Source organism: Anolis sagrei, chromosome Y (genome assembly GCF_037176765.1).
Source record: "Anolis sagrei isolate rAnoSag1 chromosome Y, rAnoSag1.mat, whole genome shotgun sequence".
NCBI lineage: Eukaryota > Metazoa > Chordata > Lepidosauria > Squamata > Dactyloidae > Anolis > Anolis sagrei.
In genome coordinates this window covers 21816276-21948684 of record NC_090035.1, presented here as the reverse complement: position 1 = coordinate 21948684, position 132409 = coordinate 21816276, and the positions used below count along the sequence as shown (strand labels likewise).

Genomic DNA, 132409 nt, shown 5'->3' with positions numbered 1-132409 from the left:
ATATACGAATCTATTTCCTTTCAACAAACTTTACAACTGTAACTGCACTGGCTGCCGCAACTGGGCCCTTTGAAGCCATCTGAGGCTGGAGACCTCCTCCTGCCCTCCTTGGGGCTCCCCCTTAGCGCGGCTGGGGTCCTGTGTGCTCAGCTCTGGGCTGGAAGCAGAGAGAAAGAGAGAGACATTTGGTCATTTGTAGGACCTTTTGTGGCAGTTGGTACTGCCCCTTTTGTCTCCTGCTGCCACCCAGGGCATAATAATGGGGGAAGCCTGGTTCTTTGGGCAAAGAGAAGTACCATCAAAAAGGGAGGGGGGGAGAGAAGGGGCTTCTCTTTCACCTGGCACCTGGTGAGGCCAGAACTGCTTGCAGTGTGGGCAGCGACACTTGGCCTGTGCGTGGAATAACCTGCTCAGGCAGTGCAGGTGCATCGCGGTCCCACAGTCCTCACAGACCTGGCTCTAGAGAACAGAAGAGAAGCTGATGGGTTTCTGGGAGAGAAAGGAAGCCGGCTGGGCTGGCCAGGGGTGACTTAAGGATTACTGATGTCCCTCCCCCAATATTTCCTGCCCATTTACCTGAATGCAGGGGCTATGGCAGAAGTGGCACTTGTGGGCCAGGTCCGGGTAATGGCAGAAGATGTACTGCTCCAGCTCCAGGATGCTGCAGACCGAGAGGGTGTACTCCCCCTCCCTCTGCAACTGCAAGGAAGGAAAGATATTCAGGAGCCATCAGCATCCCACAGAAAAGCCCCCATCTCCTCCATCTCCCCACCAGGTCTTTACCTCCTGCAGCTACTTGCTCTGCACCAGACTCTGCAGCAACTGTTCGGCCTCTACCTTCTTCATCTTCTGCGGCTTAAGTTGATCTGCCAGGTTCAAGATGGCTGTGGAGGAGGCAAAGCCGTTTTCCGAGGAGAGGATCAGGTTAATCTGGAGACATGAAAGGATGGGGCAAAGTGGCTCTCAGGCTGCAGCCCTCCAATTCCCAGAAGCCCGTTGCCAGCATGCTGGAGGGACAGGGATTGCTGGGAGCTGGGGGTTTTAATAGCAGGAGAAACGAATTTTGAAGATGCCTCTGTCTCGTTCCCAGCATCATGGTCAACGGGTGGGAGTGCCCCACTTTGGCCCAGGGCTCACCGTCTTCCAGCTCATTTTCTGCATAGTCGCTAGCCAGCTGGGTAATCTCATTCACGGCCAGGTACACCTGGGTGGAAGGGAAGCAGGAGAGGGCATTAGGAGGGGGCACTGAAGGAGGAGGCCCCCCAGAAGGACCCTCTCCTCCTCCAAAAGTCTTGCCCCCCCCCCCTTCCTGCTGCTCCTGACCAGGGCGTAGTGGGGCCTCCCATCCTCCTTGGCTAGGCCCTTCCGGATCTCCATGGACAGTGGCCGCAGGTGCGTGTTGATGGTGCCAATGAAGGTGTCTAGTGGCTCCTGAGGGCAGAGAGAGAGAGCAGTCACATCTCACAGCCCAAGAGATCTTTTTTCTGGGCTCCTGTCACAAAATATAATGTGTGGAAATTAAACTGACTTAGTACGAAGGATGTATGGTTGGGGAGCTATCCTAAAGAGAGTAAAGATGCTATCCTAAGACTGAAACCTGGAAAATGACTACACTGCTGAACTGTAATACAAAATTGATGAGAATTGCTGGTGACCAGAGACAAATGATTAACTGTTGAACTGTTGGTAGAAAACAATATGTTTGCAAAGTCAAACACAATGCTCTTTTAAATTAAGGAAACCAATTATCACATAAGAAGGAAAGCTACCATCTGTCCAGGAATGGATGAAATCAACATTTTTTAGATGCTTGTCATTCATTTACAACTTTTTTGGAACAACATCAGCAAGAAATATGCTATATAAAAGACCAAATATTCCAAAATTGTGGCAGACAGCTGGTCTGGTCACCCACCATGCTCTGTTCCATGCGGAGGACAGGGGTGGTGCATTTGCAGAGCATGGAAAGCAGAAGTCTGGTTGTCTGCCTCAGGTTGGAAGGGAAGGAGTGTGCTTCGGAAAAGTATTATGCGTATTTGGGAGAGTGGCAGATCTGCAATGGAACTCAAGTCTAGTCACTTGCTTCTTTCTTTTCTTTTTTGCATTTTGGAAATATTGGAAAATTGGCCAGATTTGCAGGGAATCAATCTGGCCTAAATCCAGGTGTTCTTCTCCAGGAGAAGGAGGAAGAATGATGAATGTGATTAATATGATGAATGTACATTTATATGTGGATGCTGAGTAGATGTGGTTAAACCCCCTTTGTTTGTTTATTAACCAAAGTCGCTTTGATAATCTATGTCTACCTTCTTTCTCTGTGTAAAAGTTGTTTGGATACATCCTCTTGCACCAAAACTGCAATAAAAAGAACCTTTGTTTAAAAAGTATTCATGGCACTGGGTTGCTGTGAGTTTTTCAGGCTGTATGGCCATGTTCCAGAAGCATTCTCTCCTGACGTTTTGCCTGCATCTGTGGGTGGCATCCTCAGAGGTTTGATCGGAGGTATGTGGGAATGAGGCAAAGGGTGGGTGTATATATATTTGTGGGGTGTTCAGGGTGTGAGAAAGAACTCTTTTCTGTTTGAAGCAAGTGTGACTGTTGCAATTAATTAGCTTGATTAGTATTGAGTAGCCTTGCAGATGGTTGTCAGAGTGGTCCAGAATTTTAATGTTCTCAGATAATAAGCTGTGTCCAGATTGGTTCATCAAGTGCTCTGTTATGGCTGACTTCTCGGGTTGAATAATACTGCAGTGCCTTTCATGTTCTTTGATTCGTGTTTGGGCATTGGTGTGTTTGGTGGTCCCTATGTAGACTTGTTCAAACCGGCATGGTATGCAGTAGACTCCAGCCGAAGTTAGAGGACCCCTCTTGTCCTTTGCTGAATGGAGCATTTGTTGAATGTTCTTGGTAGGTCTTTGGGTTGTCTGTAGATTGTGTTTCTTCATTAGCTTCCCTATGCAGTCAGTGGCTCCCTTGATGTATGGTAAGAACATTTTTCCTCTAGGTGGATCTTTCTCTTTACTCTGTCATAGCATACCCATTAGCCTGTAGAGCCCAGTTTAGATGGTTTAGTTCACCTTAAAGGAGGCGGAAATACAGATAAAGCTTTGATGACCGGCATTTTGAACAGTGACAGAGGCACTGAGTGGAGGTGCAAAAAGAGGGACCAAAAAGCATTGAGGAACTGAGTGGCACCAAACCAGGAACCAAGAATGGCACATCTTTCTCATGCCTGTCTTCAGGAGCTAAGCAGAGCCAGGCATGGCTACGACATGGGTAGGAGAGAGCCTCAGAGCATGGCCTCCTCTGTCAAGGGCCCCATGATTGGTTTGTTTTAGTGTCACCCTCAGTCAGAAGAGGCTTGAAGGCAACCAGCCATAGCAACCACAAGCCCAGAATGGCCAGGAAAGGAGCCCCAGAGGGAAGCTTAGGGAGCCCGATAGCTGTTACCAGCCAGAGTGAGGAGTTTTGGGCCCAAAGTACCACCATCCTGTACTTTGCCCAGACACTAATTGGCAACCAGTGAAGTGACTTTCAAATAGGTGAAAGATAAAAAGTTGCAAGTTTCAAGTACCTTTATTAGGGAAATGATACAAAGTAAAAGGAAGGGGAAAGCGGAGAGAAACTGCAGGCATTCCTGGTTTTGAGCTGGCTGCTGGGGCGCATTTCATCTGTTGGTCCCAAAAACTTGATCCAGGAACTGCGGAACTCTCCGCTGCGGTTCACACCAATGTGAAGGCGGGGCTCTCCGCTGCGCTCGGGCTCAGAGGGACCTCCCCGGCACGGTTGTTTATCCAAGCCTTGGAGCATTCAGCCCTTTGAGGTGGGGTTCATTCTTCCCATGGGGCCTCCCCTATCTTTCCAAAGGGCCTTCTGCCCCATTCAACCTGTGCCAGGATGTCTGCAGGGGCGCGGGGGGGGAGGGCAGGCAGAAGATGCCGGGAACAGCGGGCCTGTCTCCCTGCTCTTGTCCTCCCCCCATTCACAAGGCCTATTCTTAAGGGAACCCTGGGGAGGTCCAGGTCCTCTCATTGTGCCACGAGGCATTAGGAGCCAACCACATGCCCACCCACCCTTTGCTCTGGACCCAATCACTCCTAGAGCCCTCCACCACCCACAGTCATACCTCCCAATACTCCTCCACTCGGCTCCCACCATTACCGTCTCCCTCTTCCTTCTGCTGTTTGGCTGCCACCGTGTCCCCCGTGGACCCTGTTCCCTCTCTCTGGCTCCCTTTCAGAGGCAAAAAAACCAAAGCCCTGCTGAGTAATAACCAAACTCCGCTCTATGTCGACGTCAGTCAGCAGGATGGAGGAGGGGAGAATGTAGTGAAGAGGTTGTTGGTAGGAAGGAGCTGCAGGACCCAGGTGCCTCTCCTTGCAGCCATCAAGGGCCACACAGGGCTCCTTGGGGTCGCAAGAGAGAGCTGCAGCCCAAGGGTCCTTGTGGCCGGTCCTTGGGCTGCAGCTCCATCATTGCAATCCAGGCTGAGACACAGCACTTACCCAAGGGACCTCCCTCCATGTTGGGGAGAAGTGCAAAGCACTGGTGGGGCAGATAAGAGACTTGGTTGTTCCCAAAGTGCACCAGAGGGTTGTTGGGAACCACGTCATCAACTTTCCTTGTACTCAGTAGCTTCTTAAATATTTTCTTCACTTGATACATCAATGTAACTTTGTATTTTTATATTTTTGAAATTAAAAATTAAATTATTTATTCATTTCCCTCCCATTTTTGTAACATTTATTTGGCTGTTGTGTTGTTTTCATGCCAGTCAGATTATTTCCTGCTTCATTTAGGACTATTCTTGTTTTAACATGATGCCTGCTGTTTTCTTGGGGTTTTTAAAAATGTGCTTGCAAAGAGCAAGGACCTCGCTGCATTTCCCCAAAAAATACTTTAAGTGGGGAGATGGAGACAGAAAGGGAGTGCCATTGCTTTGTGGCAGATGGATGGCAGTGTTTGTGTATGTTTGGTTCCTGAGTCTTCTGTTTCTTGAGAACTCTCTTCCCCCTTTTCTTCCAGGAAACCCACTGAGGAAGGAAGGAAGGGAGGGCTTTTTACCCAATGGGGTATCCTTTCTTGACTCAAACAAAATAACATTGCAATAAACCTTTTTCTGGGCTCCGGAGAGCCGTGAGCCCGCGGGAGGCACCTCCGGGTGCTCCCCGGACCCCAAATCTGCGTTCGCCTAGACCGCAGATACAGAAACCGCCATTTCAGACCCCCTTATCCGCGAGAAATCATAAAATGGCGGATCACTGCCGTTCCAATTCTATATTTTTCTGCGACTAATCCTAAGCTTATCTGCCATCTCCTTTTTCTCATTTTTGGGCATCTTCACCCGGGAATAAATTGTTTTGTTCCAAGTATTTTACTTTGACAGAAATCAGCTGTTTGCCAATTTGGCCGGGTTCTTCCCTGACAGTTCGTTCCTTCTTGGCGGTACTCGCCCCTGCCTGAATCCAGCAGCCGGGGTCCCACTGTGGTCACCCACAGGAGACCCCGGGAAGGCAGCCAGGCATGGGTCCTAGTCTCGGACCTGGGAGACATAGTTTTCCAAAGGACAGACAAGGGCATTGCCCCAAAAATTACAACCCGGAAATCCTCTTCAGACTCTTTTGCCCTCTCCTATTGACTTTCTGCCTCCCTGTCTTGACTGTTTTCCTGCTGCATCTTTGGACACGAACTTCAGACCAGGCTTGCCTTGAAGGGCAAGCAACCTCAGCCTCCGTGCGCCTTCATCAAGAAGACTATGATTTCTTCAAATAATAAAATAAATCGACTATTTTTTAATAAACTTTGCTGGGGATGGGGTTTGCTCATGAAATATATGAAATGTATGGAATGTATATAATGAAATATCATATGGAATGTACTCTGATTCCCCTTCCCGCCTTTCCCTCTGACCCTTGCCCCAAAAAGAATGTGACCTGGGGATTACTGCCATAGAGAGGAACTCCTTTGTCCTCCCGAAACTGTTCATGTTTCCTAACCTAACCCAAAAACAGTTCCTAGTATATCCTACACTTCCAAGTCATTCTTTCTGCAACCTTGTTCTCCACATGCTTTACATATTTTAAAACTGTAATTTGGAATAAACAGAATTCTTACATTTGCATGGTCCGTGATGTTGATTCCTTCCTGATCCTAACTTTCAGAGCAGACAGTTAGGGGAGGGGGAGTCAACAGAAACTCAGGAAGAAAAGACTGATTAAATCATTTTTGGGTATTGTTGATCCCCCCTTTTCTGAGGTCCAATATCCTTGAAAGCTCCTTTTCATACTTCCTCCCAAATCCCATCACAGACCAGGAAGCTCATTGTTCTCCTATCTAACTCCCCGCCACGTAAGAACAAAGACACACATTCCAGCTGGCAGATGCCCCAAAGGCTGTCATTTCCTCAATCTTTGTCAGGCTTCGTCCCGCCTCCTGGCTGCCAATTGGTCCATCTTCCAAAACGCTAGGAAGGCGCTGATTGGCCCCCTAGAGGCGGCGGAGCCCGCTGATTGGGCAGGAGGCGAGGCGTGCCGCCAAGCCTCCTCCCAGCTGTTCCGTGGCCAGCCAATCAGGGCGAAGCCAGCCGGCAGAGGGCGGGCGGGATTTTTGAAACTGTTTCCTTTTGTCTGAACCCTATAAAATGCTTGGAAAATTCTGTAAAATCATGCTTGTATGTGAATCATCACTACAATTGCATCCTTTTCAGCTGAATCGCAAAATAAACGCTTCGTTCACTGAACTTCTTCCGCCTCTGGTGAGATTAATTTTTAATATTTTTTCGCTCCTTGGATTGGCTTTCGCTGGCTGCTCACCGAGGTTTGAGGACCCCTTTGGCGGTCTTCTGGGATCTCTCCCTGCGGGAGACCCCCCAAAAGAGCTCGATATCACCTCCACCCATGAGCCACGCAAATTGTGCCAGGGCACTGAGAGCACTTGCCAAACAGAGGGTCCTCCGGATTGGGATGTGGGTCCTGTCCAGCATGGGCTGTGAAAGGGATGCCCTCTCTCAATCTGTCATCCTCCCCCCCCCCCTCATAAACACCTCTTTTAAAATATAATGTTAAACTTCCCACCCGGCTCATAAAAACACAACCCAGCACTAGCTACTGAAGTTAGTCCTCCCTCTGCTTTTCTGAAAAGTTCTTCTGAGTTATTTCTGAATGTGCCGTCGCACCTGGGGGCTATTATTCTCAATAAAGGAGGGATGGACGTGGCATCTTTTCCCCAGGGGATTGCTTCTTGCCCTCCTATAGAAAACTGGAACTCCCCAAAACCCAAAACGCTATAAATAGCTCAAAATAACTTTTATTTATCACAAAGTCATTTCTTCAAAGCAATGAACTGGAAAACTTTAGAGGGGTGAAGGAAAACATACGTTACAGTCTCAATTAGTCCTGGGTCCAAGGGGTTAGAAGCTGAGAAGCCTCACCAAGTTTGCTCTTTCCTCAATGGCTGTGAATGCCGGAGCAAACCACAACCCCAGTTCAGATGGCCTATGTTTTGAAGATTCAGGATCTTCCTTTGGTGCCAAAAGAACTGGCTTGAAGGCACCTGGGTCTCCTTAATAATTGTCCAGGCTGAAATGACTATTGGAGACACTATACCCAATGGATCGTAAATGCCATTGATGGCAGACAACATAAGTCTTTTGGAGGTGACTCTGCTCAATTTGGGGGCTCTTAAAGTAAAACAGTCTGTAGCTACATTCCATAACAAACCTAGACTGGTTTGAGCACTCAAGTCTTGAAACAACTTTGATGCATCCTTTTCCATCAAGTCTTCTGGTGGGAAAGCCTGAAGTATCTCTGGACTATTTGAATTTATCTTGTGAAGGCAAATATTGGCCTTGCTCAGCAATTGTTGTGCAGAATCAAAGGACGCAAGAAGATCATCAATGTAAAAGTTCTGGTTGACAATCACTGATGTTGATTGGCTAAACAAATGGCCAAATTTGTCTGCAGTCTTTTTTAAACAATAATTGGCAACTGGCGGAGATGGAGTGTTACCAAACACGTGAACTCTCATCTGGTATTCGGTCATGTCAGAGAGGGACTCAGTATCTCTAAACCATAAAAACTTCAAGAACCTTTGATGTTCTGGGCGAACTAAGAATACGTAAAACATTTTATGTATGTCAGCTATTACTGCATACTTCTTTTCTCTGAACCTTAAAAGAATTCCAAGCAAGCGGTTAAGCAAGTCGGGGCCTTTAAGAAGAACGTGGTTTAAAGCTTTGCCTTGACATTCAGCACTAGCATCAAAAACAATGTGGATGTTGTCAGGTTTCTGAGGATGTGTCACTTTGTGGTACAGCAGGAACCACTGCTCTTCTCCCTCCACACATGCACTGGCTGGTTCGGCATAGTTGCTGCTGAAAAGGTCTTCCACAAACTGGGAGATCTGGGTTTTCACATTGGGATCCTTTAACATCCTTCTTCTTAAGGACAGGAGACGACGAAGGGCAACATCTCTGTTGTTGGGTAGAGATGGTCTTTCCGGCTTGAAAGATAAAGGTGCTATCCAGTTACCTTGAGGGTCTTGAGTGACTTGGCTACTCATCATCTCAAGGAACTTCTGTTCATCTTTAGAGAAGGCTGTTTGCTCATATCTCTCTGTGACTTCAAAGATGGAAGAGTAATCGGCATTACTCCCTGGCAACAAACTGAAATGTGGCTGGCACATCCTTGCATTAGTGAAGGCCTTTTAGTGACAGGCTGGAACATCTTGTTCAGGCAGACTGGGCCTAACACCGTCCATCCTAAAGGCAACTGCTGGGCTATGGGCGATCCCTTAGGACCTTCAATCTGGTTACTAATACGGAACAGCATGGGACAATCTGCGCCAATAAGCATGATGATGTCTGTTTCCAAGTCTAAAGCTATCGCACACCTTGGCCTTTTGGACTATTTGGAGCCGTTCTTTGTAGGGCTTCTTCGCAAACTCTCTGCATTCAGCTAGGCTGTGTGGTCTTTGATGAATGGGACAGGATATGGTGTTGTTGCTGACTGGTTGAGCAGAAGCTGGAGGAGTAGTGTCTGTCATCTTGACACTCAAGTTCCTTTTAAGTTCTTTGCCCTGCACTTTATCTTCTTTGGAGGTCTTTTCAGGCTTTAGGCCTTGGTACAAAGCGGGAAGACCTGTTTGAGGGTCATTCCTCTCACGGGCTGCTTTAGTAACAAAATCCACAAAAAGTTGAAGGGCGGGTATACATTTGCATTCGCCTCCTTGTACTTGAACACCTTTCTCCCCCAAGCTTCTCGAAGGGGAAAGGGGAGTTTGCAGAGAATGGCACTCTGCGACGTGTGCTGGTCCCGGCAGCTCTGGATTTCCTTTGCCTTAAGCTAGCTCTAACAAAAGATCACTGAAGTCCCAAAGCTGTTTGCAATCTTTCATCTTGTGATGGGAACCTGATGAGACGATATATGAAGGATGCTTCTATCTCAGTGCTTGCACCGTAGCGCTGGTCCAAGCGAGATCACGCTGTGAACAATGCTGTTTGGGGGTCTGCCACATGAGCAGCATAAAGTCTCTTTATTTGTTCGGCTGACCTGGGTCCAAGCCATGCCATAAGAAAGGACAATTCTTCATCTGCTTCTAGCTTGAAATCTCGAATGGCCCTCTTGAAGGTAATCTTCCACAGAAGGTAGTCATCTGGCCGGTCAGTGAATTTCTGGACCCCTTTGTCTCTGATGTCTCTTCTTGGATTTCGCAGGAGGGAGCCCAATTGCGAATCCGGTGTGTAGGGATACATCTGAGGAGTCTGCTGTGGTGTGACAAAGTCAATATTCCTTGGTTGAACATGTCATGATGGTAGGAGATGCTGGGTTCAGAAGATTGCTGGCAGGCGGTGCCTCTGAAGCTTTCATCCTGCTAGGGACAATTGGTTTGGTATGCAGGGATGTGTGTGGTGGTTGACTCCCGGCCATGCATTGCCAGTCTGAATGGATGACTGGATTGAGTCCGATGGACACTGGATCCTGTTGAAAGATGCCATCCTTTGGTTTCCACGTGGACAGGTGTTATCTCCGAGGCCTGATTACAGGGATGGACTCTGACAGAGACGATGGCGCCCTCCTGGCCGTACTTTGCTGCACTTTGGGAGAATGGGCTGGCTTTGAAGCTACGAATGCTGGAACAGGTGAACAATCTTCAGGATGGTCAAAGGAAACATGACCCTGCACTACAGATGGTTCCAGATGTAGGTGTGCTGAAACCTTTGCAATAGACTCTTGTGTTGGCAGGAGGCTAAGGTTTTCTTGAGTTAGTTCCTGTGATAGAGCTTTGGCTAAAACATTGGCCCTGGCCATCTTTTGTGCTGTGTCTCTTTTTGCTTGGACCAGATCTAGGTCCCATTGTAGTGTATCTTGCTTGGCCTTTGCCACTGCAAACTCTATTTCTCTCTGGGCCTTAGCCTGTGCTAAGTCAGCTTCCTGTTGGGCCCTAGCCTGTGCTAGAAGCAGTTCCTGCTGGGCTTTGGCCTGTTGAAGGAGGAGCTCCTCCTCGTCAAAGGCCAGGCTTTGCTTAGCCATCTCCGCAGACGCCTCTCCTTCCAAAACCTCTTTTCTATTTTCCAAACAGACACCCTCTCTGTTGTAGTAGGCTGCTTTGGAAGATGTGCTAAGAAATGAATGTGTGGATTGAGAGGAACTGCTGTGCCTAGACGAATGTTTGGATCTAATGCTAGCAGCCTTAGATGAACGCTTAAGTCGACTGGATCTAAGGCTTACACATGGGGAGCCTTGATCCCATGCTCTGAACCTTTGAATAAGGAACTAGGCTCTGGTTCAAATAGAACCGTGCTGTAGCGCCTCCTCTCTTCTTGTAGGCTAAAAGAAATTTCTTTAGCCCTATCTAAAGATTCTGGGGTATTAATTTTGTTTAGTACATAAATTATTTCCTCTGAAATAGCGCCCCCATCATTGAAGACCTTCAAAAATTCTTGTTTAAGAACTTGTCCAAAGGAAAAAAGAGAAGCCTTAATTGAATCATGCAAGAAGGGTAAATTCCTCCAAATTCTTTTAAACCTTTGTGTAAGTTGGCTTTCCTGCTGCAAAAAACAGAGCATGGCCTTCTCTGTGGGATGCCTTTCTCTGACAGGGTGGGGGGATTTGACCCTAACTTGTGGGACTTCAAAGTTTTGACTTGCCATAATGCAAAATTCAAAGGAAACTTATCCCACACTTTACACAGTACAAATGCAATACAATTTAAGCATACAATAGAAAAAGCACACAAAAAGGCAATGCAATCTTTGAAAAAGACAATTACAATAGCTGCTTATTGCTTAACTGGGAGGTTAAGCCTTGAGCTTTATAGTCTTGCTGCAAGCTCCCAGAGGCTGTTGCTAGGCAGACTTCAAATGAAGGCTGGCTCCCCCACCCCTCAACCTTGGAGGGCTGGAGGCTGGCTCTGCAAAAAGGCGGGAACTGCAGAAGGCTGAAAACTTTGCAGAAGGATGCTTGCTTCTGGCTGGAAACCCTGCAAATGTATCAACTTTGCAGAGGGCTGGAAACTTTGCAAAAGCAACACTTTGCAGAAGGATGCTTGCTTCTGGCTGGAAACCCTGCAAAATGTATCAACTTTGCAAACAGCTGGAAACTGTGCAGAAGTAACAGTAGCTTTGCAGAAGGTTTATCTTGCAAGGAGCTGGCTGAGCTGCAGAGGCTGGTCTTGCAATTTGCTGTGGCTTGCCTGAGAAGCAAAAAGATGGGAACCCCAGGAAAATGTGTCAAGTTTGCAAAAGCTGGAATTCCCTTCTGAGGAGAAGGCAGGCTTCTTTTCTGAGACAAAGGCAGGCGTCCCTTTGGCTCTATTTTTCTATAAGAGACTATAGGCTTGCAAAATTAGACCCTTTGGCTCCTTCTTTTCCCTTCTTAGCACTTCTGGAAAAGAAGGCTCCTCTTAGCACTGTGCCGTCGTGCCTGGGGGCTATTATTCTCAATAAAGGAGGGATGGACGTGGCATCTTTCCCCCAGGTCTTGCTTCTTGCCCTCATATTGGAAACTGGAACTCCCAAAAACCCAAAACGCTGTAAATAGCTCAAAATAACTTTTATTTATCACAAAGTAATTTCTTCAAAGCAATGAGCTGGAAAACTTTAGAGGGGTGAAGGAAAACATATGTTACAGTCTCAATTAGTCATGGTCCAAGGGGTTAGAAGCTGAGAAGCCTCACCAAGTTTGCTCTTTCCTCAATGGCTGTGAATGCCGGAGCAAACCGCAACCGCAGTTCAGATGGCCTATGTTTTGAAGATTCAGGATCTTCCTTTGGTGCCAAAAGAACCGGCTTGAAGGCGCCTGGATCTCCTCAATAATTGTCCAGGACGATCTGGACATAAAGCATGAGTCCCAGGGGTAAAAAACCTCAAAACTGGTGCTAAGAGGTAACTTAAATCAGGGTCCTTTAGACTCAAGTCTTTTACTCACGTCCATCTGGTACGAACTCTGATGGCAGAATGAAGAAGAAAAAGGAAGTTCTCCCCTTTTGCAGGAAGAGGTGAAGCCAAACAGTACTGATTGACAGCTACAAGCAACCAATCCATACAACTTTACATAAACAGTGTAAAAAGGGGCAGGATTAAGCATGATACAACAGTTTAAATCTTACAACTAACAGTTCTATACATAGGTGGCGCCACTCGTGCTGTCACACTGAAGAACAAGTCCAGAGATGCTGCCGTTTCCCCAGGCAAGATGCGGCTCTAATTGCCCTTCGTGAGAAGGAAGGAAGACGCTGCACCCAATGAGATGTATTTCTGAGTCAAGGTTCCCAGAAAAGCCTGCCCTGTTTCTTAAAAAGTGATAAGGCCCTCGATCCAACTGCTAGCACCAACCAGAGCGGATCTCCTGAAACAATCGAGATTTAACCTCCCTGCGGCTCAGACCCATAGGGTTTTTCTTCCCTGCGTGAAGTTGTTCCCATATTTGGTGGTGGTGGTGGGATGTTGGAAATTACAAATTGTTCCCAAATGATTTTTCTCTTTCAAAATGAATGCATATTTGAAAATCCTGCTGGAATGTTTGCTTTTTTCTGAAGTAACGACTAGTCAACTTATGCACTTTCTATCCAGAACACTGTCAAAAAGGTGCAGGCCAGACCCGCATTGCCTGCATTGGAAGAGGAGGAGGAGAGGAGGGAGAGGAGGAGGTCCAGTCCATGGCTCCCTGTCGGGTGCTGCTCCTGCCTCTGCTGCTGCTCCTCCAGCAGAGTAAGTCCTAATCCTCCCACCCTCTGGAGGGGTTTCCAGGCAGGGCTGCTGTTCTTCGCCTCCCCTCCAGTCTTGCAATGAGCCCCCCCCCCCCATTCTTGCCCCTTCCCTCCTCGGCCAGCCCGCGCTCCCTTTATGCTTGTTCTGCCAGTTTAAAAGCAAAAACAGGCAACTATTTTGACCAGGCCTGGCTGGTGCCACAGAGGGCTGCCCTCCTCACACACCAAAGCCACGCCTGACACTGTCTCACTTATTTTCCAGCCTGCTCTTTGGATCCGGCTTGTGAGGTGCTCACCTGTTTCATGGACTACCTGGAGATGCTGGCCTGCACCTGGGGAGAGGAACCCCACCCCTCCAGGCCCAACTTCTACAACCTCACGGCACAGTGGTATGTATGGAAGGGGTCCTCTTTTTCAGGGGCACAGTAAGTCCTGAGTGGGATGAGGCAGCCCTCCCTCCCTCATTAAGACAAACTGAACTGACCTCAAGCCTCTGCCAGATCTGACCCTTGGCGTCACAGGTGCAACCGGCTGCTATCTTACTTTGGGCAGCCCCCCCCCCCCCCCCGTCTCCTATTAGTGCCTCTTGCCCCTGGGTGCCTTGGGCTTTGGCTTGAGGACTGACCCGGAGCCCCTTTGACTGTCCTTCAAGGAACTGTGGGAAAAATGAATCCTGTCTCCCCCTCCCCGCGGATGGGAAGAGCCCCCCGACACACTTTGCCTGATTGACGGAACAGAAGCTGTGTCTTGGAGATAATGCCTTTGAGGTGAGGGCCACAGAGCTACACCTGGAGCTGTCAAGGGATGCTAGAGGACGTTCCTCTTGAAGAAGAACAGTGAGTGCATTATTTGTGCGTGCAATGACAGAGGAAGGGGGTCGCCAAAGAGCAAACACAGACCTTGGGGGCAGCCTGGTGGGCAAGGTGTTCTCTCTGGAACTGGCCTCTGGGGAGCGGAGGAAGAGTCTGACCCCAGGAGCCCTGACTGACCCCTTTCTCTCTCCAAGTCAAACCACAGCCCCCCTTCAACCTGACAGTCTCTGCCTCCCCCTCAGGGTACAACATTTCCTGGGAGACCCCCTACCAACACCAGTTACCTCCTCCTCAGGGACCACCTGAACCACCATCTGCGCTTCCAGAAGAGGGGCTGCTCCTGGCAGGTAGGGAGGTAGGCAGTAGGAGTGAGGGGGGAAGAGTCAGGGAAGGAAGGGAGGACACTTCCAGGCCCCTCCTCTCCCCCCATGTAGCCAATACAGGGTCACTGGGAGGCTGAGGGGTCTCAGCTAAATTGTTGTGTCTTTTTGGGTAGGCGGCGGGGGGGGGACCTCCCTGACCGTTGACCCCTTCCTCCTTCAGGGCCAGACCCAGAAGCACCTCCTCCTTCAAGACACAAGGTTCCTGTGGCTCAAGTCCCTGGAGTTCGAGGTGGGCACAGAATATGAGCTCCAAGTGCTGTCCCAGCCAGGGTCCCCTTATGAAGGCACATGGAGCACCTGGAGCCCCCCCAGCCTTCCTCTCCATGCTCCCTAAGAGTAAGTCCATTCCTGGCCAAGTCTATGGAAGGGTCCTCCAAGGAAGCCAAGTATTTGGCTTCTCTCCCTCCCTCTCCCTCCCTAACTGACCATGGCCTGGTCTTCCCCCCTTCAGCCTCCGACAGCCGCAAGGAGCCAGAGGGCCCTTCAAGTGGCTGCTGCTCTCCCTGGTCTTTCTCCCTGCGCTCCTGGCTTTGCTGGGTCGGAGGTGAGTGTCTCATAGGGGGCAACAGAAGTCACTGGCAGAAGGACCTTCCCTCTTTCCCCATGGCCAGTGGGGACCTCTCCTCCTGAACATATCTAGTGGCTGGGATGAAGTGCCTTTCCTGACTCCCTCTCAAAATCCTTCATCTCCCTTGCTTTCTCTCTGGCAGGTTGTGGAAGAGACTGGAGTCCTTTATCCCCAGCCCCGCACCTTTCTTTCAGCCACTCTACCTGAGCAACAAGGGTGACTTCAAGGTAGCCCCCTCCCCTCCCTCCATCCTGAGGTTTCTGGGTGCCTCTTTGGTTTCTTCTGCCACTGACCTCCTTTCATCCTTTCCTGCTTCCTCTCTGCAGAAATGGGTGGGCAGCCCTGGCCCCAGAGCCATGCTGGAGGTCTCGGAGTGGGGCCCTGGATTAGGGCCAGAAGTACTTGGGAGGGGCAGCTTCAAGCTCCTGGCATTGCTGCCCTCCTGTAAGGTTGGACATGGGGGCCATGATGGTGCTGGATGGGCAGAGCCCCTCCCTATGCAAGAGCAGCCCTGCAGCCCCCTCTCCATTGACACCGTCACCGTGGACGATGGGGGGATTGGGACCTGTTGTCCGCAGTGTGGCCACTGTGTTGCTGAGGAGCCCCTCCATGCGGAAGAGGAGGGAGAAGGCAAGGAGGTGGATGTGAGGGATGCCTACCGCAGGATTGAAGACAGCAACAATGGGGAGCCCCTGTTGGAGAGCCCTCCTGAGAGGAATCCTCATCTCCCCTCCTCCCCCTTGCTTCTCTCCGATGATGCCCCAGCCACTCCCCCTCCCTGGGGCTCCCTGGGCAGGGGTCCTGCAGAGGGGCCCTTGTTCTTCTTTAGTCCAACTTTGGCTCTCCTGCCACCTCCTGAGTGCAGCCTTATGATCCAAAAGGAGGAAGCCCCTTCCTACTGCACCCTGCTGTCCCTCTATTCAGAGGCCGAAGATGATGGGGACCCTGAGGGTGGCCTGGACCTGGACACTATTGACAGCGGCTTTATGGAATGTGACTATGGAAGCCCTCTGGACCTGAAGAGTGGGAAAAAGCCCCCCAACGAAGAAGGAGAAGCAGCTGCAGGCATAACTGAAGCGAGGGGGGCCTCCCTGCCAAGTTACATCAAGCAGTGGGTATCTGGCCACAAGCTCAAGGCTTGAGGGTCCAGAACTGATTTATCCAACCCCTTGTTCCCAATTGTGGGCTCTGCTTTGTCTGCTGCCAGAAGACAACTTCCTAAAAGAAAGAGCAATGGAGGCTGTCCTGCAACAGGCAGGAAGGGGGGGGGGCTCTTCTGTGGGGCAGTTATGGGGCCTCCATTTGATTTCGAACTGCAGTTCCCATCAGTGCCCCTAGTCAGCAATGCTAATGCTAAAATCACTGGGTGTCGCAGCCCAACAACACCCAGAACTTTTACGTGCTTTTACTGACACTTTTCCACTGTTTCCCTCTGTATTTGTTTTGGTCTTTGTAATGTTCCTTATTTATTTATTTATTTATTTATTCATTATTTAAACTTATATGCCGCCACTCCCCTGGGGCTCGGAGCGGCATACAAGAATAGCTAAAATCTAACAAAATTTAAAAGCAATTTAAAACAATTTAAAAACAACAGTATCAAACATTAAAAGCCTGTCGAAACAGGTATGTCTTACATGCTCTGCGGAAAGCTGGTAAGTCCCGTAAGGCATGGACTTCACGTGGCAGAGCATTCCAGACTGATGGTGCCACTGCTGTGAAGGCTCTGCGTCTGGTTGCCGTTAGACGCAAGGTCTTGACACTGGGGACTTCCAATAGATCTTGGTCCTCAGAACGGAGGGATCTCTGGGGTTGGTAGGGGGTGAGACGGTCTCTCAGATACATTGGCCCCAGACCATGCAAGGCCTTAAAGGTGAGTACCATCACTTTGAAAGTGATCCGGTGCTCAATTGGTAACCAATGCAGTTGTAGTAAAATTGGTATTATGTGGCATCTCATCGGAATTCCCGCAAGAAGCCGAGCAGCTGCGTTTTGTACCAACCTGAGCTTCCGGATCACCGACAGAGGAAGGCCAATGTAGAGGGCATTACAGTAGTCCATTTTTGAGATGACCGTGGTCTGGATCACCGTAGCTAGGTTGTCCTGGGACAGGTAGGGGGCCAGCCATCTAGCCTGCCACAGATGAAAAAAGGCGGTTCTGCTCACGGCGGAGACTTGGGCCTCCATTATCAGCAGAGGGTCCAGAAGGACTCCCAGACTCTTTACCAATGATGACGGGCATAGCGCCTTGCCATCCAAGGTGGGCAGATGGATGTCCCCACTGTCCGGTCCACCCAGCCATAGGATCTCCGTCTTTGCTGGATTCACCCTCAACCTGCTGGCATGCAGCCATCCAGTAACGGCCTCGAGGCACTGATGGGAACAATCGGGTACAGAGTCCGGTCGGCCTTCCATCTTCAGCACCAGCTGAGTGTCATCGGCATACTGATAACACTCAAGCCCAAAACCTTGAACCAGCTGAGCAAGTGGTCGCATATAGATGTTAAACAACAGAGGGGAGAGAACCCCACAAGATAGAGGGGACCTCTCATAGACCAGGCCTCCTCTCTCCACTCGCTGTCCACGGTTGTGAAGAAAGGAGGACAGCCAGTTTAAAGCTGTCCCCCTGACTCCAACAGCAGCAAGGCGGTGGGTCAAGAGATTGTGGTCAACTGTGTCAAATGCTGCTGTGAGATCCAATAACACAAGCAGCGCTGACCCGCCCTGGTCAAGCTGGCATCGAAGGTGATCCATGATGGAGACCAGCACATTCTCTGTCCCGTGCCCCGCACGGAAGCCGGACTGGAAGAGATCTAGTCCGGCTGTGTCGTCTAGGAATTGCTGCAACTGCTCCGCTGCTGCCCCTTGAGGGGCTGTATGGGGTGGGAGGGACACAGGACATAATGGAATAAAAAAAACCCAACAGCTTCAACATCTAGATCAGGAATATAGTGATGAGCAACTGATTAACTGATCAAAATGCTGGTGGTTTGGTGGGTGGACGTAGTTCTGGGCCACTGGCTCCTTAACTCCTCAGCTCATCTGCAGGGCCCCTCTGATCAGCGTGATGATCTCACAAGGGGCTTCCGCCACCCAGCGTAGGCTATTGCTGAAATCAGGTTGAGCAACAGGCAGAGCTCAGCTTGGCCAGGAGAGGCTTCCTCTGCCTTTCCTCCAGAAAAAGGACCAAGAGCCCAGAACTGAAGTGGGCACAGCTGCACAGGACCCCCTGGGTAAGAAAAGGGACACCAACCGCTCCCCCACAATGGGGGGGGGGTCACTTTGGCCAAGGGCCCTGAATTCATTCCTAAGCAGTAGTCCAGATCTGGGGCACAAATGCATCAGTAGAAATGGCTAGGCTTTTACTAATGAAATGCTTCTTAGAAGAAGTGTGAGGGGTTCAGGTGCCCCTCAGCAATGCCCCCCCAGCAACACAATGCCCAGCACTTCCTTGTAGGGAGAACGATCACCTGGTTGCCAGATCCTTTCCCCTCTAGGGCTTGCCCTCCTGCTTGCTCAATTTGGAGCTGCAGGACTTCATCCTCCTGGGCAGTTCGGAGTAGTCTTTCCTAGAAGCAAAGGGGCCACAGATCAGCGTGGGAATGGAGGTGGGTAGGTGGGGTGGAAGGCTATGTCTGGCCAGAAGGGCCTGTTTGAGACTGGAAACCCATTTGACCTCCCCATCTCCAGGGATTCTGAAAGGAGCTTGTTTATATTCTTGTTCCGAAGAACAAGAAAACATATGTTCGTGTGCAGAAAAATGAGGCCCAGTCCCCCCTTTCCCCGGATAGGCCTTTGCCCAAGGGACTGGTGTAGTTGGCTAAATGGAGGAGTCGAGGCAAGGGGACTCCACCTGGTCATGGCAAAGCTGTTGCAGGGCAGTTAATGGAAGAGCCACCTGGTCTGTTTTCTTCCTCCAGCCTTCCCTCTATCCTTTTTAATGTTGCGCAACACTGCTTATCATAGAGCCCCCAGTGGCACAGTGGGCTAAACATTGTGCCAGCAGGACTGAAGACAGTCACAGATTTTAATCCAAGGAGAGCATGGATGAGCTCCCTCTATCAGCTCTGGCTCTCCATGTGGGGACATTAGAGAAGCCTCCCACAAGGATGGTAAAACATCGAAACATTTGGGCATCCCTTGGGCAATGTCCTTGCAGACGGACAATTCTCTCATACCAGGAGCACCTTGCAGTTTCTCAAGTCTCTCCCGACACAGAAAAAAAAAAACGTGCATATCAAGGGGATGGTTTCAATCCAAAGAACCCAGTTTGTAAGGCCTGAGCTCATAGGATCCCCCTGAATCTGTTCTCCGTGCAGACCCCATACATCCAGGCCTTGGGATCGTGCTCCACGTCCGAAGTACATATGCACCATCCTAAAAGAAGCCTTCCTTGAGTCAGGGTTGCAGTGGGCTTTGGCAGGTGCTCCCTTCTATTTCCCACAACATGCTACTGATTGGCCCCTTGCCTGCTGTGGTCCTGTGCATCTGGTGCAACCCTGATCCCACTTGGAGACAATGTTCTCAGGCGCCAAGGGCACAGGCGACCTCCATACGCCCTGGGCAGAGAATGTTCCCCACCAAAGCTCATGTGAGAAAAAGCCCACGAGTTGCAAAAGCACTCAAGGCTTCTTTGTTTCAGGTCATCCAGCCATCTTGTCTTGTTTCTGTTGATGGAAAGGGGCTGCTGCCAGGGTGCCCACCCACTGAGACTGATGTGTCTTCATCTCCTCCTCCTCCTCCTTTTCATCTCTTTTTCTGTGGCCCTGAAAAGGCGGTGGTGGCAGCACCATGATACAGGTACAAGGAAGGAGTGAAAGGCATGCAACCCCATCTGTGTGGGGGGACAAGCGCCCCTTCTCCGGTGGGAAAAGGGCCCAGTGAAGGGGGAGCCAGGCTAATGGAGGGAGGGGCCCTAGGCTTCTGCTGGACACCCTTCAGCTTGGCCCCTTGCCTGCATTTCTGCCACCCCCCCCTCCCTCTTCTGGGGGGGGGGGCTCTCTGAGGATGTCAGCTGCCTGAACAAATGGGGCTCCTCTGGCGCAGCGTGTCCTGCACATGGTGGCCACACAACCAGAGCTTGGGACAGGGACCCTTCTACCTCCAATTCTCAGAGTGAGTACGGACCCTCCCTTGACGCACACAGACCCTGCTAGGGTGGTCCTTCATCCAGGCAGAAGATCCACTGCAAGCCAAGGGGAGAAGGAGCCACACAGCACAGGGAGCAGAGCCGTGGCAATGTGCAAAAAGGGGTGCATTTTTGCATGGCTTGTGTTGCTCCTTGCCCTATGGAGGGCTGTTTGTTGCTCCAATTGTTTATTTCAATTGAAGGAAATTTTGTGGGAGTTTGTTGGATGGCATCCTTGAAGTGACTGGATTGACCTTGAAGGAGCTGGGGTGGTGATAGCCGACAGGGCATTCTGGTGTGGGCTGATCCATGAGGTCACCAAGAGTCGGAAGCGACTGAATGAATGAACAACGAATGGACTGTTTGGATCTTCTGGCAGTTCAAGACACTCTTGAAGAAATTAATTTCCTGTAAATCCCAAAAGCACATTTTGGAGAGATACTTTTATCAAGGCAACAAAAAGATGCCAAATCCATCCCACTGACATCTTGGGTCATTTCTTACCTTGCTGTACACGAAGCTGCACTATTCCCAGGTCCAGTTTGGGAATCTTTTCTTCATGTCTATCCATTATTTATCCTGGCACATAGAAAGTTGAAAGGGACAGCTCCCTGCCTGAGAGGAAAGGCCTCCAGGAAGCAGGGCCTGAACAGTGTTCCCTCTTTTCTCCTCTGCAGGGCTGGGCTGGCCTCAAAGGGAGAGCAGTCTGCCTCAGCAGCAACACAGAAGAGGATAGCCTTCACGATAGCGGCAACAGCAGCCATCGGGGCATAGCGCAAGTCATGGAAGAGCCCTGCTCCCAGATCTCCTCCCTTGCTCTACTCTTCAAGGCCCCCAGGATGAAGACTGCCCCTCGAACAGAGGGGACTCTATTGGCATCCATTCTGTGGGGTCAAGAATGGCAAACCTGCAGAAGTGCACAGAGCCCCTGTCGCTCCTCCTCCCTCCCCTTTCTGGGGGTCCCGGGGCCCTGGCCAAAGCAGAGGGAAAGGGGGCCCCTTCAAGCAGCCCCTATTTCCAAGAGCTGAGGCTCAGCCAGGAGACGGAGAACCTTTTTTCCTGCAGCAATGATTACTATAGCATTTGGGAAGGAGGCAGCGGCAGTGGGAATGGCCCAGGGGCTGAAGGCTGCTTTCGGTTGGGAACGGCTCCTGGCCAAGGCTGACCCGAAGCATCTAGTTCATGCTCTCCCTGCCCCATGGTCAAGATAAGAGGGCAGTGGGAGTGTGTGTGTGTGTGTGTGTGGGGGGGGGGGGGGGGAGGTTGGGAGAAGCAGCCCAGTTGGTGAAAAAGAACAGCCTGTCTCCAAGTTTGTGTATCAAGTGGCTTTTGCCCCATGCTCTCCTGGGCACTCCCTGAGGCTCTGCCTCCTTCTGCTGTGTCCCATTTGCAGAGTTGCAATAAAAGCAATGTTACAGTGATAACCCCATGGTCCAGCTCAACTAACAACGGGACACCTCAGCTTTCAAGGACTGGGCACATCTTTCTGCAAGGCGACTAACAATTAGAATAGAATAACTTTATTGTCATCGTACAACAAAATTAAATGCCTTCCCCAGCACATCACAAAACAATGCACTCATCTCTCCACACTCCCACCACGACCATACAGCCCCCAATGAAACTATAGAATTTAACATAGCCACGGCTCTAGGGTAAAAGCGGTCTCCCAGTCTGTTTGCCCTTGCCTTTGTCACTCTGTATCATCTGCCAGATGATAATAATTTTTAAAAAAGAATATGTTGAGAAATATTGATCCCTAAGAATGCTCTGAGCTTTCTTAGGGCTGTGGGACCTATAAAGTTCTTCCAAAGAGGGGAGAAAGAGGGCAATTGATGATGCTCTGTGCAGAAGTGGTGACTCTTTAGAGCGCCTTCTTGTCTGCCACTGTGCAGTTACCAAACAAGTGATCCCATCCCTTTTTGAGCATTTACCATTCTACAACATTAGTACTAAAAGGGTTAGGAATCAGTTTTTGGTCAACTTTAGATTTGGTTTGGTTATTTGGGGTGCTGATTCCAAAAAGTGCATTGGACTGACCACATCAGCTCTGGTTTCTGATACAGAACATATGCCATCCAGTAGTCGCCATCTGCTTTCCCACAGAAAACCATATGCAATCATTTAGAGCTGGTGTAGTAGTGGTAATATTTCGTGGGTAATCAGCTTCCCCTCTCCTGACATCCCCATTGTCTCAGACCTATAAGAGGGTTTCATGAGACCAGTCATTCTTGTTGCCACATGGTTTTGAAGCAACAATGTAGTAATAGTGAGGTCATGGACTATAGTTTCATTCTTGGGGACCCCAGGTTGGGGACAACAGTACCAAACCATGTGCAGATGCAGTAGGTTAGGACACTCTCCATAGCACAATAATAATAATAATAATAATAATAATAATAATAATAACTTTATTTATACCCTGCCATCATCTCCCCAAGGGACTCGGAGCGGCTTAAGTGAGGCCAAGCCCAACAGTACATCAATAAACAAAAGCAATAAACAAAAACAAAAAATACAATACAATTAATATAAATCACATATAAACAATAAATAGTAAACAGGAACAAACAAGGAATTAAAAACCTATTGCTGGGCCAAATATAATAGTTTAAAAATTAATTTTTTATTTTTTATTTTTTAAAAAAACGCTGGGCATGAACAAGGTAGGATATAACTGGTATAGAATTTTCAAAAAGAGATGAGGGGATGCAGTTAGTCCTAAATCCCAACAAAGCAAATAGCCAACAATGAAATACATATTGAGATTCTGGATATAGAATGCGGCATGGAGGAGGGGGGGTGTTGCGCCAGCCGAGGGGCCCCCATAGAAGTGGTGGTGGGGAAAGGGAGATGCGGGAAAAGGAGACCATTAATTCGGCCTAGGGATCGTGTAACAACATTAGTAATTCCAAACCAGTCTCCTGATATGGTAAACTGGTGTAACCAGGATGGGGGTCCCTCTGGATTGAAGGTGGTGCTGTTGAACGCCAGATCTGTCAATGGAAAAACAAATTTCATCCAAGACTTAATCCTGGATGAGCGGACAGATCTGGCGTGCATTACGGAGACCTGGTTGGACGAAGCAGGAGGCGTGAATTTGACCCAGCTTTGCCCACCAGGTTTTTCCGTGCAGCACCAGCCGAGATCCGGAGGGCGGGGAGGTGGGGTCGCAGTGGTCTATAGAGATTCCATCCCTCTGACCAGGGGCCCCATTCCGCAGTCAAGAAATTTTGAATGCGTCCACTTAAGGTTGGGTGACCGGGACAAAATAGGGATTCTGTTAGTGTACCGCCCACCTCGCTGCACTACAGTCTCCTTACCTGAGTTAGCGGGGGTGTCTCAGGCCTGGCATTGGAATCCCAGCGGCTCCTTGTGCTGTGGGACTTCAATGTCCATGCCGAGGCGGCCCTTTCAGGAGCGGCTCAGGACTTCATGTCTGCCATGGCAACCATGGGGCTGTCCCAGCAAGTATCTGGCCCCACTCATAGTGCAGGACATATATTGGACTTGGTTTTCTGCCAGGGATGGGAGGAAGGTGGTGGGGTCGAGGAGCTGACCATCTCTCCGTTGCCATGGACTGACCACTTCTTGGTCAGATTTAGGCTCACTGCGCCCCCTAACCTCTGCAGAGGTGGAGGACCAATTAAGTTGGTCCGCCCCAGGAGGCTTATGGATCCGGATGGATTCCTGATGGCTCTTGGGGTGTTTCCCGCCGCCTCGGTAGGTGATCCTGTCGAGGCCCTGGTCACTCTCTGGAATGGGGAGATGACTAGGGCAATTGACACGATCGCTCCGGAACGTCCCCTCTCAAGTAGCCGAGCTAAACCAGCTCCCTGGTTCACCGAGGAGCTGGCAGCGAAGAAGCGAAGGAAGAGGGAACTAGAGAGTGTGTGGTGTTCGGATCCGAGTGAGCCAAATTAAACACAGTTTGTGTCCTTTTTAAGGGCATATGCCGTGGCAATAAAGCCGCAAAGAAGGCCTTCTTTGTGGCCACTATTGCGTCTGCAAAGAACCGTCCGGCTGAGCTGTTCCGAATTGTCAGAGGCCTTTTAAATCCCACCGCTCAAGGTGGGAACCCTGACAATTCGACTTCTCGCTGTGAAGCTTTTGCTCCGTTCTTTGCAGACAACGTCGCTTTGATCCATTCTGGTCTGGATACCATGTTAATGGCAGTCTCTGAGGATGTAACACGAGCACCTGCTTGTCCAGTTTTGATGAATTCATTTCAATTGGTGAAACCTGAGGATGTGGACAAGATACTTGGAGGAATGAGGCCTACCACATGCATCCTGGACCCCTGCCCATCCTGGCTTCTAAAGGAGGCCAGAGGGGGTTGGCTGAGTGGGTTAAGGTGGTGGTTAATGCTTCCCTTCAAGAAGGCAAGATTCCAGCGAGCTTAAAACAAGCTATAATAAAACCGCTGTTGAAGAAACCATCACTGGACCCCACTAAATTCGACAACTATCGGCCAGTTTCCAATCTCCCCTTTTTGGGCAAAGTCCTGGAACGTGTGGTGGCCTCACAACTCCAGCTATTCTTGGACGACACGGATTATCTGGATTCGGCACAGTCTGGTTTCAGGCCAGGACATGGAACTGAGACAGTCTTGGTCGCCTTAGTGGATGATCTGCGCCGGGAGCTCGACAGGGGGAGTGAGTCCCTGTTGGTGCTGCTGGACCTCTCAGCGGCCTTCGATACCATCGACCACGGTACTCCTGGTCAGTCGCAATGCCGAACAGGGCATAGGGTTACAGCCTGTGTTGGATGGGGCCGCACTCCCCCTGAAGACGCAGGTTCGCAGCTTGGGTGTGACCCTGAACTCATCGCTGAGCCTGGAACCCCAGGTTTCAGCGGTGACCAGGGGAGCATTTGCACAGCTAAAGCTTGTGCGCCAGCTGTGCCCGTACCTTGGGAAGTCTGACTTGGCCACGGTAGTCCACGCTCTGGTTACATCCCGTTTAGACTACTGCAACGCTCTCTACGTGGGGTTGCCTTTGAAGACAGCTCAGAAGCTCCAACTAGTCCAACGCTCGGCAGCCATGATTTTAACAGGAGCAGAGCGCAGGGAGCATACAACCCCCCCTGTTGCGCCAACTCCACTGGCTACCGATCTGCTACCGGGCTGAATTCAAAGTGCTGGCGTTGACCTTTAAAGCCCTAAACAGTTCCGGCCCAAGCTACCTATCTGACCACATCTCTGCCTATGAACCCACCAGGACTTTGAGATCTTCCGGGGAGACCCTGCTCTCGATCCCGCCTGCTTCTCAAGCTCGGCTGGCGGGGACGAGAGATAGGGCCTTCTCGGTGGTGGCTCCTCGGCTGTGGAGCGCCCTTCCTACGGACATTAGACTAGCACCATCTCTAATGGTATTCCGCAAAAAGGTGAAGACCTGGCTGTTTGAGCAGGCGTTCGAATAATTAGTGCAATGATTGGTTAATGAACACTGGAATGGAACAATGAATGACGAATTTGGAACATGTTTTTGATGACGAGACAACAGTGAATGGGTATTGTAGTAACTGTTTATTAATTGTGTAATGTGTTAGGTTGTTAACTGTTTCTATACTGTAGCACAGAATTTTTGCTGTTCGTATTTGTTGTGAACCGCTGTGAGTCGCCTTCGGGCTGAGAACAGCGGTATATAAGGTAAATAAATAAATAAATAAATCAGTAGTAAAGTGCATTCTGAGGGCATATTGCTGAGAATTTTCCTTATTCTGGGAAGGCACACTGGAACAACCATGTTTTTAGGCTCCTCCTAAAGACTGCAAGAGTTGGGGCATACCTGATGTCCTTGGGAAGTGAGTTCCAGAATCAGGGGGCCACCACCGAGAAGGCCCTCTCCCTCATCCCCACCAATCGCGCCTGCGAAGGAGGTGGGAGCGCGAGTAGGGCCTCTCCAGATTATCTAAGAGATCGTGTGGGTTCGTACACAGAAATGCATCACGCAGGTAGGTGGGAGAGAGTTGGAGAAAGTCACAAGTGGTAGAAAGTCACCAGCAGTGTTCCATTCAGTTGTCGGTTCCTTAGCAGTCTGAGGTAGTACAGTCTCTGCTGGGCCCTTTTCACCAGTGCTGCTCTATGAACGTTGCCCCAGGTCAGGTCCTCCTTCACAGTGACACCCAAGAACTTGAAACTCATCACCTGCTCCTCTTGGTCTCCATTTATGAGCAAGGGATAGATTTCTGGTCTGTTCTTCATGTACTCCACTATGAGCTCCTGGGTTTCATCGGGTTTTTACGGTTCCCTATCGGCTGTTAGGAATTGTGGGAGTTGAAGTCCAAAACACCTGGAGGGCTTCCTGCAAAGTCCTGTCCCTTGCCACTCTTCCTCAACACGTAGTTTTGGGGGCGATCCATGGCTCCCATGCTCCTTCCAGGAGGCAATCAGGCCTGGTGGACAACGGTCTGGGACCATTCCAGCGCCATTCTTTCTCTCCAGAGGCCTATTTTTTTGGGGGGGGGGATGTGTCCGGAACCCTATGATCGGGTTGTGGGTGGCGCCGGACCACGGTACTCCGCACTTCCTCCGGGGACATTGAGGGAAGGGAGTGAGTGAAAGAGAATGGGTGGGGGAGGCCCGGTGCCTTCTGGGTAGGGAGGGAGGGAGCGCGAGGGGCGTCTCCGCTGCTGCTGCTGCGTCACTTGCTTCCTCGCCGGCCGGCCCCTCCTTTTTCTGTCTCGCGAGAGCCACCAAGCGAGAGCCGACGAGATGTTGAGCGGCACCTTGGGCAGGGCAATGGCAGAGCGCACCGGCGGGAAGTCCCGCCCTCAACCGCGCGGAAGTGGGCATTGTTGTCGCTGACGTCAGTGGCGGAGGACTCGGGCGTCCCATTGGGTCGCAGTGGCGGGTCGGGAGGCCGGGCCCATGGCCAGCACCGGCAGCCCCCTGGTAGGAGGAGGGGGAGGAGGAGGAGTGCGAAGGGAAGGGAAGGGCGGGAGGAGGAGGAGGCAGGCGGGCAGGCCTAGGCCGCGCCCCTCAGGCCCGGCGCCCCGGCTAGGCCCCTGCCAAGGCGCCCCGCTGCCTCAGAGGTCGGAGGGAGGGAGCTTAGAAGTCGGCCTTTTCCCGGGCCTGAGGCGCTTTCTCCCTCTGCTCCCCAATTCGCGCCTCTCTCCCTGACCCTCCTTCCCGGCAAGAGGGCTTCCAGCGCCCCGGGCGAGGCCTGCCTTTCCGTGAAGCCGGAGGGAGGAGTAGAGGCCAAGCGCGGCCCGGGCTGGAGGCCTGTCCAGCACAGAATAGCAGTATATGGACAGCGAGACAGCCAGAGGCCTCGGACTGCTTCTGCTCCAGCCACCGCCCCATTCAGTCTCCAGCCAGGTGGCATTTACCAAGAGAATGCTAGAGCAATGGCAGCTTCTCTGGCTAATTCCATTCAGTCTCCAGCATCTCCCAAACACTCCATCCGGCAGAGGATAGAAGGGCCCACCACCTGCCTGCCTTCCAAACTACCACTGATGCCACAGAGCCCCGACAAGGCGCAGTCCTCACTGAAGCGCTCTGCAAGTGCCTCCCTCAAATATATTCCAGGCTCTTCCAGATATGCCGGAGGCCCTCCTTTGAAGTCAAGAGGATGCTCTCAGCTAGTTTCTCAGGCACTCATTTGACACCCCCCCCCCCCACATTGTTGACCCTGAAGAGACCTTTCTAGACCCCTTGGCTTCGTGGATACTGAGAAGGAGAATGAGCAACATGGCAAGGCCAGGGAAAGCATGGCCCCCATCCCACACAAGTGGGCAATTGACATTTACCAAGAGAAGGGTATAGCGATGGCAGCTTCCCTGGCTGATTCCTTCCTGGAACTCCCTTTGCGGCTTCTGCCGACCCACAAATTGGGCCCCAAGAGTCTCCTGTTGCAGCAGAGGGTGTGGATTCCAGCTACTTCTATGTTGCTTGGGGGGTCCTGTTTGGAGGAAGGGAGTCCTCCTGTGTTTATGAAGGGTGCTTAAGAATGGCATATGGTTTTGCCACCGCTCTGTGGTGTCTTCTTGTGGAGGGACAGTAATATGTGGATTGGCATTTGCAAGGCACAGAGTAGATAACGTGTATTTCTGTAGTCTACTTTTGCTACCATCTTCTAGAAAAACACCACTAATGAGGCAAGCATTCTAACATTTCAATATCTTCCATGGCCTTGCAATATTTCTCACGGTCAGGCCTGGCGCTTCTGCCCCTTCCTTGTTGGAGCCCAAAGTGGGGGCTGCCCACCTCACCCTGTGCAGAGGTGCCTTGCTGAGGGGCTCTGCCCCTGCTCATGTTGCTGACAGTGCCCCCGCTCCCCCTATCCCTGGGCTTCTCCGCTGCAGCCCTTGGTGTGCCAAGAAACTCCTGCCCCATTCCGAGGACCCACACAGCCATATAACCAAGAATATAAAGGCAGATAAATAATCCACAATATCTGCTTTGAACTGGGGGCCCTTCCAGACAGTCCCTATATCCCAGGATTTGATCCCAGGTATTCTGCTTTAAACTGGATTAATGAGTCCCTGCTGCCAGATAATCTAAGGACCCTTTCATGCAGCTGAATAAAACCCCACATTTTCTGCTTTGAACTGGAATATATGGCAGTGTGGACTCAGTTAACCCATTTCAAAGCAGATATTGTAGGAATTTCTGCCTTGATTATCTGGGTTATTTGCCTGTGTGTAAGAGCCCTGAATCCACACTGCGATATAACCCAGTTCAAAGCAGAAAATGGGGGATTTTATACAGCTGTGTGGAAGAGGCCATTGATGTCTCAGGAAACTCCTGTCCTATTCATAGGTCCCTTCCACACAGCTGTATAACCCAGAATATCAAGGCAGATAATCCACAATATCTGCTTTGAACTGGATTATCTGAGTCCACACTGCCATATAATCCAGTTCAATACAAATTTTATATAGCCTGTGGAAGGGCCTGGAATCCCTTTCTGGTGCCAGTCAGCTGGCTCTGCCTTTGCAACTCTCTTGTTGTCTTTCACCCCTTTGGCTTCAAAGGTCTGGCTTTGGCAGCTTCTATCCTCTGCTCTGTTTGCCTGGAGCTTGAGCCGGTGCATTGCTTTCACGTTTATTTATTATTTATTTATTTATTTGCTGCATTTATTAACCGCCGCTCTCAGCCCTGGGGCGACTCGCGGCGGTGTACAACATACAAAAGACAATTTACAATGAGCCAACATGACAGAAAAACAACATATCACTACTACACAAACATCTAATTACACTAAAATATTCCGCTTCGTCTTATAGTAGAATCATAATCGGTCTCGTAGTCATATTCCGTTCCAGTTGTCATTTCCAGTTACTGTAGCACTTAATTGAATGCCTTCTCGAATAGCCATGTCTTCAGGCTCTTACGGAAGGACATAAGGGAGGGCGCCTGTCTGATGTCAACGTTTCTGAATAGAAACCCTGGGCCAAGAAAAATGCAGAGAACAAAATCAACCTCTGTACATGGCATTCATTGACCTCGCAAAGGCATTCGACACAGTGAATCGCAGCGCTCTCTGGACCATCCTCCAAAAAATCGGGTGCCCAAACAAATTTGTGAACATCCTGCAGCTCCTCCATGATGACATGATGGCAGCAGTCTTGGACAGCAATGGCTCTCAAAGTGACCCATTTAAGGTGGAATCGGGTGTCAAACAGGGATGTGTTATTGCCCCAACTCTATTCTCCATCTTCATTGCTATGATACTTCACCTTGTTGACGGGAAACTTCCCACCGGAGTAGAAGTCATCTATCAGACAGAAGGCAAGCTGTTTAACCTCAGCAGACTGAAAGCCAAAACCAAGGTTACAACAACATCTGTTATACAACTCCAGTATGCTGATGACAATGTCGTCTGTGCGCATTCAGAAGAAGATCTACAGGCCACTCTAAACACCTTTGCAGAAGCATACACGAAGCTTGGCCTGTCACTAAACATCGAGAAAACCAAAGTGCTGTTCCAGCAGTCACCAGCCATCCCCTTCCCAATGCCAGTGATACAGCTTAATGGTGTAACATTAGAAAATGTTGACCATTTCCGCTACCTTGGCAGCCACCTCTCCACCACAGTCAACATCGACACCTAAATACAACACCGCCTGAGCTCTGCGAGTGCAGCATTTTCCCGAATGAAGTAGAGAGTGTTTGAGGACCGGGACATCCGTAGGGATACCAAGGTGCTTGTCTATAAAGCTATTTTCCTCCCAACCCTGCTATATGCCTGCGAAACGTGGACTGTTTACAGACGTCACATGCAACTCCTGGAACGATTCCATCAGCGCTCCGGAAAATCCTGCAAATCTCTTGGGAAGACAAGCAGACAAACGTCAGCGTGCTGGAAGAAGCAAAGACCACCAGCATTGAAGCGATGGTCCTCCGCCATCAACTCCGCTGGGCCGGCCACGTTGTCCGGATGCCTGACCACCATCTCCCAAAGCAGTTGCTCTACTCTGAACTTAAGAATGGAAAATGGAATGTTGGTGGACAGGAAAAGAGATTTAAAGATGGGCTCAAAGCCAACCTTAAAATCTCTGGCATAGACACTGAGAACTGGGAAGCCCTGGCCCTTGAGAGCTCCAGCTGGAGATCAGCTGTGACCGGCAGTGCTGCAGAATTTAAGGAGGCACAAGTGGAAGGTGAAAGAGAGAAACGTGCCAGGAGGAAGGCGCGTCAAGCCAACCCCGACCGGGACCGCCTTCCACCTGGAAACCAATGCCCTCACTATGGGAGAAGATGCGTGTCAAGAATCGGGCTCCACATCCACCTACGAACCCACAAAGAAACGCATAATGGAAGACCATCTTACTCATCCAACGAGGGATCGCCTAAGTAAGTAAGTATCTGTTTATAACTGCTATTGTGGTCGGCAGATGCCACAAAAGGAAAACCAGTCAGGAATCAGTCAGAGAAGCTGCCATTGCTATAGCCTTCTCTTGGTAAATGTCAACTGCCCACCCGCGTGGGATGGGGCCATGCTCTCCTTGGCTTTGCATGTTGCTCAGCCTACTTCTCAGAGTCCACAAAGCCAAGGGGCCTAGAAAGGTCTCTTCTGGGTCAACAAAGTTGGGAGTCAAATAGGTACCTGAGAAATCAGCCAAGAGTAGCCTCTTACTGCAAAGGAGGGCCTCTGGCTTTTCATTAGGAGAGGCACTTGCAGAGCACCCTAGTGAGGACTGAGCCTTATTGGCGGGTTGGCAAAACATTGGTTGTCTTTGGTTTGGAAGACAGGCAGGTGATGGGCCCTTCTATCGTCTGCCAGATGGAGTGTTTGGGAGATGCTGGAGAGTGAATGGGGCCGTGGCTAGAGCAGCAGCAGCCAGAGGCCTCTGGCTGTATTGCTGTCCTTATACTGTCATCCTGGGGAGAGCCATTGGGTGACCCTGTTTTTTCCTCCGCAGTATGATGCTGTTCCCATACAGTCCAGCGTGGTGTTATGTTCCTGCCCGTCTCCATCCATGGTGAGGAGCCAAGCCGAGCCCAGCCTCCCACCCATCACTGCCTCTGCTTGTGGTGGCCGGCTAGAGCTGAGCATGGAGAACGCCTTGCCACAGGCCCCTGCCCCTCAGCCACAGCGGAAGAAGCGCCCTGAGGACTTCAAATTTGGGAAGATCCTGGGCGAAGGCTCCTTCTCAACTGTGAGTGTCTTTGCTGGGAAGAGGGGAGAGGCATACCTTGATGCAGCACAGAGTGCTCCCTGACCCACACATTCCCATGCGCTTGCCATGCTTGGGCCAGGTGGGCTCTAGGCACTTCAGCTCACCAGAGGTAGTCTGGGCCAAGAGGGCAGCTGGGCTCATAAAAGGTTCACTGGCAGCCTGATGGGGGCTTCCTGCAGGGCTGCCTCCTCCTAGGGATTGTAATGGCATCCCTCTTTCCCTTGAAACAGGTGGTCTTGGCCAGAGACTTGGCTTCCTACAGAGAATATGCCAGTGAGTAATGCTTTTAGGGTGGGGTTGGGTTCAGGCTGGTGGCTCCAAAGGCAGCAGTGAGGCAGTGCTCTTGCAAGGGCTCATGTCTGCCTGGCCTCCAGGCCCCTTCCTATCCACCTGCATGGTTTCTGAGTTTTCCATGGAGGCTACAAAAGGTTGAAACTCCTTTGTACTTTGAACAGTCAAAATTCTGGAAAAACGTCACATTATCAAAGAGAACAAAGTTCCCTATGTGACCCGGGAGAGAGACATCATGTCCCGTCTGGACCACCCTTTCTTTGTCAAACTTTACTTCACATTTCAGGACGATGAAAAGCTCTGTATCCTTTGGGTTGAAAATGTTGTCAAGGCAATAATAATAATAATAATAATAATAATAATAATAATGCACTTTATAACTCGCCACCATCTCCCCAAAGGGGACTCGGAGCGGCTAACATGAGGCCAATAAGCCCTAGACCAAGAAAGGCGGACAGAGCAGTGTTTCCGTGAAGTCTTAATCATGAGACATTTCTGTATTTCTTATTAAAGCTGCCAGAGAATGTTAGATCTGGGCAAAAGTGGGTGCTGCAGGGCCTGCAAAGGGCAGTTGCCATGATTGATGCTGCTCTCTGATGACCCCCACTTCCAGGGCCAGTAGCCATCTCTTTAGAACAACATCCAGTGTCTCTGTTTATGCTACAGGGTCTCTAGCCTTCTGAAAGAAATAATTCTTAATGAAACATCCAGATTTTGGTCTCAGTTATGCCAAAAATGGGGAGCTTCTCAAATACATCCGCAAGATTGGCTCGTTTGATGAGATGTGTACAAGGTTTTACGCTGCCGAAATTGTGGCTGCTCTGGAGTACCTTCATGGAAAGGGAATTATTCACAGGTAAGAGGAGGAAGTGAATGTGTTCCTGCCGCCTCACATTTATCTCCCCCCCCCCCCCCCCCAACCGCTGCCTTTGCTGGATTTCTCTGCTTAGCCCAGGATTCCCACAGGAGGGAACAAGATCCCCATGAGCCTCTTGTATGGGACCCACTCAGGAAGCTCCGAGCTCTCTGGTTCTTTCTGCATGTGTGGTGTTGGGGGGCAACATGGAATTATGTAGCATGGAGATGTTTCCACTTCGGGTGGAAGGAAAAGGGAGATGTTTCCAGCATGATGGGTTGGGGATCTTCCCTGAACTGTGCTTTTTGCAGGGATCTAAAGCCGGAGAACATTCTTTTGAATGGAGAAATGCACATTCAGATCACAGACTTTGGGACAGCAAAAGTATTATCTGCAGACAGTAGACAAGGTACATGCAATTTTATCTCACTTCTTGGGAATGGTTAAAGCAACCTTTCTCAGGTTATCAAAAGCTGTGTTTCCTAATTAGTGACAGGAATAGCCTGCTGGGCCATAGGCTCATTTATCCTCTGGTGGCTGTTACTTCTCCCTTTCAGCCCGGGCGAACTCCTTTGTTGGGACGGCGCAGTATGTCTCACCGGAACTCCTCACAGAGAAGTCAGCTTGCAAAAGGTGAGTGCTCTGACTCTCTGTAGGCATGCTTTTGGGAGATTTCTGTGTGTATGAATGTAATGGGAAAAAAGGAAGAGAGATATTTCAGTCCCTTCTCCCCAGTCACCTTTGTAGCCAAAGAAAAGAAACTAATGATTTACTAAGATTGAAGAACATGTAAACAACTGGCCAGAGAGGCCATAGTGAGCGATTTGGCCTGCTCCTCCTCAGGGATAACTCAGCACCCAACTTAGCATAATGCCCAGGGCAGCACCCCTGGATCTGCAGGGCCTGGAATGGCCTGGCACTGACCTCTGTGCTTTGTCTCCCCCTTCTCTTTCTCTGTTATGGATGAAGCTCCGACCTGTGGGCACTTGGCTGTATCGTCTATCAGCTTGTGGCAGGACTGCCACCCTTCAGAGCTGGGTAAGACCTTGTGGGAATTGGGGCCTGCTTCTGGATGAAAGAGGCCCAGGGCATCGTCTTGTAGTATTCAGCTAATAGGTTGCAGTGGTGGGGGTGGGGGGCTTCTGGGTTGAGCTGGCATGCTCCTCTCTGCTTCTGGTTTCTCTGCTGCCTGACGTAAAGGAGTGGGGAGGTCTGGTTTTTGATTTAGGGCCACCAATATAATAATAAGGAGCTACTGGAAGGGAAAGAGATGTCTGATTTGAGCCTGTTCAAATCCAGTAAGCATGGCCCCTCCTGCTACCCATAAAAAGGACATATCTTACCTGGCCCACCATGTGTGATTGGATCATAGCAACTGTGTTGCTTTCAGTGTTAGGGTAGTCTTGGAAATTAGGGTAGTCTTGTTCTTCTGCTACTATCTGTGTGTGTCTCTCTCTGTGTGTATGTGAACATTGGTGCCAGCCATTTTTAATGTAACCATTTTAAATTACTTTTAAGGTATTTGTTGTAATGTTTGCTTATGTTTTGGTTAACTATGTCTTATTGGATTGTTTTGTTTTATTTTTCATCACAGTGCTTAATTATTTGTCGTAAGCTGTTATTACTGTCGCTTTATTGTGTATTATTTCAATATGTTTGTACTCACATGAGGCATTAAAGGTATTATTATTATTATTATTTATTTGTGTGTTTACCTTGCAGAAATGAATATCTCATATTTCAAAAGATAATCAAGTTGGAATATGACTTCCCAGAGAAGTTCTTTCCTAAAGCAAAAGACCTCGTAGAAAAGCTTTTGGTGAGTGAATTTAATCTACGAAAGGGATTGACAGAGTCCTGGAGGTGGGAGAAGAAATGAAATGCACCCCCCCCCCCCCCAACAGTCTTTGACTTATGGCTCTGAGGCCTCTCCCCTCAAACACATCCTCTGGGTTGTTGGGCTGCAAAGCCATATCTCCCTCCTGGGCCCACAAACCCCCTTGCTTAGGCCCCACAGTCTCCATCCCTCTCCCTTTCCTCCTCACCTGCTTCTGGTTCCCTTTTTTGCCTTTGACTGCTTGATGGGTGCTTGGGCTGCTCAGCTCCCCCCCCCCCCCCCCCCCGATTTGGGTGTTACTTTACAATCGATCCCTGTTGTTGTCATGGAAGAGATGTCTCTGAAGTGTTTACTTTGATCAGGTCCTAGATCCTACCAAGCGATTAGGCTGTGAGGAAATGCAGGGCTACGGACCCCTCAAGGGCCATCCTTTCTTTGACTCCGTGATTTGGGAGGATCTTCATCACCAGACACCACCCAAACTGACTGCCTACTTGCCTGCCATGTCAGAAGACGATGAGGATTGCTATGGCAACGTGAGTTCTCATGTGACCAAACCCCCTCCCCTTCAGAGGGGATGGAGACCAACAGCCCTGACCTTGTCTTGCCTTAGCCGCCTCCGTTATTTTTTTGAGAGGGAGCCACATAAACAGATAGCGCTGCACCTGAGAAGCCCCTCCTTCGGCTTTTTGAGAAGGAGCCAGGGAGAAGAGGCTGGGTGTCCTAGGTGCAAGTGGATCAGCGTGCTTCCTTCTCTGGGCAGTACGACAACCTGCTGAGTCAGTTTGGCTGCATGCAAGTCTCCCGCTCAGCCTCATCCCAGTCGCTGTCTTCCCCGGAGACGTCCCTGCCCCCACAGACCTTGGGCAACAACATCGAGCACTACATCCATGACCTTGATAGCAACTCCTTTGAGCTGGACCTCCAGTTCTCTGACGAGGAGAAGAGGTTGCTGCTGGCAAAGCAGGCAGGTGGAAATCCCTGGTAAGCAGTTCGCCCATCAATCATCTTCTAGAGTTTCCCCATAGAAACTCCTTTTTCTCATTTGGGGGAGGAGGCTACTTGGGGGGCGGGTGGAAGCAAGGTAGCCCCCAAAGGACTTCTGGTCTGTTCCTGTTGCGAGTGCCTCGTGCTATCATTGCCTTGGGAGAAAGGAAGGAGCATGCTCCACTGCCAAGCCCTTTACCCCAGGCCCTCAGTAACTGGCTCCAGGTGGGACCTCAAGGGCTGCAGTTGCTGCTTCCCCACTTTAAAATCTACCTGAGTCCTGTTTTGGGCTGATGAAAATAACACAGTGATGGTTCTCTCCTCCTCAGGCACCAGTTCGTAGAAAACAACCTAATACTGAAGATGGGTCCAGTAGACAAGAGGAAGGTAAGTACCTTTGGTTTCCTAGCTGCTTTTCTTTCTCTCTTCATTCTGGAGCAGAGTGCAACTCTCCACTCTCCCCTGTGACAATGGTGAGGGTCCTCCAAAGCCTCTCCCTTCTCTCCTCCTCATTTGGCCTCAGTGGGAAATGCAGGAGCTGCTCAGGAGGGTCTCGTGGCCCTCAGCCAAGTGCTCTTGCCCTTTCCCTGCAGGGCCTCTTTGCTCGTCGGCGCCAGCTGCTGCTCACCGAAGGGCCCCATTTGTACTACGTGGACCCTGTCAACAAGGTCCTCAAAGGGGAGATCCCCTGGTCCCTGGAGCTCCGGCCGGAAGCCAAGAACTTCAAGACCTTTTTTGTCCACACAGTAAGTGGCCCATTTCAGCAAGGCCTCTCTTTCTTGACTGCCGTTTCAGTGCTGAGGGGCTTTTCATGGGAGGGATTGTGTTCCAGCTGCTGGTGGCCCCTGAGAAGAGTGGGAGAACCTTCTGGGCCCCTAGGGGAAATTCCGGCAGCTGGGGGCCTTGGTCACCTTCCTTTCAGCTAGAGAGGAAGGCAAGGCAGCCAAAGGGTTGGGGCCAAGAGGTCAGTCCTCAGCTCAACCAACTGGCTGGTATCTAGCCATTGCTAGGGCTGGTCTTGGGGTGAGCACTGAACTTGTGTTTGCTTCCAGCCGAACCGGACGTACTACCTGATGGATCCCAGCGGGAATGCTCACAAATGGTGCAAAAAGATACAGGAGGTTTGGCGACACAGATACCACCCGAACACTGAGAAGTGAGGCAGCGGCGGCTGCCCCTCTTCCTCCTCCTCCTCTTCCTCCCTTGCGCCCCATCTCCTTCCGTGCTGCTAGAGAGCCACCAGAGGACTCTTCCCAGCCCAGTCAACAACATCCGTTTCCAGGGCCAAACTTTTTCCTTTCTGGAGGAAACCAATGGAATTCAGGGCCGCTTTGCTTGCTTTCGTGCTTCTGCTGAGGCTTCCACACACAGGCCCCTTCCTCTCTGTCTTCCCTGTTCCACAGAGGAGCGGACCCCCTCCCCCCATATTGCTGGCATTGCAGCCTGGATCGTGTGCGGCTCAACTGTGACTTCCTGATGGATCAGTCATGCCCTTTGGTGGGGTCTGGCCTGAGCAAATGAGGCTTCCTAGTAACTGCCTCCGGCCTCTCTTCCTCCCTCCTCCCTTCGGAGCCGATTGGTGGGCTCCATTTGCACCCCTCACAATGAGGAACACAGTGGGGAGGTTCCCCCCATAGAGCACTCTGGGATCCTCCCTCCCCTGATGGTACTTTCTTTATTCTCATGTCTTGCAGACACTCCTTTGCAATGGGGAAGGGAAGGAATGTAGAGTGTGGAGGAGCCCTAGCCCCTGGTTTCATAGCATTTTAAACATGAGGTTTTAATTTGGTGCATTTACATATTTAAGGAGCACTGAGGTTACCAGCATGCTTTTAACTCATACTAACGGAGGGGTGAAGTAGTTGGTCTGGAGGCTGCCTTGGTGCAACGTAGGGGTCCTTTGCCTTCCTGGAAGAGCAGAGCCAACGAGTGAGTGGCTTCCTCCCGGAGCAGTGAGCGAAGGGGCTGAGCGCCACAAGGGGGTCCCTGCTTTTGGGGGGCGATTTTGGGGCAGAGAAGAGGGAGGCCCCCACCCCAAGAGACATGCCGTTTGTACAACTGATGACTTGATTCGTGGTCTCTTTGTATAATGAGGTGTACAAATATTCCTGTATTGTTCATTGGCAAAAAGCGTTGTACCTTTTAGCAACTTTGGAAATATTTTACATGATTTAAATATATTTAAGCCCCTCCACTAATCAGACTAATTGTGTTTATGTACAAATGTTGATACGACGGAGGGGGGAAGACATGTATGGTACTTGAGTAATATCTATCAAAATGTCTCTCTTTATTATTTTTTTCCCAATTAAACTGTCATGGTCAAACGCTTGTGGCGACACGGCGAAAGGCCTTGCTTTCTCAGCGCCAGCAACCCATCAGGGCCTAGGGTTGGACCAAACTGTGGGGGTGGGGCTCTAAACGCCATTCCCTCCAGACCCCAAATACTAGGGCGGTTCTCATAAGCAGCCTTCCCTTTTGTGCCCTGAGAGGGAACATGGACGGGTGGCTGGCCCTAAAGGATCCCCAGTAGATCAGCAGCTGCAGGGCCTTCGCTTTCCCTTTTGGGCCGACTGGAGGCAGAAAGGGCTGAGAGAGCAGCTCCTGCTGATCAAGGAGCTCATCTTCTTTGACCAGAGCTGACAGGTCCTTTCTGTGGGTTTCTTCTGGAGGAGAGGGCCTCAGCCACAAGGAAGACTTTGGGATGGGAAAGGCCTAAGTAATTACTAAAGATGTTGAATAGGACCGGGCCCAGGACAGAACCCTGCGGCACTCCACTCGTTACTTCTTTACAGGATGAAGAGGAAGCATTAGTGAGCATCCTCTGGGTTCGTTTGCTTAATCAATTACAGATCCACCTAACTAGTTTTGTTTTGCTCACATTTGACTAGTTTGTTTGCCAGAAGGTCATGGGGGACTTGTTGAAGACCTTACTGAAATCCGGATACGCTACATCCACGGCATTCCCCGCATCTACCCAGCTTGTAACTATAAAAAAAAAGTCAATCAGTAGGGGTATTTGCATAGAGGTAGCTTAGAGGTTGCAATGCTCACATTTGCTTCAAAGAGTCAAAGAGTTCTTTCCCCCGCCCTGGACATTATTCCACAAGTATATATACACCCCACTTGCCTCACTAGCAACAGAACCTCCGAGATGCCATTAGATGCAAGAGAAACATCAGGAGAGAATGCAGCTGGAACATAATCATACAGCCTGAAAAACTCAGCAGCCCAGTGATTCTGGGCATGAAAGCCTTCCATCATCATCATCATCATCATAATATTTCTTGACCGCCTCCCTGCACGGCTTGAGGCAGGTTACAACATGGCTCAAACACACGTTCATCTAATTCTTTAAACTACACATATTAAAACATAATATCAAGGCAGAAGACCCCACAATATCTGCCTTGAACTGCCCACACTGCCATATGTTCCAGTTCAAAGCAGATAATGTGGGATTTTATTCAGCTGTGTGAAAGAAGCCATAGTCTCCCGAGCAGCAGGAAACAAGCCTTGCCCTGGGATCCTCCAGGTTTCCCTTTCCCTTCAGCCTTCTTCCTTGCTTTGGCCGGTCGCCGAGGAGATGCGCATGCGCCCTCGCTAGGGCCGCGCACGTCCTCGGCTCGGGGGACGCCTTTCGGGAGCGTCACTTCCGGCGCGCAGCCAAGATGGCGGCGGAGAGTTCTTGCGAGCTGCCCATGGCCCCTCCGCCGCCGGCCCCCCTCGGGCCTTCCTCCTCCTCTTCGTGCCGCCGCCGATGCTCTAGTTCCAGCTCCAGCGGCTCCTCCTCGTCGTCGTCCTCCTCGTCGTCGTCGCTGCTCTCCTGGGGCGGCCCTCCCTCGGCTTTGGTTTCTTCCGCGGCGGCGGCGGTGGCGGCTCCCCCCTGCCGTTTGGGCCCCGGCCCGGCCTCGGCCTCCTCAGCGTTGGGGGCGCCGTCGCCCGGGAAGTGGGTCCGGCTGAACGTGGGCGGCACCTGCTTCCTCACCACCCGGCAGACGCTCTGCCGCGACCCCAAGAGCTTCCTCTTCCGCCTCTGCCAGGCCGACCCCGACCTCGACTCCGACAAGGTGGGCATAGAGCAGGCCTGGGCAGACTTCAGCCCTCCTTCCAGGTGTTTTGGACTTCCACCATTCCTAACAGCAGCCTCAGGCCCTCTCCTTTCTCCGCTCAAATAATAAGACTTTATTTGACTCAGGGCGGATTCTAATAATAATAATAATAATAATAATAATAATAATTCAGCGTACATCATTCAAAAATACATCACACAGTCCTAGATGCTTCGGAAGTATTCGACTTGTGATTTTTTGATACGAAATCCAGCATATAGATCTCGTTTGCTGTGACATACTGTGCTTTTGTGTCAGTAAAATAATAGTAATAATTATATAAAAAATGTTATTTCTTACCCCTCTCCCCAGAGGGACTCGGGGCAGCTTCCAAGTGCCAAGGCAAATTCAATGCCATATGCAAGCATAAAAACACAGCACCATAAAAGTCACTTCTAGAGAGAGAGAATCAGCCATCTACAAAGACGTTGCCCAGGGGACACCTGAATGTGTTGCAATCCTGTGGGGAGGCTCCTCTCATGTCCCCAAATTGGATGACCTTATAGCAACACCAGAGGCACCCCAAGTGGCCAGCTACTGGTGAAAGGACATTTAATATAATGCCAAGTTTCTAAACTTTGTATTTTCACAAATACATCACAACTGTACGCTTGGTTCGCTCCTGATATGATAAATACATCATCATTAAATAGCGCGTATAAAATAGACTATGGGGAGGACAAATAATCAGACCTCATAAAGTGCAATAGCTATAAGTGCTGTTTAAATATATACTCTAGATATATAAAATATAAATGTAATAGTAGTTCTGTGAATGTGTAAACCCTTGGCAGGACATCAGTCAGGAAGGAGGCGGGTTTCATTACTCATCATAAGCTATGGAGCATAGATTAGTTTTTAAAGGTGTTTTTAAAAGGAGGGGAGGGAGGGGACTGTTCTAACTTGGATGGGGAGGGTATTCCAGAGAGACAGAGCAACCACAGAGACAAGTGTAAACATGACTACCCAACAAATCCCAAAGCAAACCGACACTGAACAAGAAATTATAACATAAGACTTACATTACACAAACAGTTAAACAGTAAAATTATATCAAACAATAAAATCATGAATCTCAAACATAGTGTCCATGGTGCTAGCCTACCTACCAGGGCTAAAGTGCAGTGATAATATCCGGTTGGAGGAGTATTAGCTGACTATCATTCTTTAGTCCTCCTCTTCTCCGTATGCTAGAAAGCACAAGTAGGTTTTATTGTTTTTGGAAGGAGAAGAGGTAAGGGAGGGCATTCTAGAGGTGATGGACAATCATGGAGAAGGCCCTTTCTCTCGTTCCCACCAGGGGTGGGACTAAGATTAGGGCTTCCTCTGCTGACAACAATGTTCAAGTTGGCTTATAAGGGGATATGTGGTTTTTCAAATAGCCTGGACCTGAACCATTTAAAGATAATGACCAGCACTTTGTATCTAGCCTGGAAGCAGACCAGCAGCCAGTGGAGCTGCCGCAACATAGTGGATCTCTCCCTGTGCAGAGCTCTGGTTAGTAATCTGGCTGCCGATCTCTATACCAATTAAAGCTTCCGAACTGTCTTCGAAGGGAGCCCCACATAGAGAGCTTTTTAGTAGTCCAAATGGGATATGACTAAGGCATGGACTACCTTGGCCACATCTGGTGCCTCAAGTTATGGGTGCAACTGGTACACAAGTATCTATCTATCTATCTATCTATCTATTTTCCCCTATGAACCTGTTCGGACCTTAAGATCTGCTGGTGAGGTCCCATCACTATCACAAACATGGTTGGTAGCGATCCCTCCGGCTTTGGAAAACCCTCCCCAGGGAAATTTTTGTTTATTTATTTATATCCTACTTTATCTCTTCATATGGAGACTCACAGCGGCTCACAATCAAAAATATTGCAATTTAAAAAATACAAATATAGTATATTATTATATATTATCAGTAGTATTATGTTTAATATGTTAGTATTATTATATTACAATATTATATTATAGTTATTAGTATATTGTATTCTATTATACTAACATTGTTAATATTTGTATATATAATCTATTAGCATAACACAATATTAGTAGTATGTATTATTATATTGTACTATACCCCTATAGTGCAATATTATTAGTTATAGTACATGTAATATATAATGTAGAGCAGGTGTGCTGTTACGCCCAGACGCTTTAAAATAAAACTTGGACGTGCTGCTATCTAGGTCTGGGTGAACTGCTGGGGTCTTTCTTTAGAAGATTGAGCTTCCTTGAATAACTGAGTCCACTTCAAGTTTGAAACATCAAATAGGGTATTTATTCACGAAGTCCTGGTAGACTTGGCTCAGCTTATCAATATTACAAAACAAACAGTCAATTGGGGTTCAATAATTGAGGCAATCTTTCTCCAAAAAGGGTATAACTTTCTCCAAAAAGGGTATCTCTATAACTCTAGATAATCCTCTATAACTATCTAAATAGTTCTCTTTTAATCTATCTATCTCTAACTAAATAACTCAATCAAACTCAATTGTTTTCTATCTATGACTCAGTTACTCAGTAAATCTATCTATCTATCTATCTATCTATCTATCTATTGGTCTCAATTGTTTTTACAATGGTATCTTCGGAGGTACCTGTCTGCCAACAGCACATCATGGATTCTTCCTTAAGACTGAAGGGACAGGGAAACCTCCAAAATGGCTGCTTCTACCCTGGAATCAGGGGCAGGGTCAAAGAGCTACTCTTTGGCTAATCATTGCAGAGGGCCTGCAAACTGGCTTTCCTACCTCTGGCTGCTAACTTTTTAGGCCTTGCAGAGGCTGCAGCAGCCTGGGAAAAACACAAGGAGAGGCTGTTTCCAGCAACTTAAAGGTAATGCAAAACCCATACTCCTGGTAGACAGAACACTCCCCGCTTAAATTTCCCAGGATCTGGAAATTTACCACTTAAATATATACAAACACCTTTGTATACATAACACTAAAACAGTAAAAACATTAAACACTATCCATGAGCAATACAAGATCGCTGATTGGCCTGTCCAGGACAGACATTTTGTCCTTGTTGTAAGTCTTTAATTGAACTTTCCTGACCTTACAATCAGGGCAAGGAAAAGTCTTTAGTATGGTGCCCATGGGCCAAGCATGGCGGGGCAAGTCTTTGTCCTTTCATGGTAATAACGAACAAGCAACAATGCAATGGGACTATTGGGGGGTATGATAATAGGGTTTTTTACACATATCTTAAGTTTAGCCTTAGCTAACCTTCCTCCCACTCCCAAAATACCCTCCCTAGAAGACTGGCTCTGGCCCGCTCCACGTTTGAGACCAGGCCCGTGATCTCGATAATATCTGATTGCTGCTCAGGTTGCGGCACGGAAATATTGACCTCATACTCCTCCATGATGGAACACACCAGCTGGCCCTTGGCCCCAATCAGGGAATTGTGCAGTTTGGCTGGAATGGAGACGTCCACTTCTTTTATGTTAGCCAGCTCCTTCTGGATCGCCAGGATGTGGTCCCGGGCACCTTTGCAGTTGACCTTCTTCCCAGTTATCAGGATTATCTCCGAGTTGCTGTTTTCTATGGGATGCGGACAGAGACTTTGTGCTGATCCTTGATGCGGTTGATGTTGGCTCCATTTTTCCCTATCAGATGACGGTGGAACCTCTGATCGATGAGCACTTCAGTGTAATCCATGTGACTAAGCAAGTCCCAGATGATCTCTTGTATCTGAGCCTGAGCCAACTCGACTTCTTCGGTGGCTCCTTCTAATGTGATCTTCTCATCACCATCAGTGAATTCAATGTGAACCTTGGGAAGTTGTTGGGTAATCCTGCCAATGTTCTGTCCTTTCTTTCCAATTATAAAACGATGTAACCAGGCTTGGACTGTTACTTCAGCTACTATTACACCAATCTTCTCTAGGGACCAGAGTCTTTTCTCTGCCATGTTCCTGTTGTTTGGCAAAGTGGGCCTATGTGACTTAAAAGGCAGAGGGGCTATCCAATTTCCCTCTGGACTTCGAGAGACTTCAGAGTCCATAATATCCAAAGACCTTTGTTCATATTTTGAGAGTGCTGGGGCTTCATCTCTCTCAGAAACCTCAAAGATGGAGGAACGCTCTGGAGCTATTCCTTGACAGCAGACTGAGATATGACTCAGGCAACTGTGCATAAGCGTTGGACGTCCACCTTTAAGCAGGTGTGCTTGCTTGGAGTCCATTGATGATGGAGGGTGTATCTTGTTTATGCACACTGGGCCTATGGCTGTCCAGCTTAATGGCAGTTGTTGTGCAATGAGTGCCCCTGGAGGTCCCTTAACTTGGTAATTCACGCAGAACAAACTCGGGCAGTCCGAAGCAAGCAAAAGGGCAATGTCCACATCTGGCAGAAAAGCTGGTATGGCATTCTTCAGCCTTCGCAGATGAGGATGGGCCTCCACAATTTCTCGGGTAACAATCTGCTTTTTGTTCCGAGGGATGGAGGAACCTTCAATCAGGTCTGGCAACTTGAATTGTCTCTTTTGGTTGCAGGAGGAAACAACAAATCCGGAAGCTATGCGACTCTGCAACTTCTTCCTTCCTGCACACGTTGACATAGTGTAGACGACCATCTTGGTTTTTAGGTCGAACATTTGGAGTAGCTAGGGAAGCGTCGCTCTGTGAATCCAAAGCCACATAAAGTCTCTTTTTAAGCCAAGGGCTCTTGGCTGGATACACATCTGCCAGGCAGATGGGATGGCAGACTCTGAACTGATGCGCGTCAGAGCACAGCTCAGTGCAGGCGACTGCTGGAATATCTTCCTGCTTGTTGGTGGCTTTTCCTTTGAAGACGTGTCTCCTTTGGTGTGGGAGACAGCGTTGGAGTTGTGCATTGCGGTGCAATGCTTGGGGCTGTTGCACTTTTCGCACTTGATGCTTTCTTTGCACTTGGACGCGAAATGTGGAATTGCTCCACAGCACCTAAAGCAGATGCCCTGCTTTTGGACCAACTGTTATCTTTCTTTGTATGGCTTCTTGCCAAATTCCCGGCAGTTGGCCAAACTGTAGGGCTTCTGATGAATGGGACAGAGCACCTCTTTCACCTCCGACCTGGGTTCGTCGTGTTGAGTTTCAACCACCTTTACACTGGTCTTTTGGCCTCTCTAGGTGGTTTCTTGTCCACTTTAGGAGCCTTCTCTGGCTGGATCCCTTGGTACAAGGTGGGAAGGCCTGTTTGTGGATCTTTCCTTTCTCTGGCTGCACTGGTGATGAACTGGACCAGATGGGAGAATGGAGGGTAAGCCTGAGAATGGGCCTCATTGTAGTTGAAAACTTCCTTCCCCAAGGATTCTTGGATGGTGAAGGGAAGCTTACTCAGGATCTGCCGCTGAGACAGGTACTGATCGAGGCACTTGAGACCAGGCAGCTCTGGAATCTCCTTGGCCGACTCTAGCTCCGCTCTCCACCTCCTCACAACTGGCTTTTACCTTATCTGGCCATCCCTTCTTTCCCCAATATTATTACTCCTCCCAATCCGGCAGTTTCGGCAAAGGGGCTATCTCTCTGCCATAAACTATTTCGAACTGGGACTTCTCCGTTGATGCGTGACAGGCTCCGTTATATGCAACTTCTGCATATGGAATAAGATCTGCCCAGTCGTTCTGGCAATGATTTGTGTATGTCCTTAGGAACAACCCCAACGTCTGTTGAGTGCCTTCGACCCCTCCATTTGCCATGGGATGGAATGCTGAGCTTAGGGTCCTTTCTACTCCTAGCAACTGCATGAACTTCTCCCAGAATTTTGCTGTAAACTTTACCCCTCGATCGCTTATGACCTCATCAGGACACTCTTGTAGCCGATATATGTGTTTTATGAAAAGTTCAGCTAACTTTTCTGTGGATGGCAGTTTGGGCAGTGCCACGAAATGCGCCTGTTTCGAAAATAAATCCAGCACTGTCCAGATATAGCATTGGCCCCGGCTATTAGGAAGTTCGCCCACAAAGTCCATGGTGATCACACTCCATGTCTTTGATGGCTCTGCCACCCTCTGTAACAACCCTGTCGGCTTTTGTGTGGGCACTTTGTTCCTCGCACATGTGTGACATTGGGATACATACAATTTTGTGTCACCCCTCATCCCGGGCCACCAACATTGCCGTGCTAGTAATTTCAGGGTCTTGGTAACCCCCAAGTGTCCTGCCCCCTTACTGTCATGGCATCTTATTATCATTTTCCCCCGCAGGCTTCCTGGGATGTACACTTTCCGGTTCACAAATCCCAATCCACCCTTCCATTCCACCTTTTTCTTGTTTTTCTCCAGCCACTCGTCCCCCTTGTACACTTGTTTTATCTCCTCCTCCCATCCCCCGTCTCTGCTTTCTACTCCCACAAGCCTCTGGCTGCGTTCCGCCTATGCCCTGGTCTGCACTGCCATGCCCCACTGTAGTTCTGAGAAAATACTCCCCCTTTGGTCTTGCCCCCTCCCCTCATCCTTCGGCATATGCGACAGTGTATCTGCCATGATGTTTTGCTTCCCCTTGTGGAATTTCAGCTGGAAATCAAATCTCCTGAAGTATTGAGCCCACCTTATTTGTTTTGCTGACAACTTCCGGGGTGAAGTGATATATTGTAGGTTTTTATGGTCAGTCCATACCTCAAAGGGTATACCGCTTCCCTCTAATAGGTATCTCCAAGTCTCCAAAGCTTTTAATATCGCTAGCGCCTCTTTTTCCCACACCGGCCAGTTTCGCTCAGCTTCGCTGAACTTTTTTTGATATGAACCCACATGGCTTCAACCTACCCTCCGGATCCTTTTGCATCAACGCTGCCCCATAGGCCCAGTCTGATGGGTCACAATGAATCTCGAACTGCTTGGTCAGGTCAGGATGGACCAAGATAGGCTCTTCTGTGAACCTGTGTTTCAGTTCCTCGAAAGCTCTCTGGCATTCTACTGACCAAACCAACCTTGCTCCTGGAGACCGCACCTTGACCATCTCCCCCTTCCGCTTTGTCTTCAGCAATTCAGTGAGGGGTAGCGTCAATTGTGCAAAATCCTTTATAAAGGCCCGATAAAAATTTGCAAACCCCAGGAACGACTGCAACTGCTTGCGTGTCTTAGGAGGCTCCCACCCCTTCACATCCTCTACCTTTGAAGGGTCCATCACCACCCCTCCCTGGGAGAGCCTGTACCCGAGGAAATCTATCTGTTCCTTTGTTGTTGTTGTTCATTCGTTCAGTCGTCTCCGACTCTTTGTGACCTCATGGACCAGCCCACGCCAGAGCTCCCTGTCGGCCGTTACCACCCCCAGCTCCCTCAAGGTCAGTCCAGTCACTTCAAGGATGCCATCCATCCATCTTGCCCTTGGTCGGCCCCTCTTCCTTTTGCCTTCCACTTTCCCCAGCATAATTGTCTTCTCTAGGCTTTCCTGTCTCCTCATGATGTGGCCAAAGTACTTCAACTTTGTCTCTAGTATCTTTCCCTCCAGTGAGCAGTCGGGCTTTATTTCCTGGAGGATGGACTGGTTGGATCTTCTCGCAGTCCAAGGCACTCTCAGAACTTTCCTCCAACACCGCAGCTCAAAAGCATCGATCTTCCTTCGCTCAGCCTTCCCTAAGGTCCAGCTCTCACATCCGTAGGTGACTACAGGGAATACCATGGCTTTGACTAGGCGGATCTTTGTTGCCAGTCTGATGTCTCTACTCTTCACTATTTTATCGAGACTGGACATTGCTCTCCTCCCAAGAAGTAAGCGTCTTCTGATTTCCTGGCTACAGTCTGCATCTGCAGTAATCTTTGCACCTAGAAATACAAAGTCTGTCACGGCCTCCACGGTTTCTCCCTCTATTTTCCAGTTGTCAATCATTCTTGTTGCCATGATCTTGGTTTTTTTGATGTTTAGCTGCAACCCGGCTTTTGCGCTGTTCCTTATTATTTATATATTTATTTATTTATTTCAAAGCTTTCTATACCGAGCTTCTCAACCTCATTGAGGGACTCAGCCTGATTTCCAACCATAAAAACATATACAGTCATTAAAATATCATATATCACAATTACAAAAATAGCTTTAAAATAACACTATGTATAAACTACAGTGGTCAGTCGTCATATTTAAAACAGGTCTACATTGTCTTCCATCCAGAGTTCTAGGGTGTTGTCTCATTCATCGAATGCCTGACTCCTCAGCCACCTCTTCACCCGTTTCCTAAATGTTAGGATGGATGGGGCAGTTCTGGCCTCTAGTGAGTTGTCGGGCCACCACCGAGAAGGCCCTGTCCCTCGTCCCCACCAGGCGCGCTTGCGAGGCCGGTGGGACTGAGAGCAGGGCCGCTCCAGATGATCTTAATAGTCTTGATGGTTCGTAGGGGAGAATACGTTTGGAGAGGTAAACAGGGCCGGAGTCATTTAGGGCTTTATAGGTCAACACCAGCACTTTGAATTGTGCTCAGAAGCTAATTGGCAGCCAGTGGAGCGGAGTGGTGTGCTCCCTGTACCCAGCCCCCGTTAGTAATCTGGCTGCCACGCATTGCTGCAGCTTCCGGGCAGTCTTCACGTAGAGATCGTTGTAGTAATCTAAGCGGGATGTAACCAAAGCATGTACTACCGTAGCCAAGTCAGCCCTCCCAAGGTATGGACGCAGGTGGCGCACAAGTTTTAATTGTGCGAATGCTCCCCTGACCACCGCTGAGACCTGGAGTTCCAGGCTCAGCGATGAGTCCAGGAGAATTCCCAGACAGCGTGCCTGAGCTTTTAGGGGGAGTGTGACCCCGTCCAGCACAGGCTGTAACCACGTACCCTGTTCGATCTTATGACTGACCGGGAGTACCTCTGTCTTGTTTAGATTTAGTTTCAATCTGTTGTCCCTCATCCAGTCCGTGACAGCGGCCAAGCACCGGTTCATGACCTGAACAGCCTCCTTAGTGGCAGGTGGAAAAGTGTGATAGAGTTGGACATCATCTGCGTACAGATGACATCGCAACCCAAAACTCCAGATGATCTCCCCCAACGGCTTCATGTATATGTTAAACAACATAGGAGACAGTATTAAGCCTTGCGGGACTCCACAGTGCAATGACCGAGGAGTCAAGCAGGAGCCCCCTAGTGACACCTTCTGGGAGCGACCCTCGAGAAAGGACCGGAGCCACTGCAAGGCAGTATCCCCAAGACCCAGTTCTTGGCGAAGATCATCCACTAAGGCGACCAAGGCTGTCTCAGTACCATGTCCCGGCCTAAAGCCAGACTGTGACGGATCTAGATAGTCCGTGTCCACCAGGAATTCCTGGAGTTGTGAGGCCACCACACGTTCCAGGACTTTGCCCAAGTAGGGGAGATTGGAAACTGGCCGAAAGTTGACGAATTGAGTGGGGTCTAGTGATGGTTTTTTCAACAGCGGTTTGATGACAGCTTGTTTTAAGTTGGCTGGAATCTTGCCTTCCCGAAGGGAGGCATTAACCACCACCTTTACCCACTCTGCCAAACCCCCTCTGGCTTCTTTTACCAGTCAGGAAGGGCAGGGGTCTAGGATGCATGTGGTAGGTCTCGCCTCTCCCAGAACCCTGATGACCTCGTCGAGTTGAACAGATCAAAACGAATCCAACAAAACTGGACAAGCAGATGCTTGAGTTACATCCTCAGAGACTGCCGTTAATGTGGTGTCAAAGCCCGCGCGGATCAAAGCGACTTTGTCCGCAAAGTACTGAGTAAATGCTTCACAGCGCGCTGCCGAGTTGTCAGGGACCCACTCGAGGTAGGGTTCAACAACCCTCTGACTACTCGGAACAGCTCTGCCGGACGGTTCCTTGCGGACGCAATATTGGCTAAGTAGAAAGCATTTTGCGCGGCCTCTATTGCCACGCCATACGCCCTTAGATAAAGGCGTAGGCGTGTTCAGTTTGGCTCGCTGGGCTCTTTCCTCCACACGCTCTCTAGCCACCTCTTTGTTTGCTTTAGTTCCACCAGCTCCTCGTTGAACCAAGGGGCAGGTTTCGCTCAGCGACTTAAGAGGGGGCGCTCTGGAGCAATCTTGTCTATTGCCCTAGTCAGTTCCCTATTCCAGTGAGCAACTAGGGCATCGACAGAATCACCATCCAAGGCAGCGGAAACATCCCCAAGAGCCATCAGGAGTCCTTCTGGATCCATAAGCCTCCTGGAGCGGACCATCTTAATGGGTCCACCACCCCTGCGAAGGTTAGAAGTTGCAACCAGTCTAAACCTGATCAGATGGTGATCGGTCCACGGCAAAGGAGAGATTGACAGCTCCTCCACACCGCCACCTTCTTCCCAGCCCTGACAGAAGACCAGGTCAAGTGTGTGTCCAGCACAGTGGGTAGGGCCAGATACTAGTTGGGGCAGTCCCATAGTTGCCATGGTGGCCATGACGGCCTGAGCCGCTCCTGAAAGAGTGGACTCCGCATGTACATTGAAGTCCCCCAGCACTACAAGCCGCTGGGACTCCAATGCCAGGCCGGAGACCAACTCTGCAAGCTCAGGTAGGGCGGTTGAGGTGCAGCGGGGTGGTCGGTACACCAACAACAGCCCTATTCTGTCTCAGTCTCCTAGCCTCAGATGGACACATTCAAACAAGGTCGACTGTAAGGCTGGGCATCTGATCAAGGAGATGGAATCTTTATAGACTATTGCAACTCCGCCTCCCCGCCCCCTGGGTCTCGGTTGGTGCTGCACAGCATAACCTGGTGGGCAGAGCTGGGTGAGGTTCACCCCTCCAGCCTCGTCCAGCCAGGTCTCCGTGATGCACGCCAGATCTGCCTTTTCGTCCAGTATCAGATCCTGGATGGTTGATTTTTTCCCATTGACAGATTTGGCATTCAACAGCACCACCTTCAATGCAGGAGTACCGTCTACCTTGGAACCCACATTTACCAAGTCAGGAGAACATTTTGGAATTTTCCTTAAAGTTTGTTCACGAATTGGCCGAATTGGTTTTTTATCTCTCCCTTTCCCGTATCTCCTCCTCCCCATCATAACCTCTATGGGGGCCCCCCGAGGACTGGAACTCTCCCCCTCCTTACCAACCCCTTTCTTTACATCATGACACTCTAGTATTGCACTGTTATATAGCATATCATTAACCCGGCCCGTTGTCAAAATATCAATTTAATCGTTCTTATCGTTCCACTCTTCTGATTCATAAAACCACCTCCAATTTTCCCCGGCCATTCGACCATTATTGGAGAAGATTATAAAGTGTGTGATGTAAAGTGCAAATGTAAGCTTAAAACGACAGCCCACAAGTAACATTGAAATTAGCAGTCCACAGGAGTTCCTCCGTTAATTAAAGTGCTATCCCATCGTCTGTTGCAAAAGCATGAAGAGGGGTAAGATTACAAAGGCCTTCGTATTACAGTGCAATAATATTGGAAGAGTTCAGCAATTAACAGTATTGAATCCGCAAACAGTAAGGGTAAGGGAAGTGGAGGTGCAATTTGTAAAAACAAAGTCGTTTGGGAGGTACTAGCAGCTACTAATGGCCTTCAGACCACCTGCAGATGTTGGTAATCTTTCAGTAGTTAGATGAATCAGAACCGCCCCAGTCTACAATTACACTACACCCTATTAAATCCACTACCAAATTAAAAACGCAGAGATAATACTGAAAATTAATCAAGTGAGTCAGACAGATCTAATTCCCTAGCCGCAGAGGTTTCCTATTGGATGGAAGAAGGACGACTGACCCTTGGCAAGCCGAGGATATATGGTGTCAGATGATAACTGACGGTTGGATACAAAAACTAACAGATATTAACAAGGATTAAGGCGCAGCTTCACAGTTAGGAGTAGCTTCACAAATAGGTATCAATAAACAGCTTCACAGACCAGGAGAGCAGCTTCACAGATAGAAATCAAGAAGGCTGCTTCCGAGCCTAGAGGAGTAGCTCTACACACTGTGTTCACAAGAAGCAGCTACACAAATAGGTCTCCAGGGAGCAACAACATAGGCCAAAGGGGCGGCTTCACAGAAGGATATTAAGAGAACAGCTTCAGAGTCTGGAGGTGCAACTCTCCCACCCTGAGTTCTCAAGAGCAGCTTCACAGTATAATCCAGAGTCTAATTAGGGTAAAGGTTGCTCCACACGCCACCGAGCCATCACCGTGCCGGGCCCTTGATGGTCAGAACACAGGGCAGGTAGAAGCCACGTAGCTCACGAATAGAGCCTAATGGAGGGCACGTTACTCATGAGTAGAGACCACTGTCTCGGCTTCTGAAAACGGAGCCTCCCAGCTCATGTGAGTGCACCAAGTCACCCGAAGCACCTAAAGGCCACAGTCTCAGAAGTTCCCCTCCTATGCAGCCCCCGCTTCAAAGAACTCCGCCACTGGGAGCCGCCAAATGTTTTTCACGGCAAGGCCCACCTCATCGCTAGGGAAGAGCCCTGGGGAGGTTGCTGGCAAGGATCGGCCGACATATTGAATTCGCATTTGGGCAGTTTTGCAAACAGCTTTGCCTCCCTCAATTTCTGAAGTACCTCCCTCACTAATTTGATGTGGGCTTGTCTATCGTGGCTGAATATTATCACATCATCTACGAAGCAGAACACCCCATGGTACAACAATGGATGCAGCACCTCATTGATCATTTGCATAAATGCTCCTCCCAAGCCTTTTATCCCGAAGGGACACACACAGTACTCAAAATGGCCGAATGCACAGGAAAAAGCAGTTTGCCACCTGTCTTCAGGCCGTATCCGTAACTTATGGTAGGCCTCGATCAGGTCAATTTTTGTGAACACCCGTGCCTCTGATAGTCTCAATAATAAGTCCTTGGTTAGAGGCAACGGGTAAGTGTTGGTTGTGCTCACTGCGTTCAGCCCCCTATAGTCCACACACAACCTCAGTGAGCCGTCCTTCTTGTGCCTAAATAGCACGGGGCCCCCCAATGGGGATTCAGACGGTTCTATGAACCCTCGGGCTAAGTTCTTATCTATGTACTTCCTCAGCTCCTCCATCTCTCTCGCCGACATAGGGTATAATCTACTCCTAGGTAGATTAGCGTCTTTGTTGAGTTCAATCTTTACCTCCACCCTTCTCGGAGGAGGGAGCTGATCTGCCTCCTTCTCATCAAATATGTCCGCAAAGTCCCGATATTCAGGAGGGATCTCCTGCACCCAGTCTGTCATGGTCCCCTCCCCTCTACAGCACTCTCCCTTCTGCGCCTCTTGGAAACTCAGGCTGCCCTTCCTCCAATTGACCTGCGGGTTCGCTTCCTTCAACCACGGCATTCCCAATATCACATTATAAGTCACCATTGGGGACACTACAAATGTTATGCCGCCTTCCCAATTCCCTATCTTGTACTGCACCTTCTCCACCTCGAATTGCGCCGGAGTCCCGGCTGCTACTGATCCGTCCATCTGGGAAAATGCTATAGGGGCTGGCAAGACTGCCTTCTCACATTTCAGCTTATCTGCTAACTCTGGGGCCATGATATTCCTGAAGCATCTGCAATCGATGAGGGCTTTGCAACTAGCCCACTTACCCTCCCCTTCTAGCCTTATTGGGAACACCAGCATTTCTAGGCTGTGACTCACCAGATCCCCCACTGGGGCCCCGTGAGGGATGCTCTCTTCTGCTCTCTTCCCAGCACCCGATTTAGGCTTGGGCTGAGGGGGTTCCCCCCCTTTGTGCTGCCAACAACTCGCAGCCCTATGCCCCAAACGACCGCACACAAAACATCCGCTCCTCTACCCCTTGGATCCTCCAGCCGGCTCCTTCCCGGTTGGGCCTCTCCGTCCTCCGACTCTCCTCCTTGGCTCTTGCTTGCTGCAGCGGTGCCCCCCAATGCCTCCTGAACTGGGCCAGCATCGTCTCAATGCGGCCAGCCAGCTCAATCCATCCACCGATCGTCTCTGGGTCATCGCAATGGAGCGCCCAAGATAAGATCTCCTTCCGCAGCCCTTCTTTAAATATTTGGACTTTTGTGACGTCAGACCACTCGGGCACCTTTTCTGCCAACAATTGGAATTCTTCCACATATTCGGACACGGATCGCTGGCCTTGGTTTATGGTCTGCAACTTTTTTCTCACTCTCTCAAGCGGGTCTCAGAAGCACGCTTCCATCGCTGCTAGGAGCCGTCTCGTGGATTCCAGGCACGGATCATGCCTGGCATGGAGCTGGACATACCATTCTGCTGCTCCTCTCCTCAGCACTGCGCCCACTGCCCGCACTCTGCCGGCTTCTGACCAAAAGGTAAGTGTGTTGTCCTCCAGATAGCCCCTCACCATGGTCAGAAAGAAATGGAGGTTCCCGGCCTCGCCTCCAAACTCCACTCTCAGTTCCTCCCTTCTCTGTTGGTAGAAAGGGGGTTGCACCTCCCGGCTATCCGCTCGCGGTGGCCCCCCTTGAGGTCCTGGTTGCTCAGGAGGCAATTCCCGTCGCCCTGTGCCGCGCCCAGCTTCGGCCGGGGGCACCAGGAGCGTCTGCTGGGATGTTTGTGCAAGACTCCGTGGTCATCCTTCTTACTCGTCACTCTCCGTCCCAGCTCTCCAACTCGCCTACCTCTTGGGCCGTGCCCCGAGTTCTCGGTCACTCCTCTCCTCCGTACTCCACACCAACTCCCCCCGGGGTCGTGGATCCTCCACCAAGGGAGCCAGACGGTCCATCAGTCTCGACATCACTGCGAGGGTGGTTTCCATGGCCGCCACCTTCTCCTCTAGGTACTCCATCCTCTGCGGGGAGGGAAATTCTAGTCCTCTGCTCTCTCTTGCCGCCGCCTCTGGCCCCTTCACTCGCCTCTGGGTCACACCGTTGGGCCGGGCATAAGCGGTCGACGACGCCAATGCAGCCACTCTCTCCAATTCCTCCTCCGCATTCTCGAAAGGGGAAGCCGGTTCCTCCCCTGCTGGAATCTCTTCTTGTTCCATGAAGGCACCTCATCACAGCCGCGGGATGGTGCTGGTGAATCCTGGCTTAATGTCAGCTCACAACAGCCGTTCCCAATAATGACACAGGACTCCAATCCGTAATCAATCAGAAACTTTTACTGCTGGACGTTCGGACACAAAGAAAGCCAGGATTGACTAGCAGCCGCCGGTCAACCCTTATATACACTCCCCCACATTCGAAATCCCCTTTCCCGCCAGCCAAGAATCCCACACAACATTCCCGCCAAATGTCAACTGCTCCCCCCGAGGTCACCAGCTGCACAGTTCTTATCAGTGTTGTATGTCAGGATCCTGGTTTTTAGCGCCAAAACCAAAGGCCTGGAAACCGGCTCCTGACACATACTCCTGGGAGATGGAACAGTAGGAGTCCTCAAACTTGTAAAATAGAGGTCCAGGTCACAGTCCCTCAAACTGTTGGAGGGCCGGATTATAATTTGAAGAAAAAAAACATGAATGAATTTCTATTCACACTGCGTGTATCTTATTTGTAGTGCAAAAACACTTTAAAATACAATAATTAAAATGAAGAAGAATTTTAACAAATATAAGCTTATTAGTATTTTAATAGGAAGTGTGGGCCTGCTTTTGGCTGATGAGATAGAGTTGTTGTTGTTGTGTGCTTTCAAGTAGTTTCAGACTGAGGTTGACCCTGAGCGAGGGCTGGGCAAATGACCTTGGAGGGCCCTATCTGGCCCCCGGACCTTAGTTTGAGGATCCCTGATATAGACTATATAAAAGATTAGGAAAGTGCCCATACTCATGATCTTTAGGAAGGAACTGAAAACTTGGCTTTTTAAACAGGCCTTCAGCAATGGTGAAATGTAAGAATTTCTATTAACTATCAGTCAGATTTTATGGCTATCCTTACCAGAGCAATGGCTGGAATTTTTAATGTTGTTTAAACTGCTTTTATATAGAATTGTTTACTGATGTTTTGGTTGTTTTGTGTTTTTTGTTTTGTTTTAATTTGACATGTTATCTACCTTGTTTATATTATTGGTTATGTTTTATTTTATGATTGTAAGCCACTCTGAGTTTTTGTTTGGGAGATGCGGTGGGATATAAATAAAGTTTTATTTAATTTTATATATGTATGTATGTATGTGTGTGTGTGTGTATATATATATATAAAATGTTTATTTATATCCCACTTTTTCTCCATACGGAGACTCAAAGCTGCTCACAACTAAAAACATTGCCAACTTAAAGTATACGAATATTTAAGTGTTAAAACAGTTTTAAACATGATTAAAATCATATCAAATCACAACAGCCCCATATGATCTGAGAAACCTTTTTTAAAAATTGCCTGAAGGACAGCAGGGTGGGGGCCATTCTGACTTCCCCGGGAAGAAGAAGGGCGTTCCAGAGTTGAGGGGCATTTGCTGCCAGAAGGTAGGCCCATTCTTTTTCTCTTTCCCACCAATTGAGCTTGAGATGGAGGTGGGAACGAAAGGAGGGTAGTCATCCAGATGGGATATAACTAAGGCATGGACCACCATGGCCACATCTGGCTTCTGAAGGAACGGTGCAGTTGGCGCACAAGTCTTAATTGTGCAAAGGCTCTCCTGGGCCTCCAGGTTCAATGCTGAGTCCAGGTGGACCCCAAAACTGTGAACCTGTGTTTTCAGGGGGAGTGTGACCCCCATCCACCAAAGGCTATTCCCTGATCTGCTTTCCAACTGTCCAGGAGTACCTCTGTCTTGTCTGGATTAAGTTTCAATGTGTTTGTCTTCATCCAGTCCATTAGTGATGACAGGCACTGGTTTAGAATCAGGACAGATTTGGATATCATAAGAAATGCTTAACATCTCTGTGGACTTTGTTTTACTGTCTGTGCCTCAGTTCAGAGGGTTTCACCTCGCTTTCTGTCTCTGTGAGAATTGAATTTTGGAAAACATGTTTTGTTGTGGAAATAAGAATTGGGGATAAAGTTTCAACTGAGACCCCTCTCTCCTCTGATAATAAATAACTCTTTCAGGAGTAGATTTTACTTCCTAGAAATGGATTTCTCTCACTTCCTGGTGTCTCACCCCATTCTTCACTAGGAGTCGTTTGTACACCCGATGTTTGTAATTCAGGGACCCTGCGAACAGATTGGAAAGAAAAGGGTGCTTCTGCCATAGCTCTCCTCATTCTTCCTCCTGGAAAGAGGTTCTCCTTTCTTCTCTGGAGGTTTTTAAGCAGAAGCTGGATCGCCATCTTGGGAGGGATCAGATGGTGCCTCCCTTCCTGGCAAGAAGAAATTGGACTGGATGCTCTTTAGATTCTTTTACAACTCTAGAATCCTGCCTGAATCCCCCGAGGCCTTCCTTCCTGTGTTCCCTCTGCTGTACAAGAAGACATGGAGATGCTTTAATACTTGCCTCATTTTTAAAAAAATGAGTAGAGGGGTCTTCAACACTTGCTGTTTGCAGAAAGCTCCTTTAAATCTTAGTTGAATTTTAAAGTAAAGGAACCTGGAGAGATGAATCATAACTTCATGTGTTTGAACAGCACTAGAAGTCAGTGATAGAGAAAGAAGAGTGCCTGGGCTTGCGTAGAAAACACTGATTATGAAACACACAATGGCCATGTTTTCTATATTACTGATTTCCAGTACTCAGCGTTTTCTCTTCCTTTCTCCATTCCAGAAGTTATTTGTGATTACATTTTGGAAGAGTTGACTCTTCACGTTTGCAGGTTTAGTTTTTGCAGATTTGATTATTCATATCTCAACTTTTACGTGTTTGGACAAAAGGTTATCCCTTATTCGAAACAAAGGGCAAACCTTTTCATCCTTTTTCTACTTCAGAGGTTAGGCTCAGGATCCTGCCTTGCCTCCCTGCCCCTGATCCACCCCTGGGATCATATTGATCATGTCAGGGAGCCAATCTGGACTTGCCCAGGCTGTTGTCTTCAAGAACGTCCTGTTTCCCTTGTGTTTCAGATTTCACAATGTTTGCAGAGCAACACCTCTCACAAGCCCAATGCCATCTCCTGACAAACCAAAGGATTTCTGCTGGCAGGGATGGCAGGCAGGCAGGCAGGCAGGCTGGTGGCTCCCAGTTATGGCTATATGGACTACCCTGAAGCATGTTTCCATACTTGTTCTGGGAACAACAAGGGATTGTGGTTTGGATTGTTTCCATTGACAAAAGAAACAAACCAAGAAAATAATCTGGTTGGTCCAGGGAAGCCTTTAAACTTGGGATTCATTTCTCAGATAAAACTGTATGCCGCCCTTATTTTGGTTTGAAGGTCTATCATCATTGTTTTTATTATATTATTTAACCCCCCCCCCCCCCCGCCGCCTTTCTGCAAATAGGGACTCAAGGTGAATAACAACATTGCCATTCTTCATAGCAGCAGCAGCAGCAATAGTATCATTATTTCTATCCTACCTTTACCCCCCCCCCCCCAATAGGGACTCAAGGCAGTTAACAACGTTGTTGTTTTATTTCCACCCCCTTTCTCCAAATAGGGACTTAAGGCAGCTAACAAATAAATCAGCCTAGTAAAAATTAAAACCTTCCTCTGGTAAAAATTAAAACATTCCTGTGGTAGGTTGTCCTTAAAGAGCTAGATTCCATACATTTAGAAAACAAACAATGGGGTTTTTTCCATTCATAATCAACTCTGGGGGAAGGTTGTTAAAATGCGGACTAAGACACCAACTGAATAAATACCTTTCTTGTAAATTAGGATGAAACAGGTGCCTACTTAATAGACAGGGACCCGACTTACTTTGGGCCAGTTTTGAACTATCTCCGACACGGAAAGCTGGTTATCAATAAAGACCTTGCAGAGGAAGGTAGGTGTTATAACTGTGGAGGGAAAGTGGTTTGTGGGGAGGCTTTAGGTGGAATCTTCACTTCAGTAGCAAAGCGAGCAAGGCTTTCCAGTTTGGCAACTTCTTGTGACCTTTGCACCTTAATTTCCTGTACTGGGGCCTTTGATGGTGGTGGTGGTTTAGAAATGGGGCCTGGAGTTCAAATGACTGGAAGGTTGTGTTGCTGGGGCTTAGCAGTCCTGGGCAGCAGCTAGTTGCGATATCTTCCAATCCCTTGGGTTCATGTCATGCTGCCATTGCCTTCACCTCAGGGTTTCGGCCCTATTAAGTTCCAGGCAGGAAAGGCTCAAGGGCTAATGGAGATTCTTTTGTATCAGGTGTGCTTGAAGAAGCTGAATTCTACAACATCACTTCGTTAATCAAACTGGTGAAGGATAAAATAAGGGAAAGAGAGAGCAAAACCTCACAGGTGAGACCCTCTTTTAATCATTCCTATTCCTTTTGCACCTAGCATGTTGCTGGTGTTGGAAGTGCAGTTACAGGGTGCTCTGGGGCCTGTTCAATCTGGAGGCACTCATTTTTTCATTCAATCACTTCTGAGGCATGGTTTTGTCCGCCCTCCCTCCTTTCTCCTCCCTCCTTTCTTCCTTCTTTGTTTCCTTCTTTCCCTTCCCTTCTTCTCCCTCCCTCCTTTTTCATCCTTCCTCTTTCTCTTCCTCTTTCTTCCCTCCTCTTTTTCTCCCTCCCTCCTTCTGTCCTTGTTTCCTTCTCTTCTTTTCCCTTTCTTCCTCCCCTGCCTCCCTCCTTTCCTCCTTCCTTCCCTCCCATCTTTCCACCTTCCTTCTCTCCGTGTCATGTGTATTTCTCCCTCAGGTGCCCATCAAGCATGTTTACCGGGTGCTCCAGTGCCAGGAGGAAGAGTTGACCCAGATGGTCTCCACTATGTCTGATGGCTGGAAGTTTGAGCAGGTAGGGGACAGTGAGTCAGCTGCTGGGGACGAAGGACGAAGAGGGCAAGGAAGTATTTTGGGGGCACAGGGTTGCCTCCTGTTGCATTGGACAGAGCCCTTTCCCTGATCCTTTCTTCCTCTCTCCCAGCTGGTCAGCATCGGGTCTTCCTACAACTACGGGAACGAAGACCAGGCTGAGTTCTTGTGTGTTGTCTCCAAGGAGCTGCATAACACTCCCTATGGCATGGCCAGTGAACCCAGCGAGAAGGCAAAGGTGAGTCAAGGGACAAGGTGTGACCCCTACCTCTGGATAGCTCCCAGTGGCCTCTGAGCTGCTGCTGCTGCTGCTGTAAACACATGAAGCTGGTGCTTATGTTGGTTGCTGCCTTGGGTTCTGCTGATTTTCAAAATTAACAAGCTGTGTGTTAGATAATGCAAGACAGCTTGTTGCTCTGTTACTCAGTACCTTTGCTTTTTGATGGTCCCTCTCTTTGCAAAGAGGCAATGGGCTGCTCATTTGTGAAGGAAACACTTGAGACTTAGTTATGCTCTGTAGGCTTTATTTGTTAAAAAGACAGGTTCCAGCTAAACCAAAGACTTAGAGAAGGACAAAGGGATGTTGTGGGGTAGTCTTCCTGTCTTGAGGCTGCATCTGTGCATGTTTTTCTCTTTTCTTAAAAATATACTTCTTATAAAGATGAGTTGTCTTTCACCATGGCATAAAGCAGCTTGGTCTTGTGCTTGTGGCTGTGAGTGAACTTTGGCTAAGGAAAGAACACTGTAAGGAAGCGGAGCAAAAGAGTGTGTGTGGGGGTGGGGGGCAGGGAGTTACTCTGCAAGGCCTGGACTTTCAGGCCTTTCTGCTGCTGGCTTGGCTCCTGCACTGCTCTGTCTGGGACTGCCCCAGGACCAGCTCCTGGCTAGCCTTTCTGCAAAGAAGGCATTCCTTCCTTTGGGCCTTCCTTCCTTTGCACCGCAGGGCTCTCCTCTCATCGGTGGCCCTTCCTCCACTTAACACCCTCTCCCCTTTCTCTGCCCACGGCACACGGCACCAGCGCTGGCTTTGGCTTGACTCAACTTGCACTCTTTTTCTTTTCCTCCCTTTCCTTTCTTTACACTCGCTGCATGCCTTTCAGAGCGAAGACGAGGAGACGGAGTACGATGTGAATGACTCAGATTGAGTATGAGTGCCACGGTGAGCACTAGCAATCTGACCTTGCCCTCCATCGCTAGTGCATTGTGTCGTTGTGCTGTGGCTGCCTTTAACCCCTCCCCCCTCCAAGGCGGGGAACGTGCTTCTAGGCCTCCTTCTGTACCAAGTGTGTGCTAGTTAACTTCCATGGAAGTGTGCGTTGTGGCTTATTTTGCTGTGAAGGGAGTGAATCTCCATTGGGGGAGGCCTGAGACTGCTTTTGCTTGTATATCTAGTCCCCTCCCCCTGTTTTAGCACTGATGGAGAAGCAAAGAAGACACCAATGGGGTTGCACAGGAGATTAGTGTGGCCCTGTGAAGTAGCAACCAGTAGAATCCCTCCTGGGATCCTGTCAGATGGGAATGGACCAAGTGGCAAGATGTTGGCAGTTGTGCTACAAAGAGAGGGACATGCTGGCTGACATTTGGGGGAGGCAGCCCTAGGCCCCTTCTGCTGCCGCCAGTGGGACCTGGTTCTGCCTTGGCTGCCTTTGGGGTCTCTGGAACCTCAGTCGAAGCGCTCCTCCAGCCAGAGGCGGAGGAAAGGAGCTTGTCAGCAGGTAGGGGGCACCATCCTTCATTCAGGCACAGCTCAGTGGGAAGGGATCCTTGAACTGGAAAAGGCCCTCCTCAATGGAAGAAGGCCTCTTTCCACTCTACTCTTCCTTGGCCAGTCAACCATCCAGCCAGTGTTGGATTATGTGGTCTCCCTCCTTGTGACTCCTGACTGGCAGGGCTGCTCCTATGTCCCCAAGGCAGCTGTAGACCTGGGTCTCTGCCCAAGCACTGGGGAGGGAAGGAGGAATGTGTTAACTCTGATGAGGCAGATGGATGCTGGAGACGGTGGTTCTGCAAGGCCTTTGTCTTCAGTTGAAGACTGCAGAGCGGCCAGTGGAGACGCTGGAGATGGCACAAGCTGGGGGGAGGCAAGGGTCCCCCTGAGAGCACAGAGCTGCATGTGGGCTCTGGTCATCAGTAGGTGAGGGGTTTGAGAAAATGGGACTCTCCCAAGACTAGGCTCAGAAAATATCTGTTTTAAGTTCCCCAGTGAGCAATGTGTGAACAAGTCACAGTAATTGTTTGTGTAATCTCCCACTATAGCAGTGACATCTGGTCCTTTCTCCAGGCTATGGGGGAGCAGGTGAAATTTCTTCCTTTCTTTGGGTCTGTCAGTCTTCCATGGTCCCCTTCCTGTAGTGGAGAAGGGGCTGTGCCTGGCCCTGCACTGGGCCTCTCTGGGGCCGGTGGCTTCTCCACAAGCAGAGCTTCTATGATGGAGCAACCAGAGAAAATTGTACATAAACAGGAAGCCACATGAATCCAGTAAGCTTGTGCAGGGAGGGAGACTGCTAGGCCTGGGCAGCAGCCTGTCCAGTCAGCTTTGCAGGGATTGTGGCAGAAGGGCCTGGCCACTTTGTCTGCAGAGTGGTTCAAAGACCAGAATGGCTGGCTCCCTCCCTGGGATCGTAGAAATGGAGGGGCCTTTCTCCACTGCCCTTTGCCCTCTTTGTCCCAGCAGAGAGCCCTCCTAAGGCGCTTTGTCATCTCCCATTCCTCCCCCTTGTTCTCTTCCAGATCCTGCAGGAGCGAGGCTCCAGGATGTAGCTGTGCCCCGATGCAGAGCGGAGGATACCTTTCTTTGGAAAGATGGCCGGCACTGCCAGGGAGGCCCTCCTTCCTTGATCCCTTCTGCCAACCTGGACCTGGAACCTTCTCCAGAGGAGTGGCTGGGCCGGGGCCTTGGGAGCAGGCCCTTGGGGACAATGGGCACAGAACAGGGCCCACGAAAGGAGCAGAGTGGTCATTGTTGCCTCCACTGCACCTCCATCTGGAGGGACCTGGCCTGGGCCTGTTTGGCTGGACAGAGACTGATTTGGGTTTCCCTCCTTTGAGGCTGTTCCTGGGGAACCTACTTGGTGCTACATCCGAAACAGCCCCCCCCCCCTCCCCTCTTTTGTGCATCCCTTTTGGGCCTTCCTCTCTGTCTCTTGCAAGCCTGCAGTTTGTTTGGGCCTGGGGACCTTTCCCCGGCAAGGCGCATAAAGCCAGGCTTTGGGGAGCCCTATGGGGATGGAAGCCAGAGAGTTTTTGGCTGGGTCTCTGGCCCCAGCAGCCGGAAGGAGGGGTCCCTGCCCTCCAGATGTTTACAGTTATTTCTTCATTCTCTTGATCTATGCAGTTCTGGCATTTCGGCAAGGGAGCCCCTGCCTGCCGCAAACGCTTGTGGTTTCACGATGGAAGGTTTGTGTTGTTCAATGTGAAGAAAACACACAACTGGAGCCTTTTTTTTTAGTGCACTGTGCTTAAAGGACACTTTTAGCATGTTTTCCAGATAGGTTTTTAACAGAGCCTGTATTTATGCTCTGTTCTGTAGAGAAGCCCATGGCCTCTCCCAGGAGGCTTTCTAGCACTCTTGCCTGTGTCTGAGATGGTGGAATTAAACAGCTTTTGGGACTAGTTGCGAACATTTGGCTCCCAAAAAGGCGGGAAGCTCCGCTCCCATCAACTTGACTGTTCCTTGCAGGGAGCCCATGGCCTCTCCCAGGAGGCTTTCTAGCACTCTTGCCTGTGTCTGAGATGGTGGAATTAAACAGCTTTTGGGACTAGTTGCAAACATTTGTCATTTAGTCCATATATACTCGCTCCCTTATGGTGTTGCCTATTGTCTACACCAGGCATGGGCGAACTTCAGCCTTCCAGGCTTTTGGACTTCCAACACCCACAATTCTTTACAGCCTACTGGCTGTTAGGAATTGTGGAAGTCCAAAAAATCTGGAGGGCTGAAGTTTGCCCATGCCTAGGCTATCTGTCTGGAGTGTCAGATTGCTTTAAAAAGGGGGCCAGCATCTCATCTGCCACAAAGAGCAATGTCTCCCAATCTGGGTCCCCATAGACTATCATCGAGGTAATTATAAATAATAAACTTTATTTTTAACCCGACGTGTCTCCCCGAAGGGACTCAGGTATATAAGGAAGCCTTTCTAAAATATATCCCAAAAAGACTAAACCGGAGACAGAGCTCTTACTGAGGATTCAGTATTCCTCTGATTGAAATATATATATTATATATAATAGTACTAATAATATTGCAATATAGCAGATAGTACAATATATACTAATATTGTGCTATGCTAATATAATATATTGTATATACATATAATATTGTAATATAATAAAATATTAAATTCAATATAATATATAATAATATTGCAATATAATAATACATTAATTATACTACTGATAATATATAATTTCCTGTCGTAGTCACTGAATCGTACACTTGATATCTCTGCACATGCGCAGGCAGCTTTCGGAACCTTCTAGAAATAAAAGAATACTTTTAGACCCGGCTAACCCTGCCCCCCTCCTCCCTTGAGTATAATAACCCCGTGGGCGGGGTTAGCCAACAGTTCTCTTTTCCATGCTACTTCGGCAGCAGCTTGAGAACCTCTCTCCTCGCGAGTGTCTTATGATATTTGGTTTTGACTGGACTGTATTTTGACTAAGGCATCTGTTTAACGATTTGGATTTGTTCTATCACCAACTGTTATCGACCCGCTCCAACCTCGATCAACGGCCTGTTTGACTACTCTTCTTGCCTGTCGCCATGTCTACCTCCTCCTTCAAGAGGTGTGCAAACGCCAACTGCCCAAACACCTTCCCGGACACGGATGGACATTCGCTGTGTCTGGCGTTCTTGGGTGAGGGTCACCTCACCCAATCTTGTCCTGTGTGTCTAGCCTTTACCGCCCAGACATGGAAGAATAGGGAGTCGCGCCTCAAGGCAGCCCTATATGAGAAGGCCCTTTTAACCCCACCAATGGGGCAAGCCGTCAACCCTGCGGAGCCAATTTTACCTACCTTAAGCCGCGCTGAGCCCTTAACGAAGAAAAAGGCCAAGAAACCTAAAGATAAGGGCTCCCAAGATGGCCACAGGGTCACTCTGGCGAAAAAAACGGCTTCCAAAAACGCGGGAAGCTCTGCTCCCATCAACTTGGCTGTTCCTCGCAGGGAGCCCTCTTCGGGAGGCCCAGTGCTACCCCTGGTGGCAGCAGAAAGCGTTGCACAAACTGTAGGCAACGCAATGATGAGCCCTCGCCAACCGGGCGCGGAAGAGCCGGCAAGTGAAGACCCATTGGTTCCTGCTACGCCTGCCCTTCTAGCTCAGGAGAGCCGTATACTCTCCAAGGCTGAGGAGGCTCCGGCGCTCGAGGGATCTCCAACCACGCTGGTACCGATCCCGTCTGGAAGCCAAGCCTTCGGGGGTATTTACAACACCCTTCTCGTCCTTGCGGAGGCCCCTCCCATTCATGGAGCCGGCACGCCGATGCCGCTGGCCCTGGGCTCCTCTCCGCCATCGCCATCGCGATATCGGGAGAAGGGCCATGCTCGCATTTGGCCCCGCCCCCATCGGCCTTTTCCCTCTTGCCTTCCCATCAGCTGGAGCCTCCGAGATCCGCGCGCCTCCCATGTGGGCGCCCGAGGCGATCCCGGTCGCCGTCAAGAAGGAGTGGGAGCTCTCGGTATCGCAGGCACCGCTCAGGCAGGAGCAGAGTTCGAGGCCGCCCCTCCTCCTCCTCATCATCATCCTCATCCTCTTCCTCCTCGTCTTCGCCACGATCGAGACGCCGCCGGCGCTCCAGAGTTTCGCGCTTCTGTTCTTTGCAGCGGAGGGCCTGTGGATCAGGCCCGATGCCCCCGTCGGGATACTGGCAAGTCAACCAGTTGGGCCAGCGTGTCTTTGTGGCAGCTCCCATGCCTATGCCTCCCCCCATGCCAATGTGTTGGAGCTCACTGCTGTCCAGAAAGCGCTCCAAGCATTGCAGGGCCATGTGGTCCAGATTTGCACAGACAACACAAAAGACATCTGGTACCTCAATAAGCAAGGAGGGACAGGGTCCCGCTCTCTGCTTCAGTTGGCTTTCGACATTTGGCAATGGTACATTCCCAGGACGATCCATCTTGTGGTGTTACATCTGCCCGGCAAAGACAACATGGTTGCTGACCACCTCAGCAGGACTGGGCCCACTGACCACGAGTGGGCGCTACACCCTCACGAGACCCACCTTCTCTTTTGGTGGTGGGGACAGCCGGACATCGACCTGCTTGCAGTACCAGCCAATGCCAAATGCAAACGCTTCTGTGTCAAGATACCATGAGACACACCACAGGGATGTCTGGGGGACGCCTTCCTCAACAGTTGGCACGGACCCCTGTTGTATGCTTTTCCACCACTGCCTCTCCTCAGCAGAGTGGTGGCCAAGTTGGATGTGGACAGAGCCAACGCCATCCTGATAACATCTTGGTGGCCAAGACAACCCTGGTTCACCCTCCTCAAGACCATGGCTCTGGGAGACCATCTTGCACTGAGCAGTCGGCCGGATCTGCTCATGATCCAGGACGGTTGTGTCCATCACCCAGACCTTGCCCTCCGTCTAACAGCATGGCGGGTCAGGCCGCACCTTTACCTCCAGCAGTAACGGGCATCCTTGATGCTGCACACCGCTCATCAACACAGCGCTCATATGAGGTAAAATGGAAGCACTTTGCTGCATTTACATGCTAGCATGGTGTGCAACCTCTGCAGGCCCCTACTTCACTCCTTCTTCAGTTCCTTGCAACGTTGGCAGACGAGGGCCTGGTGCTTTCTTTGATAAAGTGCTATCTTGCTGCACTCTCAGCATATCACCATAGGGAAGGTGGTTTCAGGACCCTCTTGATCAACTCTTCCTTAGAGGGTACAGGAATCTCTGACCACCAGTCTCCCCTCCACCTCCCTCTTGGCAGCTTGACATTGTGTTGTCAGCATTGATGAAGCCACCTTTTGAACCTATGGCTGCGGCTGATCTTTCTCACCTTTCATGGAAAATTGCATTTTTGGTGGCAGTCACTTCGGCTCGCAGATCCAGCGAGTTGTGTGCACTCCGTGTTGATGAGCCCTATATCTGATATTCATAGGGACAAGGTGGTTCTCAGAACCGACATCGCCTTCCTCCCTAAGGTCACTTTGGCGTATCATTTGGCTCAAGACATTGTGCTTCCAGCATTTTTTCAAGCTTCGCAAACAGAGCTTGAGCGGGCACTTCATCTTCTCGATGTCCGCAGAGCACTCTCCTTCTACCTTCACAGGACGAAGGACTTCAGGCAGTGTGCCGTTACACCCAGACGCTTTATAAAACAAACTATGATGTGCTGTCCCTATGTCTGGGCAAACCGCTGGGGCGTTCTGGAAAAAATTGAGATAATCAACAATGGAGTCTATTGCGAGTTCTAAACATCAAAAAGGATATTTATTTCAAAGTCTTGCAGACTTGGTACAGTTCTTTCAAAGTTGCAATCAAGCAGTCAATAGATAAAATCAAACAGATATTTCTTCTCCAAGAGGCAAAGGGTCCAGAAATCCCTCACCCTAATCCAGAGCCCTTATCTATAGAAAGAACCAATCTTTCTCTAACTATCTAGGCTCCAGACTAGCCTTGGAGAAAAGGCAATATGGCCTATCTCTCTATAAACTCTATAAAACCCAATTCTATTCTATCTATGACTCAGTTTAGCTTCTCTCAATTCTCTAACTATGATATCTCAATTACACTTATCTCAACTCTCAATTGTTCTTAATTTAGCTTATCTAACTGTAACTCAATTAAGCTTAACTCAGTCATTTTTGCGGTGGTTTTTTCTGAGCTACCTTTTTTGGCCTTCAGCACTTCCAATTCTTCCTTAAGACTGAAGGGGCAGGGAGACCTTCAAAATGGATGCTTCTACCCTGGAAGCAGGGGTGGGGCCAAAGAGCTACTCTTTGGCCAATCATTGCAGAGAGCCTGCAAACTGGCTTTCCTGCCTCTGACTGCTAACCTTTTAGGCCTTGCAAAGGCTGCAGCAGCTTCCAAGAGAAAGGCAAGGGGCAACCAATTTAAGCAACCCAAAAAGGCAATAAACCCAGTCTCCTGGGAGACGGAACAAGCAGTCTTCTAGGCTTTTTGTGAAATACCGCAGTGACACCAAAGGTCTGCCTGTTTCCCCCCAACGCCTCTCGGCATGGGTGGTCTCTACCATTAGACTTGCCTATCAGATGGCGGGCAAAGATCCGCCTGTGCATCTGAGGGGCCATTCCACGAGAGCAGTCGCTACATCGGCAGCTTATCTTCGTAGAGTTCCATTGGACGACATCTGTCAGGCGGCGATCTGGACTACTCCGTTAACATTCACCACCCATTATAAGATGGACGTCCAGTCGAGGAGGCAGCCCCTCATCTGGCTTATATGCCTCATGGGGAAGAGGGACAGGGCAGCAGCCACAAGCTTGTCAGCTTGTCAAGAGTTTTCCAATGATTGCTGCACAGGTTCATCAACTATCACATGTGCTAATTTCACAGATCACCACTCAAAGAAACATGGTTACAGGTAAGCAACCATCATTTTTTCAGGCTATATGGCCATGTTCTAGAGACATTCTCTCCTGAAATTTCGCCTGCATCTATGGCAAGCATCCTCAGAGGTAGTGTGGGTGTATATATATATATATCTTGTAAGCTGCTCTGAGTCCCCTTTGGGGTGAGAAGGATGGCATGTAAATGTCATAAATAAGAGAATTCGGATCGCTGTAGGACCCAAGGGGCTGCCCTGCCTGCTTGCCCCGCCCCTTCCCTTTGGGCGCGCGGAGGGGGGATGTCCAGCTGGCTGCCTCCCTCGAGAGAGAAAAACCCTATTGGCGGGCTCAATAAAGGGGCGTGGCTGAGGAGCACGCATCGCGCAGGCGTAGTCGGGCGGACGGGTCGCGCCAAGGGACCTTCCGCTTCCTGCGAGGGGAAAAAAAAAAGTCCAGGATCGTAGAGACAAAAGGGGAGGGGAGGAGAAAACGAGCGGGGAACATCCGGGTCACTCGCCGCCGCCGTTGCTGCTGCCTGAATCCGGGACACGCGCCGGGGCCGTCGCTGCTGCTGCTGCTTCGCGGTGAGGCCTCGCCGGAAAGGAGGGAAGAGGGAAACGGGGGGAGGAAGGAGAAGAGGCGCTCCCTATATTCCCTTCACTCCCCCCCTCTCTCTCTCTTAGACCGAAGGCCTGGAAGGAGGGAGGGAGGCCAGGCCCCGGCAAGGTCAGGCCCCCTTGCGGCCTTTGCAGGAAGAACAGGAGAGGGTAGCGAGGAACCCTTTCGCCCCCTCAGTTTTTTGGCTCCTCGAGGGCCCCGTCGCCTCAGGGAAGCGGGGAGGGAGGGGGGCTCTCCCCCTCGTTGGCTCCGCCCCCTCCGCTGACTCCGCCCCTCCTGCTTCTCTCCAGAGGGACGCGCAGGATGTCCGGGATCGCGCTCAGCCGCCTGGCGCAGGAGAGGAAGGCCTGGAGGAAGGACCACCCCTTCGTAAGTGCTCCCACGCGCATCCAGGGGTAGAAAGCCGCAGGGAGGCCCGGCTCCGGGACCCAGGCCGGGAGGCTGCTAGGAATGGTGGGAGTTGAAGTCCAAAACACAGCGCAAAAGCAAAACACCATCCCTCCACATTCTAATCACGATGGCACATCACCGCATAACCACGGTGTTCACTATAGTTGCTGCTCTAGTGGTCTCGCAGTCTGTTTGTCCTTGTCTTTGTCACCCTGTGGTTCTTGCCAGGTGGCAATCTTTCAAAAAATGAATATGCTAGGTGAGATGGATCTCCCAAAATGCTTTGAGCTTTCTTAAGGCTGCGAGACCTGTAAAATTCCTCCAGAGAGGGGAGCAATTAGGCGGGCAATGATTGGTGACCCTTTGGAGCGCCTTCTTGTCTGCCACTGTGCAGTTACCAAAACAGTGGTTCCCAACCTTTTTTTGACCAGGGACCACCCTCCCCAACATTAGTACCCATATAATAATAATAATGATAAAGAGGGGAGAAAGAGGGCAACCCACCAATTATGCCTGTGACAATGGCAAGATGGAAAGCAGGGCCTCCCCGGAGGATCTTAATCTCCGTGATGGTTCATAGGGGGACAGGTAATTCGGACAGGTAATATGGGCCGGTGACCCTTTGGAGTGCCTTCCTGTCTGCCACTGCGCAGTTACCAAAACAGTGGTTCCCAACCTTTTTTTGACCAGGGACCACCCCCCCCCCAAACATTAGTACCAATATAATAATAATGATAATAACTTTATTTTTATACCCCGCCAACCATTTTCCCAAGGGGACTTGGGGCAACTTACAAGGGACAAGCCCAAAACTTATAATAAAACACAACAGATTAAAAACATCAATATGAAAATATAGAAACAATCACAAATTGTAAACAACATCAAGCAGTATGGCTGAGATAAAGATCATAGCTGAGGTACATAGTGTCATGTTTTTAGTGTTTTATTGTTTTGCTTGATGTTTTATTTGCTTTATGAGTTTTACTGTTGTATTTGTTATGCTGTTGTTTTGTTTTGGCCTTGGCCTTTGTAAGCCGCAACACGTCCTTCGGGAGATGTTAGCGGGGTATAAATATAGTTAATTAATAAATAAATAATACAGGCTCACTGAGGACAATACATTCTGAAGGGAGTGCAAGGAAAGTGCAACAATCCAGTAGACAGGGCTGGAAATACTGTCATCAAAAGTGTTGAGGTAGACAATGAGAGCCGATGTAAAATACCAAAAGGGTTTTGAATTATTTTTGATCAACTTTAAATTTGGTTTGGTTATTTGGGGTGCTGATTCAGAAAACTGCATTGGATAGACCATATCAGCTCTAGTTTCTGATACAGAACATATGCAACCGATGATTCTCTGTGCAGTAGTGGTGACTCTTTGGAGCGCCTTCCTATCTGACACTGTGGAGCGACCAAAGCATATGCAGATGCAGTATGTTAAAGCACTCTACGTCAGGGGTCCTCAAACTTTTTAAACAAAGGGCCAGGTCCCAGTCCCTCAAATTGTTGGAGGGCCAGATTGTAATGTGAAAAAAGCATGAATGAATTCCTTTGCACACTGCATGTATTTTATTTGTAGTGCAAAAAACACTTAAAAACTATAGAATAATTAAAATGAACAATTTCAACAAATATAAACTTATTAGTATTTCAGTGGGAAGTGTGGGCCTGCTTTTCATAGAGTCATAGAATCCCCAACAGATGGCCATCCAGCCTCTGTTTAAAAGCTTCCAAAAAGGAGCCTCCACCACACTCCGGGGCAGAGAGTGGGCCAGAGAGTTCCACTGCTGGATGGCTCTCATAGTCAGGAAGTTCTTCCTAATGTTCACATGGAATCTCCTTTCCTTTAGTTTGAAGCCATTGTTCCACATCCTAGTCTATCTTTCAAGTAGTTCCAGACTTAGGTTGACCCCAAATGAGGGCCGGGTAAATGAACTTGGGAGGGCCGTATCCAGTACCCGGGCCATAGTTTGCGGACCCCTACTCTCCATAGCACAGTTGGAGAAAGTCACCAGCAGCTTTCTATTCAGTTGTTGGTTTTTTTAACGTACAGTCTCTCCCTCTTCACCAATGCTGCCCTATGAATGCTGCCCCAGGTCAGGTCCTCCCAGGATCTTGAAACTGGCCACCCGCTCCACTTGGCCCCCATTCATGAAAGGGCTGGGTTTCTAGTCTGCTCTTCATGTAGTCCACTATTTGCTCTTTGGTCTCGATGTAAAGAACCAGATTATTGTTCCTGCCCCTCAAGAACAGCCAGTCCACCTCATCCCGATAGGATTCTCTAGTCAAAGTGGAAAGGCTTAATTTACAGAATAAAGGGGAAAGATAAATATTCTCCAGTGCTTTTATTCCCTTTGTCTCCTGCAGGGCTTTGTGGCCGTCCCCACCAAGAACCCTGACGGTACCATGAACCTCATGAACTGGGAGTGCGCCATCCCAGGGAAGAAAGGGGTAAGCGCCCTGGGCCTGCTCTCTGTACACCCACAGAAGACGGCCCTGTTGTTGTTGTTATTACCGTATTTACTCAAGTTTCATTCACCATCCAATCTAATGCACACCTCCATTTTCACAACCCTGAAGCAAAAAAAAATATTTGCTGTTATTACTGTTGTTTTATTGTGTATTTTTTAACATTTGTACTCACCTGAGGCATTGAATGCTTGCCTTTTTGGGTGTGTGAACCACCCTGAGTCAGCGGTCTAGAAATAAAGTTTTATTACAATATTATTTATTTATTTATTTTATTTAATTGTAATATGTCCATTACAGTTGCGACCTGTTGCTATCTGCTTAGAATTTCTTAATAAAAGCAAGTGTGTCGTAATACCACTTTAACTGCCTTGGTTCAATGCTACAGAGCCTTTTCTGCCAAAGAGTGTAGAATCCTTACCAAACTACAAACCCTAGAATTGCATAGTATTGAATTATGGCAATTAAATTATAGGTGACATCTTGCAAATAGAAACTCCAGGTTCTCGTTTTGCAGCTTCTCCTTTTGCTTTGGCTCAGCATTAGGATTACCATATTATGCGAATCTAATGCGCACCCCAATTTTGGCAATTTTAGCCCCAAAAGGTGAGCATTAGATTCAAGTAAATACAGTATTATGTATTTACTTGAATCTAGTGCTGATGTGACAGGTGATATGTAAGGATTATAGGGTAAGTGCAGTGTGCAGCAATCTTAATTCTAATAAAGTGCTTCTGGGACTTGTTATTGGAGTTTTCCTATTCTGGAAAGGCACATCGGAACAGCAAGGTCTTCAAGTTCTTTCTAAAGACTGCCAATGTAGGGGCCTGTCTATGATCTTTGGGGAGGTGTTCCAGAGTTGGGGGGCACCACAGAAAAGGCCCTGTCTCGCGTCCCCACCAAGCGTGCCTGCAACGCAGGCGGAATCACGAGCAGGGCCTCTCCGGATGAACGAAGTGAACGCGTGGGTTCATAAACGGTGATGCGGTCACGCAGGTAGGATGGTTCCAAACCGTTCAGGGCTTTGTAGGTAAGCACCTGCACCTTAAATTGGGGTCGGAAAATAAACAGCAGCCAGTGGAGCTCCTTCAACAGGAGGGTTGACCTCTCTTTGTAAGGAGCACCATTTATCATCCTGGCCGCTGCCCGTTGGACCAGTTGGAATTTCCGAGCCGCTTTCAAGGGCAGCCCCACGTAGAGCGCATTACAGTAGTCCAATCTAGAGGTGACCAAGGCATGAACCACCCTGGCCAGATCAGCCTTTGCGAGGTACGGTTGCAGATGGCGCACAAGTCTTAATTGTGCAAAGGCTCTCCCGGACACTGCCGATGCCTGAGCCTCAAGCGTAAGCGATGAATCCAAGAGGACTCCCAAACTGCGGACCTGTGGCTTCAGGGGGAGTGTAACCCCGTCCAACACAGGTTGCCACCCTATACCCCAGTCAGGTTTACGATCGCCTTCTACAGTTTACGATCGCCTCCTGTGCTTTCCTTGCAGACACCATGGGAAGGAGGCTTGTTCAAGCTGCGGATGCTCTTCAAGGACGACTACCCTTCCTCCCCGCCGAAATGTGAGTCCAATGGCAGGGAGGGCCACTGGACTTTTGAGGCCTAAATATTCTGCTGTATTTCTCTCCCCTCTTTCTCCCCTTAAAGGGGTTTTCATCTCCAAAGTATGGAGGAGAGGGATGCATTAAGAAAGGCTTGGGCTGGTTTTCTGTTTCTTTCTTTGGTTCATTAGGAAAAAAGGCAGTTGGTTCCCACAATTCTTAGAAGTGGAAGAGTCCACGTGGGCCATCAAGTTCAATCCCCTGCCATGCAGGAAAAGCACAATCAAATTACTCCCAACAGATGGCCATCCAGCCTTTATTTAAAAGCCTCCAAGGAAGGAGCCTCCACCAGACTCCGAGGCAGAGGGTTCCACTGCTGAATAGCTCTTAAAGTCAGGACATTAGGCCTGGGTAACAACGGAAAAATTTGTTTCTAAAATCGATTCGTTTTTTGGGGGTTTTTGCGTTTTGTTATTTAAAATAATTACAAAATGTTCCTTTTAAAAAGTTCGATATTTACGAAATTTCGTAAATGTGAAAAAAATTACAAAACATTAATGAATCGATTTCCGAAACAATAACGAATCGATTCGTTAATGGCGGACGCGACCGCGAAATACGCTAAAAAACCTCCAAAAACTTCTGAAGCTTCCCTCTCCCTCTGTTGTTGACTGTTGGTGTGATATTATAAATTTTTTTCACTAATTAAACAAAAAACTTGCCCCAGACATGCGGAAATAATAATGAAACGACCTCAAAACAATAACGAAACAAATACAATAACGAAATACGAAGCATTTACAAAACGTATTTAAACATTCGTTTTTTTAAAAAAATGCTCCAGAATGGTTCGTTATCGTTTTGTAATTAAAAAAATTAACGAATTATTAACGAATTACGAATTAACGAAACGAAACCGCCCAGCCCTACAGGACATTCTTCTTAATGTTCAGGTGGAATCTCCTGTCATTTGAACCCTATTAGTTCTACTCTCCAGGGCAGTGGAAAACAAGCCTGCTTCCTCTTCCTTATGACATCCTTTAACATATTTCTAAGTGGCTCTGCACGGCTGCGATTAAAATTCGGCGGATGATGATTGAGGGTTAAAAGACCTAAGCTTCTCCTCTGGAATATAAATGGGAAATCAGATATAGACTGATACTTACAGTGTTGGATATTCCCCCCTCCCCGGTGCCTTCCTCACTACCTCTCTTTAGACTGTGTTTGGATGATCTTGTGGGTTGAGTTAGGTTTTAATAACTACTTGTATTGGTTTTTAGCTTAGATTTTAAAATTTGTTGAAATTTGAAGTATATAACCCCTTGGGTTTGATGTGAATATAAGGGACTGGGTCCTCCTGTTATGATCTGGTCATTGACCGTAATAAACTGTACTTACTTACTACATGGCTCTCATGTCTCCTCTTAATCTGAGGCTAAGTAGACTTGCTTTTTAAGATGCTCCTCATAGAGATTCATGGTCTCCAGACCTTTGATCATTTTAGTTGCTCTCCTATAGACACCTTCCAGCTTTCCAATATCTTTTTAAAACTGTGGTGCCCAGAATTGGACACAGTAATTCTTTTGCTAGCAGCTTTGTTTCGTTTGGGTTTTTTTATTTGCATGATGCACAAACCATTTCTCTTCAAAGGATGCCTTGCGCGTGTGCCATGTCTTGATCGAGGTTTCTCTTCTGCAGGCAAATTTGAGCCGCCTTTATTCCACCCGAATGTCTACCCTTCAGGCACCGTGTGTCTGTCCATCCTAGAAGAGGATAAGGACTGGAGGCCTGCCATCACAATTAAACAGGTAAGCACGTCTCTGTCATCGTTAGGCCTGAGGCTCTGCAGCCATGGATCCATTGCTTTGGCTGGATATGGGAAGGCCCTGCAGGCTGGGTTTTAATTGGCATTTTACCTGTGTGTATGTTTTATGCTTTATCTCATTGTTTAAACCACACTGTATCCCACCTCAAACTACAAGGAGAGGTGGGTAGTAAGGAAATTATTATTATTGTTGTTTATTATTTTTATTTTATCTTACTATATTTATTATTACCTGAATCTAATGCACCCCGTAATTTTCAAAACCCTAAAACAAAAACAAAAAAATTATCTGCTGCTGAAAGTAGTGCACAATTGCGAAAAGTCTACTCCTGTAATTTATGCAGAAAAGGTGCGCATTACATTTGCTGCCTGTCTAAGATCCCGTCTTTAAAAACAAAAGTGTTAGAGTACCAAAGTTTCCAGCAAAGAAAAAGGAATCCTTAGGTGTGTCTGTGCTGTAAAATGAATCCAATTTAATTGGCTTGGTTCAGTGCTATGGAATCATGAGGGCAGTAGTTTTACAAGGTCTTAGGCCTTCTGCGACAAATAGTGTTGATGCTTTATCAAACTATACATCCCATGATTGCATAGCAGTGAGCCATGGCCATTGAATTAGACATGAGGTCCCTCAAATAGGAGCTCCAGGTGCAGCTCCTGAAGCACCTTCCCCTTTGGCTTTGGCTCATCACTATGATTGTAAGATGGAAATCTAATGCACACCCTAATTTTGATGACATCATTTCACCAAAAGTGAGCATAAGAGCCGTCGCAAACTCTGTTCCTGCGAGAGAAAACCTTGCTAGCAAGTCCCTGACGTCACGAGACTCCGCCTCTCTCCCCGCCCCTTTCTCTGCCCCTTTCTCCATGCGAGCGTGGTTTTTCCTTTGCTAGGGCAGCATTGCCCACATTTTCTCTCAGTTGGCTGAATTCAACTGAGAGAAAATGCGGGCAATGCTGCCCTAGCAAAGGAAAAACCACGCTCGCAAAGAGAAAGGGGCGGAGAAAGGGGCGGGGAGAGAGGCGCAGGCTCATGACGTCAGGGACTTGCTAGCAAGGATTTCTCCAGCAGAAACCTAGTTTGCGACGGGCCTTAGACCCTAGTAAGTAGGGTATTATTTACTACTATTATTTAATATTATATTATATTTTACTATAGTTTATTATTATTATTATTATTATTATTATTATTATTATTATTGGGAAGGTTGCTCTATGCGCACCTGAAAGTCCCTCTGAACTCGACCTTTTGCCCAGCTGTTTCTTCTGAAGCCTCAAACATCAGATCAGAGGAAACAGCTTGATAACAAAGAAATATTTTGCAAAATAAAAAAGGAAAAAGAGAAAAAAAGATCTTGAAGCTAGCTGATTCTAATTTTCATATGGGCTTTGATGGTCAGGAACCACCTCAGGTGCTCACCGCAGTCCTTTGGAAACTTTGGGTGAAGGTCATGATTTGGGTCTTTCTTGATTGTATCCTACTCCCTCAATTGGGTAATGTTTTTTATATTTGAGCATTCATTCATGATCACTCTGGTGCATCCATAAAAGCTCATGCAAAAGTAAAAACCAGATAGGCTTGACCCAGGAGTTGGGAATGGTTTTCCGATGGACCATCATTGTCTTGGGCCTTGGCCGCATTGACTGTGATTTGTTGTCTTGGCATTTCATTGGATGGGGACCCTCTGGCATAAACTGGACCTGTCTTCCCTTGTACAACTGTAAACCCAGAGTCGATAAATAGTAGTCTTATTAAGAGGTTGCTGAATTATTACAAGTCAACTGCACCCAGAATCACCTGGCAAAAGCATTGTGGAAGGTTTGTAATAGCTGTCCCTTTTAGTGCCTGCTTTGAGAAGTGACTGAGAAATCAGGTATTTTGGTATTTCACGTCAGATTGTTGTCAGGGCATTGCTTGAGCCCAAGGTTCTTTAATTTTGGAGCAAAAGTGTGCAGGATTGTGTCGCAGCTGTCCAGCTATTTACAGAACGAACACAGAGCTTTCGCAGAGCAGCCTCGTAGAGCAAAGGGGAAAGGGACCCAGATGTCCTGATTGGAATAGCAGAGTTCTATGGGTTTGATATAAATTTTGGATTTGTAATCTCAGGTTTTAACTTGACACACTTCTATTTCTTTAAGGCAGCAAAGCAAATAAGATTAAATAGAAGGACATCATACTTTAGTCCTTTGCAGTAAACAAAGAATTAAAATGATGACTGGCATCCTGTTAGTGATGTTGTTGTTCATTTGTTCAGTCATCTCCGACTCTTCGTGACCTCATGGACCAGCCCATACCAGAGCTCCCTGTCGGCTGTCACCACCCCCAGCTCCTTCAAGGTCAGTCCAGTCACTTCAAGGATGCCATCCATCCATCTTGCCCTTGGTCGGCCCCTCTTTCTTTTACCTTCCACTTTCCCCAGCATCATTGTCTTCTCTAAGCTTTGCTGTCTCCTCATGATGTGGCCAAAGTACTTCATCTTTGTCTCTAGTACCCTTCCCTCCAATGAGCAGTCGGGCTTTATTTCCTGGAGGATGGACTGGTTGGATCTTCTCACAATCCAAGGCGCTCTCAGAACTTTCCTCCAACACCACCGTTCAAAAGCATCTATCTTCCTTCGCTCAGCTTTCCCTAAGGTCCAGCTCTCACAGGGAATACCATGGCTTTGACTAGGCGGATCTTTGTGGCCAGTGTGATGTCTCTACTCTTTACTATTTTATTGAGATTGGACATTGCTCTCCTCCCAAGAAGTAAGCGTCTTCTGATTTCCTGGCTACAGTCTGCATCTGCAGTAATCTTTGCACGTAGAAATACAGTCTGTCACGGCCTCCACATTTTCTTCCTCTATTTTCCAGTTGTCAATCATTCTTGTTGCCATGATCTTGGTTTTTTTTTATGTTTAGCTGCAACCCGGCTTTTGCGCTTTCTTCTTTCACCTTGATTAGAAGGCTCCTCAGCTCCTCCTCGCTTTCGGCCATCAAAGTGGTGTCATCTGCATATCTGAGGTTGTTAATGTTTCTTCCAGCAATTTTCACCCCAGCTTTGCATTCGTCAAGCCCCGCACATCGCATGATGTGTTCTGCATACAAGTTAAAAAGGTTGGGTGAGAGTATGCAGCCTTGCCATACGCCTTTACCAATCTTGAACCAGTCTGTTGTTCCGTGGTCAGTTCTTACTGTTACTACTTGGTCCTTGTACAGATTCCTCAGGAGAGAGACAAGGTGGCTTGGGATGCCCATCCCACCCAGAACTTGCCACAATTTATTATGATCCACACAGTCAAAGGCTTTAGAATAGTCAATGAAGCAGAAGTGGATGTTTTTCTGAAACTCCCTGCCTTTCTCCATTATCCAGCGGATATTGGCAATCTGGTCTCTCGTTCCTCTGCCTTTTCTAAACCCAGCTTGAACATCTGGCAACTCTCTCTCCATGTATTGCTGGAGTCTTCCTTGCAGGATCTTGAGCATTACCTTATTGGCATGAGAAATAAGGGCCACTGTGCGGAGGTTTGAGCAGTCTTTTGCATTTCCCTTTTTTGGTATGGGGATATAAGTTAATTTTTTCCAGTCTGATGGCCATTCTTGTGTTTTCCATATTTGCTGGCATATGGCATGCATCACCTTGACAGCATCATCTTTTAAGATTTTAAACTGGTCAGCTGGGATCCCGTTGTCTCCTGCTGCCTTGTTGTTAGCAATGCTCCTTAAGGCCCATTCAACCTCACTCCTCAGGATGTCTGGTTCTAATTCATTCACCGTCAAAACTATCCTCGATATTATTATTATCCTTCCTATACATATCTTCTGTATAGTCTCGCCACCTTCTCTTGATCTCTTCAGCTTCTGTTAGGTCCCTGCCATCTTTGTTTCTTATCGTACCAATTTTTGCCTGAAATTTACCTCCATTTGGTTTTCTTTTTCTTTGGAACATACTTTGTTGCCGCCTCCTGAACAACGTTGTGGACTTCTGTCCATAGTTCTTCTGGGACTCTGTTTACTAAATCTAATCCTTCAAATCTGTTGTTCACTTCCACTGTATATTCGCTAGGAATGTTAGTGAGATCATATCTAACTGGTCTGTGTATTTTCCCTGATCTCTTTAGTTTTATTCTAAATTGAGCAATAAGAAGTTCGTGATCTGAGCTACAGTCAGCCCCAGGTCTTGTTTTCACTGGATGGATGTCCGCCACCTTTGGCTGCAAAGGATGTAGTCAATCTGATTTAGGTGTTGACCATCTGGTGAGATCCATGTATAAAGCCGTCTTTTAGGTTGTTGGAAGAGAGTATTCATTATACAAAAATGAATGGCAAAATTCTATTAGCCTGCGTCCCGCTTCATTTTGTTCTTCCAGACCATGATTGCCTGTGATCCCAATTGTCATTTGACTTCCCACCTTGGCATTCCAGTCTCCTGTAATGAAAATGTCTCTTTTTGGTGTGTTATCCTGTAGGTCCTGCAGATCCTCATAGAACTGATCTACTTCTGCTTCTTCAGCAGCTGTGGTTGGGGCGTATATTTGGATCACTGTAATGTTGAAAGACTTTCCTTGCACTCAAATTGAGATCATTCTGTAATTTTTTGGGTTGTATCCAAGCACTGCTTTAGCAAATTTCTTATTAATTATGAAGGCTACTCCATTTCTTCTATGTTCCTCTTGTCCGCAGTAGTAGATCTGGTGGTCATCTGCTGTGAAGTGGCCCATTCCAGTCCATTTCAGTTCGCTGACCCCCAGAATGTCTATCTTTAGTCTTGACATCTCACCAATAACAACATCCAATTTGCCCTGGCTCATAGATCTTACATTCCAGGTTCCTATGGTGTGTTGATCTTTAGAGCATCTGATTCGTCGTTCACCTCCAGTACCGTCGGCCGCTAGCCTTCCTTTCGGCTTTGAGCTAGCTGCATTATCACATCTGGGGCTAGTTGAACTTATCCTCTGCTCCTCCCCAGTAGCATTTTGGCCATCTTCCGACCTGGGAGTCCCATCTTCCAATGGCATACTGACATATCTCTGGTTGTACTGGTCCATTTAGTTTTCTTGGCAAGGATACTGGGGTGGTTTGCCATTGCCTTCCCCAGGGATCATGCTTGGTCTGACCTCTCTGCCGTGATCATCCCGTCTTGGGTGGCCCTTCATGGTTTCGCTCATGTCATCATTGAGGTGCTCAAGCTCAAGTGCCATGTCGACGCGGTGATCCTTTGCTGGAGTGATGTACCTTGGTATAAATGTAATTTAATGCTATTGTAAGTTTCCTTTGTGTGATTTTTGGGGAGCCCCTGCCACAGATCAAGCAAGGGGCAGGAAAGGTCACCTCTTGTTTTGAAGGGGAGGTCATGGTTCTGTGCTTGGCTTCCAGAGAAACTTTCTGTGCCGCTCCTCCAGTGCAGGATCATGGCCATTTCTGATGGCCCCAGCTGATGCCTCCTTTCTTTCTGTTCCCCTAGATCTTGTTAGGCATCCAAGAGCTTCTAAATGAACCAAATATCCAAGACCCAGCTCAAGCAGAGGCTTACACAATCTACTGGTGAGTATCCTCTTAGACCAGGCCTTCCTCGAATGGTCTTCCTCTGGGCCAAAGCAGGCCTGGAACAATAGCCTCACCTGCTCTTCTGTCAAATGTTATAAGAATCATAAGTAGTTGAATGATTGTAGTTTGGAGAATCGAGAGATGAAAGGAGAGCCACTTTCACAGATGCAAAGGAGGTATTGGAGCGAGGTTTCCAAGATATGTCCCAGGGAGGGCCGTTGGTCCCTAACTCAGGGTCACCCAATCCCTGGATTTCCTTGGAGAGTTATCTAGGCAGTGTCTGCCTTTGCCACTCTCTCTGAGGCTGAGAGAGTGGCATCTGCCCAAGTGCACCCAGTGCCTTTGCGTTGCCATGTAGCAGTTCATAGATTGCATTGACACAGCGGTAGAGCATTTACCTTTCAAAACATCTGTATCAAGTCTGTCCCTTGGTCCTCCAAGATGTTTGATGCTCAATGTCTGGAGCTCTTGTAGTGAAGGAAAGGGTACATTCAGGGCTCTGAATAGGTCAGAAGGAGCTGTTCTGTAGCCTCTCATGTGCTGTTTGGACTTTCTCCACTGAATAACAGCAGGGCATCGGCAGTGGGGCTGTGGCCATTTTTAATTACCTCATATTTCATCATATTGTAGTCATACCCCCATTTTTTGGGTGGAAAAAATGGTATTTTTGTATTCCTCTCATAAGATCCGCAGAGCTGTTTGGGACTGATTCCCTTCTTTCTCTGATGGCCTTAAGATAATTTAAAAACTATGATGACATGGAGGTCTCTGGGATTCAGCTCTTCCCTCCTTAGAGCATTTCAGATTTTGTCAACTGCCTTAAGGCCTTTGGAGGAGCGAGAATCTTCCCCCCTCCTTTCTCTGAAGCAAAACAGTTTTTAAGAATGAGCAGAAATGGCCTGGCAGACCTTCCTTGTTGCCGCTCTGGCTTTTGGAAGCCAAGTCACCCTTCTCTCTTTGTGCAGCCAAAACAGAGTGGAATACGAAAAGAGGGTCCGAGCACAAGCCAAGAAGTTTGCACCGTCATAAGCTCCCATCGCCGTCGTCACCCAACATCTTTCAAGGAAGGGATTAATTGGCAAGAACTTGTTTACAAAACTTTTGCAAATCTAATGTCGCTATGTACCACCATTAATAGTCACTTAGGGGAGGGGGTTGTCTGTGTGCCATTTTCCATATCTGCCACTTGTATACAGTTCTAAATTTGCTGAATTGCCCCCCGTTTTTCATACAGGGTCTCTTCCGTCAGTCTTTTGTATTTTTGATTGTTATGTAAAACTTGCTTTTATTTTAATATTGATGTCAGTATTTCAACTGCTGTAAAACTATAAACTTTTATACTTCTATAAATTCACTAGTATCTCTAGTTTCTTTGCTCTCTGATGCAGGCATGCGTTGAAACTGTCTAGAAGACTATTTTGCCTCGACTTGGCTGTAAGAATGAAATAAGCCCTCCGCCCCCTTTTTGTCTTTTACCAGTAATGAATTAGGTTGTTGTTGCTTAAAAGCCTCAGATCCAAAGTCAGCCAGCATCTTGATTCTGCATCACTTCCTTTGTGTTTATGGCATTTTATCTGTGTTGCTGTTTAGAGTAAATAAACTGTTTCTATAAAGCCTGTTGTCTCCTTTTCTCCCTTTTGCAATGTAATAACACGTCTGCCATTACACTCTGTTCAACAGAAATTCCGAGTCTCTTTTTAGAGACAAAAAGCAGGGTATAAATGATAATGTAAAAAAGAATAACACATTACGATTAGCGAAAGGAGAATTGAAAGACATTTTTGATTAAAACCACCCAACTTCCAAGATTGTGGTTGAGCCATTAAATAAAACACATGACTAAAATCAGAATAATGTAGAAAAGAATTGACAGCACTGTATATTTGTAATGCAATGTAAGTGATTGAAGGGTTAGAGGAGTATAGATCTGGGAATAGATGATGCGATAAGATAAACGTATTAAGTTGTAATTGTTTTGAGATTTTAAAATATTTAATATTTAAATAAATTCATATTAAATTAATAATGAAAACAAGCACAAACTATTATTTTTACAGTTTATGTTAGGCAGTTCATATTGTACAAAGTTGACATTTTTATAACATTTTCAAGGGAATATATAAAACTGTTCTGAATGAAGGTGCTTATAAATGGCTTTAACTTCTCCAGACAAGAGTAGGTACTATAGAGGTCTCACCAGGGTTATGACCAGTTCACTGTCAAAGAGGAAGAATGGTTGAAACCCACGGCCTTTTCAGGCACCTGGTGTCCCTGAATGGCAAAGAGTTCTTTCTTTTTAAATGTGTTCTGCTGCTCCTCCAGCTGCGGCTTGTGGCCCATCTGCCATCTTGGGAAGGGCCCCAGGCGCACCCAGCTCCTCCTGACTTCTGCTGCTCTTTCCATCCTCATTTCCTGACGTTTCCTCTGCTGAACTCATCTTCATGAATCGCTCTACAATCAGATCAAGATTAATTCATGCTCTGCACTGCCCTAGAAGACACTGAAAGGGGAACTTTAGAGGACTTACTTTGAGACGCCGATGGGCCTGTTGGGATTAGCAAACTCCTTTCCAGAGTCAACATCAAAGCAAAGAATCCAGGGCTGTGAGGTGAAGCCTTTCTGGGCTGAAGGAGCAAGATGTAGAAGCAGCCATGCGTAGAGGTAAAAAATGTGGCTGCAGGTGCCCTCACCTATGTCATCTTCCTCCTTTTCTTGCGCATGGAGCAGGAACTCCCTCTCCACTGCCAGCACCTCCTCTTCCCCAGCACATGCTGCATATCTCTCCAGGAGGTTTTTGTTGAGATCCAGAAAGACGGGCCCCCACTTAAAGGTCTTCAGGAGCTCCATGGCAAGTTCCGGGAACACTGAAACGGAAGGAGAGGAGGCTGGTGGCTTGTTCTAAGCAACACAGTTCTAGGCTGCCAGGCCAGCACTCCTGCCATTTTCCACAGCGGGAATCCCCCCCACCTTCCTTTGTAGGGCCAAGACTCACCCACAAAGACAAGAGTAGCATCCAAAGCCTCTGCACAGGACAGCCTCTAGGGCCAGCCATAGTTGACGGGGTTGGCGGCCACCAAGCAGGGCAGCAGCCGCAGGCAGCTCCCCTTCATCTTGGTGAAGGGAGTCTCCTCCAGCTTGGCCCAAGAGCAATCGATCACAGCTGCCCCGCCCTGCGCCACCATCGGCCTGCAAAGAGAGGGAGGGAGAGGCAGTGATGATGTGGCCCCAGGCTCTCCCACAAGAGAGGAGGGCAGAGCAAGCAGCAGTCCTCAAGGGACCTGGCTCTCCTCTTTGCCCACAAGCCATGCTTTCCTTGCACTCCCCAAAAATGTGGAGAGCTTTGGGAACCAAAACCGGAAATGTACAATCAAGACGCAAGAACATCCTGCTGAGGAGGAGCTCCAAGGCCAATCCCTTTGGCTCCTTTTGAAGCAGAAGCCCTGTTGAGAGAGAGCAGATCCCCGGGACAGAAGTGAACGGGAACTGTTTCCTTCCTAAGGCTCTCCTGGCCCTGAAGACTGCCCAACCACCAATTCCTTTCAGATTCACAAGGGCCAGGCTGTATCGCTCAATGCCATGCAGCAAGCCTCATGATGGCGGTCCAAATTGGAACCTGGGTCCATTTGGTCTAGCTGTACGACAGACGCGACAACCATTATATCCAAACCTCCTGTCAAAGCATGTATGCATTAAAATGTTCCCTTTCATAAATGCTGGCTTATATCATGTCCATCCCAAATATAGTTCTGTCTTCATGACACACTTTTCCTTGTCTTGAATGAAGGCTCTATCTCATTGGTTGCCCCTTCTGAGCTCCCCCACAGACACACACTTCTCCATTTACTTATCTCACCCAGGGTTTTATCAATCTTATTCTGTGCATTTGGACCGCCCACCGTGCTTTTATTTCATTTCTTCATCACATTATTTGCATCTGTTTATTTCATTTTCTGTTATTTTCTGTATTTTATTTTTGACGTCATTTGCTGTTTGTATTTTATTTTGTTGTACTGTAATTCTGGGCTTGGCTTCATGTTAGCCGCCCTGAGTCCCCATTGGGGAGATGGTGACGGGGTATCAATAAAGATGACGATTATTATTAATTCCTTCTCTCTGTCATTCCCTCTTTTTTCTTTGCTTGCTTGCTTCCTTCCGCTCCCCTCACTTGTCATGCAGCCAAGCTTCTCTTCCCTCCCTCTTTCCTTCACATTTTCTTCCCTCCCTCCCTCCTTTCCGCTCTCCTTCCATCCTTCTCTTTCCTCCCTTCTTTCCTCCTGGCCCTCTCTCCTTCCTTCCTTCCTTCCTTCTTTCTCCCTCCCCTTCCTCTGTTTATCTCCCTTCTCTTGTGAGGCATACGTGCTGGCCTTCCTTCCCTCCCTCTCGCTTTGCCCCGCTCCTTTCCCGACCTGTCTGCGGGGGAGAGGCGCCGGTGGGCGGCGGGGCTGAGGACGAGGCCCGGGAAGCGCTTTCCGACCCGCAGCGCCCGCACCAGGCCCTTCCTGGCCAGCCTCCGCCCAGTGCAGCGCCGCGGGTCGCACTGGCCCAGCTCCCAGAGGCCTAGAGGCGGAGGGCGAGGCCTGACCCCGGAGGCACAGGCCGAGGCCGAGCCCGCCCCTCCCTCCGCTGGCTGCAGCAGCTCCTCGTCCTCCTCCAGGGCCCCTGCGGGAGAGACAGAGAGGGCGGCGGGCCCGTGTCAGGCAGGCCCGGTCTTCTTCCCCCTCCTCCTCCCCCCGCTCTCCCCGCCCCTCCCCCTTCCTCCCCAGACCTGCCAGCGCCGCAGCGAAGCTCTCCAGGGCCGGCCCCCCGCCTCCTCTTCGGCCCCGCGGACGCCGCTTCCTGCCCATCTCGGCCTCTCCTGGCACTCTCCCCGCGCGCCCTCGCCTCTGTCCCGCTTCCGGGACGCACCGGAAGAGCCCCCGGAGCCACTTCCGGCGGGGTAAGATGGCGGCGAAGAGAATGGGATCTTCACCTCGTCTCTTCCTCTTTTTCTCGCTTTGTCTCTCCGGAGGTAAGGCCCCCCTTCGCGGCCCGGCCCTTCACCCCGCTCACCGCCACCTCCCCCCCCCCTCTCTCTCGCAGGTCCCGCCTCCGGAGGGAAGATGAAGGTGGTCGAGGAGCCCAACAGCTTCAGGTAAAGAGAGAGATGGAGGGAAGAAGGAGAGGAAACAAGAAAGAGGGAGGGAGGGTTTGTTTTTTTTTTAAGGAAAACATGACCTTTTAGAGATCATAAAAGGTCTTTCTTTGGAGGCTTGTAAGCAGGGATGCTTTGAATGCGATTGTCCTGCTTCTTGATAGGGGTTGGACTGGATGGCCCCCGAGGTCTTTCCAACTCTAGGATTCTACAATAACTTTTTAGAGAAAAGCCAAAAACCAATTTGAGTAGAATCTTCTCAAGTGGTATACAACCAAATGTAATTATGCAAGGCAATTGGCGTCAGTTGTTAGACTGAACAACCCGTTCCCTCTTATCTATTAGGAAATAGAGATTTGGCAGTGCATAAAAGCAGCAGTTTCAGACATGTTTTTCATTGCCCTATATATAGGGCACTGAAAAACATGTCTGAAACTCTGCTGCTTTTATATATATTTACATTTATATGCCGCCCTTCTCACCCTGAAGGGAACTCAGAGCGGCTTAGGTAGGTAAAGGTTTTCCCCTGACATTAAGTCCAGTTGTGTGCTCATCTCCATTTCTAAGCTGAAGAGCTGGCGTTGTGCGTAGACGCCTCCTAGGTCATGCAGCTGGCATGACTGCAAGGAGCGCCGTTACTTTCCCGCCTGAGCGGTACCTTTTGATCTACTCACATTTGCATGTTTTCGAACTGCTAGGTTGGCAGAAGCCTGTTAGGAATTGTGGGAGCTGAAGTTCAAAACACTCTGAGGAAGGGCTGAAGTTGGATTTGTTTGCTTTAGAGACAGAGAGAGCCAAGTAACCAGACATTTCTTGCTCTCAGAAAAAAAAAGCTTTATTATACTTTCCCACCTTTCTGGGGGCATCACACAATCCTTGTCAGGCTCAGTTGGTTAAAATCAGGCAATTTCACGTCATGGTCCATATCCTCAGCCCTTTGTTTAGTCCTTATCAGCAAGAAATCTTCATTCTAAACTCACCAATGGGGCAAGGGAAGGTCCAGCAAGTCTTATCAAGGCCACCTGTGTCTAGCAGGGTGGGTCATGAGGTGCTCACACTCCATCTCTCTTGGTTTTCTTTATCTCCCTCTTCTCTCATCTCTTTTCTATTCTTCTCCTCTCCTTCCCTTCTGTTCTCTTCTCCTTCCTCTATCTCCTTCCTTTCTTCTCTCCCTTCCATCACTCATCTGACCTTCCTCACCACCTTTTCTCTCTTCTTCTCTCTCTGCTCTGCTCCTCCTTTCCCCATCAGTTCTTGAGCCTGTCTCTCTCTCCTTCTTTCTAGGCCCCTCACATCTCTTCCAATTGGCAGGGAAGTGCTTCAGTTTTGTGGAATCCATGTAAGTCCATTGCTGGGAGGGCCTGGATGCGATCCCCGCTAACGGACAGCCCCATAACCCTGTCTGGCCTCTCTTTCTCCCTCTTCCCGCAACAGGTACAAGTATGAATTCTGCCCCTTGCGCAATATCACACAACATGAACAGACTTTCCGGTGGAATGCCTACAGTGGGATACTGGGGTAAGAACCATGTGCCTGCTGGTGCAGCTGAGCTTGGCAGGAAGGGGCTTCCCAGGGGCCGCGCCTCAGAGAATATGGTTGGGTCCTGCCATATGCCGGTAATGGGAAACATTACCTTTTGGTCTATGTATATTCAGAGAACATCCTCTGAGAGACTTTGCTTCCCTCTAGAATCTGGCGCGAATGGGAAATCGAGAACAAGACCTTTGTGGGGATATGGATGAGGGACGGTGACTCCTGTGGAACCAAGAACAGAGAGACCAAGGTCAGCAAGAGGGCTGAGTGAGGGACCTGTGCTCTTTGGACGCTGCCCTCTCAGTTTCTTCTGTAAAGGCTTCCCTTCTCACTCGCCTGCCTTTCAGGTGCATCTTGCCTGTGGGAAGAGCCACCGCTTGGCTCAGGTCTCTGAACCCAGCACCTGCCTTTATGTGCTTACCTTCGAGACACCATTGGTCTGCCATCCGCACTCCCTCTTAGGTAGGACAAATGCATGCCTCTGGAGCAGGGCCTTCAGGCCTGTATCTGAGCTCCAGCAGGAGCAGGGGTCTGTTGGGTCTTAAAAGGTTGAATTGTGGGTGTCCTGCAGTACATTTTGCTCTAGCTTTTTAATGAATATCTCATAGAGTCTCAACCAATTCAACTTAGTTTGTGGCAACCACAATAACGAAATTTTCTGGAGTATAACAACTACTTTCAAAGTAAAGACCATACAATTAAACAAGAAATAACACCTACAGACCAGGAACAGATTTTTTTCACATCTTGTTACATAGTGTTGTTGTTACTTATATCCCATCTTTTCCCTCTAAAAAAGAGACTAGAAAGCAACGTGCAGTAATACCAATGGGATGCAATTTAAAAACTAAAAGTATACCATTATTATTGCACTTTTTTTCTAAAAAAGAGACTGAAAGTGGCTCGCAATAAAAAGCAATATAACACATTTTAATACCTAGATTTACAATTGTTATTGTTGTTTACATCCCACTTTTTCTCTCGAATAAAACCAATGAGATGCAATATGTTATGCCATAAATAATGTATATGGGAGATGTTTACAAAAACGGAAAGGGTCTTGCTAAATATGAAACGGTTTTGCGGTGGGCCGATTCCCCAAAGTGTTTACGCAGAAGGAATGGGTTGCCCAACCCAAAACTGTTGATAGGAGAAAAGGGGAACTTCTTCTTCGTAAACAGCCCTTTTATAAAAGCCCCAGGACCAGAGGGTCCAGGGCAGACAGATCTTTTGATTGCCATGTTATGTACATGACACTCTGTCTGTCTCCTATTGCGCAATATGAATAAAGCTTGTGCTTGCTTGGTAAACTCTTGGACTCCTGCTTTGGATTCATAGCGAACTGGTAAGAACTTTGGGTTGGAAACTATGTTTTCCACTACATTTTCTGGGGGCTCATCTGGGATGATGCGCTAAGAGGATCACTAAGATCTAGCGCTGCCAGGATCGCTGAAATCCCGCAGGAGTGGTTTTTGGAAGCCACAGAGTCTGTTCTCCCTCCTGGGACGCTGCGACCAATTTGCATTGAGAAGCGGTCGCAATACTGAACCAATGGTTTCGTTTTGCTAGTGTCTGAGAGGGGAAAGCGTAAACTCTGCCAAACTAGAAAGTTAGAGGCAACCACAATTGATACCCCCTGGGAAAGAGAGGTTGGCATATTAGCTGTCATCCCCTCTGAAAGACGGCCGTGGGACCTGGACCGCTTGCCACGGGATCCTGAGAGGCTTGGATCAGGCAAGTAGAATTTCTTGAGCATGCATTGTTTGGGCTTTGCGGGATGCTTGTGACAGAAGTACAAAGTTGGCCAAAAGTGTGTGTCTTAGAGAGTTCACAGAGTCCAGGCTATCTAGGTTGGGTATATCATAAAACCGTATGTCATAAAACCTACTAGATAGAAGAAAAGCGCTATATAAATTGTATGAACGCTCTGAGGCTGCATATCGTCTGTGGTAAGTCCTCAGGGTAGTAAAGAGAGCTCTCGTGGTTGGGATAGTCCTTTGGGGTTGCATATAGTCTGTGGTAAATCCTCGGGGACGGGTGCCTGGTACTGAACATTCAGAAAGGTCCTAGAGGGCTTGTGAGGGTGACCAAAACCAAGCAATTGGCAAAGTCAGCTACGAAAGGAAAGCTGGGAGAGTGAGAAATTAGGCTTTGGCTCAGCAGTGGAGGAATTCTCCCCAAATAGCTGATCTCCTGAACTGAGGGGCTGCCCGGCCCTTCGGGACAGAGAGGGTGTGGGGGACGCTCCAAGGGTTTGCCAAAGAAAGGGGAAGACTCCCAGAGAGTGAGAAAAGAGAAAATAAGAAAAATCTCTAGAACCAGGTTAGTGTTAGACGTCTGTTTATGTTTTATGTTTGTCGGTGTGTAGTCTAAAAACACTACAAGGTACACTACACAACAAGGTAACGCGTGCTGGATTGCTGCTAATTCAGACAGAAAAGAATGTATTGTGAATGAGTGTGATCGGAAAAAGAAGAGAAAAAGTAGTAGGCAAGAAAATGATGATTATGTTACTGTCCCATTTGGACAAAGGCTGGCAGTTGAATCTGAATACATTAAGAGGCAAAAGTCATCTGAAAAGAAGAAAAAGCAAACTAAACAGGAAAAAGGCTTACCTCCTTAAGTGAGATTGAGATAAATAGAAAACTCCATTGGTTCCTTTTCCCTTGTCTGTAATATATCCATAGATCCATAGTGTGAAAAAGAGTTTCATTTGTTGTAAAAAGAAAGAGGAAGGATCTTGATTAGCAGGTGGTGTTAGGCAGTTGTTCGGGGAGCCAAAAAGGGAAAAATCTCATGTTCAGGGAATATTCGGCTGAGGAGCCCCAGCTACTGTCCCATGTAGCTGCAGATGGAGGTTGGATTAAGCCCTGAACACGTAAATAAACCCCAAGGTCCCAAAAACAAGCTCGAGAGAAAACGCAGGCTTAGACAGAATAAGATCCTTTCCAATTGAATGTGTGATGAAAGACAGAGAATGCATAAATGAGTTGAAGGCTGAGTTTGAGACTGTGAAATCTTCCTTTTCCGGCTTCAAGCCAGTTGTGGTTTCTTCCAGGCAGAAGAGTGAAAAAGAGGAAGTGTGGTGTTTGCATAGAGGCTTGGAGTGTGAAAGGAAAAGATTAAAGGGAGAGATCACTTAGACTCACCCCGTTTGAAAAACATTCAGTTTTGGGTTAAATGACTCAGTGTGTGTGTGTGTTATGTTGAACAGGAGAGAAAGAGAGATGTATGTCTATAAATGTTGTCAAACTAAAAGAGTGTTTTGTATGCTCTGTGTTGAAGAGAATTGTTTACAGAAAATAAAAGAGATGATTAGAAACTCAGGTGCCTTTGGGAAAAGGGTAAATTCAAATGTGGCCACTTTGAATGCCTTCCCCAAACACTAGAATCAACAAATTAAACAAAAATCAAAAGGTGTTTAAATTGTTCTTAGAAAAAAAGCTCTGTAGATAGGTCAAAATGTATACAGAAAAGTGAGTTGGGTGTGTCAGTGGAATGTGGGGAAATATAGTTATGAGACAGAAGCCAAGCTTTGGGTTGTTAAAATGCAACAATCTATTGTTAAGAATTTGAAACATTGTATAGAGGGGGTTTGTGAAAATCAATTGTGCCTACCCTTGATTGGTAGACCTTAATGGTAATTATACAAAGGTTAAAGTAGCCTATGATTTGAAAATCACAAATTGATATCTAGACAAGATAAGATTTGAGGAAAATATGAGATCCAAGGTTCCGGACATTTCAGGAAGTGGATTCTCATAACTAAGAGACTGGATGAATTGGTGATTTCCAAACCAGGCAAGGAAGAAGATTTGACAGAAATGTAAATGATTGTTACAAATGGTTCATACAAAAGGTTTTAAAATTTGGAATTGATAAGTGTGCAGTTGTATCGATGTGTTACCCCTTCCATGTTACTGCGGATGCATTCTATCCTACCAGGGGACCAGGGTAACTGACTGAGAGATCGAGAGAGAGTGAGTCCCTGAGACCGAGGTGGAAACGACTGCTATTGGTGCTGTTGATAATCCCCATTGCTGAGTGAGCTGCAAGGTGTTTAATAAACTACCCACTCCGGAGAAGATCATAATTTCATCAGAGACTTGAACTTATGGGCAAATAAATTAAAGTTTGGACTGTTGATTGACATTTACTCTTAAATAAAGTTAAGGGGCAGGCTAAAAAACCACCCTGAAGAGGAGGGAGATCCAGCTACCTAGAGCTACCTCCCTGAGGCCAAGTGAGCAAGCACTGCCTTGAAAGGAAGGAGGGTAGCTTCCGAGAGTTACCCCAAAGACCGAAGGGGCATTGGGGGGCTGGGAATTGTTTTATAAAACTGTTTATCTGATTAACGCTATAGGTTAAAGCATTGGAGTAGACACTTCAAGCGTGAACACGAGATTCATACGTTATTTGATTTGGTTAAAAATGATCCCCCTAGGAATATCACAGGAAGGGTGGAGTCAAAATAGTTTTCATGTAATGATTGAAACTATAGTTAACACAACGGAGGTTACTAATTCATGGGTTTGTACACCTAGTCCTCCCTCTCAACAAGAGGGATGGCCTCTGATGGTGGGGCCACTGATAACTCGTAAGAGTTGAGCAAAGTTTGTACCTAAAAACTATGAGATAGGAAAAGGAATGTTTGATCTGGGTCACATATTGATTACTCATTGGGAAACTTCACCAGAAGCCCCTGATTGTATAGAATTGAAAAGGATGAAAAATTGGACCAAATAGACCTTGGAGATTATCCCATTTGCAGAGCTATCTGTCTAGACTTCCTAGACTGGCATTTGAGGCTGCAGAGATCCACTGCCTCTGGAAAAAATGTCAGTAAAAGTGTGCCTGGGGTTCGCCAACATGGTAATGTTGTAAAACATGCAACAGTATTGGTGGCAGGTATAGAGACGGCGTCAGAGAGAGCGGGAGCGCCCCCTCATCGCCCGATCCCTAGCCAGTCCAAAAAGGGCCCCCCCAGTGGCAAAGACAACATTAAAAGAGGCTGACAGAAGACAATCACTCGGTGCCAGTAAAACTAGCGGAGTAGCAAGATTTGCAATGGGAGGTCTGCCCCCAGGATTGTTCTGGTTATGTGGACATTGGGTTGGAAGGCTCCTACCCCCGTTCTGGAAAGGCGTTTGTACTATTGGTACTTTGCTTCCAGCAAATGTAAAGGTCTACTCAGAAAAACAACTCCGAGAGATATGGAATAAGACCCTAGATTGGCATGATTCAAAAGAAGGATCAGATAATAAAGAAAATATACAGGACCCAGATGACACATACCTTGATAAAATTAAGAGGTTTGAGACCATTTTATTTCCTGCTGGAGAAGTTAATCTCAGAGAGAGTCAGATTATATCAATATCAATGCAAATGCAAAAGCTAATGGGGAAAACAGGAATAACGGAAGAAAAAGCTGATTCATTAACAAAGGTGCGAGGGCAACAAAGGATTGTTCTAGATTACCTGTTCTCAGTTGGAAATGGACTATGTTTATGTTTACAGGGGATGTGTTGCCACTATGTTAATGAATCAGGGAAAATCGAAACAGACTTAGGGAAAATAAACATTTTATTTTCCAGCATAAAGAATAATAACTCCCCATCAAAAACCAAAGAGTTCATTTGGTTGACGTCTTGGTTACCAAATCTTCAATGGTTAAAAGATATTCCTGTTATTGTTTTTATAATAATGCTGCTTATCCTTTCTGCTATATTGGTGACACCATGTATAGTGCCTTGCTTGAAAAACAAGATTGAGACGGTGATAAAAGCTACTAACACTAGAGATAGACAGAAGCGTGCTATTATATACATGAAATCGAAGAAACTAAACAAAATCCTGGAGTCAGAAAATCTATAAGTTGGAACTAAGAATGTTTTCTTAAGTCCCAAGAGAAAAAATGAGGGAATGAGAGAAGCAATGAACCAGGGTCTCTCCATTTTGGGCTTATCTATCTCAAAAGTGTCAGGGAAAGCATATTTCCAAGCTCTCAGTCTAAAAAGCAACCTTTGCTTCTCTGTCTTCTGAAATAGGTGTCGCAATACGCAGCAGCTTGTCAGCTTGTACCAAGAGACTGTATGTGGTCAGCTAGTTACTGTTGAGAAATGTATGCAATATGTTATGCCATAAATAATGTATATGGGAGATGTTTACAAAAACGGAAAGGGTCTTGCTAAATATGAACAGTTTTGCGGTGGGCCGATTCCCCAAAGTGTTTACGCAGAAGGAATGGGTTGCCCAACCCAAAACTGTCGATAGGAGAAAAGGGGAACTTCTTCTTCGTAAACAGCCCTTCTATAAAAGCCCCAGGACCAGAGGATCCAGGGCAGACAGATCTTTTGATTGCCATGTTATGTACATGACACTGTCTGTCTCCTATTGCGCAATATGAATAAAGCTTGTGATTGCTTGGTAAACTCTTGGACTCCTGCTTTGGATTCATAGCGAACTGGTAAGAACTTTGGGTTGGAAACTACGTTTTCCACTACATTACAAATAATCAATTAAAACACATTATCTACCGTAAAAACTGGCATACTAGACAACTTTCTAAACCAAGAAAGTCATCTTAAAAGTGGGGGGTCATCTTGTGTGCCGGCTATAAGTTCCACCACTTGAGGATGCCGAGAGCGAGGGACACGAGCAGCCATCAGAGGCCAAAGGGAGCCTGCTGGTATCGCAGCCCAGCTGGCCACCACTCCCGGCAGACCTGCCAATCCTCCTCCTCGCCATCCCCAAGCAGCGCAGCCTGCTGCTCTTGCCCTTGCACAAGCCCAGCTGGCCATCACCCCCGGCAGCAGTGCTGCTCCTCCTCCTCCCCGTCCTCCTCCTGAAGGAAAAAGGGGCAGAAGAGGCTGCCCCCAAGCCTCCCATTCCCGGCTAGCTCAGGCCTCTTTCTCCCTCTCCTCTCCTTCCAGTGCAGGCAGGCAGGCGGGCTACTCAAGGAGAGTCAAAACAAAGGCACCTCGGAGAAAGACCTGCTGGAGAAACTTCTTTCTCCTGATCCATCTCCCCTCTTTGAGGTTTCTTTCCTTTATCTTTGCTCAGCTCCCCCTTCCTTTCAGCAGCTCTTAAGTTTTAAAAGTTTTAAATAGCGTGCAAAGGGAGGAAGAAAAGGGTCTCTTTCCCCCATTGTTTTGTTTCTGCAACCAAGAGCTAGCTAGCCTTAAAGGTGAATTGCCACTGCAAGGGCGAGCTAGTCTTAAAGGGGAATCACCAGTGCAAGGGGTGAGCTAGTCTTAAAGGGGAATCCCCCCCCCCCCAAAAAAAACTGCCACAGATTCAGTGCCATGGAATCACAGGAGTTGTAGTTTTACAAGGTCCTTAGCCTTCCCTGTTTAAGAGAGCCAGTACCATACCAAACTATAAGTCCCAGTTTTCTATCAGATTGTTTTGAATTTCAACTCTCACAATTCCTAACACCAGACATAGGCAAAGTTTGCCCATGCCTGGTAGAGAAGCATCCTATGTTTCTTAAGGTACATCAGTAGTACTGTAGAAAAACACAAAAGGCTCAGTTCTGTTGAGCACAAACTCCCATCACCAGATATACGTATGGAAAAATAACAGAAGTTTAGCTTTTGAGACATATCCAGAACATGCTTTTTTAATAGCAGGAGAAATTAACCCATTTCCAGCCATGTCAACAATGTGTGTATTAAGTGGGAAAATCATGAACACATTTTCCTTTAATGCTAAAAGTTGCATTTAGATCAGGCTTTGACCCTCCAGGTGTTTTGGACTTCAACTCCCACAATTCCTAACAGCTACTGGCTGGGTTGCTGTGAGCTTTCCAGACTGTATAGCCATGTTCCAGAAGTGTCCTCTCCTGATGTTTTGCCCAGATCTATGGCAGGCATCCTTGGAGGTTGTGAGATCTGTTGGAAACATGGCAAGTGGGGTTTATATATCTGTGGAAAGTCCAGGGTGGGAGAAAGAACTCTTGTCTGCTCGAGGCAAGTGGGAATGTTGCCATTGGCTACCTTGATTAAGATTGAATGGCCTTGCAGCTTCAAAGCCTGGCTACTTCCTGCCTGGGGGTATCCTTTGTTGGGAGGTTTTAGCTGGTCCTGATTTTTTTTATTGTCTGGATTTCCCCTGCTTTTGGGTGTTGTTTTTTATTTACTGTCCTGATTTTAGAGTTTTTTTAAATACTGGTAGCCAGATTTTCATGGTTTTCTCATTTCTGTTGAAATTGTCCACATGCTTGTGGATTTCAATGGCTTCTCTGTGGAGTCTGACATGGTGGTTGTTAGACTGGTCCAGCATTTCTGTGTTCTCAAATACTGACTGTTAGGAATTGTGGGAGTTGAAGTCCAAAACACCTGGAGGGCTACAGTTTGCCCATGCCTGATCTATCTCAAAAAGGGCATATTCATCAAACCCTTTGGGCATGACCTTGGAAATATCTGGCTGAAGTGCAAAATATTCTCACATGTTGGGTTTTGGAAGCTGCACAAGATGGCTTTAAGACAACTTCTGTCCCCTCAGCTTACCACTAGCTGCTGCATTTCCCTCCCCTGGCTTATACTCGAGTCAATAAATTTTCCCAGTTTTTGGTGGCAAAATTAGGTGCCTCAGATTATATTTGGGTCAGCTTATACTCGAGTATATATGGTAACTAGAACTGGATGGTCACCTGTTGGGGAGGCTTGCATTATGTCTTCCTGCCTGGCAGGAGTGAGTGGGTTGGAACGGATGGCCATTGGAGTCCCAACTCTAGCGTTCTGTTGTTGTTATTGTTAAGCAGAGTTGTATGGCTACCTGTCAGGAGGGCTTGCATTGTGTCTTCCTGCCTGGAAGGAATAGGGTTGGACTGAATGGTCATTGAGGTCCCTTCCAACACTAGGGTTCTATTATTATTGTTGTTATTGCTATTATTAAGTAGAACAGGATGGCCACCTGTCGGGAGGGCTTGGACATGTGTTCCTGTCTGGCAGAATTAGGGTTAGACTGGATGGCCATTGGAGTCCCTTCCAATTCTAGATTTCCATTATTGTTGTTGTTGTTGGGGAAAGGACATTGGACCCGGCCCTGGTCTCACTCTAGGTAAGGTAAGGTAAGGTAAGGTAAAAATTTATAGAACTTTATTACGCTCCATGGACCCACAACTGTTAAATAAATAATAAACATACAGGAGTTTACCGGTTAGGTAAAGGTTTTCTCCTGATGTTAAGTCCAGTCATGTCCGGCTCTGGGGGTTGGCGCTCATCTCCATTTCTAAGCCGAAGAGCTGGATACTGCTTTGATAGTCTTGGATTTAAAATCACATCTGATGTTTTATTTTTTATTTTTATTTGGTGTGTGATGGAAGAGGGGTGGTCTTATACGGCGAGTATATACCAAACTCTATATTTTAACTGGAAAAGTTGGGGGTCGTCTTATACACCCAGTCGTCTTATATGCCGGAATATACGGTAGTTAAAACCTCAGCATCCCCTCCTTCAGACCCTTCAAGCTACTGCTTTCTCTCTAACTGGTAGCCAATGAAAAGTGATCTCTGGAGCAACAAGCCTAGGATTGCTATAGAGGCCCAGATCCTGTAAGAGACTTCTCTTCCTTCTCATCCTCCTTTTTTTCCTCTTCTTTCCCATTGCAGTGTATCCTGCTCTGCCTGAAGACCTCCAGCGGAAGTAGGACAGAGTGGAGCAGATGCTGTATGACGAGCTCATCACGGAGCAGGTATGTCCTCCCTCCCTTTGGGAACACAGTGGGGGTTCTGGCCCACAGGAGCCCCACATTCCCTCTAGCTCTGGCCCTGCAGCCTCTTTGGCTCAGAGGGATCATAGAATCCTTGATGAAAGGGACCCCTAGGGGCCATCCAGACAACCCCCATCTCCTTTCAGCCAGGAAAAGTGCAATCTGATCCCACCCAACAGATGGCCACCCAGCCTCATAGGCATTAGTGGGTTTATGGCAAAATAGGGTTGTAGAATCCTACAGTTGGAAAAAAAACCCCAGAGGCCATTCAGTCCAAACTTCTTTTGCCATAAAGGAAAAATTTAATTTAAAGTCGTCCTGACAGATGGCCATCTAGTCTCATTGACTCAGGTAATCGTTATAGAGATATTGGATCTGTTTTTATTACTCCCCTCATACAAAAGGTTCCTGGTAGAAATTACAACTATTATCTAAAACATCTCATAGATGAAAGGGAATCATCGATTGTTCTTAGGGTGGCTAAGTTTTGTGCTGCTGCTATAAAAATAAGTAGGAAAATTGTGGATGATAATGGATGATTTTAGTGGATAGCGTTTTAACCTACCCATTTTAGTGTCTATACCCACAGATTTTATAAGAGCCAATTCAGACAACTTTGTGTTGGGGACTTTTTGCTTTAAATGTTTTGCATTATTAATCTTAATGTTAATGTATTTTTTTAAAAAAAACACTCTGATTTTAATGCTTTAATGCCTTATATTACGGTTTTGTGATTGTCACATTAAAATTCATTCATCATTGTATTTTGTAATCCAACCACATATACTTTTAAATAATGTTGCTGTAACAAACTGAACCGTCAAGTTGCCCATATCCCCTTGGCCTGTTGGTCATCATTGCACCCACCTTCTGCTCTTCAAGGGATCCAAGAAAAGGCTGAGAGAGATCTTTGAAGACGCTGGCTTCAATCAAGCAGCAAGAGAGACAGAGGGGAGGAAGACTGAATCCCCAGAGTTGGCGTTTGACTCCTTGGACAAGTGCAACCAGGTACATAACCTTTAAAGTCTGATAGTTGCTCTCTGCCAAGAAAAGGAGGCCTTCCGTGTCCTTGAGAGAAACCACCGGGGATTCAATACTCTTTGCCTTCTCTAGGAGTCCAAGAAACTCTCTGATGATCTGCAGAAACTTAAGGATTTATTGACCCAACATGGAGTGGTCTATGAAGCGTCCCTAGGTAGGTCTGATAGATTTCCCCCCACTATCAAAGGAGCATTCCATTTGGAAATAAATGTTATGGAGTTGGTTAACAACAGCTATAATAAAAATAACAACAATAACGCTGGCCAATAATAATAATAATAATAATAATAATAATAATAATAATAATAGTTTTCTGAACTGGAAAATGTCTTCTGTCTGAAGTCTCTGTTAGTTTCCTGTATGGGCTTAGATAGACCTGTTCTGCTGTTTTTCCTTTTGTTTCCTCAATATTTTTAATTTAAATTTTTGACAGAAAAAGCGATAAATCAACAACAACCATAATCATACATATATAAAGACATACATGCCTGGCAATTACATATCAAACTATATCACATCAATTTCTGCTCTGATCACAGAGTCTAAATTACAAACATATACATATATAAATATGAGTTTCTTTTCTTGCACCTTATGTCTCACACATAGCTTCCTTCTGCTTATTGTTACATTGACACATTTCTTAACAGCTTATATTTCCAAACCGCTTTGAGCCTTGGGTAATAAATTATTATTATTACTAATAATAATAATAATGCCTTTCCCTTTTCCTCAGATAAATATTGGTTAAAAGGTTTATGTTATTCTAGGAAGGTATCTAGTGACTTATCCTTCAACTTGTCCATTTCTATACCACATCTTCACTGTTCAGTTGGTATATCTGATGTTTTCCATTCTCCTACTGCTGATCGCATCTTTTGCTGCAACATTCTTTCATGTTCTTTTTTTATTCAGTTGTCCAACATTCCTATTATACCCGTTCTTCTTGAAGTGGGTTTCTGTCTTAAGGATCCCCCTCTTTTCCTGTGTTGCAGCTGAAGGCGGTGACAGAAAGCAGGCCCTGGAAAGGCTCCCGGCAGAAATGTCTCTTCCTGCCCTTCCCTCGAAGGCCGGCCACCAGGCCCTGTGTGGAGACCCTGGAACAATTAATGGCTCCCTGTGGAAGGGAAGGGACTGAGAGGTAGGTCCCTGCTCATCCTCCCTTACCGTGTGCTTTGCACCTCAAGGAGAGCACAGAAGGTGGCTGGTGGGCTCACAGTGCTCTTCGCACAGGCTTGACTACAACCCCCAATTCCGCCCCCCCCCCCAAAAAAAAAACCTGTCATGAATACTTTTCAAACTTTAAAAAGCATTAAAAGGTTATTTTATTTCATTCACATTGAAACAGAGTATTCCACAGAGCAATACAGAGAAAGAACGTAGACACACAGGCTCTGAAGCTACATTGGATACACAAACAAGGGGAATTACATTTTACTCAGCGGCATCCAATCAGAATCTTGGAACTTTCAGGCTGGCCAATCCGAAAGCCGACACATACACCGCCAAACATCTGCCGCATACAAGTTTTGACTTTTATTATAGAAATAGCTGTGCCCTGCCACTTGTTGCTGTGGCCTATAGTAAAACTTATCAAAGTTGAGGTAGATATCTGGACTATTATGAAAGAGAGGTACCTACTAGGGCTGGGCGGTTTCTTTTCGTAATTTCGTAATTCGTTAAAAATTCGTTATTTTTTTGATAACGAAGCGATATTGAACCATTCAGGAGCATCTAAAAAACGAAACGAATTTTTCAATTTGTTTCGTAATTGCTTCGTATTAGTTTCGTATTCATTTTGAAATCGTTTTGAAATCATTTCGTTATTATTTCCGCATTTCTGGGGCAAGTTTTATAGCTGTTGTTTGTTTAATCAGTGAAAAAAAATTATAAATATCACACCAACAGTCAACAACAGAGGGAGAGGGAAGCTTCAAAAGTTCCCCCTGTCCCATATGGAGGTTTTTTAGCATATTGCGCGGTCGCGTCCGCCATTAACGAATCGATTCGTATTTGTTTCGTATTCGTTTCGTATTGTTTCGTAATTTTACGAAATTTCGTAAATATCGAACTTTTTAAAAGAAAAAATTCAGAATTCTTTTAAATATCGAAACGCAAAAAACCCCAAAAAACTAATCGAGTTTAGAAACAAATTTTTCCGTGGTTGCCCAGCCCTAGTACCTACCTATTCCTCCCCCCCCCTTTCTCTCCTTTCTTCCTTCTCTACCTCTTTCTTTCTTTCCTTCTTTCACTACTTGGTTTCATCCTTCTCTCTTACCTTCATTCCCTCCCCCTTTCTTCCTTTGCCTTTCTTCCCTCCATGTTTGCTTCCTTCTTTCTCTTTTTATTTCCTTTTATTTCACCAGCATCATAACAATAACAATAATGCAATGCATTGCCTCTGGGACCTGACACCTCTCCCATTCCGTCAGGGTCTAATAGGAATAATAGCATAATAATAATAGAAATAACAACCTTTACCCGCCACGTGTTGCTGTGGCCAACCTTCCCTCTTTCTCTCCTTCTTTCCCTCATTCCTTCCTTCCCCCCCCCCCCCCCATCTTTCCTTCTCCTCTTCCTTCTCTATCTCTTTCCTTCCTTCCCCCTTTTTCTTTCTCTTCTGGTCTCTTTTCTTCCTTCTCTCTTTCCTTTTTTCCTTCCCTCCCTCTTTCTCTACATCTTCCCCCTTCCTTCACTCCCTCTTTCCTTCCTTCATTCCTTTTTTTCTTTCCTTCTCTCCTTGCTTCCTTCCCCCTTTTTCTTTCTCTTCTTGTCTCTTTTCTTCCTTCTCTCTTTCCTTCTTTCCTTCCCTCCCTCTTTCCCTACATCTTCCACCTTCCTTCACTCCCTCTTTCCTTCCTTAATTCCCTTTTTTCTTCTCTCCTTCCTTCCTTTCTTCCCCCTTTTTCTTTCTCTTCTGGTCTCTTTCCTTCCTTCTCTCTTTCCTTCCCTCCCTCTTTCTCTACATCTTCACACTTCCTCCACTCCCTCTTTTCTTCCTTCATTCCCTTTTTTCTTTCTCTCCTTCCTTCCTTCCCCCTTTTCTTTCCCTCCCTCTGTCTCTCATTTCTTCCTTCTCTACCTCTTTCCTTCCTTCCCCCTTTTTCTTTCTCTTCTTGTCTCTTTTCTTCCTTCTCTCTTTCCTTCTTTCCTTCCCTCCCTCTTTCCCTACATCTTCCACCTTCCTTCACTCCCTCTTTCCTTCCTTAATTCCCTTTTTTCTTCTCTCCTTCCTTCCTTTCTTCCCCCTTTTTCTTTCTCTTCTGGTCTCTTTCCTTCCTTCTCTCTTTCCTTCCCTCCCTCTTTCTCTACATCTTCACACTTCCTCCACTCCCTCTTTTCTTCCTTCATTCCCTTTTTTCTTTCTCTCCTTCCTTCCTTCCCCCTTTTCTTTCCCTCCCTCTGTCTCTCATTTCTTCCTTCTCTACCTCTTTCCTTCCTTCCCCCTTTTTCTTTCTCTTCTGCTGTCTCTCTTTTCTTTCCATCTTTCCTTTTCTTTCCTTTCCTTCTTCCTTCTTTATCTAACTTTCCTTCCTTCCCCCTTTTTCTTTACCTCCCTTTCTCTTTCTTCCTTCTTTCCTTCCTTCCTGTCTTTCCTGGATTTTGACAGGGCGGGAAGGGGCGGGGTGGGGTTTGAAGGTGGCGTGAAGTAAAAGGAGGTAAGATTGTGGCAGGGGAGTGATGGAGTGTGGGGTTGTGTGTGTGTGTGTGCGCCGGCGGGGGGAGTGATGGAGCATGGGGTTGCGTGTGTGTGTGCGGCGGGGGAGGGAGTGGGGTTGCATGTATGTGTGTGGCGGTGGGGGGAGTGATGGAGTGTGGGGTTGTGTATGTGTATGCGGCGGTGGGGGAGTGATGGAGCATGGGGTTGCGTGTGTGTGTGCGGCGGCGGGGGGAGTGGGGTTGCATGTGTGTGTGCGGCGATGGGGGGAGTGATGGAGTGTGGGGTTGTGTATGTGTGTGCGGCGGTGGGGGGAGTGATGGAGCGTGGGGTTGCGTATGTGTGTGCGGTGGCGGGGGGAGTGCGGTTGCGTGTGTGTGTGGCGGTGGGGGGAGTGATGGAGCGTGGGGTTGCGTGTGTGTGTGCGGCAGCGGGGGGTGTGATGGAGCGTGGGGATGCATGTGTGTGTGCGGCGGCGGGGGGAGTGGGGTTGCGTTTGTGTGTGTGGCGGCGGGGGAGTGATGGATCGTCGGGTTGCATGTGTGTGTGCGGCGGGGGGGAGTGGGGTTGCGTGTGTGTGTGGCGGCGGGGGAGTGATGGATCGTGGGGTTGCGTGTGTGCGTGCGGCGGCGGGAGAGTGGGGTTGCGTGTGTGTGCGGCGGCAGGGGGAGTGATGAAGCGTGGGGTTGCGTGTGTGTGCGGTGGCGGGGGGAGTGGGGTTGCGTGTGTGTGTGCGGCGGCAGGGTTGCGTGTGTGTGAGGCAGCAGGGGGAGTGATGGAGCATGGGGTTGCGTGTGTGTGTGCGGCAGCAGGGGAGTGATGGAGCGTGGGGTTGCGTGTGTGTGCGGCAGCGAGTGAGTGGTGTTGCGTGTGTGTGCGGCGGCGGTGGGAGTGATGGCGCGTGGGGTTGTGTGTGTGTGTGCGATGGTGGGGGGAGTGATGGAGCATGGGGTTGCGTGTGTGTGTGCAGGAGTGGGGGGAGCGATGGAGCGTGGGTTTGCGTGTGTGTGCGACGGCGGGGGGAGTGATGGAGAATGGGGTTGTGTGTGTGTGTGCGGCAGGGGGGGTGTGTGTGCGGGAAGCGGCGCGGCGGGGCTTGGAGTGGGCATGGCTTCCGCAGAGGAAACGTTGGCCGGAAGGCTGTGTGCATGCGCCAGGGAACTTGCGGCTGGGTGCCAATGCGCATGCTCAGTTGTTTTGCCATTTTGTGAGTGTGTTGTTGTGTTGTTTTTCATTTTGAGTAGATATGTTTGTACCTTGAGGGTTGTGTTATGGGCATGGGAATTTTGGTTAAGTTTCGTTGGGGTTTTTTTGAATTTTGTTGTTTTGCCGTTTTGTAAGTATGTTGTTGTGTTGTTTTTCATTTTGAGTAGATATGTTTGTACCTTGTGGGTTGTGTTATGGGCATGGGAATTTTGATTAAGTTTCGTTGGGTTTTTTGAGTTTTGTCGATTTGTGAGTGTGTTGTTGTGTTGTTTTTCATTTTGAGTACATATGTTTGTACCTTGTGGGTTGTGTTATGAGCATGGGAATTTTGGTTAAGTTTCGTTGGGGTTTTTTAGAGTTTTGCTGTCCCATTGAACCAACCTAACAGATTTATATATATAGACTAGCTTGGGGACCCGGAGGTGCCCGGGTTATTAGAGAAAGTGGGTAATGGCGGTTCTGTATGCCAAATTTGGTCTTTATTGGTCATTGGATAACGGCTGCATTGTTTTCAGTAAGTAAGTGAAGGAACTTGAAGTCCCATCATCCATTGTCCATCCTCCTCCAAACAGCATCGGGATGTAGAGTGGGTCAAGGTGGCTCTGTGTGCCAAGTTTGGTCTTGATCGGACATTAGTAAGGGTTGCAGCAGTATTGGGAAGGGAGTGGAGGTACTTGAAGTCCCATCATCCATGGTCTGTCCTCCTCGAAAGTGCACCAGGATGTAGAGTGGGTCATGGGGGCTCTGTGTGCCAAGTTTGGTCTTGATCAGTCATTGGCGAAGGTCTCAGTGGCCTCAGGAAGTGAGCGAAGTGACTGCAAGTCCCATCATCTATTGTCAAATTCTTCCAATCCACACCAGGATGTAGAGTGGGTCATGTGGGCTCTCTGTGTAAATTGTGGTCCTGATCCATCATTGTTGGCAGTTGTATTATTATTATTATTATTGACAGTTCTTATACTCCGCCCTTCTCACCCCGCAGGGGACTCAGGGCGGATTACAGTAAACACATATATGGCAAACATTCAATGCCAGTTTGACAAACAACATTTAACAGACAAATACACCAACTTTTTTCTGGCCGCCAGGGGAGCTGCTGCTTTTCATCGTCCATCAACGACACCGATGAAGTTCTTCCGCATTCCACATTCCCCGGAGTCTTTTTTTCTTTATGGCCTCATAAATTAGTTAAATTTAGCCTCCCACACAAGGTGGTATCTTATTTTCCTACTTGACAGATGCAACTGTCTTTCGGGTTGCAAAGGTCAACAACGGGCTACACAATGGCTGGACACTCACTCCAGCCCGGGCTGCCTTCGAACTCATGACCTTTTGGTCAGAGTGATCTTAATGCAGCTGACACACAGCCAGCTGCGCCACAATCCCAGTGCTTGTAATGGTCTTAGGAATGGAGTGCAGGTATTGCAGGTTCCATCATCCATGGCGCATCCTCCTCCAAACTGCACCAGGATGTAGAGTGGGTCATGGAGACTCAGTATGCCAAGTTTGGTCTTTATCGGTAATTGGATGAGGGTTGCAGTGGTCTCAAGAATTGAGCAAAGTACTGCAAGTCCTATAATCCATGGTCCATCCCCGGCCAAACCACACCAGACGTAAAGTGGGTCATGAGAGGTCTATGTTCCAAGTTTGGTCCTGATCAGTCATTGGATGAGGTTAACAGCGGTCTCAGAATGTGAGTGATGGTACTGCAAGTCCCATCATCCATGGTTCATCCTCCTCCAAACTGCAGTAGGATGTCGAGTGGATCTTGTGGGCTCTGTGGGCCAAGTCTGTTCTGTATTGGTAATGTTCTGACCCAGCCCCTGGCCTTTTCCTTTCCTCTCTTTGTCATCTCAGAATCTTGGAATTGAGAGTGGCCAATCAGAGACCATATGCAAATTTCCTTCTTATGTCCCCATTTCTGCCATGAACTCTTTTCTCCACCAGGGGCTCCTATTGAAGCTGACCAATCAGAGACCATATGCAAATAGCACCAATGCGACAGCCAATCAGAATGTTGGAACCTTCAGGCTGGCCAATCAAAACGCTGACACATACTCCTCCCGTCGCACCGCCACACTTTTGTCTGCCGCATACAAACTTTCACCTTTATTATATACTAGCTTGGGGACCCGGCGCTGCCCGGGTTATTAGAGAAAGTGGGTAATGGCGGTTCTCTATGCCAAGTTTGGTCTTTATTGGTCATTGGATGATGGTTGCATTGTTTTCAGGAAGTGAGTGAAGGTACTTGAAGTGCCATCATCCATGTTCCACCCTTCTCCAAACAGCAGCAGGATATAGAGTGGTTCATGGGGACTCTGTGTGCCAAGTTTGGTCTTTATCAGCCATTGGATGAGGGTGGTAGTGGTTTCAGTAAGTGAGTGAAGGTAATGCAAGTCCCATCATCAAAGTCCATCCTCCTTTAAACTGCAGCAGGATGTAGGTCATGGGGGCTCTTTGTGCTGTTTGGTCTAGATTGGGGTATGGATGAGGGTTGCAGCAATCTTGGGAAGGGAGTGGAGGTACTTGAAGTCCCATCATCCACAGTCTGTCCTCCTCCAAACTGCACCAAGATGTAGAGTGGGTCATGGGGGCTCTGTGTGCTAAGTTTAGTCTTGATCAGTCATTGGATTAGGGTCGCAGTGGTTTCAGTAAGTGAGTAAACATACTGCAAGTCCCATAATCCATGGTCAACCCTCCTCCAAAGCTACAGCAGGATGTAGAGTGGGTCATGGGGGCTTTGTGTGCCAAGTTTGGTCTAGATTGGTAATTAATGAGGGTTGCAGAAATCTTGGGAAGGGAGTGGAGGTACTTGAGGTCCCATCATCCATGGTCTGTCCTCCTAGAAAGTGCACCAGGATGTAGAGTGGGTCATGGAGACTCTGTGTCACAAGTTTGGTCTTGATCAGTCATTGGCGAGGGTCTCAGTGGTCTCAGGAAGTGAGTGCAGTGACTGCAAGTCCCATTATGCATTGACAAATTCTTCCAAACCGCACCAGGATGTAGAATGGGTCATGCAGGCTCTCTGTGTAAATTGTGGTCCTGATCCATCATTGTTGGCAGTTGTAATGGTCGTAGGAAGGGAGTGCAGGTATTGCAAACCCCATTGTCCATGGTGCATTCTCCTCCAAACTGCATCAGGATGTAGAGTGCATCATGGAGACTCAGTGTGCCAAGTTTGATCTTTATTGCTAATTGGATGAGGGTTGCAGTGGTCTCAAGAATTGAGCAAAGGTACTGTAAGTCCCATAATCCATGGTCCATCCCCAGCTGAACCACACCAGGATGTAAAGTGTGTCATGAGAGGTCTATGTGCCAAGTTTGGTCCTGATCAGTCATTGGATGAGGTTAACAGCGGTCTCAGAATGTGAGTGATGGTACTGTAAGTCCCATCATCCATGGTTCATCCTCCTCCAAACTGCAGTAGGATGTCGAGTGGGTCATGGGTCTTTGTATGCCAAGTCTGGTCTGTATTGGTAATGTTCTGACTCAGCCCCCTCTGGCCTTTTCCTTTCCTCTCTTGGTCATCTCGGAATCTTGGAATTGAGGGTGGCCAATCAGAGACAATATGCAAATTTCCTTCTCATGTCCCCATTTCTGTCATGAACTCTTTTCTCCACCAGGGGCTCCTATTGAAGCTGGCCAATCAGAGACCATATGCAAATAGCACCACAGCGGCAACCAATCAGAACGCTGGCACATACACCGTCTGCCCTCCACAATTCCTCTGTCCCATACAAACACTCTCTTTTATTATAGACTAGCTTGGGGACCCGGCGCTGCCCGGGTTATTAGAGAAAGTGGGTAATGGCGGTTCTTTATGCCAAGTTTGGTCTTTATTGGTCATTGAATAATGACTGCATTGTTTTCCGGAAGTGAGTGAAGGTACTTGAAGTCTCATCATCCATGGTCCACCCTCCTCCAAACAGCAGCAGGATATAGAGTGGATCATGGGGGCTCTGTGTGCCAAGTTTGGTCTTTATCAGCCATTGGATGAGGGTGGTAGTGGTTTCAGTAAGTGAGTGAAGGTAATGCAAGTCTCATCATCCAAAGTCCATCCTCCTTCAAACTGCAGCAGGATGTAGAGTGGGTCATGGGGGCTCTGTGTGCCAAGTTTGGTCTAGATTGGTCATTAATGAGGGTTGCAGCAATTTTGGGAAGGGAGTGGAGGTACTTGAAATCCCATCAACCATGGTCTGTCCTCCTCGAAAGTGCACCAGGATGTAGAGTAGGTCATGGAGGCTCTGTGTGCCAAGTTTGGTGTTGATCAGTCATTGGCGAGGGTCTCGGTGGTCTCAGGAAGTGAGTGCAGTGACTGCAAGTCCCATCATCCATTGTCAAATTCTTCCAAACCGCACCAGGATGTAGAATGGGTCATGCAGGCTCTCTGTGTAAATTGTGGTCCTGACCCATCATTGTTGGCAGTTGTAATGGTCGTAGGAAGGGAGTGCAGGTATTGCAAGCCCCATCGTCCATGGTGCATCGTCCTCCAAACTGCACCAGGATGTAGAGTGCATCATGGAGACTCAGTGTGCCAAGTTTGATCTTTATCGCTAATAGGATGAGGGTTGCAGTGGTCTTAAGAACTGAGCAAAGGTACTGCAAGTCCCATAATCCATGGTCCATCCCCAGCCAAACCACACCAGGACGTAAAGTGGGTCATGAGAGGTCTATGTGCCAAGTTTGGTCCTGATCAGTCATTGGATGGGGTTAACAGCGGTCTCAGAATGTGACTGATGGTACTGCAAGTCCCATCATCCATGGGTCATCCTCCTCCAAACTGCAGTAGGATGTAGACTGGGTCTTGTGTGCTCTGTTTGCCAAGTGTGGTCTGTATTGGTAATTTTCTGACAGAGCCCCTGGCCTTGCCTTTCCTCTCTTTGTCATCTCGGAATCTTGGAATTGAGGCTGGCCAATCAGAGACCATATGCAAATTTCCTTCTGTCATGTCCCTGTTTCTGTCATGAACCCTTTTCTCCACCAGGGGTTCCTGTTGAAGCAGGCCAATCAGGGATCATATGCAAATAGCACCACAGCAGCAGCCAGTCAGAATCTTGGAACTTTCATGCTGGCCAATCAGAAAGCCGGAACATACACCGCCACACATCCACCGCATACAAGTCCGTCCTCCTCCAAACAGCACCAGGATGTTGAGTCTCTCATGGGGGCTCTGTGTGCCAAGTTTGGTCTTGATTGGTCATTAGATGAGGGTTGCAGCAGTCTTGGGAAGTGAGTGGAGGTCCTTGAAATCCCATCATCCATGGTGCATCATCCTCCAAACCGCACCAGGATGTAGAATGCATCATGGAGACCCGGTGTGCCAAGTTTGGTCCTTATCGGAAATTGGATGATGGTTGCAGTGGTCTCAGGAATTGAGCGAAGATACTGCAAGTCCCATATTCCATGCTCGATCCACAGTCAAACCACACCATGGCATAAAGTGGGTCATGAGAGGTCTATGTGCCAAGTTTGGTGTTGTTCAGTCATTGTTGAGGGTCGCAGCAGTCTCGGAAAGCGAGTAGAGGTACTTCAAGTCCCATCATCCATGGTATGCCCTACTCCAAACCGCAGTAGGATGTAGAGTGGGTCATGGGGGCTCTGTGTGCCAAGTTTGGTTTTGTTCGGACATTAGATGAGGGTTGCAGCAGTCTTGGGAAGGGAGTGGAGGTACTTCAAGTCCCATCATCCATGGTCTGTCCTCCTCAAACGTGCACCAGGATGTAGAGTGGGTCATGGGGACTCTGTGTGCCAAGTTTGGTCTTGATCCGTCATTGGCGAGGGTCTCAATGGTCTCAGGAAGTGAGTGAAGTGACTTCAAGTCCCATCATCCATTTCCATATTTTTCCAAACTGCACCAGGATGTAGAGTGGGTCATGTGGGCTCTCTGTGCGAATTGTGATCCTGATCCATCACTGTTGGCAGTTGTAATGGTCTCAGGAAGGGAGTGCAGGTATTGCAAGTCCCATCGTCCATGGTGCATCCTCCCCCAAACCGCACCAGGATGTAGAGTGTGTCATGGAGACTCAGTGTGCAAAGTTTGGTCTTTATTACCATGAGGGTTGCAGTGGTCTCAAGAATTGAGCAAAGGTACTGCAAGTCCCATAATCCAAGGTCTATCCCCGACCAAACCACACCAGGATGTAAAGTGGGTCATGAGAGGTCTATGTGCCAAGTTTGATCCTGATCAGTCATTGGATGAGGTTAACAGCGGTCTCAGAATGTGAGTGATGGTACCGCAAGTCCCATCATCCATGGTTCATCCTCCTCCAAACTGCAGTAGGATGTCGAGTGGGTCATGGGGGCTCTGTGTGCCTATTTCGGTCTGTATTGGGAGTGTTCTGACCCAGCCCCCGGCCTTTCCTTTCCTCTCTTTGTCATCTCGGAATGTTGGGTTTGAGGCTGGCCAATCAGAGACCATATGCAAATTTCCTTCTCATGTCCCCGTTTCTTCCATGAACTCTTTTCTCCACCAGGGGCTCCTCTTGAAGCTGGCCAATCAGAGACCATATGCAAATAGCACCACTGCGGCAGCCAATCCGAATGTTGGAACTTTCAGGCTGGCCAATCAAAACGCTGGCACATACTCCTCCCGCCACACCGCCACACATCCGCCACATACAAGTTTTGACTTTTATTATATGTATAGATATAGATATAGATATAGATATAGATATAGATATAGATATAGATATAGATAGAGACTACCTTGGGGACCCGGCACTGCCCGGGTTATTAGAGAAAGGAATTGTATATCAAGGTTGGTGTTTATCAGTTATTTATATGGCTCGCAGTGGTCTCAGGAAGTTAGTGAAGGTACTGTGAGTCCCATAATCTGTGGTCCATCATCCTCCAAACTGCACCAGGATGGAGAGAGGGTCATAAGGGCTCTGTGTGCTAAGTTTGGTCTTGATCAGTCATTGGATGAGGGTCACAGCAGTCTCAGAAAGTGAGTTAAGGTACTGCAAGTCCCATCATCCATGGTGCATCCTCCTCCAAACCGCACCAGGATGTAGAGTGGGTCATGGAGACTCAGTGTGCCAAGTTTGATCTTTATCGGTAATTGGATGAGGGTTGCAGTGGTCTCAAGAATTGAGCAAAGGTACTGCAAGTCCCATAATCCATGGTCCATCCCCGGCCAAACCACACCAGAACGTAAAGTGGGTCATGAGAGGTCTATGTTCCAAGTTTGGTCCTGATCAGTCATTTGATGAGGTTAACAGCGGTCTCAGAATGTGAGTGATGGTACTGCAAGTCCCATCATCCATGGTTCATCCTCCTCCAAACTGCAGTAGGATGTCGAGTGGGTCTTGCAGGCTCTGTGTGCCAAGTCTGGTCTGTATTGGTAATTGTCTGACTCAGCCCCCTCTTGCCTTTTCCTTTCCTCTCTTTGAGCATCTCGGAATCTTGGAATTGAGGCTGGCCAATCAGAGACCATATGCAAATTTCCTTCTCATGTCCTCGTTTCTGCCATGAACTCTTTTCTCCACCAGGAGCTCCTATTGAAGCTGGCCAATTAGAGACCATATGCAAATAGCACCACTGCAGCAGCCAATCAAAATGTTGGAACTTTCAGGCTGGCCAATCAAAACGCTGGCACATACTCCTCCCGTCGCACCGCCACACTTTTGTCCGCCACATACAAACTTTCACCTTTATTATAGACTAGCTTGGGGACCCGGCGCTGCCCGGGTTATTTGAGAAAGGAATTGTATATCAAGGTTGGTCTTGATCAGTTATTTATATGTCTCGCAGTGGTCTCAGGAAGTTAGTGACGGTACTGTGAGTCCCATCGTCTGTGGTCCATCGTCCTCCAAACTGCACCAGGATGGAGAGAGGGTCATGGGGGCTCTGTGTGCTAAGTTTGGTCTTGATCAGTCATTGGATGAGGGTCACAGCAGTCTCAGAAAGTGATTTAAGGTACTGCAAGTCCCATCATCCATAGTCTCCCTCAAACATCACCAGAATGTTGAGTTGGCCATGGAGGCTCTCGGTGCCAAGTTTGGTCTTTATTGTTATTTGGATGAATGACACGGTGGTTTCAGGAAATGAGTGAAGGTACTGCAAGTCCCATCAGGCTGGCCAATCAGAATGCTGGCACATACACCGCCGCACCGCCACACTTTTGTCCTCCACATACTTGGATGAGGGTTGCAGTGGTCTCAAGAATTGAGCAAAGGTACTGCAAGTCCCATAATCCATGGTCCATCCCCGGCCAAACCACACCAGGACGTAAAGTGGGTCATGAGAGGTCTATGTGCCAGGTTTGGTCCTGATCTGTCATTGGATGAGGTTAACAGCGGTCTCAGAATGTGAGTGATGGTACTGCAAGTCCCATCATCCATGGTTCATCCTCCTCCAAACTGCAGTAGGATGTCGAGTGGGTCATGGGGGCTCTGTGTGCCGTGTGGTCTGTATTGGTAATTGTCTGACCCAGCCCCCGGCCTTTTCCTTTCCTCTCTTTGTCATCTCGGAATCTTGGAATTGAGGCTGGCCAATCAGAGACCATATGCAAATTTCCTTCTCATGTCCCCGTTTCTGCCATGAACTCTTTTCTCCACCAGGGGCTCCTATTGAAGCTGGCCAATCAGAGACCATATGCAAATTTCCTTCTCATGTCCCCGTTTCTGCCATGAACTCTTTTCTCCACCAGGGGCTCCTATTGAAGCTGGCCAATCAGAGACCATATGCAAATTTCCTTCTCATGTCCCCGTTTCTGCCATGAACTCTTTTCTCCACCAGGGGCTCCTATTGAAGCTGGCCAATCAGAGACCATATGCAAATAGCACCACTGGGGCAGCCAATCAGAATGTTGGAACTTTCAGGCTGGCCAATCAAAATGCTGGCACATACTCCTCCCGTCGCACCGCCACACTTTTGTCCGCCGCATACAAACTTTCACCTTTATTATATACATAGATATAGATATAGATATAGATATAGATATAGATAGATATAGACTAGCTTGGGGACCCGGCACTGCCCGGGTTATTAGAGAAAGTGGATAATGGTGGTTCTCTATGCCAAATTTGGTCTTTATTGGTCATTGGATGGTGGTTGCATTGTTTTCAGGAAGTGAGTCAAGGTACTTGAAGTCCCATCATTCATGGTCAACCCTCCTCCAAACAGCAGCAGTATATAGAATGGGTCATGGGGGCTCTGTGTGCTAAGTTTGGTCTTGATCAGTCATTGGATGAGGGTCACAGCAGTCTCAGAAAGTGAGTTAAGGTACTGCAAGTCCCATCATCCATAGTCTCCCTCTCCATCACCAGAATGTTCAGTTCGCCATGGGGGTTCTCTCTGCTAAGTTTGGTCTTTGTTGGTATTTGGATGAATGTCACTGTGGTTTCAGGAAGTGAGTGAAGTCCCATCATCCATTGTCCGTCCTCCTCCAAATGGCACCAGGATGTAGAGTCTCTCATGGGGGCTCTGTGTGCCAAGTTTGGTCTTGATTGGTCATTAGATGAGGGTTGCAGAAGTCTTGGGAAGTGAGTGGAGGTACTTGAAGTCCCATCATCCATAGTCTGTTCTCCCCCAAACCTCACCAGAATGTTGAGTTGGCCAAGGGGGCTCTCTGTGCCAAGTTTGGTCTTTCTTGATATTTGGATAAATGTCACTGTGGTTTCAGGAAGTGAGTGAAGATACTGGAAGTCCCGTCATCCATCTTCCCTCCTCCTCCAAACAGCATCAGGCTGTAGAGTGGTTCATGGGCGCTCTGTGTGCCAAGTTTGGTCTTGATCGGACATTAGATGAGGGTTGCAGCAGTCTTTGGAAGGGAGTGGAGGTACTTGAAGTCGCATCATCCATGGTCTGTCCTCCTCGAAAGTGCACCAGGATGTAGAGTGGGTCATGGGGACTCTGTGTGCCAAGTTTGGCCTTGATCACTCATTGGCGAGGGTCTCAGTGGTCTTAGGAAGTGAGTGAAGTGACTGCAAGTCCCATCATCCATTGTCAGATTCTTCCAAACCGCACCAGGATGTAGAGTGGGTTATGCGGGCTCTCTGTGTAAATTGTGGTCGTTATCCATTATTGTTGGCAGTTATAATGGTTTTAGGAAGGGAGTGCAGGTATTGCAAGTCCCATCGTCCATGGTGCATCCTCCTCCAAGCCGCACCAGGATGTAGAGTTTGTCATGAAGACTCAGTATGCCAAGTTTGGTCTTTATCGGTAATTGGATGAGGGTTGCAGTGTTCTCAAGAATTGAGCAAAGGTACTGCAAGTCCCATAATCCATGGTCCATCCCCGGCCAAAACACACCAGGACATAAAGTGGGTCATGAGAGGTCTATATGCCAAGTTTGGTCCCAATCAGTCATTGGATGAGGTTAACAGCGGTCTCAGAATGTGACTTATGGCACTGCAAGTCCCATCATCCATGGTTGCAGTAGGATGTCGAGTGGGTCATGGCGGCTCTGTGTGCCAAGTGTGGTCTGTATTGGTAATTTTCTGACGCAGCTTCCTCTGGCCTTTTCCTTTCCTCTCTTTGTCATCTCGGAATCTTGAAATTGAGGCTGGCCAATCAGAGACCATATGTAAATTTCCTTCTGTCATGTCCCCGTTTCTGTCATGAACCCTTTTCTCCACTAGGGGCTCCTGTTGAAACAGGCCAATCAGGGACCATATGCAAATAGCACCACCGCGGCAGCCAATCAGAATCTTGGAACTTTCAGGCTGGCCAATCCGAAAGCCGGCACGTACACCGCCACACATCCGCGCATACAAACTTTCACCTTTATTGTATACTAGCTTGGGGACCCGGCGCTGCCCAGGTTATTAGAGAAAGTGGGTAATGGCAGTTCTGTATGCCAAGTTTGGTCTTTATTGGTCATTGGATAATGGCTGCATTGTTTTCAGGAAGTGAGTGAAGGAACTTGAAGTCCCATCATCTATGGTCCATCCTCCTCCAAACAGCAGCAGGATATAGAGTGGGTCATAGGGGCTCTGTGTGCCAAATTTGGTCTTTATGAGTCATTGGATGAGGGTGGCAGTGGTTTCAGTAAGTGAGTGAAGGTACTGCAAGTCCCATCATCCATGGTCAACCCTCCTCCAAGCTGCAGCAGGATTTAGAGTGGGTCATGGGGGCTCTGTGTGCTACGTTTGGTCTTGATCAGTCATTGGATTAGGGTCGTAGTGGTTTCAGTAAGTGAGTAAACATACTGCAAGTCCCATCATCCATGGTCAACCCTCCTCCAAAACTGCAGTAGGATGTAGAGTGGGTCACGGGGGCTCTGTGTGCTAAGTTTGGTCTAGATTAGTCATTGGATGAGAGTTGCAGCAATCTTGGAAAGGGAGTGGAGGTACTTGAAGTCCCATCATCCACGATCAGTCCTCCTCCAAACTGCACCAAGATGTAGAGTGGGTCATGGGGGCTTTGTGTGCTAAATTTGGTCTTGATCAGTCATTGGATTAGGGTTGCAGTGGTTTCAGTAAGTGAGTAAACGTACTGCAAGTCCCATCATCCATGGTCAACCCTCCTCCAAAACTGCAGCAGGATGTAGAGTGGGTCTTGTGTGCTCTGTGTGCCAAGTGTGGTCTTGATTGGTCATTAGAAGAGGGTTGCAGCAATCTTTGGAAGGGAGTGGAGGTACTTGAAGTCCCATCATCCATGGTCTGTCCTCCTCCAAACTGCAGCAGGATGTAGAGTGGGTCATTGGAGCTCCATGTGCCAAGTTTAGTCTTGATTAGTCATTGGCGAGGGTCTCAGTGGTCTCAGGAAGTGAGCAAAGGTACTGCAAGTCCCATCATCCATCTCCAAAGTTTTCCAAATAACACCACGACGTAAAGTGGGTCATGAGAGGTCTATGTGCCAAGTTTGGTCTTGATCCGTCATTGGATGAGGTTTGCAGAGGTCTCAGAATGTGAGTGAAGGTACTGGAAGTTCCATCATCCATGGTCCACCCTTCTCCAAAACTGCAGTAGGATGTAGAGTGGGTCATGGGGGCTCTGTGTGCCAACTTTGGTCTTGATTGGTCATTAGATGAGTTTTGCAGCAGTCTTGGGTAGTGGAGGTACTTGAAGTCCCATCATCCATGGTCTGTCGTCCTCCAAACTTCTCCAGGATGTAGAGTGGGTCATTGAAGCTCCATGTGCCAAGTTTAGTCTTGATGAGTCATTGGCAAGAGTCTCAGTGGTCTCAGGAAGTGAGTGAAGTGACTGCAAGTCCCATCATCCATTGTCAAATTCTTCCAAACCGCACCAGGATGTAGAGTGACTTATGTGGGCTCTCTGTGTAAATTGTGGTCCTGATCCATCATTGTTGGCAGTTATAATGGTCTTAGGAAGGGAGTGCAGGTATTGCAAGTCCCATCGTCCATGGTGCATCTTCCTTCAAACTGCACCTGGATGTAAAATGCCTCATGGAGACTCAGTGTGCCAAGTTTGGTATTTATTGGTAATTGGATGAGGGTTGCAGTGGTCTGAAGAATTGAGCAATGGTACTGCAAGTCCCATAATCCACGGTCCATCCCCGGCCAAACCACACCAGGACATAAAGTGGGTCATGAGAGGTCTCTGTGCGAAGTTTGGTCCTGATCAGTCATTGGATAAGGTTAACAGTGGTCTCAGAATGTGAGTGGTGGTACTGCAAGTCCCATCATCCATGGTTCATACTCCTCCAAACTGCAGTAGGATGTAGAGTGGGTGATGGGGGCTCTGTGTGCCTATTTCGGTCTGTATTGGTAGTGTTCTGACCCAGCCCCCGGACTTTCCTTTCCTCTCTTTGTCATCTCGGAATGTTGGATTTGAGGCTGGCCAATCAGAGACCATATGCAAATTTCCTTCTGTCATGCCCCGTTTCTGCCATGAACCCTCTTCTCCACCAGGGGCTCCTCTTGAAGCTGGCCAATCAGAGACCATATGCAAATAGCACCACTGCGGCAGCCAATCCGAATGTTGGAACTTTCAGGCTGGCCAATCAGAAAGCCGGCACATACACCGCCACACATCCGCCGCATACAAGTTTTGACTTTTATTATATATATAGACTAGCTTGGGGACCCGGCGCTGCCCGCGTTATTAGAGAAAGGAATTGTATATCAAGGTTGGTCTTTATCACTTATTTATATGGCTTGCAGTGGACTCAGGAAGTTAGTGAAGGTACTGTGAGTCCCATCGTCTGTGGTCCATCGTCCTCCAAACTGCACCTGGATGGAGAGAGGGTCATGGGGGCTCTGTGTGCTAAGTTTGGTCTTGATCAGTCATTGGATGAGGGTCACAGCAGTCTCAGAAAGTGAGTTAAGGTACTGCAAGTCCCATCATCCATAGTCTCCCTCTCCATCACCAGAATGTTCAGTTCGCCATGGGGGTTCTCTCTGCTAAGTTTGGTCTTTGTTGGTATTTGGATGAATGTCACTGTGGTTTCAGGAAGTGAGTGAAGTCCCATCATCCATTGTCCGTCCTCCTCCAAATGGCACCAGGATGTAGAGTCTCTCATGGGGGCTCTGTGTGACAAGTTTGGTCTTGATTGGTCATTAGATGAGGGTTGCAGAAGTCTTGGGAAGTGAGTGGAGGTACTTGAAATCCCATCATCCATAGTTTGTTCTCCCCCAAACCCCACCAGAATGTTGAGTTGGCCATGGGGGTTCTGTGTGCCAAGTTTGGTCTTCATCAGTCATTCGATGAGGGTCTCAGTAGTTTCACTAAATGAGTGAAGGAACTGCAAGTCCCATTGTCCATGGTGCATCATCCTCCAAACCGCACCAGGATGTAGAGTGCATCATGGAGACCCGGTGTGCCAAGTTTGGTCCTTACCGGAAATTGGATGATGGTCTGTGTTCCTCGAAAGTACACCAGGATGTAGAGTGGGTCATGGGGACTCTGTGTGCCAAGTTTGGTCTTGATCAGTCATTGGCAAGGTTCTCAGTGGTCTCAGGAGGTCTCAAGTCTCAAGTCCCATCATCCATTGTCAAACTCTTCCAAACCGCACCAGGATGTAGAGTGGGTTATGCGGGCTCTCTGTGTAAATTGTGGTCGTGATCCATTATTGTTGGCAGTTATAATGGTTTTAGGAAGGGAGTGCAGGTATTGCAAGTCCCATCGTCCATGGTGCATCCTCCTCCAAGCCGCACCAGGATGTAGAGTTTGTCATGAAGACTCAGTATGCCAAGTTTGGTCTTTATCGGTAATTGGATGAGGGTTGCAGTGGTCTCAAGAATTGAGCAAAGGTACTGCAAGTCCCATAATCCATGGTCCATCCCTGGCCAAAACACACCAGGACGTAAAGTGGGTCATGAGAGGTCTATATGCCAAGTTTGGTCCTGATCAGTCATTGGATGAGGTTAACAGCGGTCTCAGAATGTGAGTGATGGTACTGCAAGTCCCATCATCCATGGTTCATCCTCCTCCAAACTGCAGTAGGATGTCGAGTGGGTCTTGTGGGCTCTGTGTGCCAAGTTTGTTCTGTATTGGTAATGTTCTGACCCAGCCCCTGGCCTTTTCCTTTCCTCTCTTTGTCATCTCGGAATCTTGGAATTGAGGCTGGCCAATCAGAGACCATATGCAAATTTCCTTCTCATGTCCCCGTTTCTGCCATGAACCCTCTTCTCCGCCAGAGGCTCCTATTGAAGCTGGCCAATCAGAGACCATATGCAAATAGCAGCACAGTGGCAGCCAATCAGAACGCTGGCACATACACCTTCCGCCCTCCGTCCTTCCTCTGTCCCATACAAACAAACACTCTCTTTTATTATAGACTAGCTTGGGGACCCGGCGCTGCCCGGGTTATTAGAGAAAGGAATTGTATATCAAGGTTGGTGTTTATCAGTTATTTATATGGCTCACAGTGGTGTCAGGAAGTTAGTGAAGGTACTGTGAGTCCCATCTTCTGTGGTCCATCGTCCTCCAAACTGCACCAGGATGGAGAGAGGGTCATGGGGGCTCTGTGTGCTAAGTTTGGTCTTGATCAGTCATTGGATGAGGGTCATCGCAGTCTCAGGAAGTGAGTTAAGGTACTGCAAGTCCCATCATCCATAGTCTCCCTCAAACATCACCAGAATGTTGAGTTGGCCATGGGGGCTCTCTGTGCCAAGTTTCGTCTTTATTGGTATTTGGATGAATGACACTGTGGTTTCAGGAAGTGAGTGAAGGTACTGCAAGTCCTATCATCTATTGTCCGTCCTCCTCCAAACAGCACCAGGATGTAGAGTCTCTCATGGGGGCTCTGTGTGCCAAGTTTGGTCTTGATTGGTCATTAGATGAGGGTTGCAGCAGTCTTGGGAAGTGAGTTAAGGTACTGCAAGTCCCATCATCCAAAATCTCCCTCAAACATCACCAGAATGTTGAGTTGGCCATGGGGGCTCTCTGTGCCAAGTTTGGTCTTCATTGGTATTTGGATGAATGTCACTGTGGTTTCAGGAAGTGAGTGAAGGTACTGCAAGTCCCATCATCCATTGTCCGTACTCCTCCAAACAGCATCAGGATGTAGAGTCTCTCATGGGGGTTCTGTGTGCCAAGTTTGGTCTTCATCAGTCATTGGATGAGGGTCTCAGTAGTTTCACTAAGTGAGTGAAGGAACTGCAAGTCCCATCGTCCATGGTGCATCATCTTCCAAACCGCACCAGGATGTAGAGTGCATCATGGAGACCCGGTGTGCCAAGTTTGGTCCTTACCGGAAATTGGATGATGGTTGCAGTGGTCTCAGAAATTGAGCGAAGATACTGCAAGTCCCATAATCCACGCTCGATCCACAGTCAAACCACACCATCGCATAAAGTGGGTCATGAGAGGTCTATGTGCCAAGTTTGGTGTTGTTCAGTAATTGTTGAGGGTCGCAGCAGTCTCGGAAAGCGAGTAGAGGTACTTCAAGTCCCATCATCCATGGTATGCCCTACTTCAAACCGCAGTAGGCTGTAGAGTGGGTCACGGGGGCTCTGTGTGCCAAGTTTGGTTTTGTTCGGACAAAGCAGTCTTGGGAAGAGAGTGGAGATGAGGCTTGCAGCAGTCTTGGGAAGAGAGTGGAGATGAGGCTTGCAGCAGTCTTGGGAAGAGAGTGGAGATACTTGAAGTCCTATCATCCATGGTCTGTCCTCCTCGAAAGTACACCAGGATGTAGAGTGGGTCATGGGGACTCTGTGTGCCAAGTTTGGTCTTGATCAGTCATTGGCAAGGTTCTCAGTGGTCTCAGGAAGTGAGTGAAGTGACTGCAAGTCCCATCATCCATTGTCAAATTCTTCCAAACCGCACCAGGATGTAGAGTGGGTTATGCGGGCTCTCTGTGTAAATTGTGGTCGTGATCCATCATTGTTGGCAGTTATAATGGTTTTGGAAAGGGAGTGCAGGTATTGCAAGTTCCATCATTAATGGTGCATCCTCCTCCAAGCCACACCAGGATGTAGAGTGCGTCATGGAGACTCAGTGTGCCAAGTTTGGTCTTTATCGGTAATTGTATGAGGGTTGCAGTGGTCTCAAGAATTGAGCAAAGGTACTGCAAGTCCCATAATCCATAGTCCATCCCCGGCCAAACCACACCAGGCGTAAAGTGGGTCATGAGAGGTCTATGTGCCAAGTTTGGTCCTGATCAGTCATTGGATGAGATTAACAGCGGTCTCAGAATGTGAGTGATGGTGCTGCAAGTCCCATCATCCATGGTTCATCCTCCTCCAAACTGCAGTAGGATGTCGAGTGGGTCTTGCAGGCTCAGTGTGCCAAGTCTGGTCTGTATTGGTAACTGACTCAGCCCCCTCTGGCCTTTTCCTTTCCTCTCTTAGTCATCTGGTAATCTTTTCTCCACCAGGAGCTCCTATTGAAGCTGGCCAATCAGAGACCATATGCAAATAGCACCACTGCAGCAGCCAATCCGAATGTTGGAACTTTCAGGCTGGCCAATCAAAACGCTGGCACATACTCCTCCCGTCGCACAGCCACACTTTTGTCCTTCACATACAATCTTTGACTTTTATTATATGTACTAGCTTGGGGACCCGGCGCTGCCCGGGTTATTAGAGAAAGTGGGTAATGGCGGTTCTGTATGCCAAGTTTGGTCTTTATTGGTCATTGGATAATAGCTGCATTGTTTTCAGGAAGTGAGTGAAGGAATTTGAAGTCCCATCATCCATGGTCCACCCTCCTCCAAACAGCAGCAGGATATAGAGTGGGTCATGGGGGCTCTGTGTGCCAAATTTGGTCTTTTATCAGTCATTGGATGAGGGTGGCAGTGGTTTCAGTAAGTGAGTGAAGGTACTCCAAGTCCCATCATCCATCTCCAATTTTTTTCCAAACGACACCAGGACATAAAGTGGGTCATGAGAGGTCTATGTGCCAAGTTTGTTCTTGATTAGTCATTGGATGAGGTTCACAGAGGTCTCAGAATGTGAGTGAAGGTACTGAAAGTCCCATCATCCATGGTCAGCCCTCCTCCAAAACTGCAGCAATATGTAGAGTAGGTCATGGGGGCTCTGTGTGCCAAGTTTGGTCTTGATTGGTCATTAGATGAGGGTTGCAGCAGTTTTGGGGAGTGGAGGTCCCATCATCCATGGTCCGTCCTCCTCGAAAGCGCACCAGGATGTAGAGTGGGTTATGGGGGCTTTGTGTGCCAATTTGGCCTTGATTGGTCATTGGATGAGGGTCGCAGTGGTTTCAGTAAGTGAGTAAAGATACTGCAAATCCCATCATCGATGGTCCATCCCCCTTAGAACTGCATCAGGATGTAGAGTGGGCCATGAGTACTCTGTGTGCCAAGTTTTGGCCTGGACTGTGATTTGTAGGGGCTACAATGTTCTTTGGGAAGTGAATCGGGTGAAGGTACTGCAAATCACATCATTAGTGGCCCATCCTGCCCTGAACTGCACTGGAAGTCCCATCATCCGTCCTTCTCCAAACAGCATCGGGATGTAGAGTGGGTCATGTGTTCTTTCTGTGTAAATTGTGGTCCTGATCCATCATTGTTGGCAGTTGTAATGGTTTTAGGAAGGGAGTGCAGGTATTACAAGTTCCATCGTCCATGGTGCATCCTCCTCCAAACTGCACCAGGATGTAGAGTGTGTCATGGAGACTCAGTGTGCCAAGTTTGGTCTTTATCGGTAATTGGATGAGGGTTGCAGTGGTCTCAAGAATTGAGCAAAGGTACTGCAAGTCCCATAATCCATGATCCATCCCCGGCCAAACCTCACCAGATGTAAAGTGGGTCATGAGAGGTCTATGTGCCATACTTACCTGGCAGGGGAGACACCATGATCACGAAGGTGGTTTTCCCAGGGTGAGGCTCAGAACCCCTAGCTAATCTAATTAGAAGCAACGTTAATATTGAAGGTATAAAAATAGGGACAGAAGTAATGAAAATCAACCTTTTTGCAGATGACGCCATGGTGTTATTAGGGTCACCAGAGGACTCTATAAAGGTAGTTACAAATACGATAAACAAATTCGAGAAATTATCAGGATTGGCCATTAATATACAAAAATCGGAAATATTACACAAAAATTTGACTCCTAAAGAGTTAAAAGAAATCCAGAGTATTACAGGGATAAAGCTAGGAGAGAAGAAGATAAAATATTTGGGTGTATATATTCCCAAAAACCTTAACAATATAATCCAATCTAATTATAATAGCTTATGGAAAAAAATAAACAAACAGATGGGTAGTTGGAAAAAACAAAACTGGGATATATCAAGCAAAATTAAAATGGTTAAAATGGTGATTCTCCCCAAATTTTTATTCCTGTTCCAAGCACTCCCATGTAGTATCCCCATCAAAATTATTCAAAAATGGGATTCTTCGATTAAAAATTGGATAGAAGGAACAAATAAAAATCGTATTCCCAAATCAGTATTTTATTCCTTAGAAGAGAATGGAGGATGGGGTGCCCCTAATTTACAGAATTATTTCGACGCCTGCCAATTAATAAGACTGATAGAACTAGATTTTGATGATTCAAGAAGATGGGCTAGAATTGAAAAAGCAATAAATGGATGGAACTACTGTTCATGTTTAAAAGGACGGGTTGATAAAAAAATCTTAACAGAAACTAAAGGGAGACCATTGATCTCATCTTTGGAATGTTGGAAAAAATGGCAAAACAACCTACAAATTAATAGGGTAGATATACTCCCAATAGGGTTTCTAGACAATAGAAAAGAACAGACATTTGGTAAGGTTATAACAAAGTTGAAACAGAATGGAATGAATCTGATAAAAGACCTCTTGAACTCAGATGGGACAATTAAGGATTGGGAGACAATAAAGGGTAAATGCGGTCAAGGTAATTGGCTTCTTTGGAATGGATTAAAACAAAGGATCATTAAAGAGAAGAAAAAAGAAGCCACTGAAACAGCCCTAGACCAAATCCTAAAATGGAAAATAGAAAAGGAGAAAGGGCTGATGGGGTTTATTTATAAGAAATTAATTGGAATACAATATAACTTGAAACAAGCCTTGATAGAAATACGGAAAGAAGATTTAAATAATAAAGTTTTAGAAATAGAAAATTGGATTGACTCAATTAAAAGTCTTAAGCATATAAAGATCAGAGAAACACAAAGGAAATTATTGACTAGATAGTACAGAACCCCAATTAAAATAGCCCAGATGACAAAAAACACCACAAATCTTTGTTGGCATGGATGTGGGAAAATTGGCTCTTATTCCCACATGTGGTGGGAATGCGATAGAGTACAAGAGTTCTATAGCAAGGTAATGAATGAAATGGAAGATATAATAGGTTATAAACTGGCCTTGAATAAAATAGAACTTTTTACAAAGAAATTAGACAAAAAAGATAACTGCAAAGACTGGGAGGAAATTATAAAATACATGATATTAGCTGCCCAAGCAATTGTAGCGTTGGGGTGGAAAGATTATAGAAAATGGGAGGTTAAAAAATGGTACGAGTATTTAGCAGAATATATGCTCCATGAATACATCTATGAAAAAAGAAGCAAATACTCAACAAGCCGACTTAAGAAAACTTGGATGTAGAAATGGGAAAGACTGATAGAAAAAGTGGAAGGAAATGAAAGATACAAGGTGCTAAACCATTCTCTCTATACAATTGTTCACTTAAATTAAGTTTGAAAATAAGATATTTACTGTTCCCTGAAGGGGGGGGGGGGAGGTGGGAGGAGGGGTGTAAAATCGAAAGACACAAGGTGAAGGGGAGACAGATAAGAGCACTAGGTAATTATAATGTGATATGTGTTATATGGTATGTTATATGTTTCCAGAATGTAATTTAGTAACTGAATTTCTAACAATGAGTGGATGTGATGGTATTATATTTGTGTCGGAAAATTCTAAGAAATAAATGTATTTAAAAAAAAAACAATAAGGAGAGGTCTATGTGCCAAGTTTGGTCCTGATCAGTCATTGGATGAGGTTAACAGCGGTCTCAGAATGTGAGTGATGGTGCTGCAAGTCCCATCATCCATGGTTCATCCTCCTCCAAACTGCAGTAGGATGTCGAGTGGGTCATGGGGGCTCTGTGTGCCAAGTGTGGTCTGTATTGGTAATTGTCTGACTCAGCCCCTGGTCTTTTCCTTTCCTCTCTTTGTCATCTCGGAATCTTGGAATTGAGGGTGGCCAATCAGAGACCATATGCAAATTTCCTTCTCATGTCCCCGTTTCTGCCATGAACTCTTTTCTCCACCACGGGCTCCTATTGAAGCTGGCCAATCAGAGACCATATGCAAATAGCACCACTGGGGCAGCCAATCAGAATGTTGGAACTTTCAGACTGGCCAATCAAAACGCTGGCACATACTCCTCCCGTCGCACCGCCACACTTTTGTCCGCCGCATACAAATTTTCACCTTTATTATATACATAGATAGATAGATATAGATATTGATATAGATATAGGTATAGATATACACTAGCTGTCCCTTGCCACGCGTTGCTGTGGCCCAATCTGGTGATCTGGAAAATAAAGTAATGAGAAAGTGTTGGTTTCTAATATATGTAATTCCTTTATGCTTGTGAGTAAACAGTATTTCTTGTTGTATCTTTGTCAGTGTTGATGTGGAGAGTGTCTGGTTTGCCTACTCTAGAATATGCAACATATCATAGTCCTTCTTTAAGAGTCTCTTTCAAATCTATGACATTATCTGTGTGTGTGTGTGTGTGTGGTGTGTGTGTGTGTGTGGGAATCATATCTATCTATCTATCTAATAAAGAAGAGTGTTTGTATGCGACGTAGGGCAGAGGTAGGTAGGATGTAGGGCGGACGTGTTTGACAGCTTTCTGATTGGCCAGCCTGAAAGTTCCAACATTCTGATTGGCTGCCGCTGTGGTGCTATTTGCATATGGTCTCTGATTGGCCAGCTTCAATAGGAGCCCCTGGTGGAGAAGAGGGTTCATGGCAGAAACGGGGCATAACAGAAGGAAATTTGCATATGGGCTCTGATTGGCCAGCCTCAAATCCAACATTCCGAGATAACAAAGAGAGGAAAGGAAAGGCCAAAGGGGGCTGGGTCAGAACACTCCCAATACAGAACAGACTTGGCACACAGAGCCCCCATCACCCACTCTACATCCTACTGCAGTTTGGAGGAGTATGAACCATGGATGATGGGACTTGCAGTACCATCACTCACATTCTGAGACCGCTGTTAACCTCATCCCATGACTGATCAGGACCAAACTTGGCCTCTCATGACCCACTTTACGTCCTGGTGTGGTTTGGTCGGGGATGGACCATGGATTATGGTACTTGCAGTACCATTGCTCAATTCTTGAGACCACTGCAACCCTCATCCAATTACCAATAAAGACCAAACTTGGCACACACAGCCCCCATGACCCACTCTGCATCCTGCTGCAGTTTGAAGGAGGATCGACTTTGGATGATGGGACTTACAGTACCATCACTCACATTCTGAGACCACTGTTAACCTCATCCAATGTCTGAACAGGACCAAACTTGCCACATAGACCTCTCATGACCCACTTTACGTCCTGGTGTGTCTTTGGCTGGGGATAGACCAAGGATTATGGGACTTACAGTACTTTTGCGCAATTCCTGAGACCACTGCAACGCTCATCCAATTACCAATAAAGACCAAACTTGGCACACTGAGTCTCCATGACGCACTCTACATCCAGATGCAGTTTGAAGGAGGGTGCACCATGGACGATGGGACTTGCAATACCTGCACTCCCTTCCTAAGACCATTACAACTGCCAACAATGATGGATTAGGACCACAATTTACACAGGGACCCAGCATGACCCACTCTACATCCTGGTGCGGTTTGGAAGAATTTGACAATGGATGATGGGACTTGCAGTCACTTCACTCACTTCCTGAGACCACTGAGACCCTCGCCAATGACTAATCAAGACTAAACTTGGCACATGGAGCTCCAATGACCCACTCTACATCCTGGTGCAGTTTGGAGGAGGACAGACCATGGATGATGGGACTTCAAGTACCTCCACTCCCCAAGACTGCTGCAAAACTCATCTAATGACCAATCAAGACCAAAGTTGGCACACAGAGCCCCCATGACCCACTCTACATCCTGCTGCAGTTTTGGAGAAGGGTGGCCCATGGATGATGGAACTTGCAGTACCTTCACTCACATTCTGAGACCTCTGCAAACCTCATCCAATGACGGATCAACACCAAACTTGGCACATAGACCTGTCATGACCCACGTTACATCCTGGTGTTGTTTGGAAAAATTTGGAGATGGATGATGGGACTTGCAGTACCTTTGCTCACTTCCTGAGACCACTGAGACCCTCGCCAATGATTACTCAAGACTAAACTTGGCACATGGAGCTCCAATGACCCACTCCACATCCTGGTGCAGTTTGGAGGAGGACAGACCATGGATGATGGGACTCCAAGTACCTCCACTCCCTTCCAAAGATTGCTAAAACCCTCTTCTAATGACCAATGAAGACCAAACTTGGCACATAGAGCCCCCATGATCCACTCTACATCCTGCTGCTGTTTGAAAGAGGATGGACTTTGGATGATGGGACTTGCAGTACCTTCACTCAGTGACACCACTGCCACCCTCATCTAATGACTGATAAAGACCAAACTTGGCACACAGAGCCCCCATGACCCACTCTATATCCTGCTGCTGTTTGTAGGAGGATGGCCCATGGATGTTGGGACTTGAAGTACCTTCACTCACTTCCTGAAAATAATGCAGCTGTTATCCAAAGACCAATAAAGACCAAACCTGACATACAGAACCACCATTACCCACTTTTTCTAATAACCCGGGCAGCGCCGGGTCCCCAAGCTAGTATATAATAAAGAAGAGTGTTTGTTTGTATGGGAAGGACAGAGGTGCGGAGGGCGGAAGGTGTATGTGCCAGCGTTCTGATTGGCTGCCGCTGTGCTGCTATTTGCATATGGTCTCTGATTGGTCAGCTTCAATAGGAGCCCCTGGTGGAGAAGAGGGTTCATGGCAGAAACGGGCATGACAGAAGGAAATTTGCATATGGTCTCTGATTGGCCAGCCTCAAATCCAACATTCCGAGATGACAAAGAGAGGAAAGGAAAGGCCGGGGGCTGAGTCAGAACACTACCAATACAGACCGATATAGGCACACAGAGCCCCCATCACCCACTCTACATCCTACTGCAGTTTGGAGGACTATGAACCATGGATGATTGGACTTGCAGTACCACCACTCACATTCTGAGACCGCTGTTAACCTCATCCAATGACTAATCAGGACCAAACTTTGCACATAGACCTCTCATGACCCACTGTACGTCCTGGTGTGGTTTGGCCGGGGATGGACCGTGGATTATGGGACTTGCAGTACCATTGCTCAATTCTTCAGACCACTGCAACCCTCATCCAATTACCGATAAATACCAAACTTGGCACACTGAGTCTCCATGACGCACTCTACATCCAGGTGCAGTTTGAAGGAGGATGCACCATGGACGATGGGACTTACAATACCAAAACTCCCTTCCTAAAACCATTACAACTGCCAACAATGATGGATCAGGACCACAATTTACACTGAGAGCCTGCATGACCCACTCTACATCCTGGTGCGGTTTGGAAGAATTTGACAATGGATGATGGGACTTGCAATCATTTCACTCACTTCCTGAGATCACTGCGACCCTCGCCAATGACTGATCAAGACCAAACTTGGCAAGCAGAGTCCCCATGACCCACTCTACATCCTGGTGCACTTTCGAGGAGGACAGACCATGGATGATGGGACTTGAAGTACCTCCACTCCCTTCCCAAGTCTGCTGCAACCCTCATCTAATGTCCAAACAAAACCAAACGTGGCACACAGAGCCCCCATGACCCACTCTACATCCTAATACGGTTTGGAGTAGGGCATGCCATGGATGATGGGACTTGAAGTACCTCTACTCGCTTTCCGAGACTGCTGCAACCCTCAACAATGACTGAACAACACCAAACTTGGCACATAGACCTCTCATGACCCACTTTATGCCTTGGTTTGACTGTGGATCGTGCATGGATTTTGGGACTTGCAGTACCTTCGCTCAATTCCTGAGACCACTGCAAAACATCATCCAATTTCCGATAAGGACCAAACTTGGCACACCGGGTCTCCATGATGCACTCTACATCCTGGTACAGTTTGGAGGATGATGCACCATGGACAATGGGACTTAGAGTACCTTCACTCAGTGAAACCACTGAGACCCTCATCCAATGACTGATGAAGACCAAACTTGACACACAGAGCCCCCATGGCCAACTCAACATTCTGGTGAGGTTTGGGAGAGAACAGACTATGGATGATGGGACTTCAAGTACCTCCACTCACTTCCCAAGACTGGTGCAACCCTCATGTAATGACCAATCAAGACCAAACTTGGCACACAGAGCCCCCATGAGCGACTCTACATCCTGGTGCTGTTTGGAGGAGGACGGACAATGGATGATGGGACTTGCAGTACCTTCACTCACTTCCTGAAACCACAGTGACACTCATCCAAATACCAAGAAAGACCAAACTTGGCACAGAGAGCCCCCATGGCCAACTCAACATTCTGGTGATGTTTGAGGGAGACTATGGATGATGGGACTTGCAGTACCTTCACCCATGTTCTGAGACTGCTGTGATCCTCATCCAATGACTGATCAAGACCAAACTTAGCACACAGAGCCCCCATGACCCACTTTACATCCTGCTGCAGTTTGAAAGGGGATGGACTTTGGGTGATGGGACTTGCAGTACCTTCACTCACTTACTGACACCACTGCCACCCTCATCTAATGACTGATAAAGACCAAACTTGGCACACAGAGCCCCCACGACCCACTCTATACCCTGCTGCTGTCTGTAGGAGGATGGCCCATGGATGATGGGACTTCAAGTACCTTCACTCACTTCCTGAAAATAATGCAGCCGTTATCCAAAGACCAATAAAGACCAAACTTGGCATACAAAACCGCCATTATCCACTTTCTCTAATAACCCGGGCAACGCCGGGTCCCCAAGCTAGTCTATCTATATTTATGACTGGATGGCTCTTTGCCAGGAGGGCTCTGATTACATTTTCTTGCCCTGGTGAAGAGAGTTGGACTGGATGGCCTTAAGTATTTTGTGTTGGTCATGGGGGTTCTGTGTGGGAAGTTTGCCCCATTTCTGTCATTTGTGGGTTTCAGAATGCTCTTTAATTGTAGTGAACTATTAATCCCAGTAACTACAAATCCCAAATGTCAAGATCTATTTCCTCCAAACTCCATCTGTGTTCATATTTAGGCATATGGAATTTTTGTGTCAAGTCCATCATTGTTTGAGTCCACATTGTTTGAGTCCACAGTGCTCTCTGGATGTATGTGAACTACAACTCCCAAACTCAAGGTCAATGCCCACCAAACCCTTCCAGTGTTCTGTTGGTCATGGAAGTCCTGTATGCCATGTTTGGTTCAATTCCATCATTGGTGGAGTTCAGAATGCTCTTTGATTGTAGGTGAACTATAAATCCAAGTAAGTACAAATCCCAAATGTCAAGGTCTATTTCCTCCAAACTCCATCTGTGTTCATATTTGGGCATATGGAATATTCGTGCCAAGTTTGGTCCAGATCCATCATTGTTTGAGTCCACAGTGCTCTCTGGATGCGGGTGAACTATAATTCCCAAACTCAAGGTCAATGTCCACCAAACCTTTCCAGTTTTTTCTGTTGGTCATGGGAGCCCTGTGTGCTAAGCTTGGCCCAATTCCATCATTGGTGGAGTTCAGAATGCTCCTTGATTGTAGGTAAACTATAAATTCCAGCAACGACAATTCCCAAATTACAAAATCAATTTTTTGAATGGAAGACATAAATTGGGCTGTTAGGTGTCTTGTGTCCAAATTTGGTGTCAATTCCCCCAGTGGTTTTTGAGTTCTGATGGTAGCACAAACTAACATTACATTTTTTAAATATAGATTATCATATCATATATACATCTTATATATTTTATATGTAAAGGGGGAAAGGCCATGTGCTGAACTGACATCTCATCCTTTTCCAGGCCACTTGCACCCCAAAAGAAGAACCAGGATCACAGATGAGAGAGAGCTGATTGACCAAACCTCACAAAATGATTGTTGACAGGTAGAAATGTTGGATGTTACTGTTAGGCAGAAGACATGAAATGCAGAGGGGTGACCCACAGCTCAACAACAGTCCTGTCTGTGAAAGGGATCTGGGAGAATTAGTCTGCCACAAGCTGAACATGAGCCAACAACGTGATGTAGCCGCGGAAAATACAATTCTGGGCTGTATCAAAAGGAATCTAGTGTTTAGATGACAGGAAGTCCTGGTGCTCCTTTGTTCTGTTTTGGCCAGACCTCTTCACCTGGAATGACAACCCTGTCTCCATTTCTAAGCCAAGCAATTAAAAGAGATGTTGAGTCTGAGCTGGAAGGGGTCCAGAGGAGGGTGGCTAAAAGGATCCAAGGCCTGGAAGCCAAGAATAATCTCTCTTGAGGAGGAACAGCTTAAAGAGCTGAGTCTGTTGAACTCTGAGAAGAGAAAGCTGAAAGAAAGGGACAGGAGAGGAACTATGTCTAAGCATTAGAAGAGATGTCCTATGGAAAAAGGAGCCGGCTACCTTTCTGCTCTGGGGACTAGGCCTCAATGGAGCCAAGGGTTCAAATCCTAGAAATGAGATTCCTCCGAAAGATTAGGAAGACCTAACCAGAAGAAGATCTGTTTGACTGTGGAGCTCTCTGCCTCAGAGTCCAGGGGAGACTCCCTCCTTCTCCAGACATTGAAGCAGTGGCTGGATGGCCATCTGTCGGGAGTGATTGGATTATGTCTTATTCAATGGCAGAAGGGGGTTGGACTGAATAGCTCTCTGTGTGGGGGAGGAGTCCCTTCTAATTCTAGATTCCATGTGGTGCTGATCATGTCTACCTCTTAATATGTATCTTTAACTGGATGGTCATCTGGCAGGAGGGATTGGATTGTATCTTCTTCAATGGCAGGAGGTTCAACTGGATGTCCGGCCCTCTTTGGGGGGTCCAAATCTTAGAGCCTGATTGTACAGCCCTATTCCTCTCCAGTAACTTTTAATGTATATGAGGCTAGATGGCTGTCTGCTGGGAGGAAACGGTAAACTAGTCTGGAAAAATTTTGTGACAAAAAAAATGTTGATCAGCTACTTGTTTCCCCATTCCTTCACAAATAAAGCCTGTGAATGTATTAATATTGCTTGGTGCTGTTCCTTATTAAGGAGTTCTTGAGGGCATTGAGAATCCCTGAAAAATAATATTTTTACACAGCAGTGAGTGCTTTTCAGTTTTTAACTAATTTGGGTCCTTGGATGTTATTGAACAATAACTCCTGTCACTTTTGATCATCTGGGGATAATGGAAATTGCAACCCAACAGCAACTGAGGTTGGGGAAAAGGTGAAGGGAGTTTTAAAGTCAGGCATCACATCCACAAGCCTTGTGTCTTGATCCAAACCCCTTTCGTGACACAACAGAACAAATGGCAGCCTTCCAGATGTTACTGTATCACAACTCCCATCAACCTGAGTCATGATTAATGAGGAAGAATATGGGAGTTGTAGTCCAGCATCTAAGGGTAACATAAAATGATGGGCCTTGAGTTTGACACATGTGATCTATGGCAATAAAGAAATAAACAAGAGATGTGTTGTCGAACACATCATGCGATGTGCAAGGCTTGATGAATGCAAAGCTGGGGTGAAAATTGCTGGAAGAAACATTAACAACCTCAGATATGCAGATGACACCACTCTGATGGCTGAAAGCAAGGAGGAGCTGAGGAGCCTTCTAATCAAGGTGAAAGAAGAAAGAGGGAGAAAATGTGGAGGCCGTGACAGACTTTGTATTTCTAGGTGCAAAGATTACTGCAGATGCAGACTGTGGCCAGGAAATCAGAAGACACTTACTTCTTGGGAGGAGAGAAATGTCCAATCTCGATAAAATAGTAAAGAGTAGAGACATCACACTGGCAACAAAGATCCGTCTAGTCAAAGCCGTGGTATTCCCTGTAGTAACCTACGGATGTGAGAGCTGGACCTTAGGGAAGGCTGAGTGAAGGAAGATTGATGCTTTTGAACGGTGGTGCTGGAGGAAGGTTCTGAGAGTGCCTTGGACTGTGAGAAGATCCAACCAGTCCATCCTCCAGGAAATAAAACCTGACTGCTCACTGGATGGGAGGATACTAGAGACAAAGTTGAAGTACTTTGGCCACATCATGAGGAGACAGCAAAGCCTAGACAAGACAATTATGCTGGGGAAAGTGGAAGGTAAAAGGAAGACGGGCCGACCAAGGGCAAGATGGATGGATGGCATCCTTGAAGTGACTGGACTGACCTTGAAGGAGCTGGGGGTGGTGATGGCTGACAGGGAGCTCTGGCGTGGGCTGGTCCATGAGGTCACGAAGTCGGAGACGACTGAACAAATGAATATGGTGTTGTCGAAGGCTTTCCTGGCTAGAATCACTGGGTTGCTGGGAATTTTCTGGGCTGTACGGACATGTTCCAGAAGCATTCTCTCCTGATGTTTCACCCACATTTATGGCAGGCAACCTTGGAGGTTGTGATGTCCAACAGACCTCACAATCTCTGAGGATGCCTGCACTAGATGTGGGCAAAACCTCAGTAGAGAATGCTTCTGAAACATGGCCATACAATCTGGAAAACTTACAAAAAGAAGAGATATCTACATTCCCCAAATCCTGACCCAGCACTAGATATACCCTGAAGGGCATAAAGGTTGGGCACCATTCCATAACCTTTTGACTCATTATGTAAGACCACTTTTTTGTAAAAAAAAGGTTTTTAATTTACAAATATTTTTCAGCATTACAAATAATTAGGAATATTTAACTTCTATCTTGTTTGGCTGAGCTGCTGTTGAAGAGAGGAAGGACTGTCTGTTCCCAACTTTCGTCCCACTGCAGCTGCCGGGCCGAGCACAGGTTTCTTCGAAATAAGCTCAGTTTGCCTTCCGCAGCAGGGAATTCCCAGAACAGCATCTGCAATGTTAGATACAGAGAATGTGAGAAAAGATTAGCAGGACCTGAGGCAGAATGGAAATGTTGCATTTCAAACTTTGCATCCTATACCAGCAACTATTGAAAACTGGCGAACAGATTTGTTCTTTTAAAATAAACATGGCTTAAATTAAACTGCCTTGTTTATTCTTATGTAGTAGTTCAGTTGTCCCTCCATATAGAAGGCTGTCTGCAATAGGCATTTTATGGTCAGGCCATAGGCTACTGACTTACAAAAAAGAAGAGAACAATTGAAACACACACACTGGACTCATAAAAGCAACAATGTGTGATGGCAAGATTAGAATATAAAGCAATGGATGCAAATGACCCGAAGAAAGATCCCACCTAAACATCAGGAAGAACTTTGTTACTCAAAGAGCTGTTCAAAAGCCG

The 132409-nt window shown here is 47.8% G+C and overlaps 3 protein-coding genes and 3 pseudogenes across 4 annotated transcripts; 5 read left to right on the top strand and 1 right to left on the bottom strand.

Moving 5' to 3' along the window:
• The first annotated feature begins 13155 nt into the window (after nucleotides 1-13155).
• Nucleotides 13156-16111, top strand: LOC137095284 (interleukin-21 receptor-like; annotated as a pseudogene).
• Nucleotides 16112-26855: 10744 nt separating this feature from the next.
• On the top strand, nucleotides 26856-38023 carry LOC137095374 (3-phosphoinositide-dependent protein kinase 1-like). Its single transcript, XM_067461977.1, has 14 exons — nucleotides 26856-26992; nucleotides 31468-31704; nucleotides 31956-31998; nucleotides 32181-32318; nucleotides 32728-32872; nucleotides 33184-33281; nucleotides 33430-33505; nucleotides 33842-33910; nucleotides 34595-34691; nucleotides 35072-35245; nucleotides 35473-35693; nucleotides 36026-36083; nucleotides 36290-36442; nucleotides 36749-38023. The coding sequence occupies exons 1-14, from the start codon at nucleotides 26969-26971 to the stop codon at nucleotides 36854-36856; spliced, it is 1641 nt and encodes a 546-aa protein (XP_067318078.1). The 5' UTR covers nucleotides 26856-26968; the 3' UTR covers nucleotides 36857-38023.
• Nucleotides 38024-39339: 1316 nt separating this feature from the next.
• LOC137095408 (BTB/POZ domain-containing protein KCTD5-like) lies at nucleotides 39340-63175 on the top strand. 2 transcript variants are annotated; one of them, XM_067462039.1, is made up of 7 exons: nucleotides 39340-39766; nucleotides 58341-58449; nucleotides 58806-58897; nucleotides 59302-59397; nucleotides 59527-59652; nucleotides 60515-60573; nucleotides 62145-63175. In XM_067462039.1, the coding sequence occupies exons 1-6, from the start codon at nucleotides 39368-39370 to the stop codon at nucleotides 60557-60559; spliced, it is 867 nt and encodes a 288-aa protein (XP_067318140.1). In that variant the 5' UTR covers nucleotides 39340-39367; the 3' UTR covers nucleotides 60560-60573; nucleotides 62145-63175. The 2 variants fall into 2 exon arrangements, with proteins under 2 accessions (XP_067318140.1, XP_067318141.1); XM_067462040.1 differs by lacking the exon at nucleotides 60515-60573.
• A 5195-nt stretch (nucleotides 63176-68370) lies between these two features.
• Nucleotides 68371-81928, top strand: LOC137095431 (SUMO-conjugating enzyme UBC9). The gene is made up of 7 exons (XM_067462101.1): nucleotides 68371-68522; nucleotides 68847-68925; nucleotides 71317-71400; nucleotides 72916-72988; nucleotides 74666-74775; nucleotides 80233-80312; nucleotides 81281-81928. Exons 2-7 carry the CDS (start codon nucleotides 68860-68862, stop codon nucleotides 81342-81344), a joined length of 477 nt encoding a protein of 158 aa, XP_067318202.1. The 5' UTR covers nucleotides 68371-68522; nucleotides 68847-68859; the 3' UTR covers nucleotides 81345-81928.
• A 432-nt stretch (nucleotides 81929-82360) lies between these two features.
• LOC137095430 (18S rRNA aminocarboxypropyltransferase-like) lies at nucleotides 82361-85162 on the bottom strand (annotated as a pseudogene).
• Nucleotides 85072-130191, top strand: LOC137095432 (N-acetylglucosamine-1-phosphotransferase subunit gamma-like; annotated as a pseudogene).
• The last annotated feature ends 2218 nt before the right edge of the window (nucleotides 130192-132409 follow it).

Bases quoted from the DNA above. Each gene is read 5' to 3' on its own strand.
- LOC137095374 (XM_067461977.1), top strand. From the start codon at position 26,969: ATGGCCAGCACCGGCAGCCCCCTG. The intron at 32,319-32,727 runs GTATCCTTTGGG...TGAAACATCCAG, and splicing joins TCAGGACGATGAAAAGCTCT to ATTTTGGTCTCAGTTATGCC. The intron at 33,282-33,429 runs GTACATGCAATT...TCTCCCTTTCAG, and splicing joins ATCTGCAGACAGTAGACAAG to CCCGGGCGAACTCCTTTGTT.
- LOC137095408 (XM_067462039.1), top strand. From the start codon at position 39,368: ATGGCGGCGGAGAGTTCTTGCGAGCTGCCCATGGCCCCTCCGCCGCCG. The intron at 39,767-58,340 runs GTGGGCATAGAG...CTTGTAAATTAG, and splicing joins CCGACCTCGACTCCGACAAG to GATGAAACAGGTGCCTACTT. The intron at 58,898-59,301 runs GTGAGACCCTCT...TTTCTCCCTCAG, and splicing joins GAGAGAGCAAAACCTCACAG to GTGCCCATCAAGCATGTTTA.
- LOC137095431 (XM_067462101.1), top strand. From the start codon at position 68,860: ATGTCCGGGATCGCGCTCAGCCGCCTGGCGCAGGAGAGGAAGGCCTGG. The intron at 68,926-71,316 runs GTAAGTGCTCCC...TGTCTCCTGCAG, and splicing joins GGAGGAAGGACCACCCCTTC to GGCTTTGTGGCCGTCCCCAC. The intron at 72,989-74,665 runs GTGAGTCCAATG...TCTCTTCTGCAG, and splicing joins CCCTTCCTCCCCGCCGAAAT to GCAAATTTGAGCCGCCTTTA.